Raw genomic sequence first — 144,179 nt, 5'->3', positions numbered from 1 at the left:
TGCATCTACACATGTGCTCTACATGTTGAAATGTCCATGCGGCCAAGCTTATATTGGCAAGACCACAAGAAAACTCAAACAAAGAATAAGTGAGCACAAGATCTCCATCAGAAGGAAAGACCGGGACTATCCAATAGCAGTACACTTTAATGATCAGAGACACGATATTAGTTCTTTCCGTTTCTGTGGCATTGAGCATGTCCTCCCTCCAATCAGCTCAGAGGAGGGGACCTTGACCGGACACCTAAACAATGGGAAGCATTTTGGATTCATACTCTCCAAACTTTAGCTCCAAAAGGACTCGATGATGATTTCAATCTTAGCATTTTTTTTGTAGGCATTTGTTATATCATGAAGTCTCTCTCGTTTTGGGTGAGCTATATTTTAAGATCCATTGTATATATATATATATATATATATATATATATATATATATATATATATATATATATATATATATATATATACATATATATATATATATAGATATATATATGTGTATATGGCACGACAGCATTATTTTATAGTTGGGTGAATATACACTATGTCTATATGTATCCAGATATTCTTCTTATTTTTCTATTATTATTCAATGATTTTTCTACTAATGATTAATATTCCATTATTATTATCATTATACTGTATGTTGATTGTCTTTGTTTTTTGAATTATGGGATTTTGGTACACTGTTTCTTTATGACCTGTCACCCTTGGGTGCTTGCCACACCCTATTTAAGATGGCCACCTGAGCTTTCATTCTGTTTGCTTGACGAAGGCCTAGTGCTGAAACGTTGCACCGTTTGTCCTGATAAATCTCACAATTTACAAATAAGAGTGTGCGAGATTTTTCTCTGTGTTCTTGGGCTGCTCCCTCTCCTCCAATGCACACATTTCTAGTAATTGATGTGCAAAGTTCAAATTTTTTTTCTGAAGTGAATTAGTAAAATAACTAACATTTTCCTTGTATTGGGTTTATACATTGCTTCTCCAGAAAAGTGGTCAAGTGGTCGTACCAGCCCGTCTACTTACATGGCAGGTTCAGAGTCAGTTTAAAAAACTCCTAATTATGACTTGAAAATGTATAATTATGAGTTTTAAACACATAATTTTATCTTCTTGTGAGGCTTTTAGTTTTTATTTTTTGGCAGAAATGGGCTTCCATGATGTCTGTTAAAGTATCAATAGTGAGTTCTTGGTTCTAGTCATTAACATAAACTGCTGTTTTTGTTCTTGTTTCCAGGTGGCTCATTTCTACGAGTGGATCCGAATTCACACTGGATGGCCGCTTGTCACACAATATAATTCTTAGTCCTCATGTTTACATTTTTCCAACATTGTACGACACCAAATAAAATAGAACTGGTTAAAAAAAAAAGGTTTTACTTGTTTGTGTATTGGGTAGAATAATAATTTCACAATGTGTCTTGATATTTTCTGTTTTACCTCAATGGAGAAATGTGGAGCAGAATTTAATCCTAACTTGTCCTCGTGCTCTTTAAGGTTTTAGAGTCAAAGATGAGCGATCACTCAAGCAAGCAGTGAATTGGTTATTAAATGTTTCAGTAATCCTTTATTATTAGTCTGTCTAGATCTCCAAAGCTCAAGATGTTCTGATCCACCTTGTGATGTCATTTGGTAGTAGTTTAGTAGATGTAATTTCTTAATTTCATTTAAAAAAAACAACAAACAAACAAAAAAACAAAAACAAAAAAACACTGAATATAAAAAGCTTTCAATCAAATCATTTTATTTATAGGAAACTCTGTAACATAAGAAATCTGTCCCAACCCCACATTCAAAGATACAATTTTAACATAATACTTCTGAATCTTAAAATTACAGAGACACATCATAACATAAAGTAACTCAGATTTGGATGCTCTAAACTTATTTATTTCCATGGCGACAAGCAACTTGGCCAACTTACAGGTCAGATCTGTGGAGAGATGAGCCCACTCACAGAAAGATTGCATGTTTCTCAAGGGATTTTTGAGCTAAAGATACAAATGCAGTGCTAGGTAAATATGTTTAATGGCATACTGTGGAACATTTTAGTCAAAGCAAAAACAACAGCAACAGCATTCATGATTTAAACATGTGAAATAAACAAAAAACAAAGAGTTGTGTTTAATTAATTAACAAATTTATACATTATTAAAAACTAGTGTTGTCATGATAATACTAAGGAATAGACTTGATACTCAATACCAATTCCAATACCACAATGATAATAAAAACACTCTTCTTTAGGCAATTGAATGCCATTTTCAACATTAAATGTAGTAGTAGTAGTACTTTTTCTATTCCCATGTACTACTAGCTTTTGTATCGACTAAATGGTCACATTTTTACACAGCACTTTTCCATCTTCAGGGCACCCAAAGTGTTTTACAACACGGAACCACTCACCCATTCACACGCATGAACACAGGAGCCCACACATCACAATATAATATAATAACAAAGAGCAAAAAGTATAAATGGTAATAATAAATTCTAAATATGTAGCCAAAAAGAAAGCAAGAGACAGGTGTCAACTAAAACATAATTATTTAAATGTAAATGTACAAGTCAAAATAAAATAAGTAATCAAATATACAATCTTAGCTATATACAAGAGGTCAAAGGAAGACAGTACAACAATGTTATGATGATTGACAGGATGTAGGGAGTATTATCTGTTACATAAGGGTGAGTTGTTGTACAGTTGTAGGGAGTATTATCTGTTACATAAAGGTGAGTTGTTGTACATCTGTATGGAGTATGGTATGACTGTAATCCTGTGTACTGCCGATTAGTATCAGATTTTTATGGTAGCCCATCTCCGTCAGTAAATAAAAAATAAAAGCCTCACAGAAAGTCATAACTATGACTTTTATACTTTTAAAACTAAAATATAAAAAAAATTCTGACTTTCTATGAGGCTTTTTTAAAATTTACTGGTGGAAATGTGCTTCCATAAATTTTCAATTAAAAACTCCTTAAAGGGCCCATCTCATGTAAAATAACTCTTTTCACATTGTATCTTCTGCACATATACAAACACAATACTGGTTTCTTGGAGAAAGTCACAGACCAGGAACTATGAAAGGCCGACTATTGCTCATCCCCCCGCCCGTCCTGAGAAAGCACAGGCTCCGCCCTCCAAACGTGACGTAGGCGACGAGTGAGCCGCCCTTCCTCCGCCCATCTCAGGGAGGGAGGGGGAGACAGACGTGCACCCTGATAGTGGTAGAAATAAACTTTTATTCATCATGGAGATACAGCGCGTTCAGCCGCATGTGTTGGACCCGGAATCAGACGACGAGGACTTTGAGGAGCACGAAGCTCAAGCACCACGTCCACATCAGCTGAACATTACTGATTGGTAAAGTATTTAATAAACACTAGTAGATCAACTTATTATATTGCGTACACTGCAGTGTAGAACAATACACTGAGGGGGGCAGGTGTGAAGCACTTTCTGCTATGTCAAACGCATCATAGGTGTATCTGCTGCGTCATCGTTGTAGCAGCTTTAGTTCATTGTCTCGTGGGAGGGTGGCAGAAATACGCTGCAAAAAAATGCCAAATCAATCTAAAAAACACTTTGGCGACATATACAAGGCCCACAGATCACTCTTAGAAGGTAGAAAGGACTGAAAAGTTGATTTTGCATGAGATGGGCCCTTTAAAGGAAATTGAGTAGACCGTTGTGAGCTTCCTCATTCATCTTTTTCATTCACGCAACACTACAGTGACTCCGCTTCCCTTTTGGGCGGCGCGCTCACCCTCCAAGGCATGCTCGGCAAATTCTGCACTAGCCACTCCCCCCAACTGCTCCCAGGACTCGCCCCTTTCTCCACCTCCCAGCCCCCGACCACCCAATCACATTTCTCCGTTTCCCCTCCCTCTTTTTCACCTTCCTCCCTCAAAATAACACTGTAACGCTTTTTAGACATGCCTGAGTTAGCTTCTCGGCTAACTGTGCATTCTGCTAGCACGTGTTTAGCTTCAATTTCTTCTTCTTTGCTAATTTCGTGATACACTGCCTCCTTGTACATTATTTTTTCAACATTTTGTGCTTCTTCTGTCCAGGTTTTTGGTCCTAAATTAACAAAACACTCAACTTGATTCACATCCTTAGATACAAAAAGCATAGTTTGATATTTTGCCTGTTTCTTGTCAATATCTCTACAATAACTCAACATTTTAACTTGCTCCTTGCCAGCTATGATACATTTTAATGACTTATAAACCCCTCTGTACCAAAAATACAACCTAAATGCAGTTACTAATGACGAAAAAGCGGAAACTACACAGAGAAACGCGCAACTTACAAAGAGCCAAAAGCAAAAAACGGTCCTAGCTTCAAGAGGGCTCGCACTGTCGCTACTTATGTTGTTGCTAATTATGCGACCTTCATAAACTCCTGGAGGTGACATTGTAAAAGTTTCGGGGGTAACAAAGGTTGTCTGTTGTATTTCAGGTGGGATTGTTGTGGAAAAAGTTGTCGATATTGGAGAAGTTTGTGGTGTAGTAGTGGGGAGAGCTGTAGAAGTTGTCAATACTTGGAGAAGTTTGTGGCATAGTAGTGGGGAGAGCTGTAGAAGTTGTCAATACTGGAGAAGTTTGTGGCATAGTAGTGGGGAGAGCTGTAGAAGTTGTCAATATTGGAGAAGTTTGTGGTGTAGTAGTGGGGAGAGCTGTAGAAGTTGTCAATACTGGAGAAGTTTGTGGTGTAGTAGTGGGGAGAGCTGTCGAAGTTGTGGTAGGGAGTTCAGTTGTTAGCGGCACAGTCGTTCTTTTGACTCTTCGTCCATCCCCTCGCAGTGATCCCCAAATATCAGACCAGTCTACTGTGTAAGATTCGTATATTGTGACAATTTTGTAATAACCATGAGTCCAAACTGGAGTAGTGGGAACTGCAGCAGTAGTAGCAGCAGTAGCAGTAGTAGTAGTAGTAGTAGGCTTAGGAGGAGTGGTAGTATCAAAAAAATGGCTTTGCTCAGTGGGAGTCAGTGGATTACAAAAGTCCGATTCTTCAAGTTTGATCACAGACTGACCTTTTAGAGACCGTGGACTGTCACAAATCTGAAAAAAAAAAACATTGATGTATGTAAGACGTATTTATTGTATTTTTTGGACTATAAGGTGCACCGGATTATAAGGTGCAATATCAATAATGTTGTATTCTCTTGTGTATTTTCATACATAAACCACACCGGATTATAAGGGGTATAACACTTGAGACTGATCCCTTAGCCCAGGCGTCCACGATCTATTGGAAGATCGTGGCGTAATTCGCCTGGCGTTGCCTCCCTGTCTTGGTGAATGTGGCTTATGAATGTGAATGTGATCGGATCGTTTAAGTTTGTTTTTTATTTCCTACAAGAACAACTCAAATATGCAATGAGTAATAATGTGTTTAATGCAGCTTTATGCACATTTGTTTACGTTTTACAGAGATGAAACTTAAAGCCACATGACACATTTGCATAAACTATAGGTGCTGAAAAATAGCTTGCTTCATGTGCATTGATGTGGTCATCTTTTGTTGGACTAAAGCACACGACTTACTCTGCGAGGGTCCTGACTACAGTAGCCGTAATGCTCAGACAATCCATCAAGCGGAGTGCCTTCGTAGCTTCATAGCGAGTCATACTGAAACATTTTGCGAGATTTTTGAGCACAGTGTACCACATAAAATCGATTCATCAGTAAGCACAACCAGAATTAATACATAGGGTGCACTGTTGATTTTTGAGAAAATGAGAGGATTTTAAGTGTGCCTTATAGTCCGAAAAATACAGTATTTGTAGTGAGCACTGGACTATATTAAACAGCCCAATGTTACGCTATTTTATAAAAATGTTATAATGTTGTTTCCTCATCACAAACAGACCTGGAGTTGTGTTTTGTTTTGTTCACACGTTCAACATTGCATATTTAGACTGAGTTCTTCTCTTAAACAGAAAACACTCTGTTCCACCTCATGTAGTAACACAGGACGTGCTCCACTGTGTTTTTAAACTCCGTGCACCTTCACTAGAACCATTTAGATAATTTCAGTCCTGGAATTGCCAATCTCTACTGAACAAAAGGTTAAAAAAAATAGCTGCTGATGTGAAAACTACCACTTCATGATATCACAAGTTGAAACAGAGCATTTTGAGCTTTGGAGATGTAGAATGTGAATGAAACAAAACACAACTCCAGTTAGGTTTTTGAGGAGGAAACAACATTAGAACATATCTAAAAGTTCTCAAGAGTCAAATAATATGGGGCCTTTAAAAAAAATGTGTAAAAGCTGTAGATCTCACCACACTCTCTGCATCCGCCGAGATGATGGGTCCATCTTTCACATAAACGTTGTAATCGTACTCCTCCAGATACATGCGCAGGTAACCAAGGGAACAGGAGCAAGCCCACGGATTGGCCGAGAGGTACAGATAGGGCACCTCGTTCTTCTGGCTGAACCAGTTATCAGGCAGCACCTTGATCTGACATACATATATAAAAATACATAAAAGAGTCTTGATTTGGCGAAATGTATATTTATAACAGGTATTATCCCACTAAATTAAAGGTGCATTGTGTAACTTTTCTAGTGGAGGGTTCATCAAATGCTTTTCTTCATGGAGATGTTATTGCTTTGTCTAGAATGTGTCACAGTATGGCATTACTCAGTGGCTGAGCGTGCATTTCACACCTAGGCCTTCACTAGTGCCCGGTCTGAAACACTCCACTCCTCAATAACTATTTTATGGTTATAAAAGCATCTTATTGAACAGAAACACAGTATACAGAGCTGTGGAGATTCCGTGCACGGAGAAGTGAGGAGAGGCGGGTGCGCGGTGCACAGAGAAGAAGTGAAGAGCGCTGGGGTGCTAAACCAGGACTAAACCAGAACTAAACCAGAACTGTTTGCCGGGACTGGCCCGAAGGTGCGCCCGCGTAGTCGGGTGACCGCAGACAGGACTCCGCTCAGTGCTGCGCGCCACATGGGGCTAAGTGCAGCTGTCGCCCGATCGTGCTTTGCAGACATGCTCTCGCGCTCTCTCTCTCTCAAGTCCAAGATTAGCCCTGGTGTAGTCCTGGTTTAGACTTGGTTTAGACCTGGTGTAGTCCTGGTTTAGTCCTGGTGTAGTCCTGGTTTAGACCTGGTTTAGTCCTGGTTCCGCTGCAGATGCATTTTGCTACTTTGGCTGGTTTGCTCTCTGACTGTCCAATCAGCGGCTCTGAATTCGGTGACGTCGTACACCTGATAAAGGCCCTGGCGATACCAAATCAAAATCTGATTGGTTGAAGCAACAGTTTCATGGACATTTAATTTGTGTTGGAGGGCCTGCAGAACGCACTGTGAAGGCCTCAGGGACACTTCTTTGACTTTGACTCTGCCTAGCAACAAGTGACAGCTGAAATGTGATTGGTCAAATGCTTTAATATGAAAATGCATGTGGGGAAGCAGCACAAGCAGCAGAAATGCTCTGAAAGGAAGCAAACAGAACATTTGGAATTATTTAATAATAATTAACATCAGTCTGTGATTCAGATATTTTTTTTTGGCCAGCAGAGAAGGACTTGCAGGCCCTGACGCTCCGCCACTGACATTACTATATAACTTGATCTGGTTTGGTCTCCATGAAGATAGAAAGGTTTTTTCTAGATCAAACCAGATCAATTTACAGGTCAGATCTGTGGAGAGGCGACCCCACTCACAGTCACAATGTCTGTTTTTATTGGTATTTTTGAGCTATAAAACCACCTGTAATTGAATACATGTTAGCAAGATCTGTTTAATGTCATACTGTGGAACATTCTAGGCAGAGAAATGACATATTCATAGAAACAAGAAGGCAATGGACCCCCAACCGAAAAATTACACAGTGCACCTTTAAGTCAAAATTAAAGAATGATAAAAACTGCAAAACTACAATCCTCCAATATAAAAGAGCTGTTTTTGTGCTTGCCTTGTTTCCTTCCAAATACAGCGTCTCTATGGCCTTCAGAGGGTGCATCATGCGCGGAGGGAGAGTTTGGACGTGGTTATTCGACAAATCCAAGATCTAAACAAAGTCAGAGTTAATTTAGTCAGCTAAAATTAAAAAGTGACATACTTTAATATTTTACTGCCATATTGTAAAGAGAGAGTATTATTAAATTGTTTATTTTTCTACCATGTTATAACCTTGTTTTCTCATCCAAAACATGCCTGAAGAGGTTTTAGATGTCATCCATGCACGTTTGAGTCATTTAGCGATCTCTTTAAGGCCCTATTCAAACCTTCCTTACTGTTAGCTGTAAGATTTGCCCATGAATCTTTATGTTATAATTTAGACATTGGGTCAGTCCATATGAAATCAGCTGCCCTCCCCTATGAGCCATTACAGATTTGGCTGATTTTTTTTTTTTAATGTCTAAAATCACCAAATGAAAGAATCTCAAATTTTAGGTCAATCCCTTGAGTGAGGGGAGGACAGAATGTGAGATTGACAGGCGGATTGGTGCAGCTTCGGCAGTGATGCGGTCGCTGTATCGGACCGTTGTGGTGAAGATTTACCGGTCAGTCTTCGTTCCTACTCTCACCTATGGTCATGAGCTCTGGGTAATGACCGAAAGGACGAGATCGCGGATACAAGCGCTTGAAATGAGTTTCCTCCGCAGGGTGGCTGGGCGCTCCCTTAGAGATAGGGTGAGGAGCTCAGTCACACGGGAGGAGCTCGGAGTAGAGCCACTGCTCCTCCACGTCGAGAGGAGCCAGTTGAGGTGGCTCGGGCATCTGTTCCGGATGCCTCCTGGGCGCCTCCCTCGGGAGGTGTTCCGGGCATGTCAGGAGGACGCCCTGGGGAAGACCCAGGACACGCTGGAGGGACTATGTCTCCCGGCTGGTCTGGGAACGCCTCGGGGTCCCCCCGGAGGAGCTGGAGGACGTGTCTGGGGTGAGGGAAGTCTGGGAGTCCCTGCTTAGGCTGCTGTCCCCGCGACCCGGCCCCGGATAAGCGGACGGAAATAGATGGATGGATGGATCCCTTGAGTCATTCCTGAGTTATGGCCCATTGAAATTTTGGGGCCATGCTCACTTTTTCAGATGCCTTAACTTATTAAGTATGTTTGACCATAACTTTATAAAAAATAGAGCTTGGATGGTAAAATGTGTATTATTGTAGATTCATAGATTATAGTAGTCATAGATTCTCAATCTGTTGTCAAATCTTGGGTATCTTTATTAAGGGGGGCACTGTGGGCCCCCAAAAATTTGGTTGCTGTTCAATTTTTTTTTGAGGACCAAGATCTATTTTACTCCAATCAGATACTTACAAATGAACTGTTGAACCTGAATATTTGAGAGAATGACCATTTCTGACAACAATCTCACACTTTTCTGAGCTTTCATGTGGATGGTGTAGAGTCCCAAATCTGGTCACAGATCAAATGTGATCTTTTTGGCCCCTTCTGTGGACCCTTGGTTTCCCATGTGGGCAAATTTTTACCAGAGAAACTTTGGCATATTCTGATTAGTTTAAAGTAATAAAAACATCTACTATTAACTTCCTTCATTTCAAACGGAATTTTTGAAAATGAGCTCTCACAGGTCGTTTTTGGTGGAGCTTAGGGACTTTTCCACCTGCTAGAAAACTTAAATTATCTTTAATAGACTTAAACACTATTTGCTTGTTATAAGGGAAGACAATTGGAGATTATTTGTGGCTACATTGTTTGTGATGGTTTTGGTGGCACAGTAAATGGCTCGGCTGCAAGGGACAAGTCTTCAGACAACAGCAATCAAATATTGACCACACTGCAGATGTTTGAGTGGGTTTCACAAAACATAAAGAATGTAAAATTTTTTTTTTTTTTTTTTTTTTTTTTTTTTACAAGCTCTAAATAAAAAAGTGAGCATGGCCCCAAAATTTCAACGGGCCATAACTCAGGAATGACTCAAAGGAATGAGCTAAAATGTGAGATTCTTTCATTTGGTAATTTTGGAAATTTTTTGAAAGGTTTTCAGCCAAATCTGAGATGGCTCATAGGGGAGGGCGGCTGATTTCATATGGACTGACCCCATTTTAAATCACTATATTCATCTAAACAAGTCTGCTGAAAACGGTGCTGTTCAATGGGAGCTGACATTGCTGTAAATGTCATGACAACAACGCGCCAAATGCTGTGGGCCCCTCCTGTAGACACGTCACACTGGAGAAGAGCACTTTTTATATTTGGACCGAAACTTGTATCACTGATTAAGAAAATAAAATTGGAGAAGGAAGAAGAGAGCAGTGGGCGTGTACCATGAAGGTTAAAACAGAGGTTGTTTGGCAAAATAGCATCTCGAAAATAAGCGATTAAAGATGACTGAGACATGCATGAATCACTCCAGATACAACTTTAGAAGGTTAGTAAATGGTTAAAAAACTATAACATGGTTAGAAGTTCTGATAAGTTGATTTTACAGAATAAGTTTGCTAAACTGTATCAGGCACCTCGAGTTTACTGAGTCCAGAGAAAGACTGGTCCTGGAGGGAGCTGATCAGGTTGTTTTGGAGGTACAGCTCGGTCAAAGCTGGACTTCTAGAGAAGCAGTGATCAGGAAGCGCTCGGAGCTGATTGAAGCCCAGACGAAGCACTGCGAGGCTGGGCAGGATCGGAGCATCACTGTGGGTGAGGGAAGGAATCTGGATATGCAGGAGACAGGTTTAGAAGAGAGATCTCAATTCAGCAATTCAAACAACTTGTTCAAGAAACTCTGCCAAATCTTAGTATGCACACTATAGTATCTTGAGAGATTGGCGGTGGTTGGTCGGGCAGATGGTGCAGATTGTCAGTCATGCTTCTGTCAGTCTACTCCAGTATCTTACTACCACACTTTTATGGGTTTTTCATACGTGATAAGTGCAATAAAAAATTTATAATTTGGTGTTTTGGTTCAAGATTATTATCCAATCAGAAAACAGAATGGGTTGCCAGTTTCAATGGGAAATTTCATTGGTTTAAAGCTAAAAAGCCTCTCTCTGATCCCTAAAACCCAGCACCTACACAATTATGAATCAGTGCTCATGCATGGTTTTATTATCAAATATTATTATCTCTAAACATGAGTTAACTATAAGAGAAAATAATAATATGCATAATATAGTAGACCTGGTTTCTGCTGAGGTCGATCTCGTGGATCTCGGTGAAAACAGTGAAAGAGGTCCAGGACGGGTGTGAGAACTGGTTTTGAGGAAACAACAAAACCTGACAGAAAACAGAAAAATGACACAGGAAGCATTAGACACTTCGCTGGACTTTTATCAACAGGAAGTGGCCAAGAGCTGTCAAATCAATCTGCCCATACAAGGCAACAGGAAATGCTCCACTCTTCACAGATAAAATATGTGTATTCAAGTTTAATATTTTATATTTCAAGGTATTTTCTGTAACTTTTCTGGTAGACATGTTTTTGTTTTGCCTGGAATGTTCCACAGTAATGTCATTAAACTTTTTATATTTTTCTTAATGGAGACAAGCTAGTGGTGTATTAGCCCAAGTTGCAGGTCAGATCTGTGGAGAGGCAACTCCAATCACAATGAGAATGGCTGTTTTTAAGATATTTTGCTTGCAATTGAAAATAACTGAAATAAAATACAGTATTTTCTGCATTTTGGGCACTCTGGGTTATAGAATGGTCTATTTTCAAACTTTTTTCACAAATAAATCACACCGGACTTTAAACGAAACACAACAGTTAGATGGGTCAGTGGGACTTTGTTTGTGGCGTTCACGGTGACTCTGGGCTTTGTTCAGTTGTGGCGTGTAGGGAGGGTGCTGTCTGGGACCGCTGGATTGTCGGCGTGTTTGCAGTGACTCAATTGTTCAGTTGTGTCTAGAAGTGGCACATTGCACTCGCTTTTTCGGTTCGTTCCTCCGTTCCGTTCCTCAGTCGCTGTCTGCTCCGTGCGTGTTTGCGTGCTTTACTGAAGTCGTGCTGGGACACCCGAGTGGATTCATGTATAGGGCGCTCTGGATTGTGGGGTGCACAGTCGTTTTTTGATGGGGTTGGAGGTCTAAGAACGCGCCTTATAGTGCGGAAAATACGGTAATTAATCTTGGCAATATAGTTGGCATTTCAGTCCAGGCAAAGGAATAGCATCTCCATGGAGACAAATGGGTAGTTCCACCTAAAAGCCCTCCAGCAAAAAAAAACCCCAAAAAACACTCAATGCACCTTTAAAGGTCTTAGATTGCACAAAATTGACTCTTGTGAGCTTCAAGCCATGTTAGAATGTTGCTACCTCAACAACCCTCAAAAGTTAGCAGCTATCTTTTATATTTTGTTTAGAAAAAAATTTAAATTCCAGGACTGAAATGGTCCAAATGATTCTAGTGAAAATGTATGGAGTTTAAAAACACAGTGAAGCCTGTATTACCATATGACATCACAAGGTGGAAGAGAGAAGAACTAAATCTGCAGGGGTTGTGTGTTAAACATTTGTGAATGAAATAAAACATAGGTCCAGGTTTGTTTGGGGGACGAAACAACATTTGAACATAGATCAGAAAATAGTGTAATATGAGCCCTTTTATAGTAGTAGTGCGTTTTCTGACCTTGGTTGTCGGTTCGATTCCCGATGGCACGTCTCTGTAACCTGCTGAGGTGCAGTTAATCAGTGGTCGGTGATCTTTGTCCCTGCCATCAACGCAACCCCTCACTGTTGTCTCCACGGCAACGGGAGCAAAAAACAAAAACGTGAGATGTAGAAGAGAGACGAGCGGAGAGACGGAGGAGAGGTGCATCATGGGTCAGAGTCTGGGTCAGGACTGGCTCTGAGAGAAAGAGGAGAAGAGAGAGACTCAACTGAAACAGGAAACTGAGAGTCCACTGATAACAGCATTACACTCTGTAATGTCTTTCTAAAACAGTGGAGTCCAACAGTGATCACTCTGGCTTTGGAAGTACAATTTCCCATACTATTTTCCCATTGACTTTTCAAAAAAATTCAAATATTAAAGGTGCATTGTGTGCACCAATATTTAACTTTTCTTAGCTCTTTAAGAGTTCCAAGAGTCAATTTTGTGTAATACAAGAGCTTTAAGTGTCCTGCCCAAAGACACAACACCAGAATGTAGTGTGTTTATGTATTTATCTGAACCTTTTTGTTGAAAGAAAAAAACACCAGATACTCACTTGTTATTTTGATTATATCTTTAACTATTCAGAAACTGTCTCTATTCTTAAGGGTTAAATACTGTAAAAACAGAACTGTGAATTACATAAGTTACTCAAATATTTGATGTTATAATGAGAAAATATTTGAAAAAAAATTTAAATATAAATGATAACATTATTTTTCTACCAGGTACTGATCGGTTTGAAAGGGTGTAGTTTTTTGGATCCAGACAGCAGTGTGTGCCAACAGATTCTGTGCACAACTGGAGAACACAAGGGAATATGGATGTTGTTCTCAAGTTCAAGAGGAACAACTGAAGCACATATAGAAGTGATTAGACAGCCTGCAATAATTATTTGTTTATTCTATCTATTTATGTTTGTGTTTTTGCACTTGTTTCTTACGTGTGCAGAAGTGAAAAAGAAGTTATAGTTACAGTATACAATAACTTATTTATTCTAATTATTTGTTTGTGTATTTAGTTATTTCTTTGTAGAGTTGTGTTTGCAGACTAAAGTAAATATATACAGTATTTAAATGTATACAGTGTGCAGTACTTAGAGTTACTCTATTTGTGTTTTTTAAAGTTTTTTTTATTGGGTGTGCTTGTAGCGAGACTGAAGTATAAAAGAAGTTACATGGTGTGCAATACTTTTTGTGAAATATTTTTATATTTGTGTTTGTACTTAAGTATTTATTGATGCAATGTGCATAACCATCTGTTTTATTTGATTGTACTTTCATTATAATGTTTAGTGTTTGTTTGACAATAACTTGGTACCATTTTGAAAAAGTCAACTCACTGTACCATTGCTGATGTTCTGGTCCAAACTGTGCTGTGCTTTGTACACGTTAATGTCATTTTGAAGGGAGTATATACTGAGACACACAGGCCCAAATCCTGGATGGTTCACTGTGCATGTAGGTTGGCTGGGGTCTTCTTCCATTCTTGCTGTCACCTACCAAATATATGATCAATAACATGAGTGGGCATAACATACAGTAACTGAAAACTAGTTTTTGGAAAGCAAACACACCTTGGGGGTTTCTTAACAGCATCTGTTCTCCACCTGAAGACACGAAATAAATAAAATGAACTACAGCAATTGCAGACTTTAGCCAAAATGACAAGCTTGATTCGCTATAACATCACATTACATTTACACATTCAGTGAGGTGTGCACTTGTAAACACATTGTGTCATGGTAATAGCATAATCATGTATAAAGATATGCAATAAATATATACTCAGGACAACAAATGTAAAGTTGTATCAGGTCCTGACACAAAGTGCCATAGTTATTCCAGGAGTGAGGTGCTTAATGCTGAGGACACAGTCTACTTATATGTGTCAATCAGTGCTATTCTTTAAAGTTACTGTATGCAGGATTTGTGTGGCTCTGGATGAAATAAATCGAGGGGTTTCTTGTCAAACTGTTGTGGCCCTCTTTATTTTTAGTGTATCATTGTCCAGCATAGCATTAGATTTACAAAATGTTTATTACGTGGTTGTTAGCATATAACTTAATTTTGGTGCTAATCGCTACGTCAATGAACTATGCAAAAACAATTCTACATGTGGCAATGTTTTGTATCGAGGCTCTGGTGTTACTCACGTGTAGTTGAGTGGTTGTAGGTCTCCAAAACACTCCTGGTATTTCATAGTTTGCGGTGATAGATGGCTAACGCTAAGCTAGCTCTCATTAAAAAACGAATTGGGGCTAACACTGGGTCTATACAGGTCTATTTACATGTCATCCAAATCGGTATCTTACATTTTACATGGATGTGTGTTTAGCACTTGTATTGTAGGCTATAGATGTTACGAGATCAGTGTTTTGGGGTGGAAAACAGGGCAACTTCCATTTTCATCCTTCAGTCTCTGGATGACTCCCTCCTCTGTGTTACGCTCCCTCAGCCCCCAGCGGTGCCTCCAAAATGTTGTGCCCTCTACTCCTACAGTGTGGGAGAGATACGTGGTTGCTTTTTGTAGACAATGAAGGACAGAGACGCAGTTCACGTCCTTACTCCATGACTTTATTTCAAAAAAAGAACGAACTTGTAAATATGTAATTGTACAATTTTTAGCATTTATACTTTTTGTCCCAAATGAATTATCTTTTAAATGTAACAGAATGATATAAATAAATCATGTTTTTAACAATATTTTAAATCATTGACTCACTTTTTTTTTTTTTTTTTTTTATCTGTTACATATGGTCTGTAAAACGCCAAGTCGCTTCCGTGCTTACGTCAGTGCGCACGTGCGTGCTGTTGTTATTTTTGTTGCTATGTGCGTTTTTTGAACATTGGAATCTTTACAAACTTTTCTCCAGACGAGAAACTGCACACCTAAACTCTCTCTGAATATTTTTACCTACACGAGCCGGATCTTTGGATTATTTCCAGCAGACTTGTACTGACCGCCCTCTCACTCGGACTACAAGACTTTTTTGGGGAGGAACGTGAGGTTTGTGAGTTTACATGTTCATATTTTAATCGCTTCGGGATTTTAAGATGTTACACAAAAAACAACCAATACTGTAGCAAATAACCCTTTTAACAATACCTAGATCATGATTACGACGAGGTTATTCAAAGAAATGTGCCCTTGTGCATTCATGCTTTCCTTTTAATGCAAAATTAAAAACAGAAGGCAACAGTCAGAGATGGTACTCATGTTAGCACACCCAGGCTACATCTAGGCTAACTTGTCTGCGCTCAACAAATACAATAGATACAATTGACCTTAAAATGTGACAAATTCACCGGATTGGTTTAGGATTCTGTAAGGGTTCAGCTCTAACTTAGTCCTGGTTTAGTCCTGGTTTAGTCCTGGTTTAGTTCTGGTTTAGTCCTGTAGTGTAGTCATGACAGCCGGAGATGAGAGGCAGCTAAACGTCTGTCTGTCCGTATTGAAGGTAAACGTGGATTTGCCGTGTGTTTTGGAGTAAATTGTATTCACTGTTTACCTCCTGTGAGTAACATCAGCGTATCTGACAGAGCTCCTGTAGTAAAGTCGTATGTGCACCGTGGTGAAGTTAGTTTCACTCAGACGTTGGATATTCAGTTACACAGCAGAGATATTCATTGGCTGTGCCAATTTAATTCAATTTAAATGTAAGAAAAGTGAGTGAGAAACATTTTGGTGTCTACAGTTTGTCCCTGTGGGTTTGCTGTGCTCTTGTATGTGCTTCCTGTTTGTTCTGGTGTGTGACACAAATGTTTCTCCCCACAGGTCTGTGTGAGCCAAGGCCCAGTACTGGTCCAGGCCTCTGTGCCTCCAGGCCCCCAGACCCTCAGACCCCCAGACGTCGAAGTCCAGCCCCCCACCTCCAGAGCCCAGACCTACAGCACAGGACCTCACTTCTCATAGTAACACACCCACACCCACACCCACCCACACCCACCCACCCACACCCACACCCACCCACCCACACCCACACACCCCACACCCACCCATACACACCCACACACACACCCACACACACCCCCACAACACACCCACCCACACACATACACACACACATAGACACACACACACATGTCATCACCATACGCTGCTCGTATCGCGCCCCCACGGGGGCCCGCCGCTCCTGTCGCACCCACTCCTGTCGCACCCACTCCTGCTGCTCCTGCCGCACCCCTGCCTTCTCCATCTTCTAGGGTTCGCCGCGTGCCGTTACTCATCTGCCTGCGACGTACTGCTCCTGTCATGCCCCCTCCCGCCGCTCCTGCCACGCCCACCCCTGCCTCTCCTGCTGCATCTCCGCCCGCTGCTTCTGCCAGGCCTCCGCGCACTGCTCCTGCCACACGCCCGCCCGCCGCTCTTGCCGCGCCCGCCGCGCCCGCTGCTCTTGCCGCGCCCGCTGCTCTTGCCGCGCCCGCTGCTCTTGCCGCGCCCGCCGCGCCCGCTGCTCTTGCCACACGCCCGCCCGCCGCTCTTGCCGCGCCCGCTGCTCTTGCCGCGCCCGCTGCTCTTTGCCGCGCCCGCCGCGCCCACTGCTCTTGCCACACGCCCGCCCGCCGCTCTTGCCGCGCCCGCGCTCTTGCCGCGCCCGCCGCTCTTGCCGCGCCCTGCTCTTGCCACACGCCCGCCCGCCGCTCTTGCCGCGCCCGCCGCTCTTGCCGCGCCCGCCGCGCCGCGCCTGCTGCTCTTGCCACACGCCCGCCCGCCGCTCTTGCCGCGCCCGCCGCACCCGCTGCTCTTGCTGCGCCCGCCGCGCCCGCTGCTCCTGCCACACGCCCACCCGCCGCTCTTGCCGCGCCCGCCGCTCCTGCCACACGCCCACCCGCCGCTCTTGCCGCGCCCGCCGCTCTTGCCGCGCCCGCCGCGCCCCGCTGCTCTTGCCACACGCCCGCCCGCCGCTCTTGCCGCGCCCGCCGCTCCGCTGCTCTTGCGCGCCCGCCGCGCCGCCGCTCTCCGCGCCCGCCGCTCTGCCGCGCCGCCGCCGCCCGCCGCTCTTGCCGCGCCCGCCGCTCTTGCCGCGCCCGCCGCTCCTGCCGCGCCCGCTGCTTCGGTCGGCCGAGCTGCTCCTGTGAGGCGTCCAAAACCCGTCTCTGCTTCTACTGCTCAGCTTGTCCTTCCTCCTCGTGTGACCCTCACTCCTCCTCCTCCTCCTTCTCTTAAGCCTTTCCTGGAGCCTCGTCCTTTGCCCTTCTTCTCTTCTCTTGCCAGGCGCCCCAAGCCCTCTACACCTCCGCCTACTGTTTCCCTCTTTGCTGCTCCTGTCACGCACCTGCCTGCTGCTCCTGCTTTGCCTACCCCTACCTCTTCTGCTGTGTCTCTCCCTGCTCCTGCTTTGCCCCGCTCTGCTCCTCCTTCTAGGTGTCCCCGTGCCGTTCGTTGTGGGCGTTCCAGGTACAGCCCTGTTGCTCCTGCCAGGCCCCCGCCCGCTGCTCCTCTTGTTTCTCTTCTTGCAGCTTGCAGGTCTTTCTGCTCTTGGGTTTTGTCTTTCCTGAAGCGCTAGCTCTTCCTTCTCCCTCCCTCTCCCTCCATCTCTCGCTTCTCCTTTTCTCTCTCTCCTGCTTCTCTTTCTCCCTCTGTCTTCTCTCTCTCCCTCACTCTGTCTTTTGCTCCCTTTCTCTTGTCACTCTCCTTCTTTCTCTTCCTCTCTCCCCCTCTCTCTCTCCTTGTCTCCCTCCCTCTCTCTAACCCTCTTTCCCTCTCTCCCTTTCCCTCTCCCCCTCTCTCTCTCACCCTCTCTCTCTCTCCCTCTCTCTAACCCTCTCTCTCCCTCTCTCTCTCTAACCCTTTCTCTCTTTCTCCCTCTCTTTAACCCCCCCTCTCTCTCTCCCTCTCTCTAACCCTCTCTCTCTCCATCTCTCTAACTCCCTCTCTCTCTAACCCTCTCTCTCTCTCAATCTCTCTCTCTCTCTCCTTCTCTCTAACCCTCTCTCTAACTCTCCCTCTCTCTAATCCTCTCCTGTCTCTCCCTCTCTCTCTCTCTCTAACCGTCTCTTTCACTCTCTCTAACCCCCCCCTCTCTCTCCTTCTCTCTCTCTCTCTCTCTCTCTCTCTCTCTCTCTCTCTAACCCTTTCTCTCTCTCAATCTCTCTCCTCTCTCTCTCTCTCTCTAACCCTTTCTCTCTCTCTCAATCTCTCTCCCTCTCTCTCCCTCTCTCTAACCCTCTCTCCCTCTCTTTCTCTCCCTCTCTCTAACCCTCTCTCTATCTCTCCCTCTCTTTCTCTCTCTCCCTCCCTCTCTCCTTCTCTCTAACCTTCTCTCTCTCTCTCTCTCTAACCCTTTCTCTCTCTCTCTCTCTCTCTCTCTCCTCTCTCTCTCTCTCTCTCCTCTCTCTCTCTCTCTCTCTCTCTCTCCTCTCCTCTCTCTCCTCCTCTAACCCTCTCTCTGTCTCTCCCCCTCTCTCTCTCTTATCCTCTCTCTATCTCTCCCTCTCTTTCTCTCTCTCTAACCCCGCCTCTCTCTCTCTCTCTCTCTCTCCCTCTCTCTCTCTCTAACCATCTCTCTCTCTCTCTCTCTCTCTAATCCTCTCTCTATCTCTCTCCCTCTCTTTCTCTCTCTCTAACCCTCTCTCTCTCTCTCCCTCTCTCTAACTCTCTCTCCGTCTCTCTCTCTCTAACCATCTCTCGCTCCCTCTCTCTCTCTCAATCTCCATCTCTCTAACCCTCTCTCTATCTCTCCCTCTCTTTCTCTCTCTCTCCTTCTCTCTAACCCTCTCCCTCTCTCTCTCTCCCTCTCTCTCTAACCCTCTCTCTGTCTAACCCCCTCTCTCTCTGTTCTCTCTGTTTCTCTCTGTTTCTTTCTTGTTTTCTTTTTCCTCCCGTCGTGTCCTGTCCTGTCGTCTCCTTTTTCCTCCCCTCCTTGAGTCGTCACCTTACCGTGGTGGAGGGGTTTCGGAGCCTGAATGATCCCAGGAGCCGTGCTGCTGGGGGACGGCTCAGACCAAGAACGGCTCTTCTCTCCCTCTCACCTTTCTGTTCCTCCTCTCCCGGACGTGTGGATCTTCAGTTCCGCTGTGCGTAAAGGTGAACCTGTAACGGAACTTTTCTCATGTACAGAACAAGAAACGACAAAATCCGGGTCGACGTGTTTGCAGTTTGACAGAGCGCGAGAGATGAAGGGATGAAGAGCGAGAGAGAGAGACAGACCCCCTGTTGAAGACCTCTGCAATAAATTCATTCAACTGGACTTAGTGATTTTCATTCTTTATTCATTTAATGTTTCTATTTTTCACTCCTCTACACTGGACTTTTCAACAACTGTACAGTCTGAGATCAGTTTACATGAAGTCGAGTGGAATAGAATTTTATACACAGGGTTAAATACTGTGGGCTGTTTTAGACGACTTTAAACAGGACTAAACCAGGTCTAAACCAGGTCTAAACCAGGACTAAACCAGGTCTAAACCAGGACTAAACCAGGTCTAAACCAGGTCTAAACCAGGACTAAACCAGGACTAAACCAGGTCTAAACCAGGTCTAAACCAGGTCTAAACCAGGACTAAACCAGGTCTAAACCAGGACTAAACCAGGAAACCAGGTAAACCAGGTCTAAACCAGGTCTAAACCAGGTCTAAACCAGGACTAAACCAGGTCTAAACCAGGTCTAAACCAGGACTAAACCAGGACTAAACCAGGTCTAAACCAGGTCTAAACCAGGTCTAAACCAGGACTAAACCACTAAACAGGACTAAACCAGGACTAAACCAGGTCTAAACCAGGTCTAAACCAGGTCTAAACCAGGGGACTAAACCAGGTCTAAACCAGGACTAAACCAGGTCTAAACCAGGACTAAACCAGGACTAAACCAGGACTAAACCAGGACTAAACCAGGTCTAAACCAGGTCTAAACCAGGTCTAAACCAGGACTAAACCAGGACTAAACCAGGACTAAACCAGGTAAACCAGGTAAACCAGGTAAACCAGGTCTAAACCAGGACTAAACCAGGAAACCAGGTCTAAACCAGGTCTAAACCAGGACTAAACCAGGGACCAGTAAAAATACATGTTTTTACAGTAGTTTTGAGAAATAAAGACACCAGTTGTAGTATAAACACAAGATATATTTGTTTAATACTGTGGAACATAGCAGTAGTAGTAGTTATAAGTTTAAACCCCATCCTCCTATAGCCCTGTGTGTCAGATGCCCTCCCATTCCCGTCCTCAGGTCCTTTTTTAAATCACTCATATATATATATATATATATATATATATATATATATATATTTTTTCCCCTCTATTTCACTGGATCTATACTTCAAGAAAGACTCTCAAGAACTTTGAATCTCAGTCAATACGACTAGTGAACTAAACCTCCCCCCCATAAAAAAGACAATATATGATCTCACAGGACTCTCAATTGTCTGTTTTGTTTTTTGCTTTGTTTATTATGTCATATCTGTCCTATTTATAATACATATATATATCCAAAGTATAAATAAGTCTATATTATATTGTTGTTATTATTATTATTATTATTATTATTATTATTATTATTGCCAACTTAAAAATATAATACAATTTCTCATATTATAAACTTTAACAAGTGTCCGCTCTTCATTCACTTACCCTATGGCTCTTCAGCGAATCTACTTCTGAACAACTTAATATTGCAGTCAGACCGCCAAGCCAACTACGCGTTACAATAGACTATACAAAGTATTTATGAAATTTTCTGTTGGTTAATGATCATTACATTTCAAAAAGTCAGTGTTAAAGTCTCCGCACAGAAGATGTCCTTTTGCTGAAGTTTTGAGAAAAGTCTTTCGATACAGTCTACAAAACTATCAGTGTTTGACCCTTGCGTTCTGTAAATTGCCCAACTGTTTAAACAATTATGAGTTACTGTGAATATACTAACAATTTAGCGTCTCAGACAGTATTTATTTACGTGTTAAAATTGAACAAAGTTGAGAGTTATTGTGAATGTGTTAAATAAAGTTTGACTGACTTATCTAACTGTTGTGTTTCGTTTAATGCACCTTATAGTCCGGTGCGATTTATATGTGAAAAAAGTCAGAAAATAGACCATTCAATGACAGTGCCCCTATAGGGCACAAAATACGGTAAGTTCCTACATTACACAAAATGGGCTCTTGTGAGGTTTAAGTCATGTTATAATCTTGTTATCTCCTCAAAAACAAACCTTGAGTTGTATTTTGTTTCATTCACACATATTTGAGTAACTTTTTATTATTAGTCTGTCTACCAATCTCCAAAGCTCAAAATGCTCTGCTCCACCGTGTGATGTCTGTGATGAAACTGTATTTTTCCCCAAATTTCTGCTGATTTTGATCAATAACATTAAACAAGAGTGCATTTTACCATTGCGTAGTTAAGAAGATCACCTCAAAACACAAGAAATGCACAAAAAACAACCAAACAAAAACACATTCACGTTAAAAGGGGCAATTTCAAAGCTCCTGATCAAAGAAACAAATCAAAATCATTCAAAAAAGACACAAGAAACCCGGCCTCTCTTCTTTCAGTTAGGTTCAATGAGCTAAAAAAAAAAGTTTCAGGTCATTCTTCACATTCTTCAAGTGTGTTATTTTTGGTTTTATCTTAAAAAAGGTGTGGGACCTGTTGCTCATGGGTTACACCACTAGAAGGCGCCTTTGGAAAAGCAAGGCAAGGCAAGTTTATTTGTATAGCATTTGTATAAAAGCAAGTTCCAGTTCAAGTCTGTGTTTAAATCTGCATTTATATTGTTGTGAAAGTCAGTTTGAAATTCCAAGTATTTTCTTACAAGGTCTAAAAGTGTAAAGAGTTACAAAAACATGATCTTTAAAGGACTCGTGTTACTCTATTTTCTGATCTGTGTTATAATGTTGTTTCTTCATCACAAACAGACCTGGAGTTGTGGTTTGTTTCATTCACATGCTCTTCTCTCAAACAGAAAACACTCTGTTCTACCTTGTGATGTCATGTGGTAATGAATGTTGGGGAGTAACAGATTTACTGTTTCAGTGAGTGGTAATTGGATTACAGTTACTTTGTTGAAATAAATGGATTACACGGCGGGATTTTCCTGTTTTCACATTTTGGGCTATTCCCTTTTTTTTTTTTTTTTTTTTTTTGGAAATTCCACTCATTGTCGGACACTAAACCAGGACTAAACCAGGACTAAACCAGGACTAAAGCAGGACTAAAACCAGGTGTGAACCAGATCTAAACCAGGATGAAATCAGGTCTAAACCAGGTCTAAACCAGGTCTAAACAAAGTCTAAATCATAGTCTAAACCACATCTAAACCAGGACTAAAGCAGGACTAAAGCAGGACTAAAACCAGGTCTGAACCAGATCTAAACCAGGACAAAATCAGGTCTAAACCAGGTCTAAACCCAGGTCTAAACTAGATCAAAACCAGGTCTAAACCAGGACTAAAACCAGGTCTAAACCAGGTCTAAACAAAGTCTAAATCATAGTCTAAACCACATCTAAACCAGGACTAAACCAGGATGAAACCAGGTCTAAACCGGGACTAAACCAGGTCTAAAACAGTATTTAACAGGACTAAATCCTGCTGTGTGGACGTGTCTCCTCGTCTTCTATCAATAATATTTTTAATTTCGTTAAATAAAGTCTGGGCTTTTTATTTTCTTTTAGCAGATAAAACATCTTATGTTACGATTTCCTTGTCTTTGCTTCTCTACAGCAAATCAAGTAATCCAAAGTATTCAGATTACATTACTCACCTTAAGAAATTTACAAACTACATTTTGTTGTATGTAATCTGTAATCTGTAGGGGAATACATTTTAAAAGTCACCTCCCCGACACCGGTGGTAATACAGGTGACGTGGACAAAGAAACAAAACACAACTCTAGGTTTGTTTTTGAGGACAACTTTAAAGTTCACAAGAGTCAATTTTGCGTGATATAGGATCCTTTAAACTTGTTTTATTTTCAGTTATCGCACGCTGAGTGGACCCCCTCTTTCGCTTAAACCCTCTGATCCTTTGCTCGGTTTGATTACAGCTCAGAGCACTTTTACTGCTGCTCCACACACAAGATTTAAGACTCTGCGATGGATAAGTACAAGGTGGGTTTGGTCCATGGGGAATTTCCACTATTAACTTCCAATTTAGATTTCCTTTAGTTGAACGCCGTCTTTAAAGCAACCTTTGCGGTGGAGGGTCTGCTGTGGAGTTGTTATTGCTTTGCCAAGAATGTTCTGCATTAAAGTTATCTGACAAGGAAGGCAAATTACAGGTCAAGTATATGGAGAGGCAAGCAAGTTAGGAGTCCATGCTTTTGAATTTCTTTCTTTTTTGCACTTCTAAAACACTTCCAGAAGCACTATGTACCTCAATAGTGACCTTTCTGCTTGTCTAGAGATGTTCCGCAGTATGGCATTGACATATAGATGCATCAAGAATTTCGAACTTCCAGTCATTGTGCAATTCATACTGGGAAGGATTTTCCAAAAAAGTGAGCATCAAACCTCCATGTTTGTTTTCCCAGTGGGATGTGTCTATTGACAAAGTCGATCTTTTCTAGTCTTTTGAACCATATCACTTTTGTTTCTGGTTCTGATATTGTCATATTTTAGTTTTGGGATTCAGACATTGTAATTCTGTGGTTGTTGGATCCTAACAGCGGAAAACGGCTCGAGAAATTTGTTTGTGAATTCCGTAAATGCAAAAGGGAATCAGATCTGTGTGAGTGTAAACTGTGTTTACACAGTGTTCAAACTGTTTCTCTTCCCAACAGAATTGAAAAATAGTGAAAGGTGAAGGTGATGGGCAGGATTGATCCACAGGAAGAACCAAAAAGGAAACCTTTAACTGCCTAAATCATCCTGAGTTTGCAGTGAACATTTTGTATGTGGAGCGACAACAAAGCAAAACCCCAATCCCTCGCTCCACCTTGGTTACGAATTTAAAAAGTTAACGCCAAAGTGAAAGGCACCAACTGTTCACCAAGAAAGACTGACTTTGTCAATAGACACATCCCACTGGGAAAACAAAGATGGAGGTTTGATGCTCACTTTTTCGGAAAATCCTTCCCAGTATGAATTGCACAATGACCGGAAGTCTGAGATTCTTGATGCATCTGTTTTACAGTTGAGGATGGATAGAGGGAGAGGAGGGTGGGGTAGAAAGAGAAGTGGAGAGAGGAGGTGTTTTTTTCCTGCCCACCCATCTCCTTTAAATCAGACATATTGTGCTTGTGTGTCTGTAGTTCTAATCACACTGTGGATCATTCTGTTATTGTTGTTTTGCAAGTCTCAAGTAATTCTCAAATCTTTGACCTCAAGTCCCAAGTCAAATACAGGAAAGTCCAAGTCGAGTCTCAAGTCATTGGCCCATAAATCCAAGTCAAGTCCAAGTCGTCTGCTTTGAGCCTCAAGTCATTTCATGTCTTTTCAAATATAGCTTAAATTTTTGCAATTTATGAGGTTTAAACTAAACTGTACTTCAAAAGTCATGGTATATTTATATATGAGTATTTATGTAAGAGCTGTAAAAATGCGGTCATTAAATTATTATGGTTAGAATAGAAAGAATTCAGATTTAAAAGTGCTTCATATCAGTTATTTTGTCATTTAGTCTGCACTGAAATGGAAGGACCATGTTCTATGCAGGTCCCTCTTATTTACTGTATTGTACTGTGCATTATTGTATTGTGCATTATTGTATTGTGCATTATATTGTATATTATTGTACTGTATTGTACTCTATAGTACTGTATATTACTGTATTGTACTGTATATTATTGTATCTTATTGTACTGTATAGTATTGTATTGTACTGTATTGTATTGTGCATTACTGTATTGTATTTGAGGACATCATATCATAGAACTTCAGCTCCATCCAAAGTAACAAAGAGAAAAGTGAGAGTGACATGTTCCAGTTTGTTCCTGTAAACTTAAGCACCGTATTTATAACTGTAAAGAGAAAAGTATTTTCAAAGAACACATATTTTTTAGGAGATGCAATGAGTCTCCTCAAGTCACAGGGCTCAAATCTAAGTCGAGTTCCAAGTCACTGACCTTCAAGTCCAGGTCAAGTCCCAACAAGTTTTAGTCCATTATCAACTCAAGTCTCAGGTCCTAAAAATAGTGACTCAAGTCTGACTCTAGTCCAAGTCACAACTTGCATTTCTCCGCCTTTGTAATTGGCCATGTTAATCACAAAACTGATCTAAAACGACTTTCATAAAATCCGCTGATTTCCGCATTAGACGACTGTGGCGTCCAGTGGGAGCTGACGTCACCGTAAACATCATGACAACAAAGCGCCGCATGCTGTGGGCCCCTCCTGTGAATAGATGCACATCACACAAGAGCAGAGTGTTTAGTTTTTTTTTACATTTGGACCAAAATAACTACTCAACACTGGTCAGTCCTACATGTGTCACCAATTAAGAAAATAAAACTGAAGAACGAAGTAAGTACAGAACAGTGGGCGATCAGCAATATATCTTTTTGAAAATAATCGACTAAAGATGACTCAAACTAATCACTCCAAATACAACTTCAACTGAGTAAATGAGAAGGAAACAACTATAATGTGGTTAAAAGCTCTGAAAAGTCCAGTTTACAGAATAGGTTTGGAATATTTGTAACCCAAGAAGCCAGAATTTTCTGTTTGTGTAAATTAACTTTTCAAAAATTCTAAACTGGGCCGAGCTCTGAGCAGATGGTTGTGATTGACTCAAATGATCGGCTTGTCAGACGCCTGGTCCCTCCCTTCCTGTCTGAACAGCTGCAGCACCCACAATAGACGATAAAACTGTCAGCAGGAGTTTCGGAAAAATTGGACCGTTACCATAGTGATTAACAATTTAAAAACAAAATATTATGTCTTTTGAAGGTGAAAAAGTCCTCAAACCATGGCATTTCTAAAAAGACTGGAGAAGAGAGAGAGAAAGAGAGGAGGTGGGGGTTGCTCGCCCCACAGGTAGAGGTGAGAGAGGAGAGGTCAAAGTTGAAGCGTAGGGGCAGGGCAGGTGCTCTCGCGGTGACAGATGATGTTTACCTGTAATTCAACACACACCTGATCACACCTGGATTTAAGGAAACAGCAAACAGCTAAACCAGGCTAAACTAGAACTAAACCAGGACTAAACCAGGTCTGTGCTTGAACTAATCCAGTTCTAAACCAGCTCTAAACCAGGACAATACCAGGTCTAAACCAGGACTAAACCAGGTCTAATCCAAGAATAAACCAGGTCTAAACCAGGACTAAACTAGGACTAAATCAGGTCTAAACCAGAACTAAACCAAGACTAAACCATGTCTATACTCGAACTAGTCCAGGTCTAAATCAGGTCTAAACCAGGTCTAAATTAGATCTAAACCAGGACAAAACCAGGTCTAAATCAAGACTAAACCAGGTCTAAACCAGGACTAATCCAGGTCTAATCCAAGACTAAACCAGGTCTAAACCAGGACTAATCCAGGTCTAATCCAAGACTAAACCAGGTCTAAACCAGGACTAAACCAGGTCTGAACTAGGCCTAAACCAGTTCTAAATAAATTCTAAACCAGGTCTAAACCAAATGTAAACTAGGACTAAATCAAATCTTGGACTAAACTAGGTTTAACCCAGGACTACGTCTGTCTTCCCCTTGATCTACACTGACTGATGTTATGAAAAATGTAGGTTTCTACGTGTTTTTATTATAAAATATTTCAAGTCATATTACAATGTCTTCTTCTTATTATTATTATTGTACAGGTCTTTTTCTGAAACATGTTCTTTAAATACGTTTTATGGATGTTTTATCTTGGGCGAGGGAAGAAGCGGGATCTATAAAACAAACAGTCCAATCAGAGCACTGCACTGGTGTGATGTCATCTGCAAGGGCCGCGTCTGAGTCTGAGGTCGTCGATGGCGATTTGGCCCCTGTGCCCTCTCCTCCGCTCGGCCTTCACCAAAATCTGAAAAGAAATCACAGTTTACGAGTGATAAAAGACAAATATGATCGGTTTCACAGTGAGAAAGGGACGTCATTTGGGCTGTTTGGGCAGCACTTTCCTATATTACAGATCAGATCTGTGGAGAGGCGCCCCTATTCACAGAAGGAATTACTGTATTTTTGAGCGATAGAAGTACCCGTAATGAGTAAAAGTCAGACTAAACTCATGATTCAGAAGTATAATCTGTTTTTAGCCCTAATAGAAGGTGTGAGGTACTGACCCGATCGACAGAGTTTTTGTCCAGAGTGATTTGAGTTTGTCTCCAGCCGTGTCCTCCAGTCCTGCTCCAGACAGCAGAGCCATATCTGACACAACCCAGAGAGAAAGATGAGACTAAAACTACTAAATAATTGTGATGTGAAGTTATTTTGGTGATATTGTGATTCAGGACTCTGGTTAAAGCCCCACTGCGTAATATTTTAGTCAAAAAAGAGGCTAAAATAAAAGCGTGGTTTGTTTGTTTGTTTATGATTGTGTTGCACTTAAAAACCTCTTCCTGCTTTTTTCCACGGAAATGTTGGTCCTAAAATATCCCACAGGATGGCATTAAATCTAACTCCATGGAGAAATAAACTGGGCCTAAACCAAGACTAAACCAGGACTAAACCAGGACTAATCCAAGACTAAACCAGGACTAAACCAGGTCTAATCCAGGACTATACCAGGACTAAACCAGGACTAAACCAGGTCTAATCCAGGACTATACCAGGTCTGATCCAAGACGAAAACAGGTCTAATCCAACTAAACCAGGAGTAAACCAAGACTAAACCAGGTCTAAAGCAGGACTAAACCAGGTCTAATCCAAGACTAAACTGGGAATAAATCAGGACTACACCAGGTCTAAACCAGGTCTAATCCAAGACTAAACCAGGTCTAAACCAGGACTAAACCAAGACTAAACCAGGTCTAATCCAAGACTAAACTGGGACTAAATCAGGACTACACCAGGTCTAAACCAGGTCTAATCCAAGACTAAACCAGGTCTAAATCAGGACTAAACCAAAACTAAACCAGGTCTAAATCAGGACTACACCAGTTCTAAACCAGGTCTAAACCAGGACTAAACCAAAACTAAACCAGGACTAAACCAGGACTAAACCAAGACTAAACCAGGACTAAACCAGGTCTAAATCAGGACTACACCAGTTCTAAACCAGGTCTAAACCAGGACTAAACCAAAACTAAACCAGGACTAAACCAGGTCTAAACCAGGACTACACCAGGACTAAACCAGGTCTAAACCAGGACTAAACCAGGACTAAACCAGGTCTAAACCAGGACTAAACCAGGACTAAACCAGGTCTAAATCAGGACTACACCAGTTCTAAACCAGGTCTAAACCAGGACTAAACCAAAACTAAACCAGGACTAAACCAGGTCTAAACCAGGACTACACCAGTTCTAAACCAGGACTAAACCAGGACTAAACCAGGTCTAAACCAGGTCTAAACCAGGACTACACCAGTTCTAAACCAGGTCTAAACCAGGACTAAACCAGGACTAAACCAGGACTAAACCAGGACTAAACCAGGTCTAAACCAGGTCTAAACCAGGACTACACCAGTTCTAAACCAGGTCTAAACCAGGACTAAACCAGGACTAAACCAGGTCTAAACCAATAAACTAACCTAACCTATTCTAACCTAGAAGGCAACTGAGTCACCATGGTAACTGCTGAACATTCCGCAATATAGATCCACGTAGCACCCCCCCAGTGTGATCTCAGTGTAAAGTTCATATAGTAAAGATCCCTTTTTTGGCAGATACTCCACCCCAAACGGTCAAACAGGCGAGGCGTAAAATGTCTTTACCTGTGGTCCCGCCCACTTCTGAGGAAGACCTGGACCACGCCCACATGATGCCCCGTCAGCCAATGGGAGAAGGAGAAGCAGGCGGGGCCCAGGCTGAGGGGCGGAGCTACAGCGAGAGAGAGACGAGCCCCTCTGAGAGACCTCTGTCCAGGTTTAAGAGGAGGAACGGACAGGTAACGCTCACCTGGAGAAAGAGAGAGGGACGGAGGGACGGAGGGACGGAGAGAGAGACAGAGGAATAGAGATAAGAGAAAGAGAGACAGAGGGAGACAGAGTGCGGAAGACAGAGGAAGAAGGAGACAGAAAGAGAGAGATAAGAGGGAGGGAAAGAAAGAGAGAGAGATAGAGAGACAGAGAGAGAGACAGAGGGAGAGAGACAGAGAGAGAGAGAGAAACAGAGAGAGAGAGAGAGAGAGAGACAGAGGAGAGAGAGAGCAGAGAGAGAGAGAGAGACAGAGGGAGAGAGAGCAGAGAGGAGAGAGACAGAGAGAGAGAGAGAGAGAGAGAGAGAGAGAGAGAGAGAGAGAGAGAGAGAGAGAGAGAGAGACAGAGAGAGAGAGAGAGAGAGAGAGAGAGACAGAGAGAGAGAGAGAGAGAGACAGAGGGAGAGAGAGAGAGAGAGAGAGAGAGAGAGAGAGAGAGAGACAGAGGAGAGAGAGAGAGAGAGCAGAGGGAGAGAGAGAGAGACAGAGAGAGAGAGAGAGACAGAGAGAGAGAGAGAGAGAGAGAGAGAGAGAGAGAGAGAGAGAGAGAGAGAGAGAGAGAGAGAGAGAGAGACAGAGAGAGAGAGAGAGAGACAGAGAGAGAGACAGAGAGAGAGAGAGAGAGAGAGACAGAGAGAGAGAGAGAGACAGAGAGAGAGAGACAGAGAGAGAGAGAGAGAGAGAGACAGAGAGAGAGAGAGAGAGAGACAGAGAGAGAGACAGAGGGAGAGAGAGATGATAAACTACAGTCTCACAAACTAAATATGAGTGTAAAGTAAAATATACAAATGATGAATGTAAACATATCATGCATCATTTGTGCTAGATATTTATTTGATATTAATAAAAACATTTTAAGCAGCCGCCCGTAGGCCGCACGGACAGTCCCCCCGTCTTGTTCGCCGTGCAGACCGTCCCGTATGCGGCGTGGACAGTCCCCCCGTCTTGTACGTTGTGCGGGCTGCGCCACTAAACCAGAACTAAACCAGGACTAAACCAGGTCTAAAAACAGATCTAAAACCACGACTAAAACAGGATTTAGCCAGGACTTAACCATGCCGCCATACTGCCCACCTCCTCCCATACGCAACCCAATTCCTTTCACTTCTCTGTGTTTGATAGAGCTTAAGCTTAGCTTAGCTTAGCTTTTGATTGAAATCTTATACTTTTACTTGTTTCTAGTCTATATATTTTATTATATTTATTTATTTTAGGTATATTTTTAGGATTTCCAGTGTTTCCTCTGTAGGAGCCTCTGCATCAGGAGCAGAGGTCGGCTGTGGCCGCTGGGTCTGTCCTGTGGGCTCCTGGTGGAGGGTTGGTGTCTGGGCTTCATCTCTCCCCTGGCTCCTGTGGTGGTTCCTGGTGGTGGTGGACGTCTCTCTGCTCCTGGTGTAGACGTCTCCTCTGATGGTGCTTTCTCAACTGGTTCACCTGTATTCAGCCTCACATCTTACTATGTGTCGTTTTATGTATTTTACCGTGTTTGTGTGAGTGCGTGAGTGTGTGTGAGTGTGTGTGTGTGTGTTTGGGTTGTCTGGTTGTGTGGGGTCGGGCAGGTGTGGGTATTGGGTGGGTGGATGGAAATGTGGGATTATTTTAATCACTGTAAAGCACTTTGTGTTACAGTTTTGTATGAAAAGCGCTTTATAAATAAAGTTTGATTTGATTTAAGAAAGCAAAGGGCGGGCATAGGATAAAATATCGCAGATGCGAGCGGGAGTGGGACTGGAAGTTAGAATTCTTTGCGGGAGCGGGCGGGAGTGGGACTACACAGTGCGGGAGTGAGCAGGAGCAGGACTGAAAATTCTGTCCCGCGCAGACCTCTAGTTCCAAGTTCCATATCCTCCTTACCTGTTGACCCCTGAGTGGTCTCCCAGTGCAGATCTCCCTCTCGTTCAGAAAGCCAGTCACACAGTCCCCGATCAAACGAACACTCCAGAGACACAGCACCTGAAGAGAAATGATCTTGGATTATGACGTTTCAAACCCCACGGCTTTTTCTACACTAAACCAGCAAATGGTCACATACTTGTACTGTATATTTAGAGCTTTCACCTTCAACAAAACACATTGGGGGTGAGGTGGGTTAAGTGTCTTGCCCGAGAACACAAGCACTTCAGTGTTCATCTGTGGGAGCCTGAATCACACCGCCAACCCATGAGCCAGCGGACGCAACTGCCCCACCAACGAGGTTTTAACTCCAAATATAACTGTTTAATGTTTAATTAAGATGGGGCATGTAAAATGTCTGTATTAGTTGGGATGTGGTTGGATGCAGAATGAAGGATTGCGGTTTATTGTGTGATTCTCAGGATATTTTCCTTGTAGATATTATAAAAAGGATATAATCTATAGCATCATTTCATACAATATTTGGAGGAAGAAGCATGAGAATTAAATGTGATACACTTACCAAACCAAAACAGTTAGGAGGCCCAATTTACATCCCCAAAGCTCAACTCTACTATTGATCGGCCCAATTTAAAATGATGACCAGTTGTTTTTTTAAAAAGAGAATAATCAAATTGGGTTGAAGTGGAATCCTTTATGTAGTTCTATTAGACTGGAGGACGTTTTGTTTATCAATAGCGCAATTAACATGGAAAAGTTGAGTAAAAACTGCATTCTATTTACTGTATTTTCCGCACTATAAGGCGCACTTCATCATTTCATCAAAAAACGACTGCGCGTCTTATAATCCAGAGCGCCTTAGAGATGAATTTATTGGGGTGTCTTAGTACGACTTTAGTAAACTACAAAACTGCACCATTTGCAGCATTACGGCTCCCGTAGTCAGGAGCATCAGGAGTAATACATACTGTGATTCCTTTTAATGTCAAAATGCACCTGTCAAGAGACACACTTACAACACCCACTTTAAACTCAAGGCTGTTATAAAGTGAAAGTGTGAGCTGTGTGGGAGCAGTGGATGAGAGAAGGAGAACACACATTCACCAAGACAGAGAGACAGCGCCGAGCCACTTACACCACGATCTGCCAATGGATCGTGGACGCCTGGACTAAGGATCAGTATCAACTGTGGTCCGAGCTTTCACCAAGACCAGAATCATCACTGAACTGCCAGGGAACAGTAACCACACTGACTCGGATAATGACGAGAGGGATGTGGGCGTGATGGACGCTGTAATCACCCAACTGTTTGAACAATTATGACTTATTGTGAATACACTAACAATTGAGTGTCTCAGACAGTATTTTTTTTATGTGTTACAAATGAACAAAGTTGAGAGTTATTGTGAGCACGTTAAATAAAGTTTGACTGACTTATCTAACTGTTGTGTTTCATTTAATGCGCTTTATAGTCCGGTGCAGTTTATATGTGAAAAAAGTTTGAAAATAGACCATTCAGTGACAGAACACCTTATAATCCAGAGCACCATATAGTGTGCAAAATACATGGTTGGTATGGAAAGACATACATTTGAATATTCCAATCATTTTTATCTGTTTGATCTCCTTTAAATCTAAACCCGATATTTCTGAACAAATTAGGGGTACTGGTCATTAAAATTGGGTTTCTGTTGGCATTACCAACTTTTCTGTCTTGTGCTCATTAAATATCATAAAATCTTTTGAAAAACTCAGAGATGAATTTAATATTCCTGTTAAGAATTTCTACAAATACCTTCAAATTTGAAATTTTATCTGTACATTGTTAACAGAGAATAAATTTAGACCAAGTTGGACTGCACAATGATCTCAACTGTCTCACTAAAAGGAAACATTACTGAGTACAATGCAATTCTTTCAAACCATAACACCAGTGCATATAATTTTCTGAAGCAGTTGTGGGAATATGATATATGACCTATAACAAAAAGGAAGGAGCAAATTTGTCTATTTGTACACCTTGTGGCTTTATTGTGTGACCATAGGGCCACAATATGGTAAAAAAAAAAAAAGACAAAAACAAAGTGGATATAAGAAAACTGACCTTGATCTGAAAAAGCAACATTCACATAATTTGTTTGAGAGCGACTCACCTGCGTCGTCTTTAGCTTCATCTGCCGTGTTTCCCAATTCTATGTCGAATTCCCAAACCTGGTTATGCCCGGGGTGACGAGGAACTGGAAACAAAAACAAAAAAAACTTGTGTGACAATGTAAGAAGTGGACAGGAGCAGAGCCAGAAGAGCAGACAGGAGCTGACAGGAGCTGACAGGAGCAGACAGGAGCTGACAGGAGCTGACAGGAGCAGACAGGAGCAGACAGGAGCTGACAGGAGCTGACAGGAGCTGACAGGAGCAGGAGCTGACAGGAGCAGAACCAGAGGATCAGACACATACATGTAGATAGTTGTATACCAGTCAAGAGAATGTTGTGAATCAAAGTTGGGAAAAAAAAAAAAAAGTTTAAAATTACACAAAGGTTCATACTTTTAGGAATGTTTTACTGTAGCGCTCTGAGATTTGCTTGTCAAATGTAAAGTGCATTTATAGAAAATAGAAAGTACAATTATTATTATTAAAGTTGCGCTAGTAAAAGGAATCTGGAGACCATTTTTCTGAGAGTTTAACCTCCTAGAAGCCGAGTAGTAGATGGAGTAGATGAAGCAAAGAGTCCCATTTGTTACATCTACTCCATCAACGGACTCTTCACTCTCCTTCTCCTCCCCACCTTCACCCATGGCCCTTCCCAACCATCTTGAAAGCCTCATCAGATCGGGAATCAAGATGGTTCCTCTCACACCTAACATAGCACGGTCAAGGGGTCACACATCAACTATGCTGAACTCTCCCTCATACAAAACTGTGCCCATTTCACCAGTAAAGACCCTCTCAGCTCTCCCCTCTAATCCTTCACCTAAACGCCCCCCTGCTCCACCTCCTCAGCCCTCACCTGGTCCCTCACCCAAACTCTCCCCTCCTCACCTTTCCCCAAAGCTGTTATCACCAAGAGCTCGGACGCACAGGGCCTCTGCTGTGCCAGGACATACAGTCATGATAAAGGTAACATCAGACTGAGGCCCTGCGGTGGAGCTTTATCTCCAGTTACAACACATAGACGGGTTAACACAAGGACAGTTAGACTGTCTAATCAGAGAAATTTAGTTCATATTCCCTGTAAGAAGATAACATCCAGTCCTACTGAAACTAATCTGAAACTTGCTGTGTTCTTGCTATAACCTCTTTGTGTAGCTCAGTGTTTTTATATGGGTTCGGTCAAGTGGTAACGGAGGGAAACAGGGGCAGATTTTTGACATTCAAATGTCTCTTATTCAGAAACTAGAGGGACTATTGAAATAAGTAAAGTATCAGAATGTAGGAAAGAGTTACACTCCAACAGGGTCAAGTTAAACCTGTGATATTCTTTCAAGTTGTTGACAAAAAATTTAAAAACTCATGTCGGTAACGGAGGGAATGAAATATGCAGCACTTTTTGGGCAATAAATCCAAACAGTGATAACTCTTGGTTCTCACTTCCATATCCTTAACAAACTGGTTTGAATATTTTCTTCATATAGTTTTTCTACCATATGGTACAAGATTAGGCTGAAAAACCTCTTACTTTTTGAGTCATGACATTTTTTATTAAGAAAGGTCATGGTGACGGAGGGAAAAGTAACGGAGGGAAAATTGTGCAAACAAGTAGAAGGTGCAGGATTTTACATCATTTATCAGCTTTTTTCTTCTGAAAACTTTAATATTACTTCAAAATGAAAGGAAACTATTTCTATAAAATATGTCAGTCCTTCCAAGCAAATTTTTATCATTTTAAATACTTTTTTTTTTTTTTTAAATCCTGTCCCTTCATCAACAGTTCAAAGATGGAATAACACAAGATATGATGAAATACATCCATTTATTGACATGATTTTCAGGTCTTTGAAATTTGGGAAATAATTTTTGTTCCATGTTTCATACATGGTCTGTTTAAAACATATGGAACTTTAGAACCAAAAATGGTACAGAAAAAAGGTCAACAGTTTCATAAACTAGAGTACATATGTATCTGTTCAATCCATTTTTATATCAGATGTATTAACTTGAATTTTTGGCCTTGTTGTTTACTTCTGCTTGACCGGGCCCATGTGCATTGTCCCTGACAAACAAAAACTAAAACTAAACTAAACTCAATGTCACATCTTTATGTAACAAATCATTTCTAATTAATGATTTTATTTCTTCTTTTAATCTTGACTTGATATTTTTAACTGAAACATGGCTTGACAAAAACACTGGTAATGCAGTGCTAGAGGAATCAACCCCTCCCAATTTCAAATTTGAATCTGAAACACGAGCAAATAAAAAGGGTGGAGGAGTGTGTGCATTTTTTAGAGATCATTTGGTTAAACACAGGTTGTCATTTGAGATGTTTTCATCATTTGAGTAATTTCCTTCAAAATGGAGCCAAAACAATCCCCCTCCATACTCTACATAGTCATATACAAAACTCCTCAGCAAGTTTTATTGACGATTTTACTGAGATGCACAGACAGAAGATTTTTGGAAGTAACTAAAGGGCCCCTATTATGATTTTTTCTGATCTATGTTCTAATGTTGTTTCCTCATCACAAACAGACGGAGTTGTGTTTTGTTTCATTTTACACATGTTTAACACACAAACCCTGTAGATTTAGTTCTTCTCTTAAACATAAAACACTCTGTTCCACCTTGATGTCATGTGGTAATGCACTGTGTTTTTAAACTCCATACACCTTCACTAGAATCATTTCAGCTGTGGAATTGCCCCAATCTCTACTGAACAAAAGATTTTAAAAAGCTGTTGAAAATTACCACTTCATGACATCACAAGGTGGAGCAGAGCATTTTGAGCTTTGGGGATGTAGGCAAACTAATTATAAAGGGTTACTTAAACATGTGAATGAAATAAAACACAACTCCAGGAAGGATTTTGATGGGATAACAGCATTATTACATGTCTTAAAGCTCACAAGAGTTGTTTTTGCGTAATATAGGACCTTTAAAGTTCCTAAAAATGTAATCGCTTTTGGTTTCTTACTATGCACGTCTCCTCTCTGCCGATGCGTCACTTCCTTGTTGATGTGGTTGTTTACGGTCGTCGTGGGTGATGAGGTAGGTGTAGTTTTCATCATAAGAGTTGTAGGAGCTGTGGTCTGTCTTGTTGTGGTAGTTTCCTGTTCTGTGGTCACCCAAGGCGTAGTAGCAGTAGTAGTAGAAGGAATTGGAGTAGTAAATGTAGCAGTAGTGGTTTTTAAAGTAGAGGTTGTAGAGGGTGGAGTTGTAGTAGCAGCAGTAGTAGTAGTAGTAGTAGTAGTAGGAACAGTAGTAGTAGTAGTAATAGTAGTAGTAATAGTTGGAGGTGGTGTTGTAGTAGCAGTAGTAGTAATAGGTGGGCCTGTAGTAGTAGTAGCCTGCGTAGTAGTAGTAGTAGTAGTAATAGTAGTAGTAGCAACTGGTGTAGTAGCAAGGGTAGTAGTAGTAGCAGTAGTAGCAGTGGTTATAGTGGTGGGGGTTGTCCTAGTAGTAATGAGTGGTGTAGTTGTAGTAGAAGCAGTAGTAGTACTAGTAGTAGTAGTAGTTGTAGGGGTAGTTGTAGGGATTATTGTAGTAGTTATAGATGCAGTAGTAGTAGCAGGGGTAGTAGGAGTAGTAGTTGTTGTAGTTCTTGGTGCTTGGGGCTCCACTTTGACTTTGGGCATATCTGTGGAAAGAGTCGGTAATTAGACACATGTAAAACCATTAAAGCTCATTTTAAAGACCCACTGTGTAACTTTTTTGGGTGTTTTAACTACATCTTGATATACGATATATATCTCGATATCTGTACAGGAAAAATAACCCCGCAAAAACTCCTGCAAAAACAAATATGCCAATTCCACAAGGTCTTTTTTATTGAAGTGCAAGAGGTAGACAGTTCATGTAGAAACTAAGTGCGTCTGCCACATTTAAGATTACGAAAAATCCTTGATTACATAAATAATAATTTAACTGTAAAATAAAAGAAATACATATTTCCTTCTTTTCATTCATAAATAAAACAACTCAACTCAAGCTCATCTTTGCATCAACTCGTAACCGTACAACAACCATGAGCTCCTTTAGCACAGGAAGCTCAGGAGATTCCTTATTTTAACAGATCCATGTTCCTCAGCAGTGTGAGGAGCTCTGAGGTTTCCCACAATCCACTGCAGATCAAACCCAACACTTCCAAACACTATTGTACAAGTTACACTGCAGCAGATTATTAGTTAAAATCTTCTGCATAAATAAATTAAAATAAATTTTACATGACTAAACTTTACGACATATAAAGCATAACGACTCTAGAGCCACATCAAACTGTTTGAGATTCTCATGTGTTTAATGCAGTTTTGTGCACATGTGTTTACCTTTTACAGAAACGAAACTTAAAACCACATGGCTCATTTGCATAAACAGCTTGCTCCTCTGTTACTCATGTGGTTCAGCTTCTTTTGGACTAAAGGACATGACTCTGTGGAATATGAGTGTTCTCTCTGTGACAGAGGATGTGCTGCTGATGGTCTTGTCTATAAATGGTGGAAAAGGTTCATGGTGCTAGAAGCTTTTCATTGGCACCATCTTTGGGCATTCACAGCGGAAGTGAGGAGTGAATGACACACAAGTAGCAAGATCAGGTAGGCGAGTGTGTGCAGGGGCGAAAAGAGAGAAGGCAAACAAGCTAAGCAGCGATTGAATTGAATATAAGCATTATATCGATATATATGATATGTCAGAATCCATATCGAGTTTTAAAAATGTCTCGATATATTTAAAATATCGAGATATTGCCCACCCCTAGTTTGAACATGAATATTCATCACAGACAAATATATAATTTCATTTTTAATGTAGTTTCTTCATCGCAAACAGACCTGGAGTTATATTTTGTTTCATTTACACATGTTTAACACACAAAATCTTTATGTTTAGGCTGACTTTTTCTCACAAACAGATAACACGCTGTCCCACCTTTTGATGTCATGTGATAGTTCAGAAAGTGCTTCACTGTATTTACAAACTCCATACACCTTCACTAGAATCATTTGAATGATTTCAGCCCTGGAATTGTCAATCTCTACTGAACTGAAGGTAAAAGGAGCTGTTATAATAAAAAATACTGCATCATGACATCACAAAGTAGAAACATAGACTGTATATATAAGGTAAATGGACATAGTTCATGTGCTAACTGGTCTGTTCCATATAGGAAGTTCACATACGGGCTTCTCCGGCTCCTACTGACCCTGACTCCATCAACTTACATTAGAATACTGTGACCTCTCGCTGTAACTGCTGCTGTGAGCCATTTTGGTCTTAAAATGTTCGTATAAACCATAGACCGTATATTTAAGTGGACATAGCTAACGCGCTAGCCGTCGCATGCCAAAAAAACGACTGCGCGCCCCGCAATCCAGAGCGCCCAATACACAAATCCACTCGGGTGTCCCAGCACGACTTCAGTAAATTACAAAGCCACACCACCTGCAGAGCACGCAAACACACACGGAGCAGACAGCGACCGCACAGCCAAACACACCCACAGACACACTCATCACTCCACACAGACGAGGAACGGAACGGAGGAACGAACTGGCGAGTGCAATGTGCCACTTCTAGACACAACTGAACAACTGAGTCACTGCGAACACGCCGACAATCACGTTGGTCCCAGACAGCACCCTCCCTACACGCCACAACTGAACAAAGCCCAGAGTCACCGTGAACGCAAACAAAGTCAAAACCACTCACCCATCACACTGTTGTGTTTTGTTTAATGCACCTTATAGTCTGGTGCGGTTTATATGTGAAAAAAGTTTGAAAATAGACCATTCAGTGACAGTGCGCCTCATAATCCAGAGCTCCCTTTAGTGCGGAAAATACGGTAATATGGGACCTTTTAAGAAGAAAAATTTAGTTTGTACCTTTGCAGCTTCCATCTTTGCACTTGCACTTTGGAGCGTCAGGATTCAGAGAACAGAACGATCTTGAGTCCTTATCTGGTCAAGATGATAGAGAAGGTTTAATGAACAAAACTACAATAAAATACACATGAAAATAACTGGAGAATATCTCTCTGTTACTGACCGATGCAGCTGTAACGTCCGTTGATGTAGCTCAGTCTGAATCCAAAGTGACATTTACAAACGAAGCTACCGAAAGTGTTCACACATTTCCTGCGATGAGGACAGACCCCGGGGATGGACACACACTCGTTTATGTCTGAGGGATGAATAATAAAAACACTTTCACTGAGGCATCTTTTGCCTTTTGTCCAGTCTGTGTCATATTATCAATGCTAAATAATTGAGTTATTGTTCACACGAAAATATGAAATGACTGAGAAACCCTCGACTTGTAACTGGGACAAAAAGATGATTTTTCTTGATATTTGTGAGTTTGGTAGTGCAATAAAGTCCAACCACCAGTAGGACAGAGATTGGACCAATCACGTCACAGCATTGAGGTTTGGGTGGAGCCAAAAATGAAGCACCCAAACGACTCAAAACCAAAAAAACATGCAGAAGGAAGAGCTTTGTGGGGAGAGAGATGTCTGTGCTTTTCTCTCAACTGGATTTAAGTAAAGTTAGATTTTCATGCTTGATCTGTTTGTAACGCTTCGACCAATCAGATTCCAGTCATCACCATGATGCTCCACCTTTTCCAGAGCCGTTCCAGACTAATACATGTAAAACTCAAAATATCAATCTGCTTTTTAAACACAAATGGTCATATTAGGATTTTGGATTAAATCTTGTCTTACCTACACAGGTGCGCTGGTCCGGGCCGAGTTGTAACCCCGGTGACGGGCAGGTGCAGCGGACCCGCCCCTTCATGACCTCACAGCCGTACTGACAGTTAGCATGGAAACACGTGCGTGCATCTACAAAACAGTACACGTTTTTCATATTTAGTCCTATTGTTTTCATATAATACTCACACTGATTTGTAAATTCATGAATTAAGAAGAACTATGTCTGTGTGTGAGTGTGTGTGTGTCTTTTATGTTAGGTTTTGTCTTGTGCATCATTTATTCCATATTGTTAATGTCTTTACTGCTGCTGTACTTGTTCTGAGGACGTCGTCTATCCTCTTACTAAGTAAGGGTCTGTTTACATGAGAACGCTTGCGGATAAAAATGACAAAATATTTTATCAGAAGTGCCTTTCATGTAGATGGTGACGGTGTTTTTGGGGCTTAAAAACGCAAAAGTCTGAAACCACCCTCCAGATTGGAAAAGCTCTCCACCGTAGTGTTTCCGTCTACACTGCCCACACACAAAACTCTGGTCAGATCTGCTCACTGTGTACCTGTTTATGTCACATATATGCAGTACACAGAAACCTGGCATGCATACCCAATCCAATTCCACACACTTCTGCGTCACCGTATGCACACAGATTTCCTCCTGAAAACACTTGTCTGAATGCAGAATAAAAAATTAAGACGTGATGCCACTTTTGCGTCTTCTGTTCAGACCATCATCATAAACGTAGCCTGAAAGACAATCTTGTGTCTCTAAAAACTCTTCACTCAGTTAATATTCATTCACTTAAGAGTGGCAGTAAGCTACAGACCCTCTGACCACCACCAACCACTCACAATCACTTGGACCACATTCACATGGGCCCGGTGCCTTGCTCACAGACATAGCATCAGCCTGGTGATACTCACTTGCACAGGACCCGTCTGGCTGCAGTCTGAACCCGTCTGAACAGTAGCACTTGTAGCTGCCCACAGTGTTCATACAGCGGTGTTTACAGGGCCGGGGCTTCAGACCGCACTCATTCAGATCTGTGGACACAAAAAAACAGAAAAAAGAATAGACAGCAATATATATATAAAAAAACACATTTTATGTCACATTTAAACATGAATCAATGCTAGTGCAGCCTGTGCAGCTCAGTGAGGGAAATCTGGAGGTTCACTTGAGACATGGTCTGTCCATATACTAAGAATGAGACAAACTTGGATGTGTCCTCTATCTGCAGGTGAAAGCTCTAGAGACACGGCTTCAGTGGTGATGAGAATACCTTGTTAATAACTATGAGAGCATACCTACAGTTCCATATTATGCATTTTTCTGGTATTGCAAATCTCAACTGAACTAAAACTTAAAGGGACAGTCTGGACTTTTAGACATGGGGCCTCATTTGTTAGTGAGCCAGAGTGTTGGAGACATGTGGAGACACTTTTTTAGATATTTCATCCAGTCCTTGTATTTGCAGAGGTTGCTGGTGCTAGGCTAGTGCAAGTCAATGGCCATAGTTCTCCTGCCACCAAAACAGTCTTACCCACTCCACAAAACACCCGAAACAAATCTATTATTACTCCAGACTGTTGATGTGAATGTCTGTGTTGATAGAATAATATTTGAAATAAAAATTTACCTTGCAACACATGAATCATTGCTTGTTGAGGGACTATTTTCTCATATATCAGTCCGCCGCTGCCAAGCTTTCATTCGTTCAGGAAGTACGACTCGCTGCTGCTGCTCACACATAAATCCTTCAAATACAAAGTTGGTTTTACTTCTAAAATTATACTATTGAGCCAGACATTTACATGGACAGTCTGGTGTAATAATACATTTGTTTCGGGTGTTTTGTGGAGTGGGTAAGACTGTTTTTAGTGGCAGAATAACTATGGCCATTGACTTGCACTAGTCTAACACCAACAACCGCTGCAAATACAAGGACTGGATGGAATATTTTAAAAAGTGTCTCCACACGTCTCCAACACTCTGGCTCACTAGGAAATGAGGTCCCAAAATTCTGAACTGTCCCTTTAACATGAAAACTACCACTTGATGACATCATAAGGTGGAGTAGAGCATTTTAAGCTTTGGAGATGTAAACAGACTAATAACAAAGGGTTACTCAAACATTTGTAAATGACACAAACACATCTCCAGTTACATTTTTGAGGAGCTAATATATAACATGGCTTTACGTTCACAAGAGTCTAGTGTATGTAATATAAGACCTTTAATATAATACAAAATTTTAAAAAGTTATGATTTAAAAAAACAAAAAATGTGTTGGGTCTGACTGAGCCTTCTTTTTGTTTTGTTGTGACTGCTGTTGCTGTTTAACTGACTTCCATGTTTTCATTTTGATGGCTGACTCATTGCCAAAGTCAGTTTCAGTCTTTGTTTTTCCCAAAGTGCCTTCTCAGATTAACTGGCTCCAGACACACTTCACACTGCTGCTGTCATCGCCGGGGTCAAAGGTCAGAGGTTAAACTCACAGAGAGGGAAAACACACAGCACTAAAGGTAATCGCTAACACAGAGCAGACCAGGGTTAACCAAAGAGGACAGAGCTCAGGGGCTTCTCTAGAGATTTGGAAAAACATTACCAGAAGACTCAAGTACTGGCTAATAAAACGACATTCTGCTCTGTTTCTGTTCCAGTTGTATTTATTGTATTATTGTAGCACATGTGTATTTCCAGAATGATATTTCTCAGTATTTTTTTTTTAATGATATCCGTCTGGTCTCCATGCCCTCCACCGTGTCTTGAGAAAGGCTAAAGAATGGCCGCCTAATCAGAATTGTTTTAATCACTGACACATGAAATGAAGAAGCTCATTGGTCACATATCATTTAGAACAAAATCACATTTCTCTCACCTCAACAGAGCGGGATCCCAAAATCTGGCTCCAAGTAGAAACCAACCGAAAACTTCAGGTAAGTACAGGTGCCAAAAATCTAAAATCTTGGTGCCAACTTTCATTTCCTTGACTTTAAAGGGCCCATCTCGTGCAAAATCAACTTTTCAGAGCTTTCTGCCATCTAAGAGTGATGTGTGGGCCTTGTGTATGTCGCCGAAGTGGTTTTTAGATTGATTCAGCTTTTTTTTTTTAAACAAATTGCAGAGTATTTCTGCCACCCTCCCACATGACAACGAACTAGCTGCTACAACGATGAACAAAGCCAGCTACACCTATGACGCGCTAGACGTAGCAGAAAGCGCTTTGCACCCGCCCCTGAGATGGGCGGAGGAAGGGTGGCTCGCTCAGAGGCTACGTCACATTTGGAGGGCGGAGCCTGTGCTTTCTCAGGACGGGCGGGGGGATGAGCAATAGTCGACCTTTCATAGTTCCTGGTCTGTGACTGTCTCCAAGAAATCAGTAAGATTTCAGAACTATTGTCTAAAGGATGTTTCAAAACCCAGTTGTGCTTGTTTATGTGCAGAAGATACAATGTGAAAAGAGTTATTTTGAATGAGATGGGCCCTTTAAATACACCGCACCAGTTCAACAACAGCACAAGTGCTCACGTGTCTCAACTGCACTCTGTACAAATCCTTTGGCACAAACTCATGTTTAACATAGGCCTACATGTATCCAAACAAAGCAATGTGTCTCATACCAGTAAAACAGAAGACCTGATGAAACCTCGTGCAGAGTGAAACCACCCAAAAACACATCAGGTCCCCAGTGCAGGATCTTTCTCAAACTCAAAGTGCATAATAATAAATCCACATCCAGTCACAGTGTGTAGTGTGTGTGTTCATGGTGGTGTGTAAGTTAAACCAAACTCCTGGTCCTGGTAAATGTGTAAATCCATAATAAGTGTGCGTCTGCGTAATGTTGAAGCCAAACAGATAATATGAACCAAAGGACCCTTCAATACCCAGTACTGAAATGCAGGTATTGTTAAAGTACTGGTATAGAAAAAAATCAAACGGTACCAAGCCTTACAACTCAGATGAACCAAATTTAGTGCTTCGCTCATTGATTCTGCAGAAACTGTGTTTTTCAGTGCCCTGTCATGTTTTTTTTTTCCTTTATTTTCTCCTCATAAACATATTTTTTTTGATACAGATGGACCATGTGTGTCTCTGATTGGCTAATCCACCTGTCAAATCACATTCATCTAAACTCTGGGAGATTCACAATGACCAGACTCACATGTTCGTAAAGTGCTAAAGAAGTTCTAAGCAATTAAATCAGTTAACAATATAAACATGCTTAAGTTTATGAAACACTTCTTGTAAATCTCACGTTCAAACACCGAAGCAGTAGGTGGTGACTTACCGACAACTAATCTCTATAAACATGTGAAAACAGTCCCTGACACCTCTGTGTATTATCAGGAGTCTGGAGGCACACGCGCTGGACGTGTTTGTGTGTAATCACAGGATTAGAGTCAGGTTTAAAAACAGAGTCAGGCTTTCTCCTCAGGTGATCCTCGCCGCAGGAATGTGCCTCTGCAGCTCCAGTTAAACACACACCAAGGCTGAGTGTGACTGCGGCTGAAGTCTGCTCAGGTTTCACATGTTTACAGTGATCAGACTGAAACTAATCTGACCCATTTGATTGTTTGTATAGCTTCAGTATAATATTTCAATATACATTTCTATTTTTTATCCATATTTTCTTATTTCATGATTAATTTGAATGATCTTGTCTGATCTTGGGCCTGGTTAGTGCTTAGATGGGAGACCACTGGGAATATTGGGTGGCACGGAAGGTTCTGGGTTCGATCCCCGGGTCGCCTGGGCCTTTCTGTGTGGAGTTTGCATGTTTCTCCCTGTGTCTGGATGGGTTTCCTCTGGGCGCTCCGGTTTCCCCCATTAACCCAAAACATGCTCCATAGATCTCCAAGAATAGTTAATAGCTAAGGTCAGTTAAATACAATCAACCTGGTACAACCTGGTGATGCTACAACCTGGTACAATGCATCTCTCCTGTTAAGGTTAACCAGCAACCCAAAACATGCTCCAGGTCTCCATGAACAGTTGATAGTCAAGGTCAGTTAAATACAGTCAATTCAATCATTGTGTCCTTAGGCAAGACACTTCACCCACATTGCCTAGTATGAAAGTGGTGTGTGTGTGAGTGGTGGTGGTGGTCGGAGGGAACCGATGGCGCTGATTGGCATGGCAGCTGCGCTTCTGTCAGTCTGTGCCAGGGCAGCTGTGGCTACAATAGTATCTTAACATCACCAGGTACAGAGTGAATTAATAATGCTGAATAATGCTGTGTAAAGTGTCTTTGGGCACAAAAACTGTCTGTGAAAAGCTGTATATAAATAAAGACTTACTTACTTAATGTAAAAATTGTGCGCTGTCCCTGTCTCAAATACCGTATTTTCCGTACAATTAGTCATTCTGGATTATGAGGCGCACTGCCACTGAATGGTCTATTTTCAAACTTTTTTCACAAATAAACTGCACCAGATTTTAAACGAAACACAACAGTTCAGTGGCTCAGTTGGACTTTGTTTGTGGCGTTCACAGTGACTCTGGGCTTTGTTCAGTTGTGGCGTGTAGGGAGGGTGCTGTCTGGGACCAACGGATTGTCGGTGTGTTCACAGTGACTCAGTTGTTCAGTTGTGTCTAGAAGTGGCACATTGCGCTCGCTTTTCCGGTTCGTTCCTCCGTTCCGTTCCTCGTCGGCGTGGAGTGACGAGTGTGGCTGTGGGTGTTTGTCACTGTGTGGTCGCTGTCTGCTCCGTGTGTGTTTGTGTGTGCTGTGGGTGGTGCGGCTTTGTAGTTTACTGAAGTCGTGCTGGGACACCCGATTGGATTCGTGTATAAGGCGCTCTGGATTGTGGGACGTGCAGTCGTTTTTTGATGGGGTTGGAGGATTAAGAGCGCGTCTAATAGCCCGGAAAATATGGTAAATAAATAAATCTACAGAAATCTATTGTGCCACAGTGGAGCAGCTAATATGCATACTGTTTTTGTGTCCTTAGTTCACCTTGTCTAATATGTGTGTGAGTGTGAACGTTGAGTGTTGGTGGTGGTCAGAGGGGCTGATGGCACAGACTGGCAGCCTCACTTCCCTCAGTCTGTGACTACAGCAGTATTTTATAGTACTTAGTAGTACAGCAGTATACCACAGAACATGGAATGAAGAGGTAACACACAATAAGTTCAATTGAGCAATAGAAGATTAATGCACTGTTATTATTTTAAATGAATCAAGATGAATAGTAATTTCATTTAATTATATTTCATTAGTGATCTTTAATCCATGTTATAATGCTGTAACCACATTAAAAACATGCCCGGAGTTGTGTTTGAGTAACCATTTATTATTAGTATGTCTACATCTCCAAAGCTCAAAATGCTCTGTTCGTCCTTGTGATGTCATCAAGTGGTAGTTTTCATGCAAACTGCTACGTTTTATCTTTATTTCAGTAGAGATTGGAAATTCCAGGACTGAAAAATCCGTGTATCATTTGTTCATTCGTTTTTCAAAAACAACTGTTTTCTTCACTATTTGTCTCCAAAACCAAAATGAAAAAACAAATAACGATAATTTTTTTCAGTTTTCGATTTTGTGTTTAAATGAAGAATGGAAAAAACGGATAACGACCGTTTTCCATTTACGTGACTGCGATGCTGGACTTTTACACTGCATACGAACTGAACCAGGACTGATCCAGGTCCAGGACCAGACCAGGACCAGACCAGGACCAGACCAGGACCAGACCAGGACCAGACCGGGACTAGACTGGGACCAGATCGGGACTGAGACCGAGACCAGGCCGGGACTAGACTGGGACCAGACCGGAGGCTCAGAGCCCACGGCAGGGCCGGAACTCGAACTTGGGGCATGGACCCTGCGGCGACTCAGAGTCAAAGCTCGGAGTCCGCTCTGATCCCGCTCTGGTCCCGGTCTCAGTCCCGCTCTGGTTCCGGTCTGGTCCCGGACCTGGATCAGTCCGTATGTGGTGCAAAAGTCCGGCATCGCAGTCACGGAAGTCACGTAAACAGGAAACGGTCGTTATCGGGTTTTTTTTCCCATTTTTCATTTAAACACAAAATCAAAAACTGAAAAAAAAAAATTTATCGTTATCCATTTTTTCATTTTGGTTTTGGAGATAAATAATGAAGAAAACTGTTGTTTTTTCGTTTTCTTATTTTTGGTTTTATATTGAAAAATGAATGAACGATTGATACACGGATTCTGAAATAATTCAAATGATTCTAGTGAGGCTGTAAGGAGTTTACACATGATGGATGAGGCTGATGGCTCCTGTGAACCCAACCTGGACCACTGAGTTATTCTAAGATCTTTGGTTTCATTCCCAGACCGAGATACAGAGCTGTGGTCACAATTTAATTTAATTCAATTTCCCCTAAAACAAACCCACAGGACTGGTGGAGTGTTGGTACCTTGGTTGCAGGTTTTCCCGGTGAATCCAGGTTCACACTGACATTGCCCTGGAGCAACGCACTCTCCGTGTTTACAGCCGTGAGGACAGTGAGCTGCAAATACAAAAAAATATATATAGATTAAATAGGACTAAAAACAATAACTGCCACTAACCATTCACGATTTCACATAAATTAAATAGCGAATTCTCATAATAATCTGCTTTACTGTGGGTGTTCTTACGTTGACAGCGGCCGTGCTCCAGACTCCAGCCCCAACAGCACTCCACGCTGTTGCCGTAGCGACACAGGCCATCAGACAGCGCCCCCCGCAGGTTAACCCAGCTGTAACACAAAAACATATTTAGAACTATCATTATTATTATTATTTATGTGCAGTTATTATTTATGTTAACTTTTTTGTGATTATAAATTGAATCGAAATGACTTAAACATGTAAATAAGTCACTTTCCTGGTGGAAGTACTTGCACGTCTCCATGGAAGTATTATTGCTATGTCTGGCCGGAATTTTTCACCCTGGGGCATTAAACACCTTATTATTATACGGGTGCGATTTGTTGTTCAAAAATAACCACAGACCTGATCCATAACAGCCTGGAGGAGCCATCTGTTTGTATCCATTGAGTTAACATTAATTAACCTTGTGCAGCAAGATGGATTCTCATGATATCTGTGAGTTTACAAAATCTTAAGATGCCCTCGTTGCACAGTTAATCATCCGGCATCCGGCATTGAGGTTTGGGTGGAGCCAAAGGTGAAGCGTCCAAATAAACCAACAAACATGGCACAGCAGACAGATGTACTTCGTTCTTTTTTAGTGTCAGTTCTACAGGAATATTTAGTCTGTGAAAAACGTGCAGAAAAAAGAGCAGAATGTGCCTTTGTGGACAGGGGACATGTCTGTGGTTTTCCCTCAACTGGATTTGAATAAAGTTAGATTTTTCGGCTTGTCCTGATGTTATGAATCAATTGAATTGAATTCAATTGAATCAAGTATCAATTTCATTTCTCTCCAGTGACTAGGTCAGGAATCAGAATACACTAGACAGTTTGCAAAAACCCCGGAAGTGCAAGTCCGGGCACCAGCCAATCAGCGAAGAACCATAAATTCTGTGTTGGCAACGATTTCCGAGATCAAGAATTTAAAGCCGGAACAAAGAGAATGTTTGCTGAACTTTATCAAAGGAAAAGACTTGGGAAAAGCTTAATATACCATTTATCCCATCCATCCATATTAGCGGCGCATTACATATGTCACTACCAAATAGCAGCGACTGGTTAAATTAAAAAGTACCCGCCTACCGTCGAGCAAACATATTCTAATGCTGCGAGGTCAGACGGTTTCCACGAACCGGCTGATGAATCAGGATACTGTTATGACAGTTCAACCATCAGATTCAAACAGTCGCCATGACACTCTGTGATTTCCTGATCTCTTTCAGTAAGAGCCGTTCAGATCGATAATGTATAGAACTACTATCGTAATACTCAAAACTGGTCTTGGTCTTGAGGTCGGCCTTGAGACTGCTTTTTTATGGTCTTGGTCTCGTTTCAGACTCAAGCGCATTTGGGCTCGGTTTTGTCTCAGTCTTGATGGAGCTTGGCCTTGGTCTTGTCTCAGACTCGAGGTCTGACACTGGACGAGTGCGATCATATTTCACTACAGTCTGTAAATGTGCAGAGGCTCAATATCACTGTCAGTAACTGTAAATGTTATGAACTTGCAAAAAAAAAAAAAAACTTGATTCACTCTGAAGTTGTTTTCTGTAAAGTGCCGGGGGAAGTTCTCTTAAAAAAAGGGTTCTCAAACTATGGGTCAGGGTCCAAAAAAGGAGCGCAGAGAGTTTAAGTGTGATATAATTTGCTTGACTTATTTTAGGTCTAAATTAACACTAATCAGATCAAATGGAGATAGATTTATAAAAAACATTGATATATTTGAGCCAAAATAACTGTATAATACAGATAAATGTGGGAAATGACAAAGATGGTGTCAATTTAGTCTCGGTCTTGTCTTGGTCTCGGCCTTTAAAAGTCTCAGTCTTGTCTCGTCTCGACTCTCAGAGGTCTTGGTCTTGTCCTGGTCTCGGGACTCTGTGGTCTCGGACTGGTCTTGGTTTCGATTAGTGCGCTCTTGACTACAACACTATGTAGAACTCAGAACTCAGAGAATTCAGAGTGACACACAGATCACTCTGGTGTGAGTCAGGTAAAAGATAAATACTACACTGTGAAACATTTTAGGCAAAGCAAAAACATTTCCATGAAAACAAGTAGACGGCCCTCCACCATAAAAGCTACACACTATACCTTTAACTGTTCTCGCTGTAATGTAATATTGTAATCGTCTAAGTGGGGTATTGGAGGCAGTTTATTGGTGGAGGGGCCAGTCTGGACCAGCTCTGCATCCTGGGCACGTTCCACCTCAGATCAGGTCTCGACACGACTCCTCACATACTTTCCCCTCTCTGTCTGTGTCATCGTCTGCTCACATCAGTCTAACCACGCAGCGGGAAAGTGTCTTGCCCAAGGACTCCAGACAAACACACTGTAGGAGGAGTGCGATTTGTAACGTGATAACGACAGTCAAATTTTAAAGTCCTTTTTGATACTAAGGAACAGGCTCGATACTGGATACCGTTTCCAATACCACGATGATAACAAAAAACATTCTTTATTTAAGCAACAGAGTTTGCTTTTCACCTGCTTGTCTCCATGGAGATGTAATTGCTTTGTCTTGAATGTTAAACAGTATGGAAACAAATAATAGAGACAAGGTACTGGTCAGATCTATGGAGAAGCAAACCTGCACAAAGTAATAATTAGTGTTTTCAAGGTATTTTTGAACTTTCATGGCAACAAAACAAAATCTAGCCATGTTAAGATGACTTGAATTAAGAAAGTTTTATCATGATTTGAGTAAATTTCACTAGACAAGTAAAATTATCTGCCAGTGAAACAACAACTTTTTGCACTTAAAATAAGAAACGAAACTGAAGGTTGCTTGAATTAAGAAAAGCACACTTATTCCATTAGTAGATCATTTGACTTGTCAAGTTGAATTGACTCAAATAACATCAAATGATCTTAATTTAAGTCATTTTTTCTTACCTAAATATTGTTTTTTTTCCAGTGTTAAAACATCAGTAATAGACGCATCAAGAATCTCAGACTTCCGATCATTGTGCAATTCATACTGGGAAGGATTTTCCGAAAAAGTGAGTATCAAACCTCCATGTTTGTTTTCCCAGTGGGATGTGTCTATTGACAAAGTCAGTCTTTTCTAGTCTTTTGAACCATATCACTTTTGTTTCTGGTTCTGATATTGTCATATTTTAGTTTTGGGATTCGAACATTGTAATTGTGTGGTTGTTGGATCCTAACAGCGGAAAACAGCTTGAGAAATTTGTTTATGAAATTCATAAATGCAAAAGTGAATCAGATGTGTGTAACTGCAAACCTCTGTTCAAACTGTTTCTCTTCCCAACAGAATTGAAAAATAGTGAAAGGTGAAGATGATGGGCAGGATTGATCCACAGGAAGAACCAAAAAGGAAACTTCTGACTGCCTAAATCATCCTGAGTTTGCAGTGAAAATTTTGTATGTGAAGCGCCAACAAAGCAGATCCCATTTGTTAAGTGAGAGGTGCAGAAGACAAACAGACTGAGCTGCACTTTCTTGTTCTTGTGGTTTTACAGCAACATCACGTCTTGGTCGCTTTGCAGTGGAAGGTGTTTCTTGGAGAACAGCTGGTGCCTTTCGCTTTGGCAATGACTTTTTAAATTTGTAACCAAGATGGAGCGAGGGATCTGGATTTTGCTTTGATATGTGGAGCACCATCTGATTCCCTTTTGCATTTATGGAGTTCGCAAACAAATTTCTCAAGCCGTTTTCCGCTGTTAGGATCCAACAACCACACAATTATGATGTCCGAATCCCAAAACTAAAATATGACAATTTTACAAACAAAAGTGATTTGGTTCAAAAGACTAGAAAAGACTGGCTTTGTCAATAGACGCATCCACCTGGGAAAACAAACATGGCGGTTTGATGCTCACTTTTACGGAAAATCCTTCCCAGTATGAATTGCACAGTGACCGGAAGTCTGAAATTCTTGAAGCATCTATGGAGAAAAGAACCTTAGAATTTACATAGTGCACCTTTAATGATCATAGGCTGTAATATTCTAACATAGCTGAAGGATATGTACAATTTAGAACACTATATGACCCATACATTTAAAGGAGACGAATGACAAGTATGAAAGGACCAGCAAAAACACTTAAAGATCCTAAATTACACAAAACAGAATTTATTCTAACATGGCTTAACTAATTTAAACCATGTTAGAATGCTGCTGCCTACCCAAAAACATTATTATTAGTCTGTCTACATCTCCAGAGCTCGAAATTTTCAGTTCCACCTTCTGACAGCTACCTTTAGTTCAGTAAAGATCGGCAATTCCAAAGCTGAATTTATCCAAATGATTCTGGTGAAAGTGCACGGAGTTTAAAAACACAGTGAAGCACATCCGGTATTACCACGTGACATCACAAAGTCACAAAGAGAAGAACACAGTCTAAATATGCAGGATTTGTGGGTTAAATATGCGTGTGAATGAAACAAAACACAACTCCAGGTATGGTTTTGATCTATTTTTTAAAAAGTTTTGAGCTCTTAAAACTTTTCACGGTGTGGTGTCACGTGTGGCCCTCATCACAAATAGGTCATATTCTAATTAATCATTGCTAGCCAAATTTAAACAGGTCTCTATCTTAATAACAGGCTACTATATAAACATGTAGATGCGTGTTACAATAGGTTTAACAGTCTGAAGTCGTAAAGCCAAATAATCCGTAAAAAACATCCACCGCAATCCGCTCCGTACCACCGCGTACCTGTCCAAGCGCTGCCCGCTGCTCCACGCGCTCCACACGGGCACCAGAGCGAGCCACAGCCGGGGGAACATGCTCCAAACCCGGCTACAGCCTACTCGTCTCTCCGGGGTAAAAAGTCACTACAATCCACGCTTCGAATCAGGTGAAAACATACTGTTAAAATATGCGCAACGAAAGAAAAAAAGTGTGAAAATACGTGAAAACGAAACAAAGACGTGCTCAGAATCTGATTTTAAGCTTTTAGGTGAGTTTATAGTGCAACAAGAACAGTGCGTAAAGTTGATCCATGAAAGTTAAAGCTGTAAATCGCGCGTAAATGTGTCAGAAATCTCGGGGAAAGTGAAGAGAGTGGAGTGGCTTCGTGTGTGCGCTCCTCAGGTTAAATACAGACCACGCGTAACTTAAACTTAAACGAAACCAGTGCGGTAAAGGAGGAGGATGGAAGAGGAGGAGGTGAGACTACACTAAGTTTAGGACCTAACATATGTCCCAGATGAAAATAGACACTAGACCAGACTGTATTTTTGAACTGTGCAATCATATAGATCCATAGGTGTCACAATGATGAAAATTTAAAGGTGCACTGCGCAGCTTTTCTGGTAAACGTTCCGCTACCTGCTTGTATCCATGGAGATGTTATTGCTTTGTCTAGAATGTTCCCTGGTATGACATTAAACATATCCATATAGCGTTTATCTGTTGCAGGTGTTTCTACTGCCCAAAATTACAGTGATTTCTTTAATGAATAGGGGCGCCACTCCACAGATCTGACCTGTAATGTAGCGCAGTGCTTGTCTCTCTTGTGATAGATAGGTTTACATCTATAATGTGGAACGTTATAGACAAAGCAGTAACGTGTCCATGGAGATAAGCAGGTGTGGACAAGCCTAATTCATTGGCCTGTTTCACTTTGTGGAAACTGTCTGATCTCGCAGCATTAGAACTTGTTCGCTGGACGGTAGGTGTTTACTTTTTTATTTAACCAATCGCTGCTATTTGGTCGTGACATATGTAATGTGCCAAATCCTGTAGGAAGAAGGGCAATAACGTCTTTCCTCTTGATAAAATTCACCAAACATTCTCTTTGTTCCAGCTTTAAATCCTCGATCTGGGGACATGTTGCCAACACAGAACGTCTGTCTTCGTCTACATCCATCATCTTGTTGTGTTGTACCACAAAAGGGACAGCACAACAGTAAACAACAGACACTTGAGTGTGATGTCATGGCTTCACAGCTCTTCGCTGATTGGCCGGGGCGCAGTCTACAACTTCTGAGGTTCTTGCAAACCGTCTAGTGCACAGGTGTCAAACATACGGCCCGGAGGCCAGATCCGGCCCTCCAAGACCTTTAATCTGGCCCTCGGCTGATTTTCTACTAAAATATTTTTATTATATTTTCTATTAAAATCTTGTTAATTTTCTGTGGTGTTTATCACAGCAGCGTCTCCAGCGTCTCTGTACGTGGCCCCTCCCACCAGAGCAGCACAAATGAAGACTTGTCTCTTTCCAAACGCTCTTAAAGGACGATCGTTTTGACTGTTGACCGTGACACCCTCATCAGAAAAATGTCCAACATGAGAAAAGTGGAGCCGAGTGCAGGATTTTACAACAAAATGAGTTTGACACCCCTGGTCTAGTGTATTCTGACTCCTGACCTAGTCACTGGAGAGAAATGAAATTGACCAGCCTGGGTAGGTGCGGACCCTCACTGTAAATGATGTGCATGCACCTACTGTATAAGACAGTTGTCATAGAAATTAACAATTTAAAGCAACAGAACAGGCTGAATAAGTTTGTTGTAATGATGAACTATTTTTTTTTTTTATTTGTAAAAATCAAGTGCTTTTTTTAACACGTGTCTGTTATCAGAACTTCTAATCCAAATGACACCTGGGAGAGGGTCTTAAGTCACTTTCTGCTGTTGACAGTAAACAGACCATTAATCCTGCTCCTGTCTGCTCCTCTGGCTCTGCTCGTCTGGTTCAGCTCCTCTGGTTCTGCTCCTGTGGCTCTGCTCCTGTGGCTCTGCTCCTCTGGTTCTGCTCCTCTGTTTCTGCTCCTCTGGCTCTGCTCCTCTCTGTTCCAGTCTGCTCCTATCTGCACCTGTCTGCTCCTCTGGCTCTGCTCCTGCCCGCTCCTGTCTGCTGCAGGTGCAAACGTGTTATTACAGTAAAACAAGTGGAAGTACAGTATCCTGCCTAAAGTCACACATACCACTGTCTGACAGGAATTCCCTCAGGCCAATCCTACCACAAGCTACTAATGTTAAAACAGACTACTACTACTGTCAAAAGTATCGAGAATCAGATACTAATCGACACTAAAACCAGTATCGAAACTAGATACTAGACAAGTATACACCCATGGACCACTGAGGGATTACACAGATAGAAGACCACACAAGAATAGAAAAGAATTTTAATTTTTGGAGTTTTTACCAATGGTGGAAGGAGTACTGAACATTTGTACTCAAGCAAAAGTAGTTACTTGGCTATTAAAGTACTCAATTACAAGTCTATGTGCTCTTATACTTGTTCTGATACAGCCCAAAGTCATTCTAAACCTGTTCAGGAAAGCTTCATTTCTGTCCTGTGAATGGGACTTTTTAGCTCAAATTAGTGTCTAGTTAGATACTAGATTTAGTCAGTTAGTATTTGATTCTGGACAACCCTATTTTGTGGAACATTCTAGACAAAATAACATCTGTGTGGACATGTGTGCACAGTGCCATTTCAATAATTCAAATGAAATAGAAAATGCACACCAAAGTTCTAGGTGCAAATGCAAGGAACAGCAAAATAAAAGTGAAAAAATGCAAAGCAAATTCACATGGCTGATGTCCAAAAGCTTTTTTTTTTTTTTTTTTTAAAATAACGTTTCGGCAAAAAAAAAAAAAAAAGAAAAAAGCCTCTTCAGATATTTTTCTTGCTTTGGACCATACACTGAAAAAATGGTCCGAGAGGGGTTGCTCAAATTGCAAAAACAAATTTGACAACAATAACATGACTTTTTTACATTTCTCTGTCCAGCATGTTTAAATCTTACAAAGGTCACTTGATTGTGGCCGATGTTGGACCTGCATGTTGTAATCAGGTTGAGGAAACATGACTTTGTTCTAATCTCTGGTGAGGCTCAGGAGCAGAGGACACACTCAGGATAAAGGCTAAAAAAAATCTCTGTATCTTTCAGAAAAAAGGAAGATGTTTGAGAACCAACAGAACACAGACCACAGATGAACAAAGTAAGTAAACCAACTAAAAAGACTAAACAGAATTATATTTTTTCAACATGTACTTCCCAGTGAAACAGTGATCGTGTTTCTACAGGGTGATGTATACCAGATGCCCTCCCTGTTACTGCGTTTAGAGGAAGAAAAGCAGCACATGGTGAGTTTTGTTTCTGCTGTACAGTTCTGATGTTCTTGTTCTTCTGTTCTGGTTTATTATTGTATTAAAGAGTAATAAATGCTTTAAGTGTATTTAAACATGTACAACACAGAGTAGATCATCAGATTGTGATCATCATGTGATATTCCTGTGTCCACAGAGACCAGAGCGTCTTCACTGGAATAAATCTTCACACTGTCCAGCTCCAAACTGTGTGTCTCTGTCCCTGTGCTCTCTGTGTGTTTGAATCTGTTCAAGACAAGACAGAACTGTGGAAAACTAAAGACTGTTTTTTATAATTTTACAGAATTAGATCAATTAAATTAAATCAAACATACTTTTTAATTTCATGATAAGGTAACATAAGATAAATATGTATATTCAGTATGATTTGATCAAATTTCATCAACATGAAAAGTGACATTCATGTTCTGAGAAAAATATGTGTACAGGGGATCGAAAGAAGTTTCAAAGCCTAAACATGATTTTATTGCATGCAACCACTTTTTTTTTTTTTTTAACGCAAATCCAGTGGCCTTTTTTTTTTTTCAGTGTAGTATTTCAATAATTCACCAGTGTAGTTCCAATGTGCTCCTCTAGATAGCAGTGTTTAGTCATCTCTCTCTCTTTCTGTGTGTCTCTTTCACTGTGTCTCTCTGTTTTTCTTTCTCTCTCCCTCTCTCTCTCTCTCTGTTTCTCTGTATTTATGTCTGATCGTTGCTGTCGTCGTTAATAAACTGCAAAATGGAGACATTAGAAAGACTGAGGCTTCTCATCTGGGTAAGAAAATAACTTATTAACAATTTATTTTAGGACTGTTTATGTGCAATTTTAGTGTGTTTTGTTTATTTACTACCACAGTGAAAGAAAAAAGTTGCTGGAATTACGTAAAAATACTACAGAAAGCGGCTGCATGTTTAGATTTTCACTTATTTGATTCCCTCTGCGCATTATTTTCTCAGAACATGAACAGAATCAGATCATGCTAAATGTGTATATTTATGTTATGTTACAAAATCATGACAATACACCTTTTTTATGGTGTTATTTTTTATATACAGTATAATTTAAATCAACACAATTACTTTTACATACAACGCTATATGTCCTTAAAGTTTAAAAGTCAACGAATACAAAAACGCTCTTTAGTAAGGATGTAACAATATCCAAATCTCACTGTACGATATTTTCACAAAATACATCTCATGGTACAGTATTTACTGCGATATTTTGTGGAGGCTAAAAAAATTGTGAATATGGTACTTTCTCTTAAAATGTCTTGACAAAACTTAACTCAAAGAACTAAGACTTAAAAGTGCTTTGAACTGCTATTTCTTCATAGTTTGCACCAAAATTGAGCAAAGGATCATGGTAGTTCCCTCTGTTTTTTTCTATTGCTGCACCATAACTATGAATTTAAGCAAAGAAACTTGTGATTCAATATATTGTAATGGCCCACGATATTATTGAGAGACTCTGGACGATACAATAACATGATATTTTGGTTATTGTTACATCCCTATTCTTTAGTTTTCCACAATGCTGTATTATCTTTAAGATCATATCTCGTATATAATTGTGATATACAGTGGTCCCTTGTTTATCGCAGGGGTTACGTTCTAAAAATAACCCGCGATAGGTGAAATCTGCGAAGTAGTCAACTTTATATATTTTTTACAATTATTATATGTTTTAAGTCTGTAAAACCCCTCACCACACACTTTATACACTTTTCTCAAACAGGACAGTTACAATCCTTTTATATCCTTCTCAAAGCTTATTGCTGCTGTCGACCTTTTGTTATTTTCCTCCTTTATGTTACAAACTGAAGATTCATTTATTCCGTAATGGAGCCCTACAGCACAGAGTTCTGCATGACTCAATTTTTGGAGACCCACACCCATGCAGTACAACACCGCATCCACCCCTTAACCTGAGATATATCAGCATGCAAAATTGCACTTAAAAAAATCTGAAAAACGGCAAGACCGCGAAAGGTGAACCGCGATATAGCGAGGGAAGACGCATTTGTATTACTATATTTCTGTTTTTTACTTTACTTGTGCATATACAGTTATTAGGGATGTAACAATATCCAAATCTCTCGGTACAATATTATCACGATATTCATCTCACTGTACGATATTTACTGTGATATTTTGGAGGGGCTGATATAATTGTAGATGGGACACTTTTGATTTTAAAATACCTTGACAAGATTTTAGTGTGAATTATTACCGTCATAATCCCAAGAATTCAAGTCAAAAACATATTTCTTCATATTGTCTGCACTGAAATGAAACATGGGATTTGTAGTTCCCTATTTTTATAAGACGTTGCTTCGATAAAACCTGCATTTAAGCAAAGAAACTTGTGATTTGATATATTGTGACAGCCCACGATATTATTGACTTTTGACGATACCATATCGCGATATTTTGGATATTGTTACATCCTTAGCAGTTATATAATTATGACTTATTTGACACCAGTCTCGTTCTATTTTTGCTACTTATTTAGAATGTATAACACATGTTTTTTTGCTCTTTGTTATTGTTATATAATGTGAGGTGGAGCTACTGTGTCCAAATAATTTCCCTTGTGGATCAATAAAGTTTGTCAAAGTGTAAGTCGAAGAATCAAACACACAAAGAGCACAGATACAGAAACACAGCCTCTTCGGAGGCAATGGTGATTCATTATTATTTATTTTATTTCTGTCTGTCATGTGGTTGTGTATTTTCAGATTTTTTTCTCTAGTACCAGGGTCTGTTTCTGCTGGCACGACCTGGACAACAGCGAATACGACTGCTGGCCTCTCATCCAACCAAACGAGTCCAACATGATCCAGTGTGGAGGTCAGACGCATCCCATAATATGCACTGTGGGTTATAATAATGCCGTACTGTGGAATATTTCAATGCAAAATAGCCAAAGAAAAGTGACAAGTAAAGAAAAATGATTGTAAAGATCTACTGTATTTAAAGGGTTTATATGACGCTATTTTCTGATCCATGTTCTGATGTTGTTTCCTCATCAAAAATAGACCTGGAGTTGTGTTTTGTTTCATTCACACATTTAACTCACAAACCCTGCACATTCCACTTTGTGATGTCATGTGATAATACAGGAAGTGCACCACTGTGTTTTTAAACTCCCCACACCTTCACAAGAATCATTTAGATCAGGGGTGTTAGTTAGTTAGTTTATTTTCTTCAGTCAATTAACATCATATTTCAATGATTTAACACAAAAAAAATTATACATATCACTAAGGTTATTCTATCGTTCGAAGGGGTTTAGGCTGAAGTTTAACACTTGTTTTGCCAAACCCTGTTAACATATAGAACAGAAGACAAGACAGCAGAACTATTTACAGAAAACAACACAAAATTCATCCTTTGCAGGAGAGAAAACATACACAATACTGAACACAATCCAATACACGTCAATGTTCATACACACGCAGACACACACACACACACGCACACACACACACTGACCATGTACATGTTCATATTTATACCTGTTGGTTTATAAATACACTTAAATATATAAATATAATTGAGGGTTACACTTATTCTGTAAGTTCCATGGGCTAAAATATGATTCATTGTATTTCTCTCTCTTTCTCTACAATTCTGGTCATATATATATTTTTTAAGTACCATATGTGTACCATATTTTCCGAGCTATTACGTGCTCTGGATTATAAGGCGCACTGTCATTAAATGATCTATTTTCGAACTTTTTTCACAAATAAACCGCACCGGACTTTAAAGGAAACACAACAGTGTGATGGGTGAGTGGTTTTGTTTGTTTGTTCGTTCACGTTGACTCTGGGCTTTGTTCAGTTGTGGCGTGTAGGGAGGGTGCTGTCTGGGACCAACGGATTGTCGGCGTGTTCGCAGTGACTCAGTTGTTCAGTCGTGTCTAGAAGTGGCACATTGCACTCGCTTTTTCGGTTCGTTCCTCTGTTCTGTTCCTCGTCGGCGTGGAGTGATGAGTGTGTCTGTGGGTGTTTTTCGCCATGTGGTCACTGTCTGCTCCGTGTGTGTTTGTGTGTTCTGTGGGTGGTGTGGCTTTATAGTTTACTGAAGTCGTGCTGGGACACCCGACTGGATTCGTGTATAGGGCACTCTGGATTGTGGGGCATGCAGTCGTTTTTTTGATGGGGTTGAAGGATGTAGCGTGCGTCTCATGGCCCGGAAAATACGGTAAATTGTTTTAGAGCCTTTTAAAGTTTCAACTAGACTATTCCACAGATGAACACCTCTTATGGAGACACATCGACTTTTCAGGCTGCTCCTCATATGAGCTTTCTGAAAGATGCTCGATCCTCTCAGACTGTCCTCACTCTCTCTGGGTTTGAACATGTGTTGGATACACTGAGGGAGCAGATTATTATGTGCCTTAAACATGACAATTGCAGTATTTAGATCAACGAAATCATGAAATTTTATGCATTTAATTTAATAAAGAGAGCATTTGTTGGGGCATAGTAATCAGCATTATTTACAGTGTCAAACTCAAATTCACAGAGGCCAAAATTAAAAACTGGGACTAAGTCATGGGCCAAACTAAATATTTACTGAAAAATTTCAACAACATCTGCATGTTTTTTGTTCTTTCGATATAGGCAATGTTAAACCTTTTCTTATTAAAATAAATGTTTAATAATAGTTTTGTTTTGCTTAAACATTGAATCCAGAACAAGCAGAATATAAAATAATAACAAAATCTGGTAACACTTTAGTTTAGAGACCACATATTAATCGCTAACTAAGTGGTAATTGATTTGTTAATTAGCTGTTACTTAGTTATTAGTTGGTATTAATCAAACACTTATTAATGCTTATTAAGAGTTCAGTGTATGCACAAAAACATCTATTGTAATCTCCACTATTTTAATGAGAAGAAAATAGTTAATGGGTTAGTACTCGCAAAACACGGCCTTAGACAAAAATGCATTAAAAGTACTTTAGAAATACTAACAAAGATGTAATTAAGCACTTATTATGCATTGTACTATTAACGAGCTATTAATATGTGCTCCCTAATCCAAAGTTTTACCAAAAATTTTAAATAAATAATGTTTCTATAGTCTGTATCCGGTGGCCCGCTCTAATACATATTTGATTTGATCTTGTGGGCCAAATATAATTATATCGCGGACCAAATTTAGCCCCCGGGCCTGAGTTTGACATGTCTGATTTAGATCATTTCTGCCCTAGAATTGGAATCTCTACTGACCTTGAGGTAAAAAGTAATTGTTGAAAACTCCTGCTTCATGACATCACAAGGTGGAACAGAGCATTTTGAGCTTTGGAGATGTAGACAAACTAATACTAAAGAGTTACTCAAACATGTTTGAATGAAACAAATCACAACTCTAGGTCAGTTTTTGAGGAGGTTGCAACATTATAACATGTCTTAAAGCTCACAAGAGTCAATTGTATGTATTATTATGTAGTACTTTTACTGTGTGGCTCGTTGTGTTGCTCAGGTCTGGAGATGGCGTGGGTAGTGCGCCCCCCGGAGACTGTAAAGACTGGTGAAATCTTCAGTGTCACGTACTCTGTCACTGCACAGGACTCCTTCTATCAGTGGGCTGTAGACAATAAGATATTCAGCCAAAGGTACAATTACTACTACTATTATTACTACTACTACTATTATTACCTCTACTACCACCACTACTAGTATTATTTCTGCTACTCCTATTACTATTACAACAACAACTACTACTATTACTACTAGTATTACTGCTACTACTACTACTACTACTCCTACTATTATTACCACTATTCCAACTGCTACTACTACTATTATTACCTCTACTACCACTGCTACTAGTATTACTATTATTTCTGTTACTACTCTTACTATTACTACTACTACTACTACTACTATTACTATTTCTACTGCTACTACAGTTACTGCTACTACTACTATTATTACCGCTATTACTACTCCTACTACTATTATTGCTGCTACTACTTCTACTACTACTATTCCTACTACTACTACTACTAATATTACCACCACTACTACTATTATTACCGCTATTACTACTCCTACTACTACTACTGCTACTACTACTACTACTATTGCTACAACTATTGCCACTACTACTACTACTACTGCTACTAATACTACTATTACCTCTGTAGTAGTAGTAGTAGTAGTGCTATTACTTCTACTACTACTGCTACTACTACTAAATGTTTGCACATTATGCAGTTATTCCTAAATACATGTAGATTATTTGTATACCCGCTGGTTTCGTAGCAATTAAGTGTTTAAAATAACAAGATTTTATGTGATTTTTTTTTTCCTTCACCAAGAAAAAAAAAATATTAAAATGAAATGTAATTCATATTTCTGTCATTGTCATTGTTGTGTTCACAGTTCTATAGTGGACGCACAGTCGGCTCGGAGGTTCTGTGAACATGTGGACTGTCCCTCAAACTGGAAAGACGCCAATGGAGAAAACTGCTGCATCCACCACGCCAACATCCACTCCTGCCCAATGACATACATGGTACTCAGAGATGGTTTGGATAGAGAGGAGAGACAGTGAATATATGGGAAGGAGGATGAGGAGGTCAGATGGAGGAGCAGAGAGGAGGGGCTGAGGAGCAGAGGAGAGGGACAGATGGAGCAGAGGAGTAGAGGAGAAGGTCAGCTGGAGCAGAGGATGAAAAGGAGGTCAGATGGAGCAGAGAATAAAGAGGAGAAGGTCAGATGGAGAAGAAGAGAGTTTCAGATGGAGCAGAGGAGAAGGTCAGATAGAGCAGAGGAGCAGAGGACAAGGTCAGATGGAGCAGAGGATGAAGAGAAGGTCAGATGGAGCAGAGGATGAAGAGAAGGTCAGATGGAGCAGAGGATGAAGAGGGGAATGTCAGATGGAGCAGAGAAGAAGTTCAGATGGAACAGAGGAGCAGAGGAGAAGGTCAGATGGAGCAGAGGATGAAAAGGAGAAGGTCAGATGGAGCAGAGGATGAAGAGGAGAAGGTCAGATGGAGCAGAAGAGAGGTTCAGGTGGAGCAGAGGAGGAGAAGGTCAGATGGAACAGAGGAGCAGAGGAAAAGGTCAGATGGAGCAGAGGAGGAGAAGGTCAGATGGAGCAGAGGATAAAGAGGAGGTCAGATGGAGCAGAGGATGAAAGGAGAAGGTCAGATGATGCAGAGGATAAAGAGGAGGTCAGATGGAGCAGAGGAGAAGGTCACATGGAGCAGAGGATGAAAGGAGAAGGTCAGATGATGCAGAGGATAAAGAGGAGGTCAGATGGAGCAGAGGAGGAGAAGGTCAGATGGAGCAGAGGATAAAGAGGAGGTCAGATGGAGCAGAGGAGAAGGTCACATGGAGCAGAGGATGAAAGGAGAAGGTCAGATGATGCAGAGGATTCACAGTTCTTTTGTTTCTTCAGACTGAGAGCATTTGTGGACCCTGGATTCCTGATGATGGAAAGATCTTCACCCACACGATCTCCACTACAGGGAAAATGACCCAAACCAACTGGACCGCGAAGGTACAAACTGTTAAAGGCACACTACGGAACTTTTCTGGTAGAGGAATCGCCATAGAGATGTCACTGATTTTCCTCAAATATCCCACAGTATGGCAGTACACTAGATTACACTAGGTGGGTTTGCCACCTGATTGTTTCCATGGAAATGTCACTGCTTTGCTGAAATGTTTCACGGTATCACTTTAAATTTGTTGTTATTGTGAGTGGGGTAATGCCATACTGCGGGATATTTCAGGTAAATCAATAACATGTCCATGGCGGAGTCCTGCACCAGGTCAGGCATCCGCAAATAGTTGCTGAAACATTTTTTTTTTATGTTCTGGAGTTTTACGGGTGGGTATGCAGGCGGGTAGTGATTACACACGGGTCAGATGAATCAAACGAACGACCAACAGGAGAAAAATACTTGATGAGCGTCCAGGACGTCTGTTGCCATGGAAACAAGTGCCTTAGTCCTGGTTTAGACCTGGTTTAGTCCTGGTTTAGTCCTAGTTTAGTCCTGGTTATGTCCTGGTTTAGTCCCGGTTTAGTCCTGGTTAAGTCCTGGTTTAGACCTGGTTCAGTCTCGGTTTAGTCCTGGTTAAATCCTGGTTTAGACCTGCTTTAGTCCTGGTCCGGTCCTGGTGTAGTCCTGGTGTAGTCCTGGTCCAGTCCTGGTGTAGTCCTGACAATCAGCTCTACGGTTGCGGTGTGTATATATTTATAATCCACTAATGACACGGTGTAGGTTTAGTCCTGGTTTAGTCCTGGTTTAGTCCTGGAGTATTGGGCTGTCAGAGTAATGGGCCAGCTTCGATTTATCACGGCCATGGGCGGGTAACGGGTGGAATGTTCACGGGTCTGGGCGGGTGTGGATTTAACTTTGATATAATCACGGGTTAAAGGGTGGGTGCAGTGCTGTACTGAGCGGGTGCAGGCGGGTACATGTCTCCAAAAATGGACCCGTGAAGACTCTGGTCCATGGTGATCCCTTGACCAGAAAAGTGACATAATTTGTCTTTAACAGATCTTGTTTTCTTGATATTTGCTTGTAGGTGATTTTGTTCCACCCGGGCCTCACGTCTCTGATCGCGCACATCAGAGTGGGTCACATGCAGGTGGCGCTAGAGGCCAAGAGCACCGTCACGCCTGCTGTCAGTAAGTGAAGAAACAGACATTCAGCGTTCTGTTACATGCCATATTTCGAGGATTTTTTCAGATTCAAAAGATAAAATATTTAGTTTTAAAAAGATGATCACTATTGCAACGGTCTTAGATTCTCATCATTCTGAAATCCATGGACATAAGCAAGTTAGGGTCATGTCAACATCTGCTCGTAGGGTTGCGTTCATGTTCAAGAATCATAATTTGAGATGGAGGGCAGGAGCTTTTAGGTTCGAATCATGGCACCACTTTCTGAAGCTATTGTGAAAAACTTATTTCTTGTGTTTTGCTGCAGTGTGTTTTTAAACTCCATACACCTTCACTACAGAATCATTTGGATAATTTGAGCCCTGGATTTGAGAATCAGTACTGAACTAGAGATAAAAGAAGCTGTTAACTTGAAAACTACTGCTTCATGACATCATAAGGTGGAGATGTAGACAGACTATTAATAAAGGGTTACGTAAACATGTGTGAATGAAACAAAACACACCTCCAGGTCTGTTTTTGAGGAGGTACCAGCATTAGAACATGGCTTAAAGCTACGGTGACCAAACATTTGTTTTTCCCAGCACATGTCTGTTTTTCATGTCCTGTCCTGGCTGTTCTGTTTTTTTTTTAAGTGATGCAAATGTCCAGGTTTTCATGATCTTTCATTGTGGCCATTAAACTGAGCTGCTCTCATAGCTCTCTGTGCACTCAGAAGGAGCGAGCAGACACAAACAGTCGGTCAGTCTGCAACTTGCCAAAGTGCAAATGCGCATTTAACGATGACTTGTACAAGAAATTCCCCGCTTTCCGTCCCGGTCAGGACAAGTGGGAGTCCATGTGCACAGTGTGTAAAGCAGACACAGCTTTGCGAGGTGATAGTAGCTCAATGTCGAGGATTTTATGTAATAAAGGACGTTTAAAACAATAATAGGCTGAAATGTTAAGAGGTAATCGTGCATATTTTCCATGTTTGTGTTTTGAGTCTGCGGCGACGGCGTGTGTGAGGAGCCGGAGCTTTGTCGTACGTGTCCTGCAGACTGTGGAGAGTGCCCCATGAGCACAGGCACCAAAGTGGGCATCGCTCTGCCCCTGGGGATCCTCTGCACCTGCTGCGCCCTCCTCTGCTCCGTAAGAATCACACAGTTATCGGGGCTGCAGTCTTGGTTGAGCAAAATTTGGATTAGTCGAAGCATTTTACAGCAGAACAACAGCTTTGGTAACAGATTTGGTATTTTTTAGTATTCATAAAAAGTCAGATTAAACTCTAATAAATATCTAATAAAGCCTGTGACAGAGCAGAGTCTACAGTTAGCGTCACACCCCCAGTGAATGCTGATGAGGTTACATATACACAAAACACTGGTTATTGTTGACTCATTGATCTGTTCCAGTGGCTGTGGTATCAGAAACAGAAGCTGCTTTGGGACGAGAGCTGGATTATTGACTTCTCCAAAATCGAACAAGGTGCAAAAAGTTTTTAATTAATCAAAAGCTTCAACAACAAAACATATTTCAAAAGCCTAAATAAAGAATCCTATGTGTGATTTTGCATGTGTTTGCGTGTCCTCAGACCAGCGTGGCCGTGTGACCATGGGCAGTATCGCGAGTGCTCCTCTGGGGAACAGTGAGAGTAACAGCAGCTGTGTGACGGCTCTGAGCTGCTGCACAGGAGGAGCCAAAAAAAACACCTTCATCTGCACCGGAATCTAGTACGGAACATGAGATAAGACATGGTTGTTTTTTTTGTAAATGTGTTCTACTCATAGATTGTATAAAATTGGGCTAAGCCAGTGTGATGCCACCCAGAGCTTTCTCTACCACTCAAAGGAAGGTTTACCAGGCTCTATATTATGAATAGGATTTTTTGACAGAATATCGAAAAAAAACAATACAAAACAAAACTCCCTGAGATGGGCGGAGGAAGGGCGGCTCACTCAGAGTCTACATCATGTTTGGAGGGTGGAGCCTGTGCTTTCTCAGGACGGGCGGGGGGAGGAGCAATAGTCGGACTTTCATAGTTCCTGGTCTGTGACTCTCTCCAAGAAATCAGTAAGATTTCATAACTATTGTGTAATGGATGTTCCAAAACCCAAATTGTGTTTGTTTATGTGCAGAAGATACAATGTGAAAAGACTTTTTTACATGAGATGGGTCCTTTAAGCAAAGAGACTTGTAATTCGATATATTGTGAGGGTCCACGATATTATTGTGAGAACTTTGACCATACGATATCACGAGATTTTGGTTATTGTTACATCCCTGATATACAGTCTGTGGTTCTACTTCAAACGTGTCTTTATTTTTCTGTTTTTCCCTCAGTGACGGCCGAACTGTGGCCATAAAAAAAATCCACACAAAGACGTTCTCTTTGTCTAAAACCATCAGACAGGAAGTGAAACAAGTCCGGTAACAGTGCTCATGTTCAAATGTATTTCTCTATTGTATTATTTTATTATTTTACATTTGTGTGATGATACTGCTGTCCTTTCAGGGAGTTGGACCATCCAAACCTGTGTAAGTTTATCGGAGGCTGTGTGGAGACGCCTAACATTGCCATAGTGACTGAATACTGCCCCAAAGGAAGTCTGAATGATGTGCTGATCAACGACGAGATCCCGCTCAACTGGGGATTCAGGTCAGAGCTCACAGTATTACTGCCCCCTGCTGCCTCCCTGCTTTAAAGACGTGTTTCTATGGAGACTATGGGGCAGTGTTTCTCAAACTGTTATACGCCTGGGGAGGGTCTACAGGGGATAAGAGTGCACTGACCTCAGTTAAAAGTGTTTGCACCTCATTTCAGGCTCTTAAGATAATGACACTCAATGGAAGCATATTATGTTTGCAACCGTTTGAAACTTGAATACATCCTCAGCCAATTTGATCTGCACCCAGTGGTGGTGGATGCAACATACCGATGTGGAGTGTGAATCCTTATTATAATCATGGTGTATTCTTTGTCAGGTTTTCTTTTGCAATGGACATTGCCAGAGGGATGTCGTACCTGCATCAGCACCGCATCTGTCACGGACGCCTCAAGTCTCTCAACTGTGTCCTGGACGACCGCTGGGTCTGCAAGATCACAGGTAACTCCAGATATACAGCAGTTTAAATATGGACTAAAGATGGAGGTGATCTCAGGTACCACGAGTTACACCGCAGGCCAAATATGAACTAAACTGGTGCAATCAGATACAACTGTGGACTAAATATGGACTAAATACGGAAGTGAGCACAAGTACCATCAGCTATACAGCACTTTAAATACACATGTGGTACACCAGGTACACCACAGTTTAAATATGGATTAAAGGCCCATTTCATGTAAAATCTACTTTTCAGAGCTTTCTGCCTTCTAAGAGTGATGTGTGGGCCTTGTATATGTCGCTGAAGTGGTTTTTAGATTTTATAAATTTTTTTTTTTACAAATTGCAGCGTATTTCTGCCACCCTCCCACGTGACATCAAATTAAAGCAACTACAACGATGATGCGGTAGCTACACTTATGATGCGTTTGACGTAGCAGAAAACACTTCGCACCCGCCAGGAATGATGACTCAGTCAGAGCACAGAAAAGGGAGTGCCGGAAGGCTGAGCGGAAATGGCGCAAGTCAAACCTCCAGGTTCATTATGAGATTTACAGAGGAACAATGCATATGTACAACTACACTTTGAGTAAAACAAGAGAGAAGTATTTTTCGGACATTATTGGTAATTGCAGTAACAACTCTCGTGTCCTGTTTGCAACAGTGAACAGATTAACAAACCCTCCAGCTCCACTGCCACTAGAACTAATTTCCACATCTAAATGTAATGAGTTTGCAGTTTTCTTTAATGACAAAGTTCAGGGCATCAAAAATGCCATCAATTCCACAACACAAATAACAAGCATGCAGCCACAGAGACACTTAGAGCTGAATCACTTTGCACCTGTAACTGACAAAACTGTTTTAGAGATCGTTACCAGTCTGAGTTCATCTACTTGCTGCCTGGACATGTTACCCACTAGATTTCTAAAGTCTGTCCTCAACAGTTTACTTTCACCACTCACTCACATAGTTAACATGTCACTTCAATCTGGAACATTCCCAAATGCGTTGAAAACTGCGGTCATTAAGCCTCTCCTAAAGAAGAGCAGTCTTGATGCCACAGTACTGAACAATTTCCGACCCATCTCAAATCTGCCGTTTTTTGGCAAAGTCCTTGAAAAAGCTGTTTACCAACAGCTTACGAACTTTCTCCAAATGAACAACTCCTTTGATGTTTTCCAGTCAGGTTTTAGAGCCCACCACAGCACTGAGACTGCTCTTATCAAGGTGACAAATGACATCCGCCTGAACACTGATGCAGGCAAAGTCTCAGTCTTGATCCTGTTAGATCTGAGTGCTGCTTTTGACACTGTCGATCATGGGATCCTCTTACAGAGACTAGAGGACTGGGTGGGCATCTCTGGTACTGTACTAAACTGGTTCAAGTCCTATCTAGAAGACAGGAAGTATTTTGTTGAAATTGGAAACTGTGTCTCAGATGACATGGCCCTGACCTGTGGGGTGCCTCAGGGGTCAATCCTGGGCCCCCTGTTGTTCAATCTCTACATGCTGCCATTAGGCCAGTTAATAAGCAGCAATAACGTGTCGTACCACAATTATGCAGATGACACTCAGATCTACGTCTCTCTGGCAGCAGGAGACTATGGACCAGTGGAGTCACTTGGTCACTGCATCCAACAGATCAGTGTGTGGATGCAAAACAACTTTCTCCAGCTAAACTCTGACAAGACTGAAGTCATAGTGTTTGGTCCACAGAAACAAAGGGACAGTGTCAGCAGTCACCTCCAGTCTCTCGCTCTAAAACCTTCAAATCAGGCAAGAAATCTAGGGGTAATAATGGACTCAGACTTGAACTTTAACAGTCACATAAAATCAATAACATCTGCAGCCTTTTACCATCTAAAAAACATAGCAAAAATCAAAGGTTTACTGTCTAAAGCAGACTTGGAGAAACTTATCCATGCATTTGTCTCCAGTAGGTTAGACTACTGTAATGTTCTGCTCACTGGTCTCTCCAAACGAGCTGTGAGACAGCTGCAGAACATCCAGAATGCTGCAGCTCGGGTCCTTACTCGAACTAGGAAGTACGAGCACATAAGTCCTGTGCTCAGGTCTCTGCACTGGCTTCCTGTGCCTCAGAGAATAGACTTTAAAGCAGCTCTGCTTGTGTACAAGTCTCTCCATGGCCGAGCACCAAAGTACATCTGTGACATGTTAGTGTCATATGAACCATCTCGCACTCTGAGGAGCTCAGGGACCGGCCTCCTGCTGGTGCCCAGAGTCAGAACTAAACAAGGGGAGTCAGCGTTTCAGGTTCATGCAGCTAAAACCTGGAACAGTCTTCCTGAACATGTGAGACAGGCCTCTTCTGTGACGCTGTTTAAATCCAGACTCAAAACATTTCTGTTTAACTGTGCAAATAACTGAAAGGTTTTCATTCCGCACTCTTCTCTCCAATTTATGTCTCTCTTTTTTAATTTTAATCTTCATGATTATTTATGTTTTGATTTGTTTTTATTATGATTTTAATGTATTTCTTATTCTGTAAAGCACTTTGAATTACTTTGTGTACGAATTGTGCTATACAAATAAACTTGCCTTGCCTTGCCTTGCCCGCCCCCGTCCACCGCGGCCGCCCCGCCTCCACCCACTCACACACCGTCCTGCGTCTGCACTGTACAGGTCTGCTGTTCTGTGTTTATCTTTATTTTTCGCTTCACACACGCTTTTTGTAACCATGTCCTCATGGAAAAAGTGTGTATTTGGCTGCAATGGTAAGTCGAAATTATTTGTCAAGCCGACAGAAGAAGCAAGGCATGCTAAGTGGCTGGAGGTTATTTTTGGGAACACAGACAAAAAGGTCCCCAAGAATATTTTTGTTTACGAGTGACACTTCACTGAAGACTGCTTCAAGAACTACGGGTATTTTAAAACTGGACTTACAACAAAGCAAAAGCGACACTTCGAAAAAGGATGCTGTTCCCACGATACCAGGGTCCAGTGATGGTGATCCTAGATCTGTAAGTTTACCGCTAGTAAACCACTGTAGAGAACTAAAAGAAAACTGCAGCATTTATTTTTGAAGATTATCTGACATATAATTTCAGTCTGCATGTCATCTCCGTTGTTCTACCTGTTTTAGTTTGACAAACGTTACGTAGTCCTATGATATTACATTGATACTAACTACAGACTTAGGGCATCATTTTATTCTAGTGAGTTGTCTTCAATGCTTCTGCACGAGAACAAAATGGTGATTACACCTCAGTCATTACGGCCACTGATGTTTAGCGGTCGCCTGTACAGATTATGATCTAACATTATTAATGAATTCAAGTTTACAAAATTATGCCTTCTGTCTCCCCCTCCCTCCCTGAGATGGGTGGAGGAAGGGCGGCTCACTCTTCGCCTACGTCACGTTTGGAGGGCGAAGCCTGTGCTTTCTCAGGACGGGCGGGGGGAGGAGCAATAGTCGGACTTGCAAAGTTCCTGGTTTGTGACGCCTCCAAGAAATCAGGAAGATTTCAGAACTATTGTTCAACGCATGTTCCAAAACCCAAATTGTGCTTGTATATGTGTAAAAGATACAATGTGAAAAGAGTTATTTTGCATGAGATGGGCCCTTTAAACTAAACCACCAGTTACACAGCTGTTTAAATATGGACCAAGCAACCCTTGGTCTTTATTAGACAAAAAGTCCACTGGCCGAAACGTTGACCCTCTCACCAGACACAGTTCTTGTGCCCCCTTCATGGCCATGTGGTTCCTGGGTTGGGGACATAGTCCGTATATATGAGTGAACATAGCTAATTCGCTATCCGCTGCCTGCCAAATAGGAAGTTCTCCAGGAGGCTTTTCCGGCTCCTTCTGACTCTGACTTTAATTGACTTTACATTAGGATCTTGTCTCCCCTCTTTCTGTAACTGCTGCTGTGAGCCTCGTCACTTTGGTCTTAAAATGTTTGTATTAACCCATGACACATGATCCTGAATTTTTTTTTTGTTGCTATTTTGTCCATCAAAAAAATACTAGATTCGCTCCTGTAAGCATGAGCATCGCAAGCCTCATTTGAGCGGCGCTGAATGCTATGAATGACGTCACACTCACTTGGTCCACTTCTTTTATACAGTCTGTGGTTGGGGACCACTGATTAAAGTACACTACTGGTCAAAAGTTTTAGAACACCACACTTTTTCCATTTTTTACTAGTTTTTGATTGATGAAAGTGTTCACCTTTGGCAGATAGAACAGCTGAACACACTCGTGGCTTGTTCTTTTTACAATAGAAATCAAATATTGTTCAGAAAGTTCTTTCCAAGCCTGTTGCAGAAGTTTCCATAAATGTGTAGGTTGCTTCACTCTTCTGTCCAGTTCATCCCGAACCAGCTCGATGGGGTTTAAGTCTGGACACTTTGATGGACACTCCATGTTTTCAAGCTTTACCATCTTGTTCTTTTTTCCTGAGGTAGTTTTGACAGAGCTTGGACTTGTGTTTTGTTCTTTTATCTTTTTTTTTTTTTTTTTTTTAAACCTGTCTGTTCAGTTTTTACCTTTCTACCATTTCAAGCTTCATTGGACTTGCACGAATTGAATTGCAATAAATAACTGGAAAAATGATGGTGTTCTAAAACCTTTGACCAGTAATGTATATATATTGATAAATAGCAAACAGAAATCTAATTTGTAGTTTTTCCTGTTGTTTGTGTAGATTTTGGCCTGACCACATTTCGACGTGATGACGGAGCAGAGCCAGTGACCTTTTACCAGCAGAGACTGATGGAGGTGTATCTGCCCCCAGAGTTTCAGAACTCAAGCCTGGAGCCCACTCAGCCTGGAGATGTGTTCTGGTACGAACAAAAAAAACTCACAACAGAGATGGACTTTTATTTATGTTATCGTGTTTCAGATCATAACTGTGGTGTTTTACAGTTACTCCATCATTTTGTTGGAGATTGCAACTCGCAGTGATCCAGTGCCTGTAAGTCTTGGTAAAAATAAAAATCTAAGATAAGATAAATATATGAATTAATTATATATATAAACACATTAAGACAGAAAATTAAAACTGCATTCTTTTGTCAGCTTTTGCACATCTGTATAACTCTAATTTCAGGCAGAGGAGTCAAACCTGGAGACCTCGTGGTGTCTCCCGTTACCTGAACTGATCCGGAGCAAAACAGACAACTCCTGCCCCTGTCCCACCGACTATGTGGAGGTGACCAAGAATCAGCAAAATGCATTCTTTCTCATTTATTTCAGTACACATATTTTTATGTTTGCTTATCGCGTATTCTGTCCCTGCGCTGTTGCCGTAGCTGATCCGCAGGTGCCGTTCGAATAACCCCGCCCAGAGACCCACGTTTGAACAGATCAAGAAGTTTGTCCATCGGATAAACCCAGTCAAAGGCAGCCCTGTCGACATGATGATGAACCTGGTGAGGAGATTCTGTTTAAGAATGTATTTACTAAAAGTGCACTGTGTATCATTTTAATTTTTAAAATTTTTGGTTATTGTTTTTTTCAAAGGCGTTGCGGGGTTAACCTGCTTACAAATATCCATAACGTGGTAGTTTTAAGTTCAAAAACCACATTTAAAATGCAAGATTTGGCAAAATATTTTAATAACTTGGTGGCTAATAAAGTATTAGAAACAGATTTTAAATAGTATTATAGGTCTTGTGGTCATTAGTTACCACAGCGCTGAGTAGCCCTGAGCTTTCAAACTTTTTTTTTTTTTTTTTTTTGGAAAGTCAATGAGAAAAATGAATGAGAAATTAGAAATCAGATTTGTGCAATGCTATGTTGTGGAACATTACAGACAAAGCAATAATATCTCCGTGGAGACAAGCAGGTGAAAAAAGGCCTTCCTGGTGAAGAATTCTCTTGCTGCTTGTCCCTATGTAGATGTTCTTGTTTTGCTCAGAATGTTCCGCAGTATGTCACTAAATTTATTTATCTCCATGGAGACAGATGTTACTAGTCAGGTAGCCTACATTGTTCTAATTTGTTATAAGTGGGTTTTGTGTTGTAGATGGAGAAGTACAGTAAACACCTGGAGGTTTTGGTGGCAGAAAGAACCCAGGATCTGATGCATGAGAAGCAGAAGACTGACCGCCTGCTCTACAGTGAGAAGACACTTTATAATAATTGAACAAATAACATAAACATGGAAAACAATAATGTATAGTTTCAGGCAAATGATCCTGATTTGAAGGGTGATTTTAAAGAGATCACCATGTTACATTTTATACCTTTTGAAAATGCTGTATTTACCAGAAGAGAGATAGTCCCTTCAGTGTGTCCTGGGTCTTCCCCGAGGCCTCCTCCTGGTGGGACGTGCCCAGAACACCTCCCAAGAAAGGTGTCCTGGAGGCTTCCGGAACACATGCCCGAGCCACCTCTGCTGCTCCTCTCTATTCCAAGCTCCTCCCGTGTGGCTGAGGTCCTCATCCTATCTCTAAGGGAGCGACCAGCCACCCTGCGGAGGAAACTCATTTAGGCTGCTTGTATCCACAGTCTTGTCCTTTTGGTCATTACCCAAAGCTCATGACCATATGTGAGGGTGGGAACATAGATTGAGCATCAAATCGAGAGCTTTGTCTTTCAGTCCAGCTCCCTCTTCACCACAACGGTCCAATACAGTGACCGCCTCACTGCAGATGCTGCACCGATCCGCCTGTCAATCTCACACTCTGTCCTCCCCTCACTCGTGAACAAGACCCTGAGATACTTTAACTCGTCCAGCTGAGGCAGACAGTGGTAAAACAAAACTCAGGTTAAAGTCTAACAAAGTCGCAGACAAAGCAGAGGCTACAGTTAGTGTCACAACCCCAGGTAATATTGATGAAATCACTGTGAAGTATCAATAAACTGTATTCTTTGTGTTTATCTGAAGGCATGCTCCCGAGACAAGTGGCCGATGATCTGCGTCAAGGCATCACCACCCAGGCTCAGAGTTACGCCAGCGCCACTGTTTTCTTCAGGTCAGAAATCTGCTTTTATATATTTTAAGGAGGTGAAATTAATGTGAAAATAAAGCAATACTCTGATCTTTTCAATTTCTTGTATTGCAGTACAGAGGTGGTAGAGCAGCCAAAAGTTTTACTCAAGTGAGAGTAACTTTACTTAAAAATAATATTTCCAAAGTGGAAGTATAAAGTAGTGGTCCAAGAAATTACTCAAGTTAAGGTAAAAACTTAAGGATATCTGGTATTTTCAAGCAATCAACACAAAAATTTGACAAATTAAGTTATATCTGAAGGAGTGGTGCAAGAAGCTCAAATCATTTCATATTGTTACATAAAGCTTTTGTCACAGCACGAAGATGAAGCACAACTTTTACTTCAGTACAAATATTACTGGGATATACTCAGGTACCAATACTGCAAATACTGCTGCAAATACTACTACTACTACACAAACCCAACATGCAACTGCAGATCTGAGCTGGGATACACTTAAGTACCAATACTGCAAATACTAATGTAAATACTGCAAATACTACTACTACTACACAAACCCAACATGCAGCTGCAGAACCGAGCTGGGATACACTCAAGTGTCACAGTACGAAGAGGAAGCACAACTTTTACTTCAGTACAAATATTACTCAAACAGGAGTAAAAGAAAAACACGGTTAAAAAGTACCATTTTTTAAAAGGTTACTCACATGAAAGTACCAGAGTAAAAGTACCAGTCCCCCTCTCTGTGTTGCAGTGACATAGTGGGCTTCACTCAGCTCTCCAGCAGCAGTACTCCGTATCAGGTGGTGGATCTGCTGAACAAACTCTACACCACCTTCGACGACATCATCGACAACTACGACGTCTACAAAGTGGAGACCATCGGAGACGCATGTGAGAGAACTGCTCATTTAGACAGACCATGTAGAAAACACATTTACTCTTGGGTACTAACAAAAAAACCTTGAATCTACAACTTTTGATTTGTCATGTGTGTTTTATGTTCCTCTTTCAGACATGGTGGTGTCTGGAGTGCCCAAAGAGAACGGGATCCTTCACGCCTCAGAGATCTCCAGCATGGCCCTGGACCTGGTGTCAGTGTGTAAGAGCTTCAAGATCCCCCACAAACCCAACATGCAACTGCAGATCCGAGCTGGGATACACTCAGGTACCAGTACTGCAAATACTACTACAAATACTACTATTACTACTACATAAACCCAACATGCAACTGCAGATCCGAGCTGGGATACACTCAGGTACCAATACTGCAAATACTACTACAAATACTACTATTACTACTACACAAACCCAACATGCAACTGCAGATCCGAGCTGGGATACACTCAGGTACCAATACTGCACATACTACTACAAATACTACTATTACTAGTACACAAACCCAACATGCAAGTGCAGATCAGAGCTGGGATACACTCAGGTACTAATACTGACAATACTACTGCAAATACTACTATTACTACTACACAAACCCAACATGCAAGTGCAGATCAGAGCTGGGATACACTCAGGTACTAATACTGACAATACTACTGCAAATACTACTGCAAATTACTACTTCACAAACCCAACATGCAACTGCAGATCCAAGCTGGGACACACTCAGGTACTAATACTGCAAATACTACTACAAATACTGAAAATACTACTACTACAACTATTACACAAACCCAACATGCAAGTGCAGATCAGAGCTGGGATACACTCAGGTACCAATACTGCACATACTACTACAAATACTACTATTACTACTACATAAAACCAACATGCAACTGCAAATCCGAGCTGGGATACACTCAGGTATCAATACTGCAAATACTACTATTACTGCAGACACCACTACACTCAAGGCTCTTCTAAAAGTGAAAAGTTTGAAGTTAAACCTGTAGACTCCTCTCCTCCTCAGGTCCAGTCGTGGCCGGGATCGTCGGGACCAAAATGCCTCGGTACTGTTTGTTTGGAGACACAGTGAACACAGCGTCTCGGATGGAGTCCACCAGTGTGGGTGAGAAGTACATTTAATCTGTGGTAATTTATAACAGCATCCTACAGCCACTCTCCACATAACACCATATTCAAAAAAGTCTAAATCTTTATGTTCATTATTGTCGATCATTTACAGGTGCTATATTATATTGACTCTTGTGAGTTTTTAGCAGTGTTGGGAGTAACGTGTTATAAAAGTAACTAATTACTGTAATCCATTGGTTTTTGCTGTAACGCAGTAATGTAAGGCATTACAGGGAAAAAAGTGGTAATATTTTACTCGGTACAAATGTGAGTAATGCGTGTTATAATGCTTTTTTAACCTGGATTGAAGTGGTGGGTTTATTAGTTTTCATTGGCATTTCAATTTGCAAAAATCACCGCGATATCAGCAGCAGTGAAACGCTGGAGATGCACCCACGTAGACCGTGATCGAGGGTGAAAGGACCAGCACAGAACTCCACGCTCCACGGAGCTAAACGCAGCTGACGCCCGATCACGCTCAGGGGTTCTCTCAGGGGCGGTCCTAGATTCCAAGTTCTGGTCCAAGATTAGTCCTGGTTTGGTCCTGGTTTAGTCTTGGTTTAGACCTGGTTTAGTTCTGGTTTAGACCTGGTTTAGTCCTGGTTCAGTCCATATACGGTGCAAAAGTTCAGCATCTTCACAGTTATTTTGGTGAGAGTAACTTAAAAGTGCTGTAATAGTAATGTAATGTTTTACATTTTAAATACAGTAATATTGTCATGTAAGTACTTTGAAATGATAGTAACAAGTTATAAATAACACATTACAGTTTTAAAGTAACTTGCCCAACAGTTTTTAGTCACGTTTATAGCCACATAATGCTGTTACCTCTTCAAAAACATACCCGGAGTTAGGTTTTGTTCCAATGACACATGTTGAGTAATCCTTTATTATAAGTCTGTCTACAGCTCAAAATGCTCTACTCCACCCTGTGATGTCATGAAGCGGTAGTTTTCCAATTAACAACTCCTTTTATCGTTAGTTCAGTAGAGATTGGCAACTCCAGGACTGACATCATCCAAATGATTCTAGTGAAAGTGTATGGAGTTTAAAAACATACTGAAGCACTTACTGTATTACCACATGACATCACAGTTCATAAGGTGGAACAGAGAGGGTGTTTTTGCAGTCGGCAGGATCCTCGGCTTCTGAACCATTTCGGACAGATCCACGTCATCAGAGCCAATTACCCCAAAGTCCTCTCGCCCTCCGTGCTCCACTCCTCCGTTTGACTCTTTTACCCTCGATGCACGGGTGGATCCTTAGTCGTCACTGTGCGCTTGAAATTGCCCACAGTGTGGCTCAACTTTAAGCAGTAAAATCCCGTTTAATAAAATAAAACTCATTCTACAATAAAAAAGAAGTACATATTTTGCTATTTTAACTGCATTGCTGCAGATCACACTATTATCAGATCAGTGAATCCAAATCAGGACAAATGTGGCAAAGTCTCGTACAGAAGGGGATTGGGAATACAATTAGCCGATCATCCGGAAATGTTTCAGCCTGTGTATTTATTTCAGCTAATGATCATCCTCAACAACTCAATAACAGATGATTCACTCAGCCTTTATTATTCAGGTGGTTTAATGCATGTTACACATAATGCCTGTGATCACATGTAGAAGCACTGATTAAAACTCTGAGGTTTATCGTGTTTGATTTGGTCAAATGACATGGAGCAGTCTCAGGGTTTTCTGTTTGAAAAGTGAACTCAACCCAAATATTCATTCATTTATTTATTAGTTTGAGCCAGATACAATAAAATTCTGTAAAAAAACAGTAACAAAACTAGTGATATGTACATGAACATATTATTATATTTAAAAAGCTTATAGAGTCCTACCCCAACTGTTTTACATAATCATGTGGTTCACACTTTTCTTTTTATATATATATCACCTTTGGAGTGCTTATCTGTCATTATGCAGAAATATACACACATATACAAAAACATATCCATACATACATACATACATACATAAACGCATCATAGATATCCAGTACATATACTCAATATAAATGTTTATACATTTACTAACTAATAATAATGTTAACGTAGGCACAAAGTTTATCGTACAAAATAAACAGTAATGAGAATGAAAAATTGAAAGGATTGAAAGGAATTAAAGGATTTTTTGTTTTCGTTTATGGTCGTACAAACTAATAATAGTAATAAAGAAGGCACAAAATTGTATCGTTTATGACTGTACCAAAATAAACAGTAATGAGAATTTTTTAAAGTAAGGATTTTCATTGTTTCTAGTCGGACAAACTAATATTAATGATAAAGAGGGCACGAAATGTACTGTTTATGATCATACCAAGATAAAAAGTAAAAACATTAAAGAAAAGCATGTGTTTAGTTAATAGTCAAGGTTTGGACAATGGATCTAGTCTTCTGGGTATTTCTGTAAGATTTGATTTTTATATATTGTTTTTTGAAGTGCACCAAGTTCGTACAAACTCTTATGCAGAGTTTGTGTGTTAAAGTATGAGTGAAACACAACACAACTCCAGGCCTGTTTGTGATGAGGAAACATTAGAACATAGATCAGTAAATAGCGTCATGTGGGCCCTTTAAAATATAAGCCTTACATAAAGATTTTAGTCTGACCCCATCTGTGTTTTTGCAGCGTTGAAGATCCAGTGCAGCTCGAGTGCGTTCTTTCTGTTGGAGGAGATTGGAGGATACGTGCTGGAGTGCAGAGGGACTCTACAGGTCAAGGTCTGTCCCAGCCACTGTCAAAGCTCTATACTATATCAGTCTAAATAGTACATGTTTATGTTTGGAACTCTTATTCAAAGCTACACTAAGGAGCTGTTCTGGCAGTGGGAGTGGCAGGAGTGAGTCTGGTATCAGCTTGTCTATTTTTGGGTTTCAGATGAAAACATATGATTCTATAGGCCAATAATACTTAATCCAGATGTGGACAGTTAAGGGTCAGTCTGTATGAAATCAGCCATTTCCAAGGATTCTCCCCTGTGAGCCATCTCAGATTTGGCTGAAAAAACTTCTAAAATTTTCTAAAATCACCAAATGAAAAAATTTTTGCTCAGTCTCAGTCTCAGTCGTAATTTGTAAGCATGTTTGAGAGACCATAACTTTGTAGAAAATAGAGCTAGGAAGCTGAAAATTTGTAGTATTGTAGTATTTGTAGTATTGATTATTGATCATAGATTCTGAATCTGTTGTCATATTGTGTATCTTTATTAAGGGGGGCGCTTGTGGGCCCCCAAAATCTCACATTTGGTTGCCGCTCATTAATTAATTAATTTATTTTTTGAGGTCCAAGATATATTTACTCCAATCAGATATTTAGAATCTACAATAATGCAGATTTTCAGCTTCCTAGCTCTATTTTTATGAAGTTATGGTCTCTCAAACATGTTTATAAATTAAGGCTTCAGAAAAAGTGAACATGGCCCCAAAATTTCAAAGAGCCATAACTCAGGAACAACTCAAGGTATTGAGCTAAAATTTGAGATTCTTTCATTTGGTGATTTTAGACATTTTTAGAATTTTTTTCAGCCAAATCTGAGATGGCTCATAGGGGAGGGTGGCTGATTTCATATGGACTGACCCGTAAAAGAAACAGAGTGCAGATTTGTGTAATGCAGTCAGTTCTTGGGTCTAGTCACTAATAGAAATCATCAGGTTCAACATTTCGATGTTCATTTACCTTTTGGATTTTTCATGACAAAATACTATGTTATTGATTGGAAAATCTGTTCACTGGTAAATCTCCCCAAGTTCAGATAGGGGTGATTGACAGATGTATTAGCCGATCAGGGAGACACATGGTCCGTCCATATCAAAACAAATATGGCTGCTCACGAGGAATAAAGAAAGAAAAAAAAAATCACACTGGACTGAAAAACATCAATGAAAATCAATGAGCGAAGCATTAAACTCAATCTGTCAATCTAAACTGTCAATCTGAGGTGAGAGAATTTGTAAACTGCCTCTAAATAATGCGTGACCAATGAGCTCCTTCGTTTTATCATCATCACTTAAATAAACAAATCTTATTGGGTGATCTTCTCCGTCCTCAGGGTAAAGGAGACATGGTGACGTACTGGCTCGAGGGGAAGAAGGCAAATTTGGTCAAAAAGGAAGTAAACACCGAATCCAAAACATCCAAGCTGGTCACCATGGATTCTGGAGTGGTTACCACGGATACGGATGCTGAGACAGAGATGTACCGTTCGTTACCGGGAACGCTCAACCATGACCTTCTCACCATGGAATAAAACTATGACTACTACTACTACAGCTACTACTACTACTACAGCTACTACTACTACTACTACAGCTACTACTACTACTACAGCTACTACTACTACTGCTGCTACTACTACTACTACAGCTACTACTACTACTACTACTACTACTACTACTACTACAGCTACTACTACTACTACAGCTACTACTACTACTGCTGCTACTACTACTACTACAGCTACTACTACTACTACAGCTACTACTACTACTACAGCTACTACTACTACTGCTGCTACTACTACTACTACAGCTACTACTACTACTACAGCTACTACTACGACTACTACTGCTGCTACTACTACTACTACAGCTACTACTACTACTATAGCTACTACTACGACTACTACTGCTGCTACTACTACTACTACAGCTACTACTACTACTACAGCTACTACTACTACTACTACTGCTGCTACGACTACTACTGCTGCTACTACTACTACTACAGCTACTACTACTACTACAGCTACTACTACGACTACTACTGCTGCTACTACTACTACTACAGCTACTACTACTACAACTACTACTGCTACTTCTACTACAGCTACAACTAGTACAGCTACTATTGCAACTGCTGCTTCTACTACTACTACTACAGCTACTGCTACTACTCCTACTACTACTACTACTACTACTACTACTACTACTACTACTACAACTACTACTACTATTGCTGATGCTACTACTGCTACTACTACTACTACTACTACTCCTACTACTACTACTCCTACTCCTACTACAACCACTACAACAACTACTACTATTGTTGCTGCTGCTACTGCTACTACTACTACTACTACTACTACTACAGCTACAACTACTACTGCTACTACTATTGCTGATGCTACTACTACTACTACTACTACTACTACTACTACAGCTACAACTACTGCTACTACTACTATGACTACTGCTACTACTACCACCACCACCACAAGCAGATTTAAATTTATTGTTAAAACTACCGTGAAATTTTGTATTTTCATAATATAAGATGACAGTGTTTTTAAATTTAATTGAAAAAAACGATGTGAAATTTGGTCAATTAAAAAACAAATGTTTATATTATACATTTAAATTTTTTCTAAATTAAAAATATTATGAGAGACAATTCTTCTAGAGATTAATCATAAAATATTACAGAACTTTTTCTGTTCAAGTCATATTGAAAGTTAAACAAAATAACTGAACATAAAATATTACATTAAAAATAGTAAATGTAGTTTTAGTTTTAACTGTCTCAAATGAAGTACATCTAATTTGTTACTACACACAATCTAGGCTATTTTTTGCAACCACTCTTGTAAATAATATTATAACTTTAGGTGGAAACATGAGTTGAAAAATTCTAAAATTGTATGTATATTTTTGTAGAAATTTGACCTTTAAATGCTGTAAAATATTCTGAAGTTGCACTGTGTAACTTCTTGATTTGGGGTCCATCACCTGCTTGTTTCTACGGATATGTCATTGCTCTGCCTGGAATGTTCCACAGTATGACATTAACCGGCTCTATCTTAGATTTTTGTAATTACAGGTAGTTTTAGAGCTCAAAAATACCTTGAAAAACAGACATTCTGACCTGGTTTAATGCCATAACTGTGAACCATTTCAGACATCTCTGTAAAAAAAACAAAGCGTTTGACAGACCCTCCACCAGAAAAGTTACACAATGCCCCTTTAATCCTTCAGTGTCCTTCAGTCTGTCCCTCGTCTCTGCTCCTTTAATTATTCACAGACTCTCCAGATCCAGGACTCAGCTGCAGATTCACACTTAAAGTCGTTCACTTCACTGCACAGCTCGTCTACATCATGAGTCCAGTCTGGGGTCATTTAAACACTATGGATTTAGTGAAAATCAGAGGTCCAGGGCTAATTGTTATATAAGGAGAATTTTACTCAAAACACCAAGCTTATGGCAAAATGAAAATACAATAAAAGGTATTGAGTATTCAGTTAACAAAACACAATTACATTAGCCTATTTGTCGAATTCTTTATAGTTTTTTTTTTTGCTATAAAATTTTATGTGCATGTAACTTAAACATGCACAAAGTAACTTTTTTGCTGGAGAGTTCACCACCTTATCTCCATGGGGATGTTATTACTTTACTTATAATATTACACAGTATGGCTTTAAACCTTGAGATAAGTAGGAGGTGCCATCTGTGGTGAAATAAAAACTATTCTGCAAAATTGACTTTTCTGCATTTTTAAACGTTATAGTTGTTTCCCCTCACTATATTCACCGGAAGTTGCTGTGGGCCCTGCCGTCATGATTCAGATTGTAATATATATAATTATATATGGGCATATAAATATGTATTAGATGATATATTAGATATTAGAGCTGCCCGTCAGTTACAGATAAGCTGTAGATTCATTATTTATTTTAAATGTTGTTATTTTATATTCTGCTTGTTCTGGATTAAATGTTTAAGCAAAACTATTATTAAACATTTATTTTAATACGAAAAGGTTTAACATTATGTAATACATATCTCAAAAGAAAAGAAAACATGCAGATGTTGTTTAAATTTTTCAATTTATATTTAGTTTGGCCCACGACTTAGTCCCAGTTTTTAATTTTGGCCTCTGTGAGTTTGAGTTTAACACTCCTGATTTAGAGATGGATACTTTCAAATTTGTATTTCAAGTGATTCATGTGTGTTTAAGTCATCTTTAATCACTTGAGATGAGTCAATGTGAGATGATTATTGCAATTTGAAATGTCTAAATTATAACAGAATGCTCCACATGTGTCATGGATTATAACTTTAGAGCAGACACAAGCACAATATGTCTTCTTTAATGCAATCATATGATAGCCTGATGTATCAGCCTGTTTCACTTTGTGGAAATCGTCTGACCTTGCAGCATTAGGATTTGTTTGTTCAACAGTAGGCAGTTACTTTTTTATGTTATCAATCGCTGCTATTTGGTCGTGACGTATGTAATGCGGCAAATCCCGTAGGAAGAAGGACAATAACGTCTTTCCCCTTGATAAACTTCCTTTTGTTCCGGCTTTAAATCCTTGATCTTGTTGCCAACACAGAATGTCTGTCTTCGTCTACATCCATCTCAACACTTTGTTTACTGTTGTGCTGTTCCTCAAAAGGGACCCAGACAGACGCGACGAGTTTGACGTCAAGACTTCACAGCTCTTCACTGATTGGCCAATCTACAAATTCTGGGATTCTTGCAAACCATCTAGTGTATTTTGATTCTTGACCTAGTCGCTGGAGAGAAATTAAAATGAGCAGAGGAACTAGATGGCACCAGCCTGGCTAATAATATAGAATATTCCAGTTAAACATCTCCATGGAGAAGAGATAAGATGAACCATCCCCAAGTTACAAAGTGCAGTTTTAAAAGTACTTAGACATAGACGAACTTGATTGATCCACAAGGGAAATGACTTGGACACAGTAGCTTACATGTATAGAGGTCAAGTTTTGTTTCAGTCAACAGCACACATCAATGAAAATATAATAAATGATGCTAAAATAAGTACGTATTGAGCAATAAGGTCTCTGGTTCTATTCCCAGACTTTTTAGGGTGTTTTTATGTGGAGTCCATGTCAGCTCATGTGTGGATGCATGAACCTAAACCACGAGCAGCTCGGTGTCTCGGTGTAAACCCAGGCTCACGTCCGTAAACAAAGCGCTGAATTGTAAAGTAGATTTTTAATCACATTTGAGGCAGCAGCATTTGAAGTGTTTGTTAATGAAATGGGTAGCGACCTCACACACCATTTTCCCCCTCTCCTTTGAAAACAGCAAATTTACATTTTAGAGGCTTCAGATGCACTGGTCCGGTTACAGAATATATTATAACCGAGTGCTTTTGTCCACGACGTAAAAGGGAAAAACGCATTCATTAGGGAAACAATACGCTTATATACAGAGGGGTTTGAGTTGTGAAATTGCGCTAGTTACACAATTTATATAGCAGGCGAAGCTATTTTTATATATTTAATTGTAACTGATAACTTGCAGCTGATGGGGTGTGATGCTAACTGAGGCACTGCTCTGTCTGAAGCTCTTTTGTCCCTCATATGCATTTATTAATTTTCTCTTAAAACCTACAAACAAGATAATGTAGTAATTTCGTACAAGACTAGCATTAAAATATTTACACACAGTCACCAATATTGACACAGTACCATAAATTATAAATAAATGATAATAAAAATAAGTCAGTATAAAATACCTTTTGAGGATGGACAAAAGGACAATACGGAGAGCACGTTGCCCTCAGAATATATGCATCACGAATTTCGGACTTCCGGTCATTGCGCAATTTTCTGAAAAAGTGAGCATCAAACCTCCATGTTTGTTTTCCCAGTGGGATGTGTCTATTGACAAAGTCGATCTTTTCTAGTCTTTTGAACCATATCACTTTTGTTTCTGGTTCTGATATTGTCATATTTTAGTTTTGGGATTCAGACATTGTAATTGTGTGGTTGTTGGATCCTAACAGCGGAAAACGGCTCGAGAAATGTGTTTGTGAACTCCATAACTGCAAAAGGGAATCAGATCTGTGTGAATACAAACCTCTGTTCAAACTGTTTCCCTTCTCAACAGAATTGAAAAATAGTGAAAGGTGAAGGCGATGGGCAGGATTGATCCACAGGAAGGACAAAAAAGGAAACCTTTGTCTGCCTAAATCATCCTGAGTTTGCAGAGAACATTTTGTGTGTGGAGCGACAACAAGAAAAACCCCGATACCTCGCTCAACCTTGGTTACAAATTTAAAAAGTCAATGCCAAAGCGAAAGGCACCAACTGTTCACCAAGAAACACCTTCCACTGCAAAGAGACCAAGACGTGATGTTGCTGTAAAACCACAAGAACAAGAAAGTGCAGCTCAGTCTGTTTGTCTTCTGCTCCTCTCACTTAACAAACGGGATCTGCTTTGATGTCGCTCCACATACAAAATGTTCACTGCAAACTCAGGATGATTTAGGTTGTCAAAGTTTCCTTTTTCATCCTTCCTGTGGATCAATCCTGCCCATCACCTTCACCTTTCACTATTTTTCAATTCCGTTAGGAAGGGAAACAGTTTGAACAGAGGTTTGCAGTCACACACATCTGATTCCCTTTTGCAGTTATGGAGTTTTCAAACTTCTGAAGCCCGTTTTCCAGTGTTAAGACATCCAACAACCACACAATTACAATGTCCGAATCCCAAAACTAAAATATGACAATATCAGAATCAGAAACAAAAGTGATATGGTTCAAAAGACTAAAAAAGATTGGCTTTGTTAATAGAAGCATCCCACTGGGAAAACAAACATGGCGGTTTGATGCTCACTTTTTCAGAAAATCCCAGTATGCATTGCGCAGTGACCAGAAGTTTGAATTCGTGGTGGATCTATAGTCCAGAAAGGGTTTCCGTATGCAGTAAAACACATCAATCTTAGCGTGAAAGCTCTGTTAGACTAATCTGATCTTTGTTTTAATTAAATTCACATAATCTGACCATAAAGAACCCATTTAGTTGGAACTACACATATTTGTGCGTGTGTATTGTGTGCACTGTGTCACCATGGTAACAGCTGAACATTCCGCTATAGACATACATCGAGTCTACCCCTAGTGTATGTCTCTCTACAAAGTATCAATAAGAAAAGGGGGATATGCTGGAAAATGCAATGTTTGTCTTGACGCGATGCAAAATTAGAATATAGAGTATAACATCTGCAATAAAAATAATAATAATAACATTAAAAAAAAAAAAAAAAAATCTGGCTTTTAAAGACACGAGAGATTCTATAAATGTATAAACGTTTCAGCACTTTTTATAGGAATGACATGTTCATTTTTGTGTAATCTTATTTAATTTAGGAAAAAAATATCTTCTATGTATTTCTGTTACAGACTAAAAGCTAAAAAGACATGAGCTATTAATAATATTGTATTGTTTTGGTTTGTCACAGTTTGTCCTTGTGCTGTATTTGTCCATAATAATAATACAAAATAAAAACCCACAAATAAACCACATCTTCTTTTGCATTTTATTTACACAAATATACATTTAAATACATATTAAAATAACCAAATTAACTTGAGCATGTTATGAAATACAGAACAACAAAAGATTGCAATTAAAATAAATAAATAAATATATTACATTTCTTTCAGTCTTGAGCCTTTGAGTCAATTTGTTGAGAGTCACCTTCTCCATTTGGTCCATTTGAAAATATTCTTAACTATTAGTCCTTGTCCCTGAAAGAAAAAAGCATAAACAAATGAAACAAGTGCAATCAGAGACAGTAACCTGGTCCCCATGAGGCGTCGGTGGGTCAGTTCATCAGGACAGAAGCAGTTTCTGAGGAGCTCAGCCCATATCACATGATCATTATATCCACAATGTAATGTGTGTATGTGTACAGGCCCATGAACATTTGTGTGATATTGGTCACACATGAGAATGTCTGTGTTTACTAGTGTGTAAAAAAATGTCATTTTCATGAGTTGTGTACATGTTAGTTGTGTGACTGTAGATCAGTGTGTTGACCAGAAAAGAGAAGAAATGCAAATTATTTTGGTTCCAATTAGAATTTTAACGGCTACACTGAAAGAGAAAAGAACTGTTACAATTAGTGATTATCTCGAAAAACTATTAATATGCATAGAATTATAAATAGATAATAATTTTTCTGAGATTTTGAGACCACTCCCTTTGCTCGAGCTCAATCTGCGGAGTTATGACCAAAAACACATATTTGACCTTGGTTACCTTGACCTTCAAGTGACCTTGACCGGTTTCAACCTGTAACATCCAGTGTGCCCCGATTATGTGTGTGCCAACTTGTGTGATGACTGGGTGAATATTTTAGGCCGCAGATGGTTCAGAAATTGCCCAAATTGCCTTTATCCTTTATAATGGTGTGACCTTTCAATTGACCCGTGTGACCTCAAATGACCTCGGATCGTCACCAAGCTTTTATTGCGGCATCGTGGACGGGGGCTTGACCCACGTACCAAATTTGGTGACAGTTGGTCCATAAATGGCGGAATGACACACAGACACACAGAGTGAATACAAAACCTGGTCAACCCTTCAGGGATCAGGTAATTACCTCTAACACCTAACATATATAAACTCTTTAATATTAAACTGGTGTCAAAGTAAACCTTATGTAGACCTCTGTTAACATGACGGTAATGATAAAAACCCTCTTTCTTTAGACAATAGAATGTGATTTTCAACATTAAATCATAGTACTTTCTTTTCTATTCCCACATGGCCTTATTTGAATACTTTTGACAGTCCTATAATACAGCCCTACCATTACAACCTCTGCTTCTACTACACCAAATATATTCATGTGATTATTATTATTACTTTGCAAAATGGATGCGTTTGGTCTAATTTACTACCAGAAAAGTAAAAGTGTACCATAGATACTCTTCTAATTCTGTTGTGAATTAATTGTCAACATATAAACAGGACTGGGCACGTATACTGTATGCCAGTGACCCAATATTGACTGTTTGGCGCCCTCTACTGGTGCATTACAAGGTTACAGCGAGTCTCCATTGTTTCAAGTTGATGTCATATATGCCAAATTGAACACAGCTGAGTTATTGTTTAACTGTTAATTTAATTGTTGTTGTTTATTTCGAACATGCATACAAAAAAACTGTATCAAACAGAACAAACATCATAAGAAAACCAAATAGTAATGAGGATCCATAACGTTTATGTACAAGGAATTATATAACTGTTCGAAAAGGAGTGGGTAGAAGTATAAACTTATGCACAATTCACAACTTCAAATTCTTTTTGAACTGTCTTTCAATTCCACCTTCTATTAATTCCAACAGTAAACTCTTTCTCTTTCTCGTTTCTTTCTTAAATGTGTGTTGCATAATTTTTCTAGTAGAGGATGTTAGACTAGAATGTTCCACAGTAAGGGAGACACCTATAGTCAGATCTGTGGCAACCCTGTTCACAGAAAGAATTACTGTATTTTGGAGCAACAGAAACACCCGTAATGAATAAATGCTAGATAAATGTGTTTAATGTCATACCATGGAACATTCAACAGAAAAGTTGCAAAATGCTAGCCTGATTCATCAGCCGGTTTTACTTTGTTTCACTTCGTACAAACCATCTGACCTCGCAGCCTTAGATTTCGTTCGCTCGAAGGTAGGCGGGTACTTTTTATCATTTAACCAATCGCTGCTATTTGGTCGTGATGTGTATGTAATGCGCTGCTAACGGGGATAACTGGTATATTAAGCTTTTCCAAATCCCGTTGGAAGAAGAACAATAACATCTTTCCCCTTGATGAAATTTACCAAACATTCTCTTTGTTCTGGCTTTAAATCCTTAATCTCAGGAATCGCTGACAACACTGATATTGATGATATGTGATATTGATAGATTAGTATTGTGTGATTTGCAGCTCACCTGTAGTTAGTTTTGGCTTCAGGTCTTTGCAGCTCTTTCCTCCAGGAGCCACTGAGCTGCAATTCGACTGGCATAGATGACATAGGCCCAGGACAAGATCACGATCCCCAACAAGATCTGAAAACAAAATATGAACAAAACTCTTTCATATGCAGTCTATGTGGACTTATGCCATAAATGTATAAGAGCACAAAGACTAGTACACACCCATGGACCACCATATGGAACCTACCTGGACGTTACGTTACAAACCATGTAAAGACATTTTCTCATGTAAAAGTTCCAAACACAAAAAACTCTTGGTTAATACTAGATAGCTTGTGACTGCTATGTTATTTGAGATGGGACTTCTTTAACAGCACAAATCAGTTCAGCTGTTGTAGTTCCAACCAAAATGACAGCCCCAGTTTTGAACCCTGTGTCTCCTGTCCTTGCAGATTTACCCACACACCATTGATTTGTCCCAGTTTTATACAAGAAAGGTGTCCCAGGTGTCCCTGTTTTAACCAATCTGGTACCTGCCAATAATAAAGAGAGGCATACATTACATACACACATTTCTTTAGTGAAAATACAGAAAAGCTGCTTAAAACAATGGATGCAGAACAGTTTTCCTTCATTACACACTCATTTCACAATTTTATTATTACCAATCACGACAAACTACTGGGGGTGTCCTAGTTTTTGTTTTTTAGAATCTGGTCACCCTAGATTTGAGGAACAGAGCTGCACACAGAGCAATGTCTGCAATTAGCTTTGCACCCCCAGGGAATGTTGATGGCATCAGCTGCAAAGTAGCAATACAGTAAATACAGGTTAGATTTCTTCAGTGATACACCGTGGAACATTCCAGGCAATGCAATAACCTCTTCAGAGAGTACGATGACCAGAACGGGACATCCCTGGTTTGTGGTGGCCAATAATAATAATATTGTGAAATAAGTGCATAATTAAAGAAAATTGTTCTACACTCTGCACTAATCTGAGTAAGTATAGTCACATGGTCTTCGTGTTTTTGTCATTTTTAAGCAGCTTTTCTGTATTTTACTCAAACAAATGATAATTTATGCCTCTCTTTACTGTTGGCAGGTATCAGATAGGTCAAAAATAGGAACACCTGGGACATGTCCTGTATAAAACGGGGACAAATTATTGGTTATTTGTATAAATCTGCAGGGACAGGGGACACAGAGCTCAAAACTGGGATTGTCCCGGGTAAATAGGGACATCTGGTCACACTACCATAGAGACTGACGACTGATGATGACTCTCCACCAGAAAACCTACATAAAGCACAGCTAATGCACAATTTGGAAAGCTCTATCCAGATTTATCCAAATTTTTAAACTATTTGCCCAATCTACAAGTCTTTTACGTAGTATCAGAACTCTTATGGCACTTTTATTACACAGCTAAGCGCTAATACGACACTAATATGCAGCTTTACGTAAAAAAGAAGGTTTCATTTACCACTGAGTAGATCTTGTCCAGGTCCCGCTGCCCTACACTTTGCATTCTCCCGTTTTGATTGAGCAAAAGTCTGAAAATGCACTTTATTTGGGCTGATTTCTATATGTTTAGTTTTTCTCGGGGCTATTATGAATTTGCGAGCTGAGCGATATGTTAATGTGCGAAAGAGGTTTCACCCTGCAATCACGTTAAAACGAAAAATAATGATATGTTTTATCAATTTTACAGTTAAATTTGTTTTAGTTTTTTTCACTGTAATAAATGTAACACCAAAACAGTTATTATAAGTAATGATGAACGGAAATGTAAATCGAGAGGTTTCGTCTCAAAGTGAAACATCATCACTTGTACTAACGCTCTTTGCTCCCAGCGTCCTTTGCGTTTACATTCCAACGGAAATGTGCAGCGACAGTAGCCGATCCAACTCGGTGCATTTGTGGATAAATCAAACATTTATTACACGGATTATCGTTGCATACTGATAAAAATAGCGAGGCCCGGTTGTCAGCTCGCCCATCGGCTACAAATCGAGCGAAACAGCCCGCAAACGGAGCACCAAACCCGGATGAGAGCTTTTGGAAGACACGGAGGGAGTCGGCTGCGTCGGATCAGGTAGGCGAGCTAACATGCTAAAACACTCAAGAATAATTGAATTTTAAAGCATCCGATTATTATTTAACGTAATATTTAATGCATAACGTGAGCTTAGCGACGTACTAGGCTGTAAATTCACATGAGTCATAAACGCTTCGAAACAAAAGACGATGCCAGCCTGAACAAAAATGCTAGCAGCGATTAGCTTCTTAGCATAATTGCTTTTAGTATAATAACCACACGCTGAAAACAGACGTTCTCTCCAAATGCAAACGGATAAAACGTGATGATCTGATAAAGCGTGAAAGAAAACATCTACTTACAACAAGAGAAAAGCAGTTCACGTTTTAAAGGGCAAGCTACACGTCAAAGTCAAAGGTTTGTGTCACTGATAAACGTGTATTGTTTTTTCCCCCCTTGTTTTTAATGATGAAGTGAGAGGGTAGTGTGAAGGACTCTCTCTGAAATGCTGATTCATGATGACTTAAAATCATTAAAATGGTTATAATTCCTTTTCTGTTTTTCCCAATACATGTATTTATTGTTATGAAAGGTGACTGCAGGTTCTTCTCTTTGCCTGTCCATTTGTTTCCTGTTAAAGGGCCCATATGAGGTTATTTTCTAATCTATGTTGTAACGTTGTTTCCTCGTCACAGACAGACCTGGAATTGTGTTTTGTTTCTTTCACACATGTTTAACACAGAAATCCTTCATGTATTTAGGCTGAGTTCTTCTCTCTTAGACTTAGACAAACTTTATTGATCCACAAGGGAAATGATTTGGTCACAGTAGCTCACACATCACAATATAATGTAATAACAAAGAGTAAAAAAAACAACAACAAAAAAGATATAGAGAGAGATAGATAGGTCAGGCCTTTTAATGATACTGTTTAAACTTTTCTTTAGTAGGATTATCCTGCTTTATTATTATTATTGTGTCAGTGGTAGGATGGTGCAAAAATATAGAATTATCATGTTGTTTAATGTGATGATACAGTATTGATATTGTGGGCTGCTGTATTAAGCATTTTTAGTTATGTTTTACTAAATTATTTTGTTACAGTGCTACATTTTTGTTGCGTGTTAAGAGGAAGGAAACTCATTTATGCAACACATTTGACATTTTCACTTTTTGATGATTAAAATGGGTGTTTCATAGTTACTTACACAAGAAGTGGTTAACAAAGATTTTTAGTATCACAGCCATGATTTAGCCTTAATTTTTCGAAAAATCAAAATCGAAAGTGCTTTGTATCAAGATATGTATTGTATCGTGGCCTATGTATTGAGGTATGTATTGTATCTGCAACTTCTGAACGATACCCAACCCTAGTCAATGGCATAAAGTAGTTCCAATATTATAATTTATCAGTGCATCTCTGTAGAAATATATTGTGCTTAAAAAGTTGTTTTCGTGACAGGCCTGGGACTCTTTCTTTGTAAACCAAGTTGTGTATAGGTTTGGATCTTTTGACATAACATAACAAAATTCTAATCCACTTTATTTTTTATAGCACATTTATATATAAACAAAACAGTTTCCAAAATGCTGCACATGTAAAGGTAACATTAAAAGCAACAGGTCGAATAAATGCTCAATTTAAACGTGCATTGTGTAACTTTTCTGGTGGAGTCTCCATCAAATGCATTTCTTCATGGAGATGTTATTTCTTTGTCTGGAATGTTTCATAGTATAGCATTAAACCATTCATCATCATGGAGACCAAACCAGATCAAGTTACAGGTCAGATCTGTGGAGAGGCAACCCCACTCACAGTTATAAACAGCTATAAAACCACCTGTAATTGAACAAATGTAAGGTAGAGCTCTTTAATGTCATATATTCTTGGGTTTTTATGTTAGTGACATAAATTAGTTTCAGTATTATCAATTATCGTCTATCTTTACCGTATTTTCTGCAGTATAGGGTGCGCTCTACATCCTCCAATCCCATCAAATACGACTGCACCCCCCGCAATCCAGAGCACCCTATACACGAATCCACTCGGGTGTCCCAGCATGACTTCAGTAAACTACAAAGCCACACCACCCGCAGCGCACGCAAACACACACGGAGCAGACAGCTACCGCACAGCGAAACACACCCACAGACACACTCATCAGTCCACGCGGACGAGGAACGGAACGGAGGAATGAATCTCAAAAGCGAGTGCAATGTGCCACTTCTAGACACGTCTGAACAACTGAGTCACTGCAAACACGCCGACAATCCAGCGGTCCCAGACAGCACCCTCCCTACACGCCACAACTGAACAAAGCTCAGAGTCACCGTGAAACGCGCCAAACAAAGTCCGACTGACCCATTTAACTGTTCTGTTTCGTTTAATGTGCCTTATAGTCCGGTGCGGGTTATATATGAAAAAAATGTGACCATAGACCATTCAATAACAGTGCGCCTTATAATCCAGAGCGCCCTATAGAGCGGAAAATACAGTACTTCAGCAATTTATCACACTTCAAAATCTGTTACAGGACAGACACAAAAACAATAAAACCTGATAATCCCAGTTAATCATTTTTAAATCTGTAACATGTGCATTACAGAACATACTTTTATTGGTCAATATTTGGGCACATAGGTCACTTATTCAGCCTTTTACAGCTCAAATCTAATTGCAGAAATAACAAATACACAACATCTCCCCACGTTTACGAAGACATGTTACACACATATTGAACTGTCAGTCAGTCTAGCAATTATGGTGACGGGCCCTGACATGAGCTGCTGTTAAAGAGTGAGGGGGTCAGTTCTTTGCTTTTGAAGTCCACACACTGAAACCACAGGGCTTGGTTTGGGGGCCGTTCCACTTATTTGGTCTCTGTTATTTGTAAACTGTCACTAGCTCAGTTCCTCTCACTGGTACAACTCCAGAGGCGAGATCTTTTCAACTCGGCCGGACTGGTGAGAGATACTGACTGGTCTTCTCTATACACACAGATACCCACATGTTCACCAGGTCTGTCACGATAATTACTATACAAACTTATTGTTCAATATAGGAAAGATGGGACAATATTTTTTGGGGGTCAATATTTATCGTGTGTACAGTTTCTTTGCACTGCTGGGATATTTTGAGTTATTTTTTCAGTATTTGAAGATATGAAAAAAACGCCTGTAATTGAATAAATATTAGGTAGTGCCGTTTAATGTCATACTGTGGAACATTCCAGACAAGAGCAATGACATATCCATAGAAACAAGCAGGTGATGGACCCCCAACCAAAAAGTTACATAGTGCACCTTTAAATCTGCTATCAGTAGTGTAAATTAGTTTCAGTGTTATCGTTTATCGTCGGTTTACTTCAGCAATATATCACACTTGAAAATTTAGTTTTATCTTTAAATTATTATTTTTTTTAATATGTCTATGTTTTGCTTTCGTTTCAGTGCATGTTGTATTAAATTGCTGCGTGGTGATCTTGAGAGTTTTGAAGGATGCCATAATAATAAAAAAATATATATATAAAATAAACATAAATAAATAATAATATAATAAATACATAAATAAATCAAATACACAAATAAACAAATCAAATACATTAATAAAATAAATCAAATACATAATAAAATTGACAGTAGATTTATTTAAAAAGATATTATAGTTGTATTTTGATAATTGTGCTCTGGACTGTACAGAATCTAAAACACATACAAGAACTTGTATAACAGAAACATTATTAAACTGAAATGTCAACAAAAAGATACATTTCAAATTTTATCAATAATACACCATAATGAAAATACACAATACATATTCACTATTTAGGAGCCTTCAGTCACCACTTTTCAGACTTTATTTGGTTAAAAATGTATTTAAAACATCTCAGTTCACAATAGAGGTAATTGTTTGACTGGTCAGCTAATTGAACTACTAAAATAATCATTACTGGCGGCGCTAACTATTATTATTGTTATTGTGAAGAGTCCTGTTACAATTAAATATTTTTTTTGTTCTTCCAGGTGATGGCGCTCTCACGTATGAAACTGCGTGCGCGTTGCCCTAACACGTCATCACGAAACGCTGAGCCCCAGAGTGAAGAAGACGAAGGACCGAGACAGGAGCGCCACCGAAACCCGTCCACGCGCAGCCGAGGCCGAAGAAAAACCAACAGGAACAACAGAAATACCCAGAATGCAACTGAAGCTTCAAATAATAATAATAATAATACCTCCACAACTACTACCACAAGCTCCAACATTCCCTCCACCTCTCCTCTGCCGTCATCCTCCTCTTTGGCCACATCTCGCCAAGTCCTTGCCGCCGAAGACACCTCCCCCGATTCGAAATGCCCCATTTGCCTCGATCGCTTTAATAACCTAGCGTACCTGGACCGCTGCTTGCACCGTTTTTGCTTCATGTGTATCCAAGAGTGGTCTCACAACAAAGCAGAATGCCCCCTCTGCAAACAGCCCTTCACCTCCATTCTCCACTCTGTCCGCGGCGAAAACGACTTCAAGAAATACACAATCAACCGCTCGCCTGAGAACGGCAGCGTGGCGGCGACGGTTGCCATGGTAGCGGCGATGGCGAGCGACCACCGGATGAGGCTGACGTTGCGGAGAAGCAGCTCGAATCGAAGCAGGAGAAACCAACGAATGGTGCCGGTGTGGGAGTGGCTTGTGGATTCGCCTCCCGACAGTCCGGAGTTTATCCCGATTTCGCCGGCCGTGAACCCTGAAGAAACCCAACCCTTAGATTTGTCGGAACGCGGAATTATTTTTGAAGGGCTAACCGGGCTCGGATCCGCTGGGAATTTACCTCCTTTCGTCGCCAACAATCGGGAAACACGGAAGCTGCTTTTCAGGTTGGCGGCGAGACGGCGTTTGCAGAGAGAAGGAGGACGCATTCGACCGCTGCGTGACAGAGAGACGATAGCGCTCCGTCGTGGGCTATACCGATGCGGAATCCGAGTCAGAGGAATCGCTGGCAGCAACAGAGACCAACCACAAAGGGAGATATCAGTCGAAAGCTTTTGCCATAATCCATCAAATTTAAACAGACTCCGTCCTTGGATACGACGTGAGCTAGTGGTGCTCTACGGCTCTCATGATTCGCTAATAACAATCGTCCAGAGGATTATATTGGCGCGTATAGCTAGGCACGGACTTGAGGACTTACCCGTCGTGGAAGATGAACTGCGCCCGTTTTTGTTGGCGCGCACGGATCACTTTCTACACGAGTTGGTTAGTTTCGCCCGCTCGCCGCTCACGATGGAGAACTACGACATTCAGGCAGTTTATGAACCGCCGGATGTAGCTTTTAACGTGGACGCGCTGGACAGTTCGACGGACAGCAGCGCCGTCATCGCCATCTCCGAGGAGGAAGAGGACCGAGAGAGAGGAGCAGAGCGTGTTGAGCCAGTGCAGGAGAGTCAAGCCAGCCTCAGTATGACAGGTATGTGCATGAGGTACTGTTGTCATGATACTAACACTTTAAACTTTATTTCGATACTAAGGAATAGACCAGATACTTGATACTAATTCTGATTCCACACTGACTAGGTAGGTTCCATAGTGGTCCATGGGCGTACACTTTTTATCGATACCTGCTCAAATGAATTTCTTGTTGCGATACTAGTTTTGGTATCGATTAGTATCAAATATTTGCTATTTTGACAATTGTAATTTGTACAGAAAATATTACATTAAAAGGCCTGTTCCATGCAGTTGTTTCCTTATAGTTTTCAAATCTCTGCCTGCTATGTGCATTTTTGTCGCTCTTTAAATCGCACCATGACAGAGACTCAATTGTTCAGGATTGTGTCAGGTTTTTGGTGTCCCATGATTCTTAGTAACAAGCAGCATTCGAGTTATTTATGACCAGACAAAATGGTATGTAAATCAATAGATTATATTTTATAGTCTCAATTTTTTTTTTCTTGGCAGCTTTTACCAAACAGTGCATGATGTAAAGAGCATTATTCTTAAAGGGGCAGTTTGGAATTTTGGACACTGGCTAGCTAGGAAAGGAGGTCCTGAGTGTTGGAGACGTGTGGAGACACTTTTTGAAATATTCCATCCAGTCCTTGTATTTGCAGAGGTCACTGGTGCTAGGCTAATGCATGTCAATGGCCATAGTTATTCTGGCACTAAAAACAGTCTTACCCACTCCACAAAACACCTGAAGCAAAACTATTATTACACCAGACTGTCCATGTGAATGTCTGTGTTGATAGAATAATGTTTGAAATAAAACTAACCTTGCATCTCATGAATCGTCACATGTTGAGGGACTATTTTCTCATATATCAGTCCGCCGCAGGCAAGCTTTCTGTCAGGAAGTACAACTCACTGCTGCTGCTCAGACATAAATCCTTCAAATGCAAGGTTGGTTTTACTTCTAAAATTATTCTATCAACACAGACATTCACATGGACAGTCTGGTGTAATAATAGTTTTGCTTCAGGTGTTTTGTGGAGTGGGTAAGACTGTTTTTAGTGCCAGAATAACTATGGCCATTGACATGCATTAGCCTAGCACCAGTGACCTCTGCAAATACAAGGACTGGATGGAATATTTAAAAATGTGTCTCCACACGTCTCCAACACTCTGGATCACTAGGAAGTGAGATCCTGAGTCCAAAATTCCGAACTGTCCCTTTTAAATTAAAATAAATACATTCATTAAATAATAATGAAATCAAGTACAAGCTGTTTAAAATATATTTTGAAAACATAGCACTGCTTCTGGGACCTTCTTCCACATGTAGAGTCCCAGATGTGTTGAATTCAAATTCAATTTAAAAATGTGCTCCTATTTGTAGGGATGAACTGATACAATACTGGTATCTCCCAACAGTGCCGATATTGAACATTTTTGATGGATCAGATATCGGTTCCAGGATATCGGTTCAGTCGACATCCCCATTTCAGTCTATATATATTGATGTAATAAGATGATTTACTTGATGTTGGCCCGAAACACCTTGTAATATTTTTCTATTGTTATATAGTTACTTAAAATTATAAATCACAGTTACAGTACACATATGGATTTTAAATTTTTATTTTTGAATTATCGCTGTCTGGTTAGCGAAAGTTACTTAAAGCCAAAGTATCAAAATCGCGATTAGAACCAAAAAAGCTGGATCGTGCAGCCCTACCTATTTGTCCGTTCTGTTCTTTTTGTTTCGTTGGTTAATAAAATTATTTGTGTGTTGAATCCTAATTTTATACCTGTTTACATTCCTCTCAGGCTGGGACGATGAAACTCCAGGCCCCTCCTACTCCACGGCAGACTCTTCCTGTTACCTGTCCTCCTTTAACCTCGCCCTGCACAAGGCGATCAATCAGGGTCGAGGAGAGACGCTCCCTCGGACCCCTGCATCGCCGCGACAGCACAGAGAGGAAGAGGGCGAGGAAGAATGCCTGATCGTGGGGTACAAGAAACCCATCGCCGAACGCACGCCCGAGCTCGTCCAACTGTCGTCCGATTCTGAGGAGGAGAAGAAGGGAGGAGAGGAGGAGGAGGAGGAGAAGAAGGAGAGTAAAGAAAAAGATGGAGAGAAAGAAGAGAAGGAAAAAGAGGGCAAAGAACCAACTGAAAAACAGCCAGAGGTGTTTTTTCCAGTGCTCTCTCCTTCACCACAGTGCAGAGAAGGTAAGAACTGACTGGATTTTAAAAGGCCATTGTTATGTTGTTTTGTGATTTATCGCTTGTAATGTTGTTTCCTCATCATAAACAGACCTGGAGTTGTGTTTTATTTGCACAGTTACACATTAACACACAAACCCTGCTTACTTATGATGTCATGTGGTAATACAGGAAGTGCTCCACTGTGTCTTTAAAGTCCATACACCTTCACTGGAATCATTTGGTTGATTTCAGCCCTGAAATTGACAATTTCCAAGCTTTAATTCCAAATAAAAAATTTTTTAATTCCACTTAACAAAGACCATGTAAACATTTAATTCCTAATGAAAATGATTATTTGGAATTAAACTTAATTCTGAAGTAAGTTAGTGCTTTATTCTGATTTTAAAGCCAATTTAATTTATTCCTGTATCATGTAAATGTTTATTATTCTTAGAAATAATTGTGGTCGTTCAGTACATGCTCGTTGGGTTGCTCTTCTGACAAGATCCGGACGATCCAGATCGACCAGTCCTGCTTTGGACTCATCCACTGCTCTTTGGATTTGCGAGCAGGATGTGGGAGTGGGACAGACGTAAAGTGTGATGAGAGAATTCTCGAGCTGCTGCTTAATTATAAGCGGAACAACTGTGAAAAAAGTGTGGAGCATGTTTGTGTCCATGGCGTAACGACAAACCGAGGTAACAAAAAAGCCGGTAGCAGCTGAAGTGTGTGTTTTCTTCGACATAAATACGTTTTTGTCCCTGTCCAATCAGAACCTTTCTCCACCTCCAGACGTTAAACGGAATTAAATAAAGGCCATTTAACATGTTTTCCATGTAAATTATTATATTATATTAAATGCAGAATTATTATTTCCATGCAAACTCAAAGAAGAATATTTTGATTCCAAACTATTTAATTCAGAACAATTAATTCTGAACTAAACATCATGTAAACATGGCCAATCTCTACTGAACTCAAGGTAAAAAGGAGCTGTTCACTTTACCACTACATGACGTCACAAGGTGCTAGGGTTACTCAAACATATGTGAATGAAACAAAACACAAACCCAGGTTTGTTTTTATGGTGTAACAACATTATAACATGAAAACTTCTGTTTTCTTCTAATAAGACAAATTGGGAAACGCTAAGTAGCTTATGTACCTGACATGTTTCGGCGATAGCACTTCTACCTTCGTCTCTGGTGTCTTGGTGTCTCTCTGTTTTTTACCCGCAAAATACCAAAAAATACCAAATCTTCAGCTTACTCTCCTCCTTTCTGCTCTGATCTCATAGAAATTCTAAATAATATGACTAGCTGACTAATGCCAATTTTGGTTGACTTAAGTCCGCCACACGCTACAGGAGAATTTGCTCGATTTAAGGCACGATTTGCTTCTCCCCGTGTTCGGGGAGGCGTGACCCGACTTTGTGTCTTTGTGTGCGATTTGAAGCCGCTGCACTCCTCGTGTGTGTGTGTGTGTGTTTGCAACACTACAATAACAGCCAATAAAACGGCGTCAGGGGCAGAGGAGTGACGGACACAGAGTCGCAAGATACAAACTCATGAAATTGTGAAAATCATTATCTCGTAAAGTTGTAAATTTAAACTGCAGCATCTCATCCACATTATCCATAGAATTTGTGACCCCCAGTCCACAAAACAGCGCTGTTAATCCAGTTTGAATCATTCTTTAAAAGTAAAAAGGTGAGAGTAGTTCCTAACGTGTTTACATCCACACAGCACATGGATCAAGGTGAAGCTGCAGATTAGTGATAGTGACTCTACTTCCTGTATACTTTATCCCCAGCCTTCCGTGCATTAAAAATCATGTATAGTCGTCCCTCGCTATATCATGGTTCACCTTTCGCAGTCTCGCTGTTTCGCAGATTTTTGTTAGTGCAATTTTGCTTATGTGCCCGTGGAGCTCTGCGCGGGTCCTTTCTCCTCCGAGCCCGTCCTGACAGTGAATTCTGGTTCAGTTCTGGTTCAGTTCTGATTCAGTATTGGTTTAATCCTGGATTAGTCCTGGTTTAGTCCTCCTCTTCAGTCCTGGAATCAGTCCTAGGTTAGTCCTGGTTTAGTCTTGGTTCAATCCGTGACGTAGGCAGCGCAACGGTTTGATATTATTTCGGGTGCGGTGCTGTACTGTGCGGGTGCAGGTCTAGAAAACTGGACCCGTGCAAGACTCTGCGCTGTAGGGTTCCATTACGGAATAAATGAATCTTTGGTTTGTTACATAAAGAAGGAGGAAAATAACAAAAGAACGACAGCAGCAATAAGTTTTAAGAAGGATGTAAAAAGGGTTGCAACTGTCCTGTCTGAGAAAAGTGTATAAAGTTTGTGCTGAGGGGTTTTACAGACTTAAAACAGATATAATACTTGTAAAATATAAAGTTGATTACTTCACAGATTTCACCTATCGTGGGTTATTTTTAGAATGTAACCCCCACGATAAACAAGGGACCACTGTATCTGATGTTTTGCACCATATTTCACAAATAATAACAACGCAGATTTGAATTGCATCCAAACGAGAAGTGCTATGATATTTTGAACACTTAAAATCTCATAAGGTTCTCCTCGTGTCTGTGGTTTGTGCTTTTTGTCGCACGTTTAAAAATCGTTTAAGACTGAAGAATTCCAACTTTTGTCTGTGCAGAGATTGTTGCAGACGCACAACCATCAAGGTCTCACTCTGACTGCCCCAACCCCGGACACAGTCTCACCGCCCTCCTCCGCGTGCTGGGAAAAGCTTGCCCCAAATCCAAGAGAAAAAAACGGGAACGACGCCGAAATAAGCGACTTCGAAGCAGCAGCGGCACGTCGCAGAACCAAAACTCCTCCAATCTCTCCACGCCATCTCATCGCTCATCTCGCTCGCCGTCTCCTGGTTCCAGCTTCGATTCCGATTTCCACGGATACTCGATAGTCTCTCCTCTTAACTCCTCCTGTCCGTCAACGCCCAAATCCTCTTCCTCTTCCTATTTTGGCTCTTCCCCCTCCGCGACGCCGCCCCCTCGAGAAAAAGTCCAGAGAAATAGGGAAGAAGAGGAAGCAGCAGCGGTGGCGGAGAAACCGGGAGGGAAACGGAAATACAAGAGCCGCCATCTTGACAGTCACGTCCGAGATCCAACGTGGAGGCCAAGCAGCGGAAAAGGGAACAGCAGTAAGAGTAGAACTAAAACCAGAGAGATGGAGAGAATGAAGAAAGAGGAGAGGGAGAAGAGGAGGAGACGGAGGAGGAGGGAAAGACGGAAGAGAGAGAGGGAAGAGAGGTGAGTTTTTGGAGTTTTTTTAATCTTAAGGTTAAAGGTGGACTGTGTAACTTTTTGGTTGGGAGTCCATCGCCTGCTTGATTCTGTGGATATGTCATTGCTCTTCTTCAAATGTTCCACAGTATGACATTAAACAGCTCTACCTTACATTTATTCAAATACAGGTGGTTTTATAGCTCACAAATACCTAGAAAAACAGGCATTCTGACTGTGAGTGGGGTTGCCGCTACACAGATCTGAACTGTAACATGGTTTGGTTTGGTCTCCATGAAAAGGTTTAATGTTTCACAGTATGGCATAGGGCTGGACATTAAGAAGTTGCCGATGCTAGGAATGGGCATTCGTTGAAATTGTATTAATCGATCGTCAGGAGAATTAACAATTGATTTTCGATTAATTATTAATGTTTTTATAAGTATCCTCATTATTATTGCTACTCCTAATCTGCATAAACAAACTTCAATCAACTTTACAACATAAACCTTAACCACTCTAGAGCCGCATCAGCCGAGATTATAATGTGTTTAAGTCTCACAGAAACTAAACTTAAACTTCAAACCTCATGACTAATTTGCGGAGGGGAAAAAAAAAAAAACGCTCTTGTGTGCTGATGCGGTTCAGTTTCAGTGGAATATGAGTGTTCTTTCTGGATGTTCATGCTGAAGGTGAGTCTGTTCTGTTTGTGTGTTGCGATGTTTTCAAAGATCATACGAGTGCAGGTTTGGTGCAGCTCTTTATGTTTATATATCGATATTTTCAATATATCGAGATCGTTTTTAAACTTGATATGAATTCTGACATATCACATATATCGATATAATGCTTATATTCAATTCTGATTTCGCCGCTTCGCTTGTTTACCTTCTCTCTCGTCGCCTCCGCGCTCCCCCGCCTCCCTGATTTTGTTCGCTCGTGTCTCCTTCACTCGTCACTACTGCCCTGAACGCCCAAAGTTGGTGCCAGTGAAAAACTTCAAGCACCACAAACCTTTTCCACCATTTACAGACAAGAACATCAGCAGCACATTCTCATGTTCCACCGAGTCGTGTCCTTTAGCCCGAAAGAAGCTAAACCAGCTGAGCTGCAGTGAGAAGTGCTGTTTATGCAAATGAGCCATGCGCTTAAGTTTCGTTTCTGTAAAATGTAAACACACGTGCGCAAAACTGCATTAAACACATTATTATCTCAAACAGGGCTGATGTGACTCCAGAGTCGTTATGCTTTATATATTGTAAAGTTTAGCAATGTAAAGTTTATTTATGCAGAATATTTTAATTAATAATCTGTTGCAGTGTCACTTGTACAATAGTGTTTGGAAACGTTTGATTTGATCTGCAGTGGATTGTGGGATTAAACCTCAGAGCTCCTTACTGCTGGATAATAACATGGATCTATTGAAATAAGGAACATCCTGAGCTTCTTCTGCTAAATGAGCTCATGGTTCTGGTTCTGGTCTGGATAACAGAGTTAATGCAAAGATGAACTTGTGTTGAGTTGTTTTATTTATGAATGAAAAGAAGAAAATATGTATTATTTCTTTTATTTTACAGTTAAATTATTATTTATGTAATTAGGGTTTTTGTAATCTTAAATGTTCCTATATGAACTGCCGACCTCTTACACTTCAATAAAAAAAAAAGGACCTTGTGGAATTTGGCAGATTTGTTTTTGCAGTTTTCAGTTTTAGGGGGTTATTTTTTCTTGAACATATATCGAGATATATATCGTATATCGAGATATAGCAAAAATATATCGAGATATATTTTTTGACCCATATCGCCCAGCCCTAATGCAAACACTCATTGAGTGGTACAGTGATTTCTAAGGAGGTGTCAAAGCTCAAACGTGGGACTGAGAGGCCACTACTCCAATGTTTGTGCTGTCAGACACAGCTTCATATCTACGCACAGAACATTCCATTTGTCAATTAGAAATGAACGTAATTGACAAAATTCTTAATGATCAATTATTGATTAGTCGACTAATCATGCCCATCCCTAGCCGAAACGGTACATACCTTGATACATAGGCCACAGTACCATACATATCTCTTTACAGTGAACTTTCCATTTGATACAATTCAGTACAATATATTTCAAATCGATTCAATACAGTTTAATAAAAAATAAAGGCTAAATCAGGCTGTGATACTAAAAGTCTTTGTTAAACCACTTCTTGTGCAAAGGGAATACGAAACACACCCATTTTACTCATCAAAACAATGAAAATGTCAAATCTGTCGCATAAATGAGTTTTCTTCCTCTGAACAAACAACAAAACTGTAGCGCTGTAACAATATAATTGAGTCAAATACCATATTTTGCATACTATAGGGCGCTCTGGATTATAAGGCGCACTGTCATTGAATGGTCTATTTTCGGGAGCCGTAATGCTGCAAGTGGAGCGGCTTTGTAGTTTACTAAAGTCATACTAAGACACCCCAATAAATTCCTATATAAGGCTCTCTGGATTATAAGGCACACAGTCAATTTTTGATGAAATTAAAGGCTTTTACTTGTGCTCTATAGTGCGGAAAATACGGTATATCAAAAAATACTCTAGGGGATATATCGATACAGCAGCCCACGATATCGATACTGTATCATCACATTAAATGACACAATATATTGATATTTTGATATTTTTGCACACCCCTAGTATGGTATAATATGGCATACAAACTCAAATCAATCAATCTATCTTTCCATGGAATCATGCAGTTGACTTTCCACCTGCAGAAAGTTTCATACTGTATCTTTTAATTGACCCAAAAAAGGTGACTTGCACATCTTTTACATGCTGTACATCCATTTGAACTAGATACCTACACACTGACTAAATTACAAATTCATTTTATTAGGGCTTCAGTATTTTCAAAGTACAATTGCAAAAACATACGTCACAGTTTTGACAAATTGAATTTTTGTTGTTGTTTTGTTATCATCATCTACACCTGTTCATTGAAAATAACGTCTAGGGGATGATGTCATTGAGGGATGAAATCATTTATAATATTTTGATTGTAGTAACACATTTGGCTTTTAAAAACACTTCTATACAAAGACTCTGCTGACTTGATCTGTTTTTGCAAATGAAGTCTTTATTTCATTTCCACTTATTCTTATTTGTGATGTTAAATCCTGTATGTTATGATGTCTCTGTGTTTTAGTCGCAGTCGTGAGGAGCGCAGTCCCAGTGTGGAGATCGTTTACGAGGGAACGATCTGTAGCTCCGCCCCCAAACGCAAACGCCGCCGACACCGCAACAGTCTGCTCTCCAGGTGAAGAACTATTTAACAGAACATTTTATTTTTCTTATTTCAAAATGTTTTCTTGTATGAAAACAGTTTCAGAGATGTACAGAGAGCTTGTGTCTACCTCTAGTCTATGCAGTATATGTATTTTGCACAGTACTGGTCAATGAAAGTGGTGCACTATGTCACTTTTCGGTTGAGTTGCTGGTCTCCATGGAGATGTCTTGCATGGAGTGCTTTATGAGTGGGGGATTTATTAATATACAAATTTTTATTGCTTAAAAATACCTTAAAAACCATGCCTTTTTACTGTGAACCAAAGTGTACCTTTAAGAAAAGGTTACTACTGTATTTTCTGGACTATAAGTCGCACCAGCCAAAAAAATGCATAATGAAGAAGAAAAAAACATATATAAGTTGCAACGGACTATAAGTCACACTCTTGGGGTAAATTTATTTTATAAAATCAGAGACCAGGAACTGACATTTCATGTTGAAAGTCAAGTTGTATTAATAACAACAGAAGAGAGAACAACAGACTGTTAACGTCACATATGAACAGTTCTTCAGATAAACTATAACATAAACAACAGAACAAGTTTACCAAACTCTCCATCTCACTCCAAATCACTAAATCCATTCAATTCTTCATCCTCGGTGTCACTTCTGAACAACTCTGTGACCTCCGGAGGTAAACAGAGCGCCGCTTCCTCTTCTGTGTCGCTGTCGTCAGACTCGGCATCAGTTCCAGGTAGAATTATTCTGGCCTTTCTGAATCCCGACAGGATGGTTTCAGTGTCACTGAAGTCCAGACTTTGTCCATCCAGTGACTTCAGGAAAGTTGCATGCTGCACCCTCCCGGTTTCTCGCTCACTCCAAACTTTCTTTCTGCTGCTTGATTACCATTTTCAGCTGCAGATTTCACTACTTGCAGTTTGTAATCTGCAAAATATGATTTTCTTTTTGGAGGCATTTGTGTTCAGTTTTCTCAGTTGTTTTCATAAGTTTGTTTAAATTTTACATTGTTCAGTGGTGCAGAAGTAATGGTGCGATCGACTAACCAGACAGGACAGAGGCTCTTTCTGCAGGAGACATGCGCAATAGAGCGAAATGACAGCGGTACAGGAATAATAGTAGCAGAGTAGCAGGTACTGACACACAAGTCTGAAATACACAGTATACTGTATGTACACACGTTCTACTGCACAACTGAGGGATTACAGATATACCAGTATTAGTCAAAAATACAGAGTCAGTTTGAATCTTAATGTGACTTTTTGTTATATATTTTAATAAAATTCATATTTCCTGTCAACAGTAATAACTAAAACTAATGTCTCCGTCTCTTTTCCCAGTCCCCCGCTGGTGATCACACTGGACAGCGACAGTGACCGAGACCCCCTATTGGACCACAGCAGCAGCGCGTGCAGCTCCCCATTTGGCTCCCAACAAACCGTCGACTTCTGCCACTTCCCCACCCTCCCATTGGTCCATTCTTCCGGTATGAGCGGGGTCTTGGAGAGCAGAGACATCGGCGAACTTCCCGTGGATATTTTGGACCGAGGATCGGAGAAATCAGATATTGAAAACCGGCAAAATAAATCGACCGATCTGATTTCTTTGGAGAATAGCAGTGATAGCAACACGGATATCGACGTCGAGAAGGTGGAAATTAGTCACACGCCAAATTGTGAAGTGGAGGAGGTGAAAAAGAAGCCACAAAAGTTACAAATAGTTGAAGACAAACCTACATCTTCGAATAGTCGGACACAATGTCAAGAACGCAGTGAAATTCCACAAAAATCGAATACAGACGAGGCTGATAAAAAACTTTTGGACAGCATTCTAAGTGTTTTGGATGGAATCACAACAAAATCAGATCTTCCTTCAACTTCCAATCCTGGTTTTCCCCAAGACAATCATTTTAAGAACAGCTCATTTGACTGTGGGAACATTTTACCGAATAAAATCAAAAATCACACTGCGGATACTTTTCAATCGATATTTTATCCAAACACGCTGCCCCCATTTCAACAGCTAACAGAAAACAGACCAAAATTCCCTTCAAATACTTTGTCTTCTAAGGAAAAGTCCAACATTGACGCAAACAGGACAGAAATCACCAACGAAATCCGGACTAGGCATAACTTGGAAACCCACCACGAAATCGCCAATTCTTTGTTGGCGTTACGAGAACCAAAAAACAGTTTGACAAGTAACAATCCTATTCCAAACTCTACTTTTTGCGATTCCTTATCTCCCCAAGGTAATCGGATATCTTCGGAGATTGAAACGAGCAGATCTACCCCAAACTCCGACTCACTTCTTGCTAATTTAAGCGAAAAAACACAGACGGACCTGGTGCATGAGAAGGTGTGCAGTGACTCTAGAGCCAAGTTGGACATTCGAAATTACGGTTCAACAAATACAGAAGATGTGAAATGATTTAACTGTTAGGAAAAGTTTTTGCTGATTGTATAAAGGTGCACTGTGTAACTTTTTGGTTGGGGGTTCTTCACCTCCTTGTTTCTACGGAGATATCATTGCTATGTCTGGAATGTTCCACAGTATGACATTAAGCCTACCTTAGATTTATTCAATTACAGGTGGTTTTATAGCTCAAAAATACCTAGAAAAACAGACTTTCTGACTGTGAGTGGGTCGCCTCTCCACAGATCTGACCTGTAACCTGGTCTGGTTTGGTCTCCATGAAGATAGAAATGTTTAATGCCATACTAAGGAACATTCCAGACAAAGCAATAGCATCACCCTGGAGTAAAGTAGAAAAGTGGAATACAGTAACTTCAGTCTGATTTATATTCAGCTTATTACTTGTTAGAGTGCCCCCCTACGTTCTACATACCGTATTTTCTGGAGTATAAGTCGCACCAGCTGAAAAATGCGCAATGAAGAAGAAAAAAACACATAAGTTGCACCGGACTATAAGTTGCACTTTTTGGGGAAATGTATTTTGTAAAATCAGAGACCAGGAACTGACATGTCACCTTGAAAGACAAGTTCTAGTAATAACAATAGAACAGAGAACAACAGGCTGAATCGGCATTAATATGTTAACGTCACATATGAACAGTTTTTCAGATAATTATAGCATAAACAATAAAACGTAAGTCTCACTCCAAATCACTAAATCCATTGAATTCTTCATTCTCACTTCTGCACAACCTCCAGAGATAAACCATAGATCCATGAGGTAAACAGAGCACTGTTTCCTCTTCTGTGTAGCTGTCCTCAGACTCAGCATCAGTTCCAGTTAGAATTATTCTGGCCTTTCTGAATCTCGACAGGATGGTTTCGATTATCACTGAAGTTCAGGCTTTGTCGATTCATCCAGTGACTTCAGGAAAGTTTCATGGTGCATCCTCCCGGTTGCCAAGAAGCTGTGTTCTCCATCCCCGCTTTCCGCCAGTCAATCACAAGTTTCTCGCTCAATCCAAACTTTCTTTCTGCTGCTCGAGTACCGTTTTCAGCTGAATATTTCACTATTTGCAGCGAGACAGCAGCTATTTCTACAGGAGACATGCGCAGTAGAGTGAAGTGACAGTGGTACAGGAGTAATAGTAATACTCGATACTCACACACAAGCCTAGAGCCTCTTGCGGTCAGTGTAAAAATGTTAATGTATAAGTCGCAGGAAACACCCAAACCATGAAAAAAACTGCTACTTATAGTCTGAAAAATACAGTAATTTTTTTTATTTTTTTTTCATATATTTGGCAAAAAGAAATTAATACATCTCCAGTTTGTTTGGTTAATTTTGGACATTACAAAAAGTGAGTTTGAGACTCTTGTAGTTGCAAAGAGACTTTCAGTAATGTTACTTCAGAATATTACTATTTAAGTATATGGAAAAAGTACTCGAATAATTGCTCAAGCTGAAGATTAAAGGGCCTGTATTATGCTATTTTCTGATCTCTTAAAATGTTTCCTCATCACAAACAGACCTGGAGTTGTGTTTCGTTTCATTCACATGTTTAACTCACAAACCCTGCAGATTTAATACCTCTCAAACTGAAAACACCTTGTGATGTCATGCGGTAATACAGGAAGTGCTCCACTGTGTTTATAAACTCTATACACCTTCACTAGAATCATTCGGATGATTTCAGCTCTGGAATTGTCAATGTCTGCTGGTAGAAGTTGGTAAAATGAGCTGTTAACTTGAAAACGGCCACTTCATGACATCACAAAGACATGCTCAAACATGTGTGAATGAAAAACACAACTCCGGGTGTGTTTTTGAGGAGGTAACAACATTATAATATGACTTAAAGCTCACAAGAGTCAATATTGTGTAATATGGGGCATGGGCAACTAGAAGTACAAAAACTGCAAAAAAAAAACCAAAAACCCTGCATCTTTTACTCAAGTAAGGGTGTAGGTACTTCAAAACAATGACTACTCAAATACAAATCAAATGTATGGTGTGATTAAAACTACTCCAAATCAGCTGTTTTTACCAGAGGCAGCCACTAGGGGGAGACACAGGATACTGTATTCAACATACAATGCTCTGAATACAAAACTGTTGGTGGAAAAGTTACTGAGTTCTGCTTTAATTTTCACATTTTGGTTGGCAGTAGACCACAATACAGTTTTAGTATTTGGTTTGATACTCTTTGCTTCCCCTACATCCAAACACTTGCATGTAAAAGGTGAATTGGAAAATGAATCTGATTTTTTTTTTTTTAACAATCTACTTAAATTTTACGATGTTTTACGAGCTGTTTTTTCTTTTAATATGTCTTTATTTATTTACATTTATATATAAAAAATATATATTATTGGAGGACACAGTCTTTAAGAACATCTGCAGCTTTTATGGTTTAAAAAAAAAAAAAAAGGGGGGTTGTGGTGTTATTGCCAACCAAAAATTAAAGGTGCACTGTGTAACATTTCTGGTTATTTCTGTTGTTGCTTTGCTTTGAATGTTCCGCAGCATTGCATTAAACAAAATTATCTTGCATTTATTTAAATACGGCTCAAAATTACGAATGAAAAATGAAAAACATGTCCCACCGATGCAGATTCTGGTATCGAATATTAACATGCAAATTCTGAAAAGTAAGCTGGATCTGGTATCGGTTCCATGATGGTGATTAAACCGATATTCTGGTTGGACATTTTATTTAGATGTAATAAGATTATTTACAGGCTGATATTGTTTGAACTTTTATTCACATGAAGATGATCTGAAGGATAAATAACATGTCTTAGTTTATGATGTTTTAAGTGCCATTTTCCATCCTTACACTGTTATCGGTTAATATCGGGTATCGGCAGATAATACATGTGTCACGAATTTCGGACTTCTGGTCATTGCGCAGTGCATACTGGGAAGGATTTTCTGAAAAAGTGAGCATGTTTGTTTTCCCAGGGGGATGTGTGTATTGACAAAGCCAGTATTTTCTAGTCTTTTGAACCATATCACTTTTGTTTCTGGTTCTGATATTGTCATATTTTAGTTTTGGGATTTGGACATCAATTGTGTGGTTTCTGGATCCTAAAAGCGGAAAATGGCTCGATAAATTTGTTTGCGAACTTCATAAATGCAAAAGGGAATCAGATGTGTGTGACTGCAAACCTCTGTTCAAACTGTTTCTCTTCCCAACGGAATTGAAAAATAGTGAAAGGTGAAGGTGATGGGCAGGATTGATCCACAGGAAGAACCAAAAAGGAAACCTCTGACTGTCTAAGAAATCATCCTGAGTTTGCAGCAAACATTTTGTATGTGGAGCACTATCAAAGCAAAATCCTGATCCCTCACTCCACCTTGGTTACGAATTTAAAAAGTCAACACCGAAGTGAAAGGCACCAACTGTTCACCAAGAAACACCTTCCACTGCAAAGAGACCAAGACATGATGTTGCTGTAAAACCACAAGAACAAGAAAGTGCAGCTCAGTCTGTTTGTCTTCTGCACCTCTCACTTAACAAACGGGATCTGCTTTGATGGCTCCACATACAAAATGTTGGCTGCAAACTCGGGATGATTTAGGTAGTGAAATGTTTCCTTTTTGGTCCTTCCTGTGGATCAATCCTGCCCATCACCTTCACCTTTCACTATTTTTCAATTCCGTTGGGAAGAGAAACAGTTTGAACAGAGGTTTGCAGTCACACACATCTGATTCCCTTTTGCATTTATGGAGTTCACAAACAAATTTCTTGAGCCGTTTTCCGCTGTTAGGATCCAACAACCACACAATTACAATGTCTGAATCCCAAAACTAAAATATGACAATATCAGAACCAGAAACAAAAGTGATATGGTTCAAAAGACTAGAAAAGATCGACTTTGTCAACAGATGCATCCCACTGAGAAAACAAACATGGAGGTTTGATGCTCACTTTTTCAGAAAATCCTTCCCAGTATGAATTGCACGATGACCGGAAGTCTGAAATTCATGATGAATCTATTAAAGCCAAAGTATCAACAACAATATCGGAACAGAATAAGCCGGACTAATGTATTCTTAAGTTTTACTGTGAAAGGTGTCGCCTCTACATGGATGTGACCCGTAACTTGGCCGTGAGAGTGCCACCTTCATGTCAAAAAAGAGAAGAATTTAATGCCCTATGGTGGAACATTCTAAGCAAAGTAATAATATCTCCACGGAGACGAGCAGACAGTTTAAAAAAGTTACATAGTGGCCGTACTGTGCTTTTTTCCTCTAGTGTTTTTTGATTGATTTTTAATTAAATTTTCTGTTCATTTTAATCTGCAATATTGTTTTAAATCAGAACTACTTGAAAAATGTCCATGTAACTTTTTCAAATGGGCACAAGTATGTACAAAGCTGTGGGCGGGGATAGGGGGTAGGTGAAAGCTGCAATTTTCCGAGCACTCAAACCTCAAATGTCGCATAATACTGGATTACTCGAACGTGCATGAAAAACGAGGGACAGTCAGAGAAACGTGGTTAAAAGCTCTTAAAAGTTGTTTTTGCAGAATACGTCTCCTTTAATTTTGAATTCAAAGTGTTCTCATTTTCAGCTGTAAAAAGTTTTGTACATTTTAGAAGAATCTTTTTTTTTATAAATAGACTAAAATATCCTAAAATCTCCCACGATCAAAAGAGAAGGCGATGTGTTCACTTCACACTTCTGTAACAAGAAAATATTTTTAAAAGTTGAAGTAATTCAGATTGTAAAATGACACTGTTGGAAAAGCCAAAATAAAGGATTTGATGAGAAAAAATAGTGCCTCGTTTTTATCCACAAACTTCTATTTTCTGATCTGTGTTCTAATTAGGAGTGTGCAAAAATATTGAAGTATCAATTATATCGTGTTGTTTAATGTGATGATACAGTATCGATATCGTGCTCTGGAGAGAGGAGAGGAGAGAGAGAGGAGAGAGGAGACGACAGAGAGATGAGATAGGAGAGAGAAGAAGAGAGAGGGGAGGAGAAGAGAGGAGAGGAGAGAGGAAAGGAGAGGAGAGGAGAGAGGAAACGACAGAGAGATGAGATGAGAGAGGAGAAAGAGGAGAGGAGAGAGCAGAGGAGAGGAGAGAGGAAAGGGGAGAGGGAGGAGAGGAGAGAGGAAATGACAGAGAGATGAGATAGGAGAGAGGAGATGAGAGAGGAGACGAGGGAGGAGAGGAGAGGAGAGAGGAGAAAGAGGAGAGAGAGAAGAGAGGAGAGAGAGAGGAAAGAGGAGAGAGAGGAGAGAGAGAGGAGAGAGAGGAGAGAGAGAGAGGAGAGAGAGGAGAGAGAGAGAGAAGAGAGAGGAGAGAGAAGAGATAGAAGAGAGGAGTGGAGACAAGAGAGGGGAGAGAGGAGAGGAGAGCAAGGAGAGGAGAAAGGAGCGGAGAGAGGAGGGAGGAGAGGAGAGGAGAGAGGAGAGCATACGGAAAATCATTTGGCACCGATTTCAACACAAACCTGCCAAATATGAGAAAAAAAATCACATAAAATCACAAGGAAATTAAATCCAGGCGACTTTCTAGAACAAATCATTCTCCGCTTTATACGGACAAAACTAAAACTTTAAAACATGAACATTATGAACTTTAATTATTGCTATTAAAAAGTCGTTAAAGGTTCAAAATGGACAGTACTCTTGTGAACATTAAACCTGTTTTAAAATGTTGTTACCTTCTCAAAAACAGATCTGCAGGTGTGTTTTGTTTCATTTACACGTCTGAGTAATTCTTTCTTATTCGTCTGTTTACATTTCTAAAGCTTAAAATGCTCTGTTCCACCTTGTGATGTCATGAAGTGGTAGTTTTCAAATGAATTAGATCCGCTGCTCCCTCACAGTGCACAGAGCTGACTGAGGTTTGAGCTCCATCTCTCTTCCTCTTCATCTCTCTCTTTGTCTCTCTCTCTCTCTCCGTTTCTCTCTCTCTCTCCATCTCTCTCCCTCTCTTTCGGTCTCCCTCTCTCTCCCTGCTCTGTCACTTTCGCTCTCTCTCTCTCTCTTTGTCTCCTTCTCTTTTTCTCTTTCTCCCTCTGTCTCTCTCCTTGTCTTTCTCTCCCTCCCTCTCTATTTCTCTCTTTTCCTTTATCTCTCTCTCACTTTCCCTCAATTTCTCTCCCATCTCTCTCTTTTCCTACCTCTCTCTCCCTTTCTCCTTCCCTCCATTTCTCTCTCCCCCTTTCTCTCTTTTTTCCTCTCTCTGGCTCTCACGCTCTCTCTCCCTCTCTCTCCTTCTCACTCTTTCCCTCTCTCTCTCTCTATCGCTCTCTCCCTCCCATCTCTCTCACTCTCCATCTCTCTCTTTCTCTCTCTCTTCCTCTCTCCATCTCTCTCTCTTTGTCTCCCTCCCTCCCTCTTTCTTTCTTTCTTTCTTTCTTTGCCTATATAATCTCCCTCTAGATCAGTGGTGCTCAATACGTCAATCACGATCTACCAGTCGATGGCCAAGGTCGTGTGGGTAGATCGCCGTGTCTCGTCTCGGACTCGCGTTTGGACTCGGTCTTGTCTCTCACTCGAGGTCTGACACTCAACAAGTGTGATCATATTTCATTCCGGCCGCTGCTGTTGGTAATAAACTTGTAGCGGGTGCAGGAGCGTGTGGGGCGTCTCAGTGCAGCCTGTGCGCTCATTTGAAACCCGCGGAGACTCTACGTCACATCACAAACACACACGCTCCCTATGCACGGCTCGTCTGCAACAGCGTGTGCCCTCGTGTACCAGCGTGCATCACAGGGCAGGTTCAACTTCCTAAACATCCTACCTGTCCATCTGCCTCACGTCAGCACGCCGCCCCTCGCCTTTTCACGCTCTCGCTCCTTCCTGCGTACAGCCAACACAAGCCCCTCCCACAGTGCGGCTGATTAGAAGAACAAGACCAAACGTGAAGCAAAAACCAGTCTAAATTTGTGTTCCAGTGTTGGCACAAAGCAGGTCTACAGCATAGAGCGGATCTACAGAACAGACCTACTGCCACATTTGGCTGAAGTTTGTCTAACAAAAGTGCACAAATGCATCTGTGTTTGTCACGATGTGCGTTTGGTTTGGTAAACGTGCAGAGGCTGGTAAATATCACTGCAAAACCAGAAAAGAATGTAACTCCAGTTTGGAACTTTAAAAAAACAGGTTTAAAAATCTTCCTTCACTTTTTTCACAGTTTTGTGTAAAGTGCCAGAGGAAGTTCTCTTAAAGAAGAGGTTCTCAAACTGTGGGGGAGGGTCCAAAAAAGGGGCACAGAGTGTTTCAGTGCAGTTTGCTTGGCTTTGTATTAGGTAGATCTTTATGACTTGGTCATTTTGTAAGTAGCTCACATGCTGAAAAAGTGTGAGCACCTCTGGTGTAGAGTTATTATCTGTGACACCCGTGGATCATTCCGTTATAATTTGGTAGTTTTAAATCACAATATTGATCTAAAACGATTTAATAAAAGAAACAAGAGCACTGATTTCTGTGTTAGAAAACTGTGGTGTCCAATAGATGCATCAAGAATCTCAGACTTCCGGTCATTGTGCAATTCATACTGGGAAAGATTTTCTGAAAAAGTGAGCATCAAACCTCCATGTTTGTTTTCTCAGTGGGATGCGTCTGTTGACAAAGTCAGTCTTTTCTAGTCTTTTGAATAATATCACTTTTGTTTCTGGTTCTGATATTGTCATATTTTAGTTATAGGATTGGGACATTGTAATTGTGTGGTTGTTGGATCCTAACAGCGGAAAACTGCTCGAGAAATTTCTTCGCAAACTCCATAAATGCAAAAGGGAATCAGATGTGTGTGACTGCAAACCTCTGTTCAAACTGTTTCTCTTCCCAACGGAATTGAAAAATAGTGAAAGGTGAAGGTGATGGGCAAGACTGTGATTGTGATTGTGGTGTTTGGGTAAACTAACCCACAGCTTGGACATGACAGTGTGATTGGTCCTCCGTCCTCCTATTGTCTCTCTGCAGTGAGGAATCTTGGGGTGACTGTGGACTCCATGTTCAAACTGGACGAGCACATTAGAGCTCGCTATAATTAAGTCCAGCTTCTTTCAGTTAAGGCTCCTCGCTAAAGTAAAGCTCTGCCTTGCACGGGCAGAGTTCAAAAAACCTATCCATGCTTTCGTAACAGCCAGGGCTCCTGCAGCACTTACAACACGTCCAGAACATCACACCTGTGCTGAGTGACCTGCACTGGCTCCCTATCTTACATCGGGTGCAATTTAAAATGTGATTGTTTTCAAATGTTTGCACTCTATGGGTCCAGTCTACGGAAGCCGAGAGGGGTCACAACAAATTCAAACGCCACAACAAATACAAATGCGACAACACAACAAAAAGCCACAACACACCAAAAAAAAGACACAACGGAAATGACCGCGGGACTATTTTAATGCAAACGCTGCAACAAATACAAACGCCACAACACAAACGCAAATGCCACAACACATTAAAAAGCCACAACACATTAAAAAGCCACAACACATTAAGAAGCAGATTACATGTACCAGACTTACGCAATCAGAGTATAAATTATGAGTAACTGTATTCGGTTAGTTAGTCTGTTTCAGTGAGTGGTAATTGGATTACAGTTACTTTGTTGAAATAAATGGATTACACAGAGGGATTTTCCTGTTTTCACATTTTGGGCTGTATCCTTTTTTGTATCCTTTTTTTTTTTTTTTTTGGTAATTCCACTCACTGTCGGCCACTAAAGCAGGTCTAAACAAGGTCTAAAACCAGGTCTAAAACCAGGACTAAAACTAGGACTAAACCAGGACTAAAACGGGACTAAAACAGGACTAAAATAGGACTAAAACTTTACTAAACCAGGACTAAAACGAGGACTAAACCAGGATTAAAACTAGGTCTAAAACGACGACTAAACCGGCACTAAAACATTACTAAACCAGAACTAAACCAGGACAAAAACCAGGTCTAAAACAGGATTTAACGGGACTAAATCCTGCTGTGTGGACGTGTCTCATCGTCTTCTATCAATAATATTTTTTATTTGGTTCAGTAAAGTCTGGCCTTTTTATTTTTTTTTAGCAGATAAAACATCTTATGTGAAGATTTCCTCGTCTTTGCTTCTCTACAGCAAATCAAGTAATCCAAAGTATTCAGATTACATTACTCACTTTAAATAATTTAATGGATTACGTTACAAACTACATTTTGGGGTATGTAATCTGTAATCTGTAGGGGAATACATTTTAAAAGTCACCTTCCCAAATTCTGAATATAAATAAAATTTAATGGAATTGAACTGGAGACGGAAACAATAATCGATCCATTTCAGACAAAGCGAACCCTAACAGAAAAGTTACACCGTGCACCTTTACGAGAAACGTAACTATAGAATCTGATTTCCGTCCTATTTGATACGACAGGAGTTGGCTCGGCGTAGGGAAAACGAAGGCCCATTGTTGACAGTTGTGTTTCTATAAAAAGCCGTCGGTGATAAAAATGGCCACGCTTCCGCTGTCATCCCGAGCCTAAATACTCCCTCTCCTCTCACACATCTCTGCGTGCGCTCAGACCCATCACCCCCTCCCTTCCTCCCTCTCCATTTCCCTCCCTCCCTCTCTCCATCCATCCATCTTTCAATCTCTCCCTCCCTCCTTCCTCTCTCCACCGCTGTGCGCCGCCGCTGCCTGTCGCGATCACAACCTCCCCCCTCTCCGCACATCCTTCCCGGGGCACCATTTTTTATTCCTCCCGCTGCTTCCTCCCTCCCTTCCTTCCTTCCTCGCCTCCTTTCCTCGTTTCCTCGCTTAATTTCCCACACCCCCTCCTCCTCCTTCTCTCCTCTCTCCTCCCTCCACGCTCGTGCCAAACCCAGGTGATTATCCCTGCGCCCCCCTGTTTTATACCCCGCCACCACTTCACTCCTCCCTCCTCCCTTTCGCCTTTTTTTTTTTCTTTTTTTTTTTTCTCCACTTCTCCTTCTTGCTCCTCTGCGTTTCCTTTCCCGCCAGCCATGATCCGTGGCGGGCTAATTCCCAGACGGTCTCCCCTCCTCCTGTGCCGCGGTAGTCGGTAGGTAAGTCGTACATACCAACCCTAAACAACAAGCGCCTTCTACCGCCTAGCGCCACCATCTTTGTTTATTGCATGTATTTATTGTTGAGACATTTTTGCGTTCCTCTGTCCTCCCCCTCCCTCGTAACTGTGATTTTATGCTTCCTCTGTCCTTCCTCGGTGGAGCCTCGGGGTGAAAGAAAAAGGAAAGCGAGGAGGAAGAGGAGGAGGAGGCGGTAAAAACAGTATGTCGCGTGGGAAAAGCGCGCAGTGCCCCTCGCGTTGGTGACCTTCGCTCGCGCCGGGCCGCTTGACCAGACGGGGTAATTAGTTACGCCTCGAGGGAGCAGCGGTTTAGGAAGCGAGGGAGGGAGGGAAGGAAGGAAGGAAGGAGGGAGGGAAGGAAGGAGAGGAGGAGAGAGCGAAGGGGCGATCGGCTTGACACAGATTTTGCAGCCACACACGCGCTCGTTCGAGGCAGGGAGCAGACGATCGCGAGATGGAGATGGCGCTGGCACCGTGCGTCGCAGATTTGGCACGCTCAAAGATGCTAATTGCTAAAGGTGTGTCCGCCGGGGTTTGGCTCCGGATCTCACGGTTCACGCCAGAGTTGACCTTTCGGGGCGATGAAGTGAGATTTGTGGGTGGTTTTTTTCACGGAATTTTAAAAGAATTGGACAGTTTTATCAATTCGACAAGATGAAGACGCAGATATTACTAAAGCCCTACAGGCCCAGCAACTAACAATGAACCTTAGTATTTGTCATTTTGATCTCGAAAACAAAAATACATATTCGGTTCATTTGAAATGCATCTGTATAATTCTTATTTTCTTTTATATATTTAACCTTTATTTATCGGATTTAGAATAACGGTACATTTTCTTTTTTAACAATGAAGAAATTTCAATTACACAATGGCAACAACAAGAAAAACAATCGAAAATACACCCTAAATATAACTGTTTGACGACAATAATAAGATATTTTTTAAACTCAATTGGCGTTTGGCCACTGACCCGAAGGTCTGCGGTTCGAACCCCGCTCTTGACGTAAAAAAAACAAAACAAAAACGGCGTCTTGGAAATAAGTGATTAAAGATGACTCGGACATGCATGAATCACTCCAGATACAATTTTGAGAAGGGAAATGAGAAGGAAACTACAATAACATGGATGAATCTGCTTTAATGGCCACGTTTACATGATGTTTTTTCAATCCGAATTAATCACAAAAAAAAAAAAAAAAAGGCATCTTGGAAATAAGCGATTGAAGATGACTCGGACATGCACGAAGGAGAAGGAAACAACTGCAACATGGATGAATCTGCTTCAGTGGCCACGTTTACATGATGTTTTTTTAAATCCGAATTAATCACAAAAAAAAAAAAAAAAAAAATCTGCTTCTTGGAAATAAGCGATTAAAGATGACTCAGACATGCACGAATCACTCCAAATACAACTCTGAGAAGGAAAAGGAGAACGAAACAACTGCAACATGGATAAATCTGCTTTAATGGCCACATTTACATGATGTTTTTTCATTCTGAATTAATCGCTAAAAAAAACGGCATCTTGGAAAGAAGCGATTAAAGATGACTCGGACATGCACGAATCACTCCAAATACAACTTTAAGAACAAAAATGAGAAGGAAACAACTATAACATGGATAAATTTGCTTTAATGGATACCTTTATATGATGTTTTTTTAAATTCCGAATTAATCAGTAAGAAAAAAAAAAAAGGCATCTTGGAAATAAGCGACTAAAAATGACTCAGAGATGCACGAATCACTCCAGATACAACTTCAAGAAGGAAAATGAGAACAAACCAACTGCAACATGAATAAATCTGCTTCAATAGCTACGTTTACATGATGTTTTTTCATTCCAAATTAATCACTAAAAAAAACAAACAACCAAACAAAACAAAAAACGGCATCTTGGAAATAAGCGATTAAAGATGACTCGGACATGCACCAATCACTCCAAATACAACTTCAAGAAGAAAAATGAGAAGGAAACTACAATAACATGGATAAATCTGCTTACACAATGTTTTTTTAAATTCTGAATTAATCGCTAAAAAAAAAAAAACATAATTGGTTGAGTGGTCAGATCCACTGACCCACAGGTTGGTGATGCGATTCCAGCTCCTACAGATGAATGCTGTTGTTGTGTCCTTGGGCAAGACACTTCACTCACCTCACCCCCAGTGTGTGTGCACACTGGTGTGTATGTGTGAATGTGTGAGTGGTTCCTTGATGTAAAAGTGTTTTGAGCCTTGAAGGTGGAAAAGCGCTGTACAAAAATGTGACCATTTAATAATACAAGTACATTACTGTATAACCCAGCGATGTTTAGGGCTGGTATCATTAAGAAGCTGCCGATACGATACATATCTTGATACATAGGCCACAATACGATACATATCTCAATCCATAGGCCACGATATGATACATATGTCGATACATAGGCCATGATACGATACATATCGAGATACAATGAGCTTTCGATTCAATGCCATTCAGTACGATATATGTCAAATCAATTTGATATGATTCAATAAAAAATAAAGGCTAAATCATGGCTGTGACACTAAAAGTCTTTGTTAAACCACTTCTTGGGCAAAAGGAATATGAAACACAAACATTTTAGTCATCAGAACAGTGAAAATGTCAAATGTGTCACAAAAAAATTTCTTCCTATAAACAAGAAACAAAACTGTAGCTGTGTAACAAAATAATTTTGTCAAATATACCAAAAAATACTCTTGGCGATATATCGATACAGCAGCCCACGATATCGATACTGTATCATCACATTAAACGGTACGATATATTGATATTCTGATATTTTTACACACCCCTAGTAATGTCCAAACTGGGCCACAGACCAGTGTTCAGTGCAGTGGAAAATTCAGATGGTGCATTTGACATAGTTTCGACAAAGCTGCTACACCCGTAATAAAGCTGGAACAGTCATTTTAAGTCTGAATCACAAAGCAGTGTGATGTCATTGTGGTTATCAGTTTGTAGAATTACCTAAAGGTGCATTGTGTAACTCTGTCAAACTCTTTTCTCCATGGAATTGTTATTCCTTTGTCTGGAATGTTTCACAGTATAGCATTAAACCTTTCGATCTTCACGGAGACCAAACCAGACCAAGTTACAGGTCAGATCTATGAAGAGGCGACCCTGCTCACAGTCAGAACGTTGTTTTTCTAGATATTTTTGAGCTATAAAACCACCTGTAACTGAACAAATGCAAGGTAGAGCTGTTAATGTCATACTGTGGAACATTCTAAGCAGAGTAATACATATCCATAGAAACTAACAAAAAGGTGACCCAACCAGAAAGTTACATAATGCAGCTTTAAATTTGCTATAAAAATAAAATTTGAGGCCCAGTAAAAATGGGTCTGACGGCCACTTTCGGACCCTGGGGCATAGTTTAGACACCTCTTATTACAGTGACTGGTGGAGCCGATCACTCACGCACCACGTTGCAAGAGCCAGCATCGAAGTTCCTTGCTCAGTGACACAAAAGCAGCTCTGTTTGATATGATTGAACTATAATAAATCCAGATCTGAGGGCTAAAAACCAAAAACCAAAATGGCTTTTTAACCCAGCGCGAGAAGTCTAGGCTCCCTTGACTGTCTTTTATGGATTTAATTTTCAGTTTTTGTATTGCCAATTGTAGTATTTTTAATGTTTTTTATTTATTTTTATTTTTTTTAGATTTTATGCGATATTTTGTGCAATGTGTTAACTTGTATTATACTTTCTCTGTGCCAAACAAACAGATCACTTTGGTTGAGTCAAACATTGAGTTTTAACTTTTAATTTCACTTAAAAAAAATACTCTTATATCAGATGTATTACTTTATTGATCTGTTGTATGTTTATGTGGTGAATTCATTGATTTTCTACTACAGTAACGTCCCGGTGAACACTAGTGCGCTGTTGGTGTAAAGTCTGTTTTCAGCCAAATTCGTTAACAGTGCGCTGCATAACTTCTCTGGTGGAGGGTCTGCCACCTGCTTCTGTTTCTAGGGATATGTCATCACTCTGCTTAGAATATTCCACAGTGTGACATTAAACAGTTTAAAGTTACATTATTCAGATACAGGTTTTTTATAGCTCAAAAATACCTAGAAAAACAACATTCTGACTGTGAGGGGGGTCGTCTCTCCACAGATCTGACCTGTAACTTGGTCTGGTTTGGTCTCCAGGACGATAGTAAGGTTTAATACCATACTGTGGAACATTCCAGACAAAGGAATAATATCTCCACGGGGAAAAAACACGCCTGAAAGACACCATTACAGTCGTCCCTCACTTTATCACGGTTCACCTTTCGCGGTCTTTTTCGCGTTTTTTTTTAAGTGCAGTTTTGTTTGTATTGCGGATTACAGGCGGGTGGTAATTACACATGGGTGGATCCGGATTAAACCAGGTCTAAACCAGGACTAATCTTGGACTTAAGAGAGAGAACGCTGAGCAGTTTGTCCCCAAAGCACGATCAGGCAATTGCTGTGCTTACCTCCGTGGGGTGTGGAGCTCTGTGCGGGTCCTTTCTCCTGCAGTCACCTCCGAGCCCGTCCTGACAGTGAGTCCTGTTTCAGTCCTGGTTTAGTCCTCCTCTTCAGTCCTGGAATCAGTCCTAGGTTAGTCCTGGGTTAGTCCTGATTTAGTCTTGGTTCAGTCCATGGCATAGGCAGTGCAAAAGTTTGATATATTCTCAGGTTAATGAGTGGGTGCGGTGTTGTTCTGCGTGGGTGCGGGATTCCAAAAATGCACCCGTGCAGGACTCTGCACTGTAGGCTCCATTACGGAATAAATGAATCTCGTTACATAAAGAAGGAGGAAAATAACAAAAGGACGACAGCAGCAATAAGTTTTAAGAAGGATGTAAAAAAGGTTGTAACTGTCCTGTGTGAGAAAAGTGTATAAAGTTTGTGCTGAGGGGTTTTACAGCCTTAAAACAGATATAATAACTGTAAAATATAAAGGTGACTACTTAACAGATTTCACGTATCGTGAGTTATTTTTAGAACATAACCCCCGCGATAAGCAAGGGACCATTGTAATGCCAAATAAAATACACCCAAACGCAGAAGCGATGAAAATATCTGCACCTTTTTTGCACTCTGATTACACAGTTTAGAACAACTGTGTAGTATTTGGTAGTGTTGTAATCTTTGATGTGCCCTGGCTACAAAAAAAAAAGTAGAAAAACACTGGATTAATGTAAAGGTATGAAAAAACAATATTATAAACCAGATATTGTTTAAAAAGCCCATATTACGCTATTTTCTCATCTATGTTCTAATGTTTCCTCATCACAAAAAGACCTGGAGTTGTGTTTTGTTTCATTCACACATGTTTAACTCACAAATTTCACAACATTCTAACATGACTTAAAGCTCACAAAAGTCCATTTTGTGTCATATAGGACCTTTACGTGGTGGTACCAGACCAGTTCTTGTCATGCGTACCTTGTGTGTTTCAGACTGTAGCTGCCTCCTGCCCCTGTGATGTCGGGGATGAGCAGTGGTGTATGTATGGACACTGACCTCTCCTCAATGCTGCAGAGAAGCTCCGCCCCCTCGCACCATCACCCCAATCACCATGGATACGGGCCGCAGGGACAGGTAAATCATAGACTGTATATATAATTGGACATAGCTAATGTGATAGGTGCCTTGTTCCGAATGGGAAGTTCGCGTGCGGCTCCTGGCCCTGGCTCCCATTGATTTACGTTAGAATATTGTCATCCCTCTCTCTGTAACTGCTGCTGTGAGCCTCGTCATTCTGGTCTTAAAATTTTCATATTAATCGGCTCTACGTGATCGTTTTTTTTCCCGCTATTTTGTCAGTCAAAAATTCCTATTCATTATATGCAGTCTGACTCCAAATTAGCTCGTGTAACCAAGCGGCACAGAACGCGATGGATGACGTCACACTCACTTAGTCCACTTTTTTATACACTCTATGGGTAAAATCTATTGTGAATGTTAAGAATGTGTTAGGAGAGTGAGGATCATTTTAGACCACTGTAAACTGTTTCAAATGAACACAGCGCCCCCTTGTGGTGTGTAACGGTGCTCTGTAACATTATGTCCTGTTCTTCAGATGTCGAGTCTCGCTCCGATGTTGGATTACTCAGAGATGGACCGCTACAGATCCTCCATCGCCAACTTCTACAAAACCAACGTCAACATGAACATGAACAACTTCCCTCAGGCCAAACTCGCTGCACGGCTCGCGGCCGCGCCCATTTTCCCGCCTCGGTTGGGCGCCATGGCGACGGGCCCCTGGGGTTGTCATGACAACATGAACCCGGCGGCCATGTTCTGGGGCCGACCGAAGCCGAACCATCACCACGGCCACCCGGGTCACATGGCCTCTGCGCACGTGCCCAGTGCGGCCATGCACCAGAACGCTTCAGGAAACAGCAACAGCGAATCAGGACGCGCCGACAAGAACTCACTTCCTGGTTCGCAGACGCATCATCACATGGCGCCGAGCAATGGGAACTTTCTGCCCAATTACAGCGGCGCGGACTGTTTGAACAAACAGGGACACACCCACTCGGATATGATGGGCCTATCAGAGGGCGGGGGCTGTAATGGGGGCGGGGTCATGGGCGGGAGCTTCCTTGGGTCACTTGGAATACCTCCTGGGGTCATTGTCATGGCGATGGGGTCGGCGGCGGGAGGCGGGATCTCCACTGAAGCAGGAAGTGCTTTTCAGATGACGGGCGGCCAGCGCGCGCTAACAGACTGTCAGCAGCACACAAACCCCTCCCCCTGCCCCTCCTCCTCACCGTCGTCAGGGGCAACGGCAGGGGGCGGGTCTTCTTCAGGTGCGTCAGGGGGCGGGACTACGTCAGGTGCGGCGGCGAAGAGGAAGAGGAAGCGGTGCGGCGTGTGCGGTCCCTGTCGGAGGCTCATCAACTGCGGCGTGTGCTCCTCGTGTCGAAACAGGAAGACGGGACATCAGATCTGCAAGTTCAGGAAGTGTGAGGAACTGAAGAAGAAGCCGGGCTCCGGGGGAGGAACGCTGGAGGTGAGAGCGCCACCGCTGGTCACAGAGCACACTACAGTCTGTGCAGCAGCAGTCAGTCTTTAGAGCCTTTTAGTATGCTCTCATGTTCTGTTGAATTACTCTTTATGTACAGATTTATCTGACTTTATTTTAATGGCGACGCTACAGAGAGCGCCCCCTGCAGTGCTGAAACTCAGACAAACTTGATTATTTTTATTGATCCACACAGATCACTCACAAGAATCACATTTAAAACATGTTTGTACAGATCTAAACTACAGGGTCAGCAGTTTTAATACGCAATAAGAATAGTTGTTTGTGGGGAAAATTGTGCTTCTTTGCGATTTGGTAAGTGCTTTCATTTCTAGTGGAGGGTCTGTCACCTGCACACCTTCATGGAAATTGTTTTGTCTAGAATGTTCCACAGTATAGATTAAACCTACAGAACAGAAACACCTGAAATGGATACATGCTAGATGTATATGATTAATGTCGTACCATGGAACATTCCAGTCAAAGCATTAACATCTCCTTAGAGAAGTAGGTGAACTTTTCCACCAGAAAAGTTGCAGAGTGCACCTTGAAATTTTGATTCCATTGTGATTTTTTGCAAGCGTGAGCGTGTGGTGTAGAGAGTTGATGTGAGTAAGTGCTTCTGGCTGCCGTGTGTTTGGCTGTTGACCCGGTCGCTGTGAGAGACGGAGCAGAGCTGTGGGAGGCTCAGACAGACGTGCTGTGAGGAGCTCAGCCAAAACTCTCCATTCACAAATACAACCCACTCACACACACAACACCAGTGCGCGCTAAAGTGGGGCTGTTAAAACTAACGAGAATCAGATACGAGGGCCGTAAGAAAAAAATCCATTCAGAGATATATCGTGATACTATATGGCGCAATTCTTGTATCGATTCAAAATGCATCTGAATACATTTTTTTACGGTCATGTTTTTCATGAAAAATCCCTCAGTTCCATTTACTGTTCTTGTGATTTAAAACATAAATAAACTGTATTTCGTGATTTTTTTTCTCATGAATGTGTACTTGACCATAATGTTATACTTAATTATTGATAGATCACAATATACAGTGTTCCCACGGTCATGGAAATCCTGGAAACGTCATGGAAAATGAAAATGTCATTTTCCAGGCCTGGAAAAATCATGGAATTTTGTAAATTCAATGAACGTTTAGGACAAGTCATGAAATTTTAATATCTCTTTCACACAATTGCAGTGTTCTTTTAAGTTCTCATTAGGCTATTCTGGTTATTTGTGGACATCTGCACCTTTTGTTTAAAAGAGACGACAATAAATGCACTGACAGGGTTTTGAATGTTCAAAAACTATAATCCCAAACCATAAGGCGCGTGGAAAGAGTTAACATTTCATATTCAGACCTAAAAGTCTGATCAATTCTAGGTATGTAGGGTGTTGTAAAGTCATGGAAAATTCACTTCAGGTCATGAATTTTAAAAAATTTAAAAAAAAAATTGTGTCAGTGAAAATGAGTGGGAACCCTGAATATATGGTCATTTGTATTTTTATCAGGATGTATCATGACTTGTGACAGGCATATCGTGATATGTATGTATGTATATCATATGGCCAGATTCATGGCAATGCACATCCCTATCGGACGCATATCGATATTAAAACCAATATCAAAACCAGATGCTCATTTGAGCAGGTATCCATACTAAAAAAAGATGTCACATTCACTGGAGAGAAATGAGCGTCTCCTGGTTTCCTGAATCACTTTAGAATGATCTTGAGCTGTAACAGAACCAGTATAAGAGCACATAGATTAAAATATATGCACATAATATTTCTTTTATATTACATTGTTTACCAAGTTTTTTCCTTTTGTATCGAAATCAAGTTTGAAATTTTAGTATCGTGACAACACTACTAGTAACTAGGGATGTAACGATATCCAAATTTACGATACTTTCAATATATGCATCTCACCGTATTTTATTTTGTGGAAACTAACAAAACTGTAAACATTATACTTTTTCCTCTTAAAATGCCTCGACAAGCTTTTGGTTCTGTCATAATCCAAAGACCTAAAATTTCAGTTCTTAATAACAGCTATTTCTTCATGTAGTCTTCACTGAAACCAAGCAGCAGTTCCGTTTCTTTTAGCTATTGCTGCTCCAAAGCTATTCATTTAAGCAAGGAGACTTGTCATTAGAGATACATGATCAGGTTTTTAAAATATTTCCCATTTAAATTCCATTTATTGCACATACATAACACATGGACATAGTTATAGCTTATTTTAAATGTAAAAAAAAAAAAAGCTCTGTTCTAGTGTGATTGGACGCCACAATTTTTTAACGTGAAAATCAGCACACTTTCTTTTTATGAAGTTGTTTAGAGAAATATTGGGATTTAAAATTGTAAATTAGAACAGGATGATCCACAGTGTCATAAATTATAACTCTAGAGCTACTAGATCTTGTCCGTCAAGATCTTGCGAGACAAAATTGCCACAATATCGTGTACACAAGACAAAAATGATCTCGTGAGATTTCTTCCCATGTGTTTATATTTAGATTACAGAGACATAAAAGGGTTATGTGTTGGTGAGTTACATCTCTTACAGTTTTGAAAAGCAGTACTGGAATGGAAACAAACCTATGAAATGAAATAAATAACACAATTGCGAGGCCAAAATTGGAAACTGAACTGTGAAATTTAATGTATTAGGAATTATGTTCAAATCTCATTTTGTCTCATTCTTGTGGACCCAATCTTGTATCATATCTCGTCTTGGGGAAATTTTGTCTCGTTCCATCCCTAATAGCTACTGTAATTATGGAGCAGACACAAGAACATTAGGTCTTCTTTAGTTTCTCTTTGATTCCCCTCTTCGTGTATTTCAGTTGTACAGGCAAGATTGTGCTTTTCTCAAGTGTGTGTATTTAATAGGGATGTAACGATATGCAAATCTCTGGGTTCGATATTATCATGATATACATCTCACGGCACAATGTTTATGGTGATATTTTGGACAAGCTAATATAATTGTAGATAGGACACGTTTCTGCTTTTAAAATACCTCGACAAGATTTTGGTGTGAATTTTTTCCGTCATAATCCCCAGAATTCAAGTCAAAAACATATTTCTTCATGCTGTCTGCACTGAAATGAATAATGGGATATGTAGTTCGCAATGTTTATAAGCTGTTGCTACAATAAATCCTGCATTTAAGCAAAGAAACTTGTGATTCGATATATTGTGACAGCCCATGATATAGATGCATCAAGAATTTTGGACTTCCGGTCATTGCACAATTCATACTGGGAAGGATTTTCTGAAAAACTGAGCATCAAACCGCCATGTTTGTTTTCCCAGTGGGATGTGTTTATTGACAAAGTCAGTCTTTTCTAGTCTTTTGAACCATATCACTTTTGTTTCTGGTTCTGATATTGTCATATTTTAGGTTTGGGATTCAGACATCCTAATTGTGTGGTTGTTGGATCCTAACAGCGGAAAACGACTCGAGAAATTAGTTTGTGAACTCCATAACTGCAAAAGGGAATCAGATGTGTGTGAATACAAACCTCTGTTCAAACTGTTTCTCTTCCCAACGAAATTGAAAAATAGTGAAAGGTGAAGGTGATGGGCAGGATTGATCCACAGGAAGAACCAAAAAGGAAACCTCTGACTGTCTAAATCGTCCTGAGTTTGCAGTGAACATTTTGTATATGGAGCACCAACAAAGCAGGATCCCATTTGTTAAATGAGAGGAGAAGAAGACAAACACCCTGAGCTGCACTTTCTTGTTCTTGTGGTTTTACAGCAACATCACATCTCGAGTGTTTTCTTGGTGAACAGTTGGTGCCTTTTGCTTTGGCATTGACTTTTAAAATTCCTAACCAAGGTGGAGCGAGGGATCGGGATTTTGCTTTGATGTCGCTCCACATACAAAATGTTTGCTGCAAACTCAGGATGATTTAGACAGTCACAGGTTTCCTTTTTAGTTCTTCCTGTGGATCAATCCTGCCCATCACCTTCACCTTTCACTATTTTTCAATTTCGTTGGGAAGAGAAACAGTTTGAACAGAGGTTTGCAGTCACACACATCTGATTCCCTTTTGCATTCATGGAGATCGCAAACAAATTTCTCGAGCCTTTTTCCGGTGTTAGAACAAACAACAACCACACATTTACAATGTCCGAATCCCAAAACTAAAATATGACAATATCAGAACCAGAAACAAAAGTGATATGGTTCAAAAGACTAGAAAAGACTGACTTTGTCAATAGACACATCCCACTGGGAAAACAAACATGGAGGTTTGATGCTCACTTTTTCGGAAAATCCTTCCCAGTATGAATTGCACAATGACCGGAAGTCCAAAATTCGTGATGCATCTATTATTTTGAGACTTTTGATGATATTATATCACGATATTTCGGTTATTGTTACATCCCTAGTATTTAAACATGTTGCCTTAAACCTGGAATTGTATGCAAGTTTTTCAAACAATTGTTTTTTAAAAAGTATTAACTCACTTTAATGAAAAAGTCATACCCACTGTAGTTCCCATTTTGAAAAATCCAAAGCTGATTTGCATTTAAATACTAAAAATAATATACTGACCAATACAATTTTAGATATAAGACTTCAAATACAAATAATTCTGGAAATGAGTGCTGAAATTCAAAGTAGAACTAAGCAAAATATACAAAAATAGTCAATTTCTTTCTTCAGTAGTCTAAACTCTGTTCCGAACTGCATGCATTTCACTGACAGGCTGTAGACTCTGCCACTCAAATCACCCAGTGACAATTCCAAACGCCTGGACCTCGATTTGATTAAGACTCGATTAATTGCCCGGCGCTAACTCAAAGCACCGCGCCGTTTATGAGTTATGAAACCTATCGTATCTTGTGGCATGCTCCCCCGGCTGCTGCGAGACCTGAACTTGACTTATCCCAGATCAATAATCCACCGACAGCTGTGTTCGACCTCGGGGAAAAAGTCCATACATCTCAATCGCTAACGGCAACGCCAGCGCCACGGAGACACCAAATTAGCCGCTCTAATCGGGCTAAACGAGGCGTAATTGGACCCGCCGTGGATAAACTGGCACTGACGCCGGGAGAGCAGACAGATCGCAGAGCCGAGCTGGAAGGAGGGAGGGAGAGAGAGGTGATTAATTAAAACGAGAAACAAGAGAGGAAAAACGGAGCCCAGTGCACGGAGAGGCAAATGTGTGTACAAGAAGAAGGTCTACAAGGATAGATAGAAATGAATGATGGAGATGTTTTTTTAAAGGTGTGGCATTTCTATTTTCATGGAGATTAAACCAGACCAAGTTACAGGTCAGATCTGTGGAGAGGCGACCCCGCTCACCGTCAGAATGTCTGTTTTTCTAGGTATTTTTGAGCTATAAAGCCACCTGTAATTGAATAAATATAAGGTAGAGCTGTTTAATGTCATACTGTGGAACATTTCAGGTAGAGCAATGACATAGAAACAAACAAGTGACAGACCCCCAACTAGGGATGGGCATTCAATTAAATTTTCTTAATCGATCGTTGGGAGAATTATCGCATAATCATTAAAACTTTTATATTAAAATTATCATCATTATTATTACTATCTGCATTACTAATCGGCATAAATAAATTCAACTTTACGACATATAAACCGTAACGACTCTAGAGCCACATCAGCCCGTTTGACATTATAATGTGTTTAATTCAGTTTGCGCAACTCTCACAGAAACGAAACTTAAAACCACATCACTAATTTACATAAACTAAGCGAAGAAAAAAAACAGCTCTTATGTCGCTGATGCGGTTCAACTTCTGTCAGACTAAAAGCCATGACTCAGTGGAATACAGGTTAGTGTGACCATATTTGCGTTTGTCAAAACCCGGACACTGTACAGGACGTGGGAGGTGGGGACTCGTCATCGACATTGCGCGACTCTCACCTGACAAAGCTTTTTCCCACTGGACACAGAAACATATGTGCTGCTTTATACACTGTGCAGACTTGTCCTGACCGGAACAGAAAGCGTGGAATTTCTTGTACAAATCATCGTTAAATACGCATTTGCACTTCGGCACGTTGCAGACATGTGTGTCGCTCCTTCTGAGTGCAGAGACACATGTACAGACCCTGTTTGGTCACACTACGCACAGCAACCTACATTCGATGAACTTCTTAATGATCAATTATCGATTAACTGACTAATCATGCCCATCCCTAATATAAACCATAAACACTTTAGAGCCACATCAGCCCGTTTGACATTATAATGTGTTTAATGCAGCTTTGCACAACTCTCACAGAAACAAAACTTAAAACCTCATGGCTCATTTGCATAAACTAAGCGAAGAAAAAAACAGTTCTTGTGTGCTGATGCCGTTCAACTTCTGTCGGACTAAAGGACATGACTCAGTGGAATACAGGTCCTTATAATGACCATATTTCCATTTGTCAAAACCAGGACACTGTACAGGGGGTGGGAGGTGGAGCCTCATCATCAACATTGAGCTACGCTCACCTGGCAAAGCTTTTTCATGTTTTTCAGTGTCCTGGTGCTTTGAGGTCCCTGGCACCCCCACTGGACACCGAAACATATGTGCCTGCTTTACACAAAGTGCACATGGACTGCCACTTGTCTCGACCGGGACGGATAGTGGGGAATTTCTGGTACAAGTCATTGTTAAATGTGGCATGTTGCAGGCTGACCGACTGTGTCTGCTTGCTCCCTCTGAGTGCACAGAGAACTACGAGAGCCGCTCAGTTTAATGGCCCAGTGAAAGATCATGAAAACCCGGACATTTGCACTTTATAAAACAAACCCGGACAGGACGCAAAAAACGCACATGTCCAGGGAAAAACTAACATTTGGTCACCCTACGCTATGCACAGCAACCTACATTCGGTTTGTCGATTAAAAATGAACATAATTGACAAAATTCTTAATGACCAATTATCGATTAATCGACTAAACATGTCCATCCCTAACCCCAACTAGAAAGTTACATAATGCATCTTTAAGTCGTGCTATAATTGTGTTTCCTCCTCAAAAACAGACCTGGAGTTGTGTTTTGTTTCATCCACACATGTTTGAATTTATTATTATCTGTTTACATCCCCAAAGTTTTAAATAGTCTGTTCCACCTTGTGATGTCATGAAGTGGTGGTTTTCAAGTGAACCTTTAGTTTAGTTTAGTTTAGTTTAGTTAGGTATAGTTTACCTTAGTTCAGTAGAGATTGGCAATTCCAGAGCTGAAATCATCCACATGATTCTAGTGAAGGTGTATGGAGTTTAAAAACACTGTGGAGCACTTCCTGTATTATCATATGACATCACAAGGTGGAACAGACCCTAAATTGAGCCTGGAAATGTATGAATGAAACAAAACACAACTCCAGGTCTGTTTGTCATGAGGAAACAACGTTATAACATTAAAAATTGAGTAATATGGGCCCTTTAATTCTCTCTATAATGACGTCATAGTTTTGCATGCCTGGAATGTACTAAAAAATGTAAATAAATGTCTTAAATTAGGTTCAAGTATCAGGATTTCTATGGGACAAGAGCAGAAATGAGTGAGAAGTGAGTGAGGTGAAAAGTTGGTATTTTTTGGTATTTCTCTATAAAAAGTCAGATTAAACTCATGATTTACAAGTTAAATCTGTCTTTATATAAATACATTCTGCATAAATAGTAGTTTTTGCACTATTAAATGTAATGCCGCCTGTTTTTACAGAGATGTTACTGCTCTGCCTGGAATGTTTCATAGTATGGCTTTAAATATATCTCCTCAATGTATTCAATTACAACTGTTTTTAACGCTCTATATCTTGAAAAACCAGGATCTGACTTGTATTTTGACTTGGAGGTGTTACCTGCTTATCCCTATGGAGATAAATAAGTTTAATGCCCTATTATGGAACATTCCTGAGGAAACTTGCATAGAGAAGAGAAAACTTCCATAGAGCACCTTTCAAGTCAAAAAAAGAAAGCTTTATATCTTCAGAGTTTAGGGCTGAACAATATATGTATCACGAATTTCAGACTTCCGGTCATTGCACCATGCATACTGGGAAGGATTTTTCGAAAAAGTGAGCATCAAACCACCATCCTGCTTTGATGCTGCGCCACATACAAAATGTTGGCTGCAAACTCGGGACGATTTAGGCAGTCAAAGGTTTCCTTTTTCGTTGTTCCTGTGGATCAGTCCTGCCCATCGCCTTCGCCTTTCACTATTTTTCAATTCCGTTGGGAAGGGAAACAATTTGAACAGAGGTTTGCAGTCACACACATCTGATTCCCTTTTGCATTTATGGAGTTCGCAAACTTCCAAAGCCCATTTCTTAAGCCGTTTTCCGCTGTTAGGATCCAACAACCACACAATTACGATGTCCGAATCCCATAACTAAAATATGACAATATCAGAACCAGAAACAAAAGTGATATGGTTCAAACGACTAGAAAAGACTGGCTTTGTCAATAAACGCATCCCACTGGGAAAACAAACATGGCGGTTTGATGCTCACTTTTTCGGAAAATCCTTCCCAGTATGAATTGTGCAATGACCGGAAGTCCGAAGTCACAATTTGAATGAACACAATTAGCAAATCTCAATGGCTGCAATTTTTGAAGTACCATCATTTCTTCCACAAACAAACTCTCTTTATTCGTATTCTGCATAAAAAACTGCTAACCCTGGAGTTTAGACTTGTGCAAACATGTTCTGAAATGAGAGTCTTGTTCAGATTTCTTCTTTTTGTCAATTGTCCTGCCTTTTCAAGACAAATTCTCACGATATTTATGAGTTCACTAATTCATGAGAATCCATCTTGAGATGCTCCCGCTGCATAGTTAATCATCTGGGAAGATCAATCACGTCGCAGCAGTGAGGTTTGGGCGGAATCAATACAGAAGAGTCCAAATGAACCAAAACAAACATGGTGACGCAGCCAGACGTACTTCAGTCTTATTTAGTGTGAAAAATGTGCAGAGGGAAGCGCTTTGTGCATTTGTGGACAGGGGAGATGTCTGAGCTTTTCTCTCCAACTGGATTTTGTTCTGCTGTTGTGACGCTTCAACCAATCAGATTCAGATATTTGTCACGACGTTCCGTGTTTTCCTGATCTTTCAGCGAGAGCCATTCAGACCGATGGTGTGACGAACTCAATACAGAACGACACACATCTCTGAGACAGATTTTAAATGTGAACAGAATCCTATTATTAAAACATAAATCGCAATGTTTGTCAGAAAAATCACAGTTCCATATTTTCCTTAAACGGTTCTGTCCCAGTTTAGTGACATGAAGGCAGCTCTGTAATCATATCATGAAGCTCCAAAAGTCATTCATCAGCCTCTTCTTATTGCGGACCCTTAAAATCCCCCCACACCTGTCCTGTACTGGGAGCCTGAGCTGCTGTTGTGTATTATAGACCGGGGTGTAGCAGACTGGGGTGTTGCAGACTCTTGCCTCAGCTCCGCTCTGTTTGAAGTCGACCTCAAACTCAGAAACAAATGCATTGTTTTTCAGCTCCACCTTTCACTCACTGCACAATGTGTTCTGTTTCTGTAAAGGTTCACTGGTTTAGCAATGTGGAATATTGGGAATGTCTGGAATACTTTTACTTTTCTCGGCTGGGGGGTCCGTCACCTGCTTGTTTCTATGGATACGTCATTGCTCTGCCAGAAATTTTCCACAGTATGGCGTTAAACAGCTCTACCTTACATTTATTCAATTACAGGTGATTTTGTAGCTCAAAAATACCTAGAAAAACAGGCATTCTGACTGTGAGCGGAGTCGCCTCTCCGCGGATCTGACCTTTTACTTCGTCTGGTTTGGTCTCCATGAAGATAGAAAGATTTAATGCAATACTGTGAAACATTCCAGACAAAGCAATAACATCTTCATGGAGAAAAGCATCTGACAGACCCTCCACTAGAAAAGTTACACAATACAGATTTAAAGTGGCAAAAAAAATCATAAGCTTTCAAACCCACTATAGTAGCTTCTCCCTCATTTTTAACTTACAGTTGTATAGGATTAATTATTTTTAGAAGTTGCATTTCTATTTTAAAGAAACAGTCTGGAATTTTAGACATAGGTCCTCATTTCCTAGTGTAAGAGAGTGTGGAGACAATTAAAAAAAAAAATTCCATCCAGTCCTTGTGTTTGCAGAGGTCGCTGGTGCTAGGCTAGTGCATGTAAATGGCCATAGTTATCCTGCCACTAAATACAGTCTTACCCACTTCACAAAACACTGAAACAAATCTATTATTACGCCAGACTATCGATGTAAATGTCTGTGTTGACAGAATAATGTTTGAAATAAAACTAACCTTGCATCGAATGAATCGTCGCACGTTGAGAGACTATTTTATCATATATCAGTCCGCCGCTGTACAAGGATGTACAACTCTCTGCTGCTGCTCAGACATAAATCCTTCAAATGCAAGGTTGGTTTTACTTCTAAAATTATTTTATCGACACAGACATTTACATGGACAGTCTGGTGTAATAATAGTTTTGCTTCGGGTGTTTTGTGGAGTGGGTAAGACTGTTTTTAGTCACAGGATAACTATGGCCATTGACATGCACTAGCCTAGCACCAGCGACCTCTGCAAATACAAGGACTGGATGGAATATTTTAAAAAGTGTCACCACACGTCTCCAACACTCTGGCTCAGTAGGAAATGAGGCCCTATGTCATTTCAGTATTGTTAAATCCCTAAGTATAATTATGAAAATGTCCTTTACATCACTGACCTGTTTCCTTGTGTTTGCTCCACAGCGCCCCCCATCTGTCCCGGCTGGAGAGGCATTCCGATGGTTTTTCTAAGCCCTTAAACTGGACTAAAGATGGGACAAATAAACTGAAAACTGTGCGTCAGTGTGGAGGAGACTGGGGAGAGGAGGAGACAGTTTGGCCACAGTCATAAAATCAATGCCATTTTTGAGTTTTGAATTATCATCATAACTATTTTACAATCACACAATATGGATAAATATGAAACATGAAGTACATATACTATAATTTTTTTACTTTATAAATCACAGTACCCCAGTGAATAAAAACAAGAGAAGTTTCCATTTTTATTCTAAAACCACAGTGTGTGACTTTTTAGCCAAAATATAAAAAAATACAAAAATAATTGCATGTTTTTTTTTTTTGTTTTGTTTTTTTTCATTTTGGGTGTTTGTATTGCACTGAAAACATGTGTCTTTATAATGAGCAGGCTTGCATCTCCACAAACCTGACTTGTTTGGCTTAGAGGAGAGACTATTTCTGTTTGTTTCCATGGAAATGTACTTTCTTTGACTATAATGTTCCATTGTATGGCATAAAACAAAACATTCTATGGGAAATGTTCCTAAGTATCATTTTAACTTTCTATTTCCATGGAATCATGCAGATGATGTTCCACCTCCACCTACTGTAATGTTAATCAGCAGTTTTAAAAGCATTTTGGTCTTCAAATAATTTATTTTATCAGATTTTTTTTTAAGACCAAGATTTAGTTTGCTTTCATAGCTGACAGTTTTGCATGCTCACTGGCGGTCTTCCTCAGACTGGTCGCGTGATGTTATTTATCTGGTCAGGGGGATTTTTGTTCTCGCACAGCTGTCCTGAAGAAGTCAGACTGCAGATGGCGCTGTTGTCCTGCCTCCACCGGGTGGAAGACAATCTGCAGTCCAGCTTCTTCAGGACCGTATCCCCCTAGATGTGCGAGAGTAAAAAGGTCCCTTCATCCTGGTTCATTGACCCCACCGGCAGGAAACCAAAACCTGCTTAAAACAGCTGAGCAGACACGTCACAGTAACATCACCTGACCAATCTGAGGAGACTGTGAGTGAGCAGTCGAAACTGTCAGGTAGGAAAACAAACTAAACATTGGTCTGAAAAAAGAATTTGAGCAAATAAATTATTGGAAGACCAAATGAACCACAATGGATGTGCATTTTGAAAAATTTTCTTAAACTCTAAATTATATACTCCTACACCCGACACCAAATACAAAATGCAATGCAAATGCAAATTAGCTAAGAGTCGATAGTGACCTTTTTTGAATAATAAAAATAAGAGGCCTACATTGAACACGAGTGAAAATTGCATTCAAAGCAGCATCTGACCTTGTGTCCAAACTGTCCCCTCCTTGGAACTGTAAAATGTCACTGCGAAGGACTACAAAGTGACCTCATCAAAAAGGGACAAGCTCGGAAGGACTACAACTTCACCACGGTTGGACTACAATTACCATATCACTGTTAGCCGTCTTCTGTCTACCTCCTGGAGAAGCTAAAGGCAACTGAAACGCGATGGTGTTTGAAACGGCCTGCTTCTGAACTACAAAAACTCAAATCTGTGATGGAGAGAGTGTTGTAGGTTGTGATCTCAAATTTTAGAATTTTATGTTTAATGTTAATTTCAGATGGAGGGCAGTGGCCTATTGAGACTTTGCAGCTGATGCCATCAACATTCCCTGGGGATGTGATGCTAACTGTACGCACTGCTCTGTCTGAGGCTTGTTTGACTTTAATTTGAGTTTTATTTAAACACAATCTGACCAGAAAGAGTTAATTTAGCTGGAACTACAACACATGAGATTATTTGTGCTCTTAAACAAGTCTTTCACATGAAAAATTACAGTCACAAGTTAACTAGCATTAATCAACAGTTTTTCACTCAAGATTATTGTGTGAAGAAACAAAATCCTTAATTTTCTGTTTAATATAGAGCACCATTCTTCTGCAGCTATCTGAATAAAAGGTTGAAAAGGTTTTTAAAAGTTAATTGAAAAGAATTGTTTGTAGAAGAAAAAACTAAAGAGAATTTTTTTTAGAGACCACAAATTTGCAGTATTAATCTGTCTAAAACTTAATCCCTCTTTTGTAACTGAATGTCAACACTTTCTGGTTTGATAGTAAAAACTAAAATTTCACAGTTGTTAATTTATACAATTTTTGTTTCATGTGGATAGACCCAGTAAGTACAGAGATATTAACCACAGATCAGATCAACAAATCTGCATTTTAAAAACAGATTCTACTATAGAATTAAACCAGTCCTGCCCACTTTCAAGTTCTAGAAATACATTTTCCATTAATTTTTCTTCCAGACTTTGTGAAAAATTCAAATATTTACAGTTCAGAGACAAGGGAGTATGACGTCACCCATAGCGAAATGAAGCTCACTGAGGCCAGCAGTTATAGGAGCGAATTTGGAGGAAATTCCATATTAGGAAAAAGGAATATATTTATGGAATAGAGAATAAAAACACCAGGATCATGTACAGTGGGTTAACATGAACATTTTAAGACCAAAATGAGAAGGCTCACTGCAGAAGCTACAAAGAAAGGGGTGACAATTTTTCAATCTAAAATCAATTGAAGTCTGAGTCAACGGAGCTGGAAGTGCCCCCATGCTCACTTCCTATTTGAACACGGCAGCTAGCAAGTAACTTATGTCAATTTATATATAGTCTTCGGTGCTAACTAATGTCGATAACGCTGGTGTTTTAAGTTCAAAAAGCACATTTGAAACACAAGATTCTGAAACATGTTTTAAAATTTTGCAGTTTATAAAGTTTCAGAAACAGATTTTCAATAATATTAAATTTCTTTTAGTTATTAGTTACCACATTATTGTTATGCCTGAGCTTTCAAACTTTTAATAGCAATTTTTTTCAGTCTGGGGGAAAAATTAATGGAAAATTAGTTTCTGGAAGCAGTGAGGGGGCTCCGTATCCCAGCATAAGCACTTACTACCAGATCTCCACCACACTATTTATATATTTATTTTTATTTAATTATTTATTCATGCCCAGAGTTCAGAAGCAGGCCGGAGAACGAAACAGAACATTGGGGTTTAAATTACATTCCTAAAATTCATCTTTCATTAAAAAAATAAATACATTTTTATATTTTATTTAATATTTTTACGACCGTCAGACTGTTGCCATTCCTGAATTTTCTTGGTGGTTTTGAGTTTTGATTTAATAATACCTCTTTTTAATATAATTCATTCAATGGACCAAATGAAGTGTCCCATTCTTAAAACTACCTAAATGTCACGTTACTGAATTCTTATTATTATCATTAAAAGTGCAGTAAACATCTTTACCACTAAACTGGGTCTGCAGTGGTTTCATTTTAGGTTCTATGGAAGCCCTTGAGGGACATGCAAAGTTAAAGGTCCTCTATTAAGCAAAATGGACTCTTGTGAGATGTAATGCTGTGTTCGTTTACCCATCTGTCTCCCACTCGGATCTTGGATATGACATTACGTCCACACTTCAACCGTTTTACTATGTTTCGTGTGTCCGACTTGGTATAAAACATGGATGCTGCTGTTGTTTTAGCATTGGCCGACGCTCCAAAAAAAGTATGCACTTCAGCTACACAACCTCAAGGAAGTATTCAGTATAAATAATATAATTCAATATATTAGTGAAGTGAAAGTGTTGGTGTCGTGTGATAGTCGATCATTTTGGCACATTAGCTAACAGGAAATGGACTAAAAACATGAGCGACACCGACTACCAAGCCCATAAATGGGTTTCAGATGACACCACAGCATTTTATAGATCAATGTTATATAATACAGATGGGCGGCAAGTAAAATTAATATTGTTAAAATGCAGTTTTTTGTTGCCATCCAGTGAGTGTTTGTGTCTAGACACTGATAGAAATGTTCAGGTTCAACATTTGTGAATTTATATTTTGGATATTTCATGGTAAAGCAGAATGTGATCAATAGGGAAAACTGGATCTTGGAGTATGACATCATCACTTTCGAGAATCTGAAAACCAACAAGAGACATGGACGCAGTAAAGTATTACAGACGCAGTAAGGTATCACAGTAATACAGACGCAGTAAAGTATTACAGACGCAGTAAGGTATCACAGTAATACAGACGCAGTAAAGTATTACAGACGCAGTAAGGTATTGCAGTATTACAGACGCAGTAAGGTATTGCAGTATTACAGACGCAGTAAGGTATTGCAGTATTACAGACGCAGTAAGGTATTGCAGTATTACAGACGCAGTAAGGTATTGCAGTATTACAGACGCAGTAAAGTATTACAGTAAGGTTACAGACACAGTATAAGGTATTGCAGTATTACAGACGCAGTAAAGTATTACAGACGCAGTAAGGTATTGCAGTATTACAGACGCAGTAAGGTATTGCAGTATTACAGACACTGTAAGGTATTGCAGTATTACAGACGCAGTAAGGTATTGCAGTATTACAGACGCAGTAAGGTATTGCAGTATTACAGACGCAGTAAGGTATTGCAGTATTACAGACGCAGTAAGGTATTGCAGTATTACAGACGCAGTAAGGTACTCCAGTAATACAAGTGACTAAAATTGTCATTTAAACCACTGAAGTATCCAAACCCAATGGAAACTGTTCATACTACAAGTGACACTGGGCGCAGGCATCTTGGATTCTATGTCGGAATCCTTGCTTGGTCTCCTCTGAGCTCTCCCGTGTTCTGAGTTACACTGTCCGAGGAAAAGGGGAGGGTCAGTGCGTATCGCTAGGCAACGTCCTGGGACCTCTGAGTTGGATAGATAAATGAACGCACCATAAGTCATGCTATAATGTTATTACCTCAACAAAAACATACACACACAGAACACACAAACACACACGGAGCAGACAGCGACCGCACAGCGAAACACACCCACAGACACACTCATCACTCCACGCCGACGAGGAACTGAACGGAGGAACGAACCGAAAAAGTGAGTGCAATGTGCCACTTCTAGACACAACTGAACAACTGAGTCACTGCGAACACGCCGACAATCCGATGGTCCCAGACACACCCTCCCTACACGCCACAACTGAACAAAGCCCAGAGTCACCGTCTGGGTCCTGGGTTTAGACCTGGTTTAGTCCTGGTTTTAGACCTGGTTTAGTCCTGGTTTTAGACCTGGTTTAGACCTGGTTTTAGTCCTGGTTTTAGACCTAGTTTAGACCTGGTTTAGATCTAGTTTAGACCTGCTTTTAGTCCTGTTTTAGTCCTGGTTTTAGACCTGGTTTAGACCTGGTTTAGATCTAGTTTAGATCTAGTTTAGTCCTGCTTTTAGTCCTGTTTCAGTCCTGGTTTTAGACCTGGTTTAGATCTAGTTTAGACCTGCTTTTAGTCCTGTTTTAGTCCTGGTTTTAGAACCTGGTTTAGACCTGGTTTAGATCTAGTTTAGACCTGCTTTTAGTCCTGTTTTAGTTCCTGGTTTTAGAACTGGTTTAGACCCGGTTTAGATCTAGTTTAGACCTGCTTTTAGTCCTGTTTTAGTTCTGGTTTTAGAACTGGTTTAGACCTGGTTTAGACCTGGTTTAGATCTAGTTTAGACCTGGTTTAGTTTTCCTGGGAATGAGTGGAATTACTAATTTGTACTCTGATTATGTAACTCCGGTACATGTAATCTGTTACTCCCCAACACTGATGACATCACAAGGTGGAACATGTTTTCTGTTTATGAGAGGAGCACAGCCTAAATACACAGGGTTTGTGCGTTAAACCTGTGTGAATGAAACAAAAACACAACTGCAAATGTGTTTTTGTTGAAGAAACGACATTATAACATCAATAAAAATAATAATGTAATATGGAGCCTTTAAAAAATCAGCTGCATCACCTCACATGTCTTAACATGATTCAAAATGATAATGTCGTTACAAGGTTTTATAATGAAATGACATGCTCGTGTAATGTTTTTGCGTCACAGTTAAAACGTCAGGTTATAACTATAAAATTATCAGTAAATACCAAGATATTATTAAGGATAACGTGCAAATGCTTTATCAAAATGGGAAAAATATGGAGAAGAAGAGACGAGAGACACAGAGAAAGAGAGAAGGAGAGGTATGAAAGAGGGACAGAAAACAGAGAAAGTAAGTATAGGGTGAGAGAGAGAAGGTAGAGAAACATGGAGAAAGGGTGAGAGAGTGAGTGAAAGAAGGAAGAGGACATAGGAAACAGGAGAGAAGAGAAGAGGAGGAGAGGAGAGGAGGATGTTGGGTGTCCTTGGCGACAGAGAGGCCTGTTGCCTGGTAACAGATAACAATGAGCCCGAGACTGAAACATAAAGAAAACACATCAGCATCAACATGGAAAAAGAGAGAGGAGAGAGGGAGGGGGAAGGAGAAGAAAGGAAGGGAGGGAGGGGGCAGGGAGGAGGAGAGAGGGGAGAAAAGGAGAAAGGAAAGCAAGAGAGGAGAGAGAAAGAAAGAAAGAAAGAAGAAAGAGGCAGGGGCTGAGGAGAGAAGAGAGTAAGAGGAAGGAAATGTAAGAGGAGAGACAGAAAGACGGAGGTAGAGAAAAGGGGTAAGAGGATGGAGGGGGAGAAAGAGGAGAGAGAAAGAGAGAGGAAGAAAGTGATAGAGTGACAAAGGGAGGAGAAGGGTAGGGGTAAGAAAAGGTAGTAAGAGCGGGAGAGAGAAAGAGAGAAATGAAATGAAGGGATGGGTGAAATAAAGAGGCAATGGGCTCCAACATTCTAAAGAGAAAGAGAAGGAGAAAGAGAAAGAGAGAGGGAGCGTTAAAGAGCGGAGAGAGAGAGAAAGAGGTGATAAAGAAAAAGGCTGGAATGACATATGCTGGTGAGTGAGCGAGTGAGGAGAGGTGTCGTATGCATCTCTGTGTATTGTACAGTTAAGACCATCGCCCACAGCAGGAGGGTTGCCGGTTCGATTTCCAAGCCTGTGTGTGTGTGTGTACCAATATTTCTCACACTATACTATAATATGTACAAAAATCAGGGCCTATAGGCGAGTTTCAGCTGACGTCATTGTTATTAAAAGCCCGCGTTGCATGCTGGGAAATATTTTGGTCGGAGGCAGAAACACAGTAGCGTCAAACACAGTGCGTAACCTCACGTATTTCTCCCCGATAATGGTAAATTCCTGCTGCATTATCGGACGCACAAATAGAAGCACGGAAGAAGGAAAATGTCTTTTTCGTATTCTGAGAGAAAAGAACCACTAACGGTGAATTAAACGACTTTCAAACATTCACAGAGCAAACGTAGAAGATCCTAACAAACCATGGACTCCAACAAGTTCAACAACACATCGAGACTCTTGGAGGTTTTCATCTTTTCTGCTGTGAATGGCCCAGGAGTTTCCACCAAGTCACTGTAGATATCACCCAAGTGAATATTTAGGCAGGTAGTTGGTGATTCTGATCAGAAATTTGGTTTGGATTACAGTTACTTTGTTGAAATAAAAAGGATTACACGGCAGTATTTTCCTGTTTTCACATGTAGGGCTAAACCAGGATTAAAACCAGGTCTAAACCAGGACTAAACCAGGTCTAAACCAGGACTAAACCAGGACTAAACCAGGTCTAAACCAGGACTAAACCAGGTCTAAACCAGGACTAAACCAGGACTAAACCAGGTCTAAACCAGGACTAAACCAGGACTAAACCAGGTCTAAACCAGGACTAAACAAGACTAAAACCAGGACTAAAACCAGGACTAAACCAGGTCAAAACCAGGTCTAAACCATGTCTAAAGCAGGACTACACCAGGACTAAACTAGGACTAAACCAGGACTAAACCAGGACTAAACCATGTCTTTGTCGGGGTTGAAAAGGATGATTTGGCTCCATCGATGCTTATGACCAATTTCTGGTCAAATGGTCTTGGGTCCTCTGCCGTTAGAGTGGATAAATCACCAGGATCAATACCCTTTACGTGCTTTCTCGCTCCGTCCGTCATGTTGAATTAGTGTTTATTGCGGCCGACCAAAATATTTCCCAGCATGGAACACACGCTTTTGTCAACAATGAAACTCGCCTATACACTTTATGATCTATGTTATAATATTGTTTATAATCAGTGTTGGGAGTAACACGTTGTAAAAGTAAAAAATTACTGTGATCCATTGCTTTTTGCTGTATCGCAGGAATGTTACGGCTTTACAGGGGGAAAAATTGTAATGATTTACGTGGTACAAATGTCAGTAAAGCTTTTTTACCCTAGATTGAAGTTGTGTTTTTTTTTTCATACAAATTCGCTAAAATCACCGCGATATCAGCAGCGGTGAAACACGGGCGAAAGGACCGGCACTGTTTAGACCTGGTTTAGACCTGGGTCAGTTCTGGTTTAGACCTGGTTCAGCTCTGGT

At 40.4% G+C, this 144,179-nt stretch overlaps 6 protein-coding genes and 1 long non-coding RNA gene across 12 annotated transcripts in view; 4 read left to right on the top strand and 3 right to left on the bottom strand.

The window, feature by feature from the left end:
- The window catches only part of LOC129407185 (complement factor I-like), a 10,167-nt gene extending 8,794 nt beyond the window's left edge, over positions 1-1,373 (top strand). Inside the window, exon 8 of the mRNA XM_055156244.1 lies at positions 1,241-1,373. Within this exon, the coding sequence (XP_055012219.1) occupies positions 1,241-1,309 (69 nt within the window). The 3' untranslated portion in view covers positions 1,310-1,373. The remainder of the gene's footprint in view (positions 1-1,240) is intronic.
- A 2,020-nt stretch (positions 1,374-3,393) lies between these two features.
- LOC129409681 (platelet glycoprotein Ib alpha chain-like) lies at positions 3,394-16,438 on the bottom strand. Of its 5 annotated transcripts, none has more exons than XM_055156171.1 (9): positions 14,168-16,438; positions 13,997-14,089; positions 13,939-13,965; positions 12,568-12,786; positions 11,122-11,217; positions 10,464-10,655; positions 7,953-8,048; positions 6,303-6,482; positions 3,394-5,073 (listed from the first exon to the last, which is right to left on the bottom strand). In XM_055156171.1, the coding sequence occupies exons 4-9, from the start codon at positions 12,757-12,759 to the stop codon at positions 4,465-4,467; spliced, it is 1,365 nt and encodes a 454-aa protein (XP_055012146.1). In that variant the 5' UTR covers positions 12,760-12,786; positions 13,939-13,965; positions 13,997-14,089; positions 14,168-16,438; the 3' UTR covers positions 3,394-4,464. The 5 variants fall into 5 exon arrangements, with proteins under 5 accessions (XP_055012146.1, XP_055012148.1, XP_055012147.1 ...); XM_055156173.1 differs by having other exon boundaries at positions 13,939-14,089; positions 14,168-14,200; positions 14,747-16,438; XM_055156174.1 differs by adding an exon at positions 5,560-5,643 and having other exon boundaries at positions 4,937-5,073; positions 13,939-14,089; positions 14,168-16,434.
- Positions 16,439-27,329: 10,891 nt separating this feature from the next.
- LOC110170299 (nephronectin-like) lies at positions 27,330-52,610 on the bottom strand. The gene is made up of 13 exons (XM_055156243.1): positions 52,540-52,610; positions 47,864-47,964; positions 47,641-47,733; positions 41,181-41,300; positions 40,270-40,389; positions 39,594-39,728; positions 39,431-39,505; positions 36,526-37,188; positions 33,547-33,630; positions 31,394-31,492; positions 29,337-29,520; positions 27,745-27,829; positions 27,330-27,485 (listed from the first exon to the last, which is right to left on the bottom strand). The coding sequence occupies exons 1-13, from the start codon at positions 52,608-52,610 to the stop codon at positions 27,399-27,401; spliced, it is 1,917 nt and encodes a 638-aa protein (XP_055012218.1). The 3' UTR covers positions 27,330-27,398.
- A 5,163-nt stretch (positions 52,611-57,773) lies between these two features.
- LOC110170298 (atrial natriuretic peptide receptor 1-like) lies at positions 57,774-80,888 on the top strand. The gene is made up of 24 exons (XM_020935944.2): positions 57,774-57,833; positions 58,673-58,784; positions 61,433-61,565; positions 62,338-62,470; positions 62,503-62,505; positions 63,359-63,460; positions 64,495-64,597; positions 65,577-65,722; positions 65,986-66,058; positions 66,165-66,303; positions 66,914-67,000; positions 67,086-67,229; positions 67,556-67,677; positions 72,350-72,488; positions 72,571-72,619; positions 72,755-72,856; positions 72,957-73,076; positions 73,673-73,766; positions 74,537-74,624; positions 75,358-75,497; positions 75,619-75,771; positions 76,531-76,629; positions 79,271-79,362; positions 80,691-80,888. The coding sequence occupies exons 1-24, from the start codon at positions 57,774-57,776 to the stop codon at positions 80,886-80,888; spliced, it is 2,631 nt and encodes an 876-aa protein (XP_020791603.1).
- A 6,038-nt stretch (positions 80,889-86,926) lies between these two features.
- Positions 86,927-91,196, bottom strand: LOC110170301 (uncharacterized). The gene is made up of 3 exons (XR_002319067.2): positions 90,816-91,196; positions 89,346-89,462; positions 86,927-87,151 (listed from the first exon to the last, which is right to left on the bottom strand). It is a non-coding gene; the product is annotated as an uncharacterized LOC110170301 (long non-coding RNA).
- A 4-nt stretch (positions 91,197-91,200) lies between these two features.
- Positions 91,201-112,756, top strand: LOC110170295 (E3 ubiquitin-protein ligase Topors-like). Of its 2 annotated transcripts, none has more exons than XM_055156157.1 (6): positions 91,201-91,427; positions 95,394-96,828; positions 98,628-99,032; positions 101,673-102,288; positions 105,458-105,568; positions 106,897-112,756. In XM_055156157.1, the coding sequence occupies exons 2-6, from the start codon at positions 95,397-95,399 to the stop codon at positions 107,984-107,986; spliced, it is 3,654 nt and encodes a 1,217-aa protein (XP_055012132.1). In that variant the 5' UTR covers positions 91,201-91,427; positions 95,394-95,396; the 3' UTR covers positions 107,987-112,756. The 2 variants fall into 2 exon arrangements, with proteins under 2 accessions (XP_055012132.1, XP_055012133.1); XM_055156158.1 differs by lacking the exon at positions 91,201-91,427 and adding an exon at positions 91,633-91,787.
- Positions 112,757-123,481: 10,725 nt separating this feature from the next.
- On the top strand, positions 123,482-136,135 carry LOC110170294 (CXXC-type zinc finger protein 5-like). The gene is made up of 3 exons (XM_020935941.2): positions 123,482-123,631; positions 124,113-125,048; positions 135,826-136,135. The coding sequence occupies exons 1-3, from the start codon at positions 123,515-123,517 to the stop codon at positions 135,871-135,873; spliced, it is 1,101 nt and encodes a 366-aa protein (XP_020791600.2). The 5' UTR covers positions 123,482-123,514; the 3' UTR covers positions 135,874-136,135.
- Positions 136,136-144,179: the final 8,044 nt, after the last annotated feature.

This window comes from Boleophthalmus pectinirostris, unplaced genomic scaffold, assembly GCF_026225935.1.
Source record: "Boleophthalmus pectinirostris isolate CB_2022bp ecotype Guang Dong unplaced genomic scaffold, ASM2622593v1 HiC_scaffold_20, whole genome shotgun sequence".
Taxonomy (NCBI): domain Eukaryota; kingdom Metazoa; phylum Chordata; class Actinopteri; order Gobiiformes; family Gobiidae; genus Boleophthalmus; species Boleophthalmus pectinirostris.
The sequence above is the reverse complement of the archived record's forward strand: the minus strand, read 5'-3'. Positions and strand labels throughout refer to the sequence as shown.

What these genes read in the sequence shown, in the direction of transcription:
- LOC110170299 (XM_055156243.1), bottom strand. Translation starts at nt 52,610, where the DNA reads ATGTTCCCCCGGCTGTGGCTCGCTCTGGTGCCCGTGTGGAGCGCGTGG. An exon ending in GGACCAGCGCACCTGTGTAG is followed by an intron (nt 39,729 to 40,269) that starts GTAAGACAAGAT and finishes TTCATCCCTCAG; the next exon opens with ACATAAACGAGTGTGTGTCC. An exon ending in GCAGAGAGGAGACGTGCATA is followed by an intron (nt 33,631 to 36,525) that starts GTAAGAAACCAA and finishes TTTTGTTTCCAG; the next exon opens with TTCCTCGTCACCCCGGGCAT.
- LOC110170298 (XM_020935944.2), top strand. Translation starts at nt 57,774, where the DNA reads ATGGAGCCCTACAGCACAGAGTTCTGCATGACTCAATTTTTGGAGACC. An exon ending in CAGGAAGTGAAACAAGTCCG is followed by an intron (nt 67,001 to 67,085) that starts GTAACAGTGCTC and finishes CTGTCCTTTCAG; the next exon opens with GGAGTTGGACCATCCAAACC. An exon ending in AGCGCCACTGTTTTCTTCAG is followed by an intron (nt 74,625 to 75,357) that starts GTCAGAAATCTG and finishes TCTGTGTTGCAG; the next exon opens with TGACATAGTGGGCTTCACTC.
- LOC110170294 (XM_020935941.2), top strand. Translation starts at nt 123,515, where the DNA reads ATGTCGGGGATGAGCAGTGGTGTATGTATGGACACTGACCTCTCCTCA. An exon ending in GATACGGGCCGCAGGGACAG is followed by an intron (nt 123,632 to 124,112) that starts GTAAATCATAGA and finishes CCTGTTCTTCAG; the next exon opens with ATGTCGAGTCTCGCTCCGAT. An exon ending in CCGGGGGAGGAACGCTGGAG is followed by an intron (nt 125,049 to 135,825) that starts GTGAGAGCGCCA and finishes TTTGCTCCACAG; the next exon opens with CGCCCCCCATCTGTCCCGGC.
- LOC129409681 (XM_055156172.1), bottom strand. Translation starts at nt 12,759, where the DNA reads ATGATGCACCTCTCCTCCGTCTCTCCGCTCGTCTCTCTTCTACATCTC. An exon ending in CTGGACTCAGTAAACTCGAG is followed by an intron (nt 8,049 to 10,463) that starts GTGCCTGATACA and finishes GACTTTGTTTAG; the next exon opens with ATCTTGGATTTGTCGAATAA. An exon ending in CGGCGGATGCAGAGAGTGTG is followed by an intron (nt 5,074 to 6,302) that starts GTGAGATCTACA and finishes TTTTTTTTTCAG; the next exon opens with ATTTGTGACAGTCCACGGTC.
- LOC110170295 (XM_055156157.1), top strand. Translation starts at nt 95,397, where the DNA reads ATGGCGCTCTCACGTATGAAACTGCGTGCGCGTTGCCCTAACACGTCA. An exon ending in AGCCAGCCTCAGTATGACAG is followed by an intron (nt 96,829 to 98,627) that starts GTATGTGCATGA and finishes CATTCCTCTCAG; the next exon opens with GCTGGGACGATGAAACTCCA. An exon ending in AAGAGAGAGAGGGAAGAGAG is followed by an intron (nt 102,289 to 105,457) that starts GTGAGTTTTTGG and finishes TCTGTGTTTTAG; the next exon opens with TCGCAGTCGTGAGGAGCGCA.